A 144,179-nucleotide genomic window follows, 5' to 3' on the forward strand; every position below is an offset into this window, starting at 1 on the left:
GGAGCCACTTGCGCTAGACATTTTTTTGTTAAAACCTGTAGATTATGTAGCAGTTGATGGATTATGTGGTATATTCATAATTATGCAAAAAAAAACTGCGGTCGCCGAATCGTATAATTCCAGTGACCCCGTCTACGGATGCACGTGGAGATTCTGTAGAATAGATGCATCCTCATTCTCACTAGTGTTTAGCATTTCACTAAATACATGCTGCACATAGGGTCTAGATTTTTCCAAGACTGGTGCAGGTGCTTATGTTCTGCTGCGCAATTTTGCCCTACGCCAGCGGGCTTTTATAAAAGTAAGTAAATCCAGTAGCGTAACACAAAATGAGGGGGTCCCCCTGCAGAATGTGATGAGGACCCCAGCTTCTCCCAGATCATATAGATATTCATTGGTCTTGGGCTCAACGCAGGACCCTGAAGGGTTGGGACCCCCTATGCTGCAGGGGCCTGCTCGGAAAGGCAGAGTGGCTCTCCCGGGCTTTTAACTATTTCTTAATATTTGCCACTGCACACGTTCTGCAAGGCATGCAATGCCATGGCTTAGAGCGTGAGGGGCCCCCTCCAAAATACGAAACCCTGGGTGCCTCCTGCACCAGAGGGGATGCGGGGGGGCCTCAGTTACACCCGAGTAAATTAGAGCAATGCTTTCCACCTCTTTCCCCCTTATGGATGCCCAAGCAAACCTTAAAAAATACCCACCTTCATTCAGTCAAATAAAGGCAGCTCACCCCACTCAACTTCATTTCATCTGTACGACATCATTTCCAAATCCCCAGATCGATTGCTTCAAGAAATCCGCATGGTATTTGTGTTTGCCCCTGCTAGTTGTTATTATGCATGTCCGGTCAAACAAATGTTGAGTCCAGAATGGGAAATTCATTTTCATAGCTTTTTGGAAAGAGTTGTCCACTTTTCTGCTTTAAATTCCCTTGTAACATGGAATCCTTTTTTTGCTTATTTATTATGGGCAACGTGCGTCTGTGCAAGAATTGGTTTGTGCATATCTGGGGCCCTATTATGCATAGGGCGCACTTTCCCTGCTTGCGCCATGGCGCACCTCAAAACAGGTGCGCCTGGCACATACAGAGAAAGTGCGCCCTATTACATAGAATGCGCTTCCCCCAGGCAAGCTGCAAACTAGTGCTGTCCTGGGTTCAGCACATTCAAGTAAAATACGGGCAGCTTCGAAGCAGCCGGTAGGTGTTTCACAGTGTAGGCGGCAGCCTGTCTGCACTTTTCAAGGAGATTCTCTTGCAGGTGGATGCAGTCAGCCCTGCAAGGGGATGTCTGGGGGGGCGAGGGGTGTCCATAGGACCACCTTTCCCCCTCCACAGGGTCATGCTGAGGGGGCACCATGACAATGTGCCACCTTTTAGGTGGTGCACTGTCAGTGCGCCTCCTGATAGCATCTTTGCCTCTGCACCTGTGTCTGTAATACGGCGCAGGCCCAGAGGCAAAGGGATTCCCTCATTTACACGGGGCACGTCCCCGTGCAAATGAGGGAATTCCCTCTTCAAAAAGCGCTGGTACTGTATGTGTGCCAATGCTTTCAGTATTACAGAAAGGGTTGCATAAGGGTCTGGGGCTCAGTCTGTAATAACAAAGTGCCCCGGGGGAGTGCAAAGTGGGCACAAACACCTGTTGCGCCCACGAGGCACTAGTGTAATACGGCCCCTGGTTGCACACCTGCAGCTGAGTTCTGGCCATTTATAAGCCTGGTCAACATTTGGCGCAAACGCTCTTTGTTATGATTAGTGCAGATGCACATATGAATGCACATATTGCATTTTTCATTGGTTGCTGAATATTGTATGAGGCTGTTCTGAGAATGTGGGAGTGACAACTTCTGTCAAGCAGAGCTATAAAGAGCTCAGTTCTGAACAATGGCAGTGCAAACTGGGTCACAGAGGACCGTCACCGACCTCTTGGTGCTTCTGCATGAACTCATGCAAGTTTTTCACTGACCTGTGAGTAGGCACTACCCTTTGTGCAGACATCTTGGTATTCTTGCATGACCTTTTTACATGCTTCTGCCGGTATGTTCCTAATTTGTGGTGATTCTGGTATCTTTGGGGTGGCCGGGTCTGGTGGGTCCCGTAGGGGCCTGTGTTTGACCTCATGGTCACAGGTTCAAATCCCGGCGGGTCCAATCAACCATACATCCTTCTGGGGACAATAAAATAAGTACCATTGAGTTGGGTAACAATAAATATTTGTTATTCAGCACCAAGATACCCATGGGTGAACGTTTGCTTTACAAGTACTTGATATGTTTTCCATGATGTCCTACTTGCTTGCATCTATCTACATGGACAGCATTTATAGTCACACCGTACTTCATTCATCTCGCTATACACACCTCAGAATGACCACCAGGTCCACTCACCCCCCAGCTAACATTTAGGTGTCTTCATGGCATGTGCAGACTTCCAGCATGCCATGCAGGTCAAATGTAAGCATGGGCGTAGGTCAGCAGGTTTTCATAGCCTCCACCCGTGCAATACTGCACAGATCTGATCGGGGTCACCGCATGACATAGAGCTAAGAGTGGGCGTGGTTTATCTCTAATGCACCCATTTGTCTGCACTCACCTTATGCCAGATACCTTACCTCATTTGCACTTCTCACAGTATTGCTAACCACATTACTATGGCAAAGAATAGAGAATAGTATATCTTTTTTTATTTTAGGTGAAACATGGAACAGTGCATCAACACTTTTATATGAAATAAGCATTTCAATACTGAGTTGGTCTGGCAAATAAATTGCACAGACTCTCTGGAGGTGGCATTACCTCTGTGGAGCAATAGTGGCAATAAATCGATGGTACTTTTATATGCCTAACTTTTCTGGACCCTTCAGTGCACGTTTCATTTACATGAATTGGAACAAAACAGCAGTTTCAAGCACCAAGAGATGAAAAGTGGAAGGTTCGGAAGTGCGAGTTGCCATTCCTAAAGTTTATAGGACAATAGGGGAAATACAACTGTTTGTTTGCAAGACCAATAACATGACAACCTTGTTCGGAATGTGCTGTCTTAGTTAGTATTACATCTGTACAAGATATTGGCAGGCTAGCATGTCATTTTAAACCTTGCTGACAAGGTATATGACAGAGAAATGAAATGCCGTTAGTCAAGTCAAGTCAAAGGCATTTGTAACGCGCACATATCACATCCAAAGAGTCTCATGGCGCTACTTACATACTACTTATCGGGTCCAGTGACTGCCACCTTGATCAGTGACTTTATCCATCGTGGTTGTAAAACGTTAATTATTCCGTGTAATGTGACATATTAAAAACAACAAGACTTAAGGGAAGATTTTCTGGTGTTAATTATTTTCAGTTTACAGATGTGTTTTTTCAAACAAGTCCCCCAAAACATGATTTAGATATATTAAAAAGAGGGGCATTACATCAAGGAGATAGCATCTATTAATGAGAGACTGCCTTAGGAAAGTCAATAGCAAAAATGTTTTTGTTTTCTAATGAACTTGTTTCTCTTTGATGGTGTTTTTCTAAGTGTTGTACAGGTTAGTGAGTGGGAGGATGTAGAAGAGTCAAAGGGTAGATGAATGGACAAATGACTGGTAGCATGGATGAAAGACGGTGTGAGTGGGTAAATGACTAGATGCATACGTACATTGATGATTGAATGGAAGAGTAGATGAATGCAGGGATGAATTCATGCAGGAAGAAAACCTTTTCTGGATGGATGAACGAGAAAAGGACAGGGAGAAACGTGGTAAATATGTGCATAGATGTATGAATAGAAAGATAAGTGAGTGTGTCTTCTGACAGCTCAATCTGGTCTTCATTCAGGATGACGTGACATTGTGGAAGAGTTACATTGAAAAAACAATATCACTGATGACATCACTGATGACATCTCAAATGACATCACTGATGACATCATCCAGTGAATGTGTGTTTCTGCTGCTTACACACCAACTGAGAGACTAATACAGACTTTCACACAGTTTAGTCACTAACCCATGCATTCAGTAAGACACGTTCAATTACTCACTTATACAGTTAGTCACGCACCTACCAAATAATCAATTCAGGCACTTGTAAATCCACTCATTCTTCAATACACCTTGGCATAGATATATATAAAAAATATGTAAAGTTTACAGAAACACTCATTCACTGGATGATGCCATCAGTGATGTCATCAGTGATGTCATTTGAGATGTCATCAGTGATGTCACTGACCATGTCATGAGTGATGTAATATGTGACATCATCAGCAGTGCATTGCGGGCGCGCAATTTATAGTTAGCTCAACTAACTATAACTGGCAAATTTATCTGGTTTTAAATGAGTCAAATGTTCAACTAACTATAACGTCCCATAAACATATGTTTTTTTTCAGTGAATTTCTAAGGTTTTTTAAAATGCTAATTCCTAACTATAACGTCTGTAAAACTTTTGATTTTTTCAGTAAATTTCATAGGTTTTATAAATGTTATTTAATAATTTAATGTTTATAAAACCTATATTTTTTCTAATTCTTTTTAAAAATTTTGCAACTCTATTATCCTTTTTTAAAACTTGAGAAATTATGTAATCTCTTATATCTTCCCCCAAAAATATGTATATCATTTTTTTTTCTTTTTTTGAGAAAACTGCAGTCCCGTACCGGTAGCCTACCAAGCTCCATCAGCACGCGTCACCTACCCAGCCGGTCTTTGGGTAGACTTTCCTTCGTCTTTCTGCCGTTTCTCCTTCCCATCCTGTTTTATGTGTAACCTAGTATTACACCACCCTGGAATTAGAATAGTAATTTATACCCTTCCACTATCCCACACATACCCTAGTATTTCACACCCCTGTAGTAAGAATAGTAATTTATACCCCTTCACTATCCCACACATACCCTAGTATTACACCCCCTGGAGTTAGAATAGTAATTTATACCCCTCCACTATCCAACATATACCCTAGTATTACACCCCCCCCTAGAGTTAGAATAGTAATATATACCCCTCCACTATCCCACACATACCCTAGTATTACACCCCCCTGGACTTTGAATAGTAATTTATACCCCTCCACTATCCCACACATACCCTAGTTTTACATCCTCCTAGAGTAAGAATAGTAATATATACCCCTCCAATATCCCACACATACCCTAGTATTACACCCCCCTGGAGTTAGAATAGTAATTTATACCCCTCCACTATCCCACACATACCCTAGTATTACACCCCCCTAGAGTTAGAATAGTAATTTATACCCCTCCACTATCCCACACATACCCTAGTTTTACATTCCCCTAGAGTAAGAATAGTAATGTATACCCCTCCACTATCCCACACATACCCTAGAATTACACCCCCTGGAGTTAGAATAGTAATTTATACCCCTCCACTATCCCACACATACCCTAGTTTTACTTCCCCTAGAGTAAGAATAGTAATGTATACCCCTCCAGTATCCCAAACATACCATAGTATTACACCCCCCAGAGTTAGAATAGAAATGTATACCCCTCCACTACCCCACACATACCCTAGTATTACACCCCCTTGGAATTAGAATAATAATTTATACTCCTCCACTATCCCACACATACCCTAGTATTTCACACACCTGTAGTTAGAATAGTAATTTATACCCCTTCACTATCCCACACATACCCTAGTATTACACCCCCCTGGAATTAGAATAGTAATTTATACCCCTCCACTATCCCACACATACTCTAGAATTACACCCCCTGGAGTAAGAATAGTAATTTATACCCCTCCACTATCCAACACATACACTAGTATTACACCCCCCCTGGAGTTAGAATAGTAATTTATACCCTTCCACTATCCCACACATACCCTAGTATTACACCCCCCTGGAGTATGAATAGTAATTTAAAACTCCTAAAACTAACTCAAACTTACCTTAGTTTTACACCCACCCTGGAGTTAGTTTAGTAATTTTTTCATGAACAGTTTTCAACATTTACACTTCATAAATATTTTAATTAAAAAATTTGATATTATTAGATTACCTTAATATAAAATGTGATTTATTTTAAATTAAAATAGTGTGTGATAAAAAATGTTAAAGTTATTTTACAAAATGTTCCCACGCTTTTACATTGATTTCAATGTAAAGTTTTGCCCTTCATTTATTCTATAGCTCACTATGTGAATATCCCGGCAATGAAATAAGAAGCTTGTTGGAGAGAAAGGGCATTGGAATACAAACCAAAGGGAGTATGCTTAAGGTAAGAGTAATAATTTATAATGTTACACTTTATTTAAAATAAAATAAATCATTGTACATTCAAATTATATATTGTAAAAAATTGAATACGACACATTTTTTGTTTGTTTGATGTTAAAAACATGTATTTAATAAATCAATTATTTTTAATTATTTTTCAGACATTTCAAAACATTTATTAAATGCAGTTTAATATTTAAATAAAATATTTTTAATATACAATCATAATAAATAAAGTAAAATAAATAATTGTCCTTTTTTTTTGCAGCTTGTGATGACGTAAACGCGTAAACGTCAAATGCATAGGCATCCATATTGAGGAGCGTCGCTGGACAGAGCAGAAGCAAGGAGACCTGCGCTCAGGTAGGGAAGTTTTAAAACGTATTTTTTTACTTAAAACAATGTTTAGATAGATATTTATTGCAAGGACAGAATACAGAGTTTTATATTAGTTAAATTAACGGTTTGATATTATGCTCAGCATGACGCCGATTACATTGATAGTGTATGTCTACCTCGGGTCACGTGTTTGTTAAACATTATAGTAATGTTTGTCTTTTTAAAAATAAACAAAAGTTAAAGAATGCTTTTAGTATGTATAATTGTTACATTCTTTGCTATGGTATACATCGGACACAAAAGAAGATCAATTTACGGACATGGGTGTTTGAGACGAGGAAATGGTTCGTTGATTATGGTTTATTTTTGGAATTGTGAAACATATCATTGGATTGATTTTCAGAATTGTTTTTGGATGGATTTTCGTCTTTGGAATTGCTTTTTGATGGACTGCTGATTTCCAGAATAGCAAGTGGATGGATCGTATCTTCGATTTATTTCGAGTTCTGATTTCGAGTCTTGGAAGAAGTAGGATCCTTTTTTAAATTATTAGGAGATTAACTTTGTTTCGCATTGAAGAAGAAACCTTTATTTTTGGAGCAATTTATGTTGTAAATCGATCTTCAAAAAGGATTACCTTATTTTGGAAATACATTTTTTTGAGAATGGATTTTATCTTTTGGAATACACAACAAGAATGGTTTTGCTTTTGATTGAAGAAGAGAAAGAAAGAAAAAAGAAGAATGCTAAGGTAAGGTGACCCGACTTTAAATTTAGAAAAAAATTGTTTATAAAAATGCCAATTGGAATTAGAGCAAATGTAATTTAGGGCAAAACAGGAAAGAGATAATGTAGGGTGAATTAGTAGTGGAGTATGTGTGGAACATTATCTAGGTAGTCTGAAGCCACACAGAACGAAAACTGTTGTAAAATAGCCAATAGTCTTTCAGACACTTCCTTTGATCTTTTAGAGATGCGTGGGTTCAGACTACCAGTTAATGCTTGTGACATTCTCATTTCTTGAAAACTTTTCTCCTTCCTCAAAGTTTCCAAAAAATGATAAAGATTAGGATGAGGTTTTCCAATTGTGTGGCTGAAGGAGTTGTGCCATCCCTCTATGGCATTATTTGTCTTTGCCTCTCCTTCTAAGCAGGTCGTGTAGCAGTTCCATCACTCCACATGGAAACATGGCTTCCTCCTGCGACCCGACCTGCTTAGATGTCCGAATCCATGTGTCTTCGAAATAATTTAGCAGGGGTGCCAATTTTTCTTAATTTGTAGTAAAAAAGTCAGATTCAGTAATTGCAGTGTAGTACTCGTCTACACTATCAGGAGGTACAAAGCAAAGTGCTGTTAGTTTTTTTAGTTCGAATAGCAGTTTGCTGTCTGATATGTAATCCGCAACTAGGGATGTTTTTTGTATCTTACGCCAAAATGCCTGGGAAAAATGGAAAAAAACATCCCTGAATTTGGGTATCCGAGTACGTTTTGGTTATAACATTTATCATTGCGAATTCAAAATCAATAATTATTTTCCTAGGACTTTTGTTGGATGTTTTAGATTTAATCACTGTTAAAAGTTCAGTGTACGTTGTGGATTGTTTATCAGACAGCAAGCTGTATACTAGGGGCACTACTGTATGGTAAATGTTAGCATGTAAAGTGTATATTTGGGTGAAAGGATGGGGCGTACTTTTAAACGTCCCATCCATCATCCAAATATCACTATTTTCTAACTTGGCATGGTTACGGGGTGAGCTAAAGATAATTATTAGTTCAGAGGGCTTTGGTTGTCATGTAAGATAAAAGGTTCATTAGAAAGAGAGTTCAGGAGGAATTACAATGTCAGAGAACGTGTGTGGTGTGACTCTTTGTGGGTTACTTGCCTGTTTTTTACGTTGAATAATTTGTCTCAGATTAGGTATTATGGGCATACTGCTAGCAATGTGGTCAGGGACATGTTGAGCAACCTCCCTTAAAATGGAACCAGTGGAGTGATTGGAGGTGCTTGCAATATCTTTCATTTCGTTAATGGTTTCTCTTACTTCAATCTCCATTGCTGAGGCAGACTGGTTATCCTCAGATGTTTTGACAACTGTGCCACCTAGTGTATCCGCTCTGCCTAAGCAATGGGATGAGTGATATTGCACGCACCTCCAATGTCTCCTTGGTTCAGAAATTCTTTCCTTGCAATAAACATACCCTTCATAATGTAGGAGACGGTTTCCTTTGCTGCTCTTTATGTATTTGGCGGCTTTAGCACTTGACATTTTCTGAAATGATAAGAAGAAAAGGAAAAAGAGGTTGTAAAAATATGTAATTTGTATTTTTTTAGTTAGTGTGCATTTCTCTGCACCTTTAGAAGCGTGATATTTGTTTGGAAAACTTGGATAAAATATATTTACCTTTCTTGTTTTTTTAAGTTCACTTTTAGTTGTGGGTTGATTTTGGATTGTGTGTTGGTTGTTGTCTTCAAATGGTTGTTCGTCTGTATTTTTTTAAGAAATCTGTAGAAAAATATAAAAATAATATGTTGTTCATTTATACATTAAATTTACCCTTTTGTTAGGGAATACAAAAAAGGCCACACTATCCATCACTTTTCCTAGTGCTACACATTCCTGGAGTTAGATTAGTAAATGATACCCCTACACTATCCAACAATTTCTCTACTGCTACACCTTCCTGGAGTTAGAATACTGAATGATACCCCTTCACTATCCAACATTTTCCCTAATGCTACACCTTCCTGGTGTTAGAATAGTAAATGGTTCCCTAGTAAATGATACCCCTTCACTATCTAGCACTTTCCCTACTGCTACACCTTCTTGGAGTTAGAATAGTAAATGAAACCACTACACTATCCAGCACTTTCACTACTGCTACACCATCCTGGAGTTAGATTAGGAAATGATACCCCTACACCATCCAGCACTTTCCCTACTGCTACACCTTCCTGGTGTTAGAATAGTAAATGATACCCCTACACTATCTAGCACTTTCCCTACTGCTACACCTTCTTGGAGTTAGAATTGTAAATGATACCCCTACAATATCCAGCACTTTCCCTACTGCTACATCTTCCTGGAATTAGAATAGTAAATTATACCCCTACACTATCCAGCACTTTCCCTACTGCTAAACCTTCATGGAGTTAGAATAGTAAGTGACACCCCTACACTATCCATCACTTTCCCTACTACTGCACCTTCCTGGAGTTAGAATAGTAAGTGATACCCCTATAATATCCAGCTTTTTTTCTAATGTTGCACCTTCTTGGAGTAAGAATAGTAAATTATACCCCTACACTATCCATCAGTTTCACTACACCTGCACTTTGCAGTTGATTAGAATGGCTATTTAAACATTTACACTATCTATTAATTTTCCTTCTTGTTAACTTTTGTGAATTTTACCTTTTTAGTTTGGAGTAGTTGAGTCGTTGATGATGATGTGTTTTCAATTGCTCTTTGGTTCAAATGTTGAGTACTGAGCTTTGAATCTGGTAGAAAGAGAGATTTGAAGGATTTTTAAGTACAGATTCATTAATTATGGTACGTTTTCTTTTGGTGGTAAAAGAAGAGGTTTACAAAAATACATGTCACATGTGTTTTAATGGCCTTTTAATAGTAATATTTACCTTTTTTCTTTTTTTTTCCTTTCTATGTTGTTGTAGGTTTTCAAGTTGTTGAATGCTGTTATATCTATAAATGGTTTTAAAAATTAATACATGTTATTTCAATTATTTAAAACCCTATTTTTAGAAAGGAAAAAATTAATTTTTCATTTGAAAACATTTTTACACGTTTCTAAATTGTGTTTATCAATTTGATAAATGAATCTGAAAAGTATTTTTAAATTTACAAAAAGGCTGTACATATTTTGAATTTAACTGACTGCATCCCTGTAAAAAAGACAAAGTTATTTAAAATAATTTAAAACAATTACCTTATTTTTAAGGAGATGTATTGTCTTTTGTTCATAATTCAAAAACGAACTATAGATGTTGTTTTAGGGTGCTTCACCCATAATTATTTTGCTGATAAAATATGAAAATTATAAATATTTATTTTTTTACATATTTTTTATTGGTAAAGTTATAATACGATTATGCAGGAAAAAGTCACATATCTTTAAAAAAATTATTTTAGTAAAATGTACATGTGATATTTTGAAGTGAGAAATTTCAGAAAATATTTTTTTACTAATGGTTTCAAAAAACACTGTTTCATATGAGAGTTTTTCTCCATAGCTCAACATTTCAAAAAGTTTACATTAGCTAACAAACCAATATTATGGTAATACATTTACATTTTTAAAAAGTACTTACGTCTGTGAGCTATTAATTCAAAAGTAGAAACGTTTTTTATGATGTGATGGTAATGATTTTGAAAATCTGAAAAATAATAATGTATTACATGTATTACTTATAGTACGATTTTTCTTAAAAATTCTATGTTTACTTGTGTTTTAATGTAAACTTACTTGTATTTATGAATGGATTTCTCTTCGTTTGACTCGAGGTCGTCACTGTGACAAGAGGTCAGAGGTTCAGTGTTTTGCGACTGCTCTCTGTGGTAGTTGATTAACAACTGATTTCAAAATGGTGTCTTACTCGTATATGACTGTCTTCTTAATTTTTGAGAAAAGCATCGTTTAAATCTGTATTTTTTTTACATACAATTGCTGTGAGAGCGTGTAATTTAAAATGTGTATTTAAAAGCGTCTGTTTTAGTTTGATGTAGCGTTTTATCCTCCATTTTGTTTAGAGTCTCTTGGTTTTTATTTCATGAAAAGAGTTGTAGGACTCTGTTTTTGGCTTTGTTTCTAAAATGGCGGGTATGTGTTTGTTGTTCTGTTTATATTCTTCAAAGTTACGGTTTTTAATATGTTTTTTAATATTTTAAAAAAAATATGTATGGCAATACATTTGATATGCATTTACGTACAATGAAAAAATTATTTTTTTATAATCGCGAGTATTTTTATTACTCGGGTATTAATTTTAATACACAAGTATTCATTTTTATTAAAACGTGCTATTTTTAATAATTACAGTTCAGTTCTTTTACTACATTTTAATACACTTCCCCACCCAAAACCCCTATTTTTCCTGCATCCCGTGACAGGAGGTATTTTACAAAAAAAATATATATATATAAAATTCATAATATTTGCGTTGTAATGGTATGCGTTATATTTGTTTGCATTGTAATGGTACTTTTTCATTAGTATTATTATTTCGCGCTGTAATGGTATGTGTTGTAAAAACACGCGTTGTAATGGTACTTGCGTTGTAAAAATGTGTTGTAAAGGCATGCGTTGTAAAAGTATGCGTTGTAACGTCATACATCCTCGTCACCTACCCAGTCGGTCTTTAGACAGATTTCCTATCGTCTCTACGGTTGTCTCTTCACTTATCCTCACGTTCTCACCTCACCTACCCCCCACTTCTTTTCACTCTCCTTTCTCCCTCTCCTAATGTATTGCTGATTGTTTGATGTAATGTGTAATTGTTTATCTTTTTCTGTTATACTGTTAAACCACATTGTTGCACTTCCTTTCATCCCTCCTGTCATCTCCTCCAGCATCCTCCCTCTATTTATGTCTTCCCTCTCGCAATGTATTGAGACTGAACTTTTTTGTCTGATGCCCGATGGAGCTACCTGGTTTAGCTATAGGTGAGATGGGCCGTGGATTCCCTCCTTGGTCATCACCTACCCAGTCGGTCTTTAGACAGACTTCTTTTCGTTTCTCCGTATTGTCTCTTCCCTTATCCTCCCTTTCTCACCTCCCCTGCCCCCTCCACTACTTTTCTCTCTCCTTTCTCTCCTAATTGTATTGCCTATTTTTTGGGATTTATTGTGTAATTGTTGAACTTTTTCTGTTACATTGTTGATTCTCATGTAAAGCGCTCTGATACCACCGGGTCTAGCCAGCGCTATATAAAACTCTTTAAATAAATAAAATAACTAAATATTTGAGAGCAAGCGATAATTAAAAATATTTTAAACATTTACATATTTCTATTTGTAATAAACTTATATTATAGTAAATATATTTTCTCAAAATCACATCGGGTGCAGTCTCATTGCGCACTGAGTGTGTGATTGCCATGTGACCATAAAAAAAGCATTTAATTACTTCATAACATTTCCCATTGTAACAGTTTGAAAACGCCACCCATTTTAGTCAATATCTGTTCTGCATTTCAAGAGACACACCTCTTCTGCTTAGATAGGTTTTTCTAAACTTTTTGCAATATACACATATCTTAGACTACACACAACATGCAACCATCATCTTCATCAATATTCATGGTCTGTAAAGTAGCCTTCCACCTGTGATAGCCATACACCTAAAAGTAACATAACCGAAGTTTTCTCCAATACCAGAGGTAATATGGTTGCATACGCTGTCCACAGCACAACGTAATATAGTACGGCCCAGAGACAGTATCATGCATAGATAATGAACACACGGACACAGATAGATAGTGGAAGTGGGTACGGGCACGTGCACTCAACTTCTGTTTATTACCAGGGTCACATATCCACTGACGTCCGTGCTGGATGCGTGTGGGGTGAGTGTAAACGATCCCTCAGGGAATGGTTGCTGCTAGCATCAACTACAACAGTAATCATTGGATCACACACAGAGATTCAATATTAACAGAAGTAATAATTTGAGCTGCAGTAAGGTAGGGACAGTAGATGTGTAATAATACAGAAATAATTCTATCGTAAAAGAACCGCAACTTGTGGTATACTGAGACACAATCAATAGATCTGAAATAATACACAAAAAGATTATATCATAAACGCTCCATCAGTTCTAGTGCACTCACATAGCCACATCAAAAGCATTCAGTATGTGCACAGGCAGCGATGATGCGTGCTGCAGGTGGGCCGTACCAGGAGCAATATCTGTTGCCATCAATACTACATCATCTACAAGAGCGACTCAATCTGAATTGTGAACACTGCTGTCTGCAGTGTAGGCCACAGAGAGCAGTGAGCAAGCACCCACAGCTACATAAGGTGACTTGACCTGCCCAGTTTGTCATAAGCGAAGCAACAAAAAAGTGTGTGCAGATCCTGCAATACTACGTATGCATGGTGCAGACAGTACGCACTGGAGCAATATCTTTTCCTACAGGACTACCTCATCTAAAATAGCAACTCAATCTCAAATGTGAACACTGCTGTCTGCAGTGTAGGCCAGAGAGAGCGGTCAAGAAGGGCCCACAGCCATGTGGCATTGACTTGAGCTCTACAGTTTGCAATACACGAAGCAAAAAAACGCGTGTAGAGCCTGCAATGATGCGTATGAGTGGTGCAGACAGAGCACACTAGAGCAATTTCTTTTCCTACAGAACTGCGTCATCTGCAATACCGATTCAATGTCAAATGTGAACACTGAAGTCAGCAGTATAGGTCAGAGAGAGCGTTCAGCAAGGGCCCAGAGCCACGTGGCATTGACTTGAGCTGCTCAGTTTGTCATACGCAAAGCAAAAAAAAAGCGTGAGCGGATCCTGCAATAATGCATATGCATGGTGCGGACAGAGTGCACTGGAGCAATGTCTTTTCCTACAGGACTGAGTCATCTACAATACCAACTCAATCTCAAATGTGAACACTGCTGTCTGCAGTGTTGGCCAGAGAGACCATTCAGCAAGGGCCCACCACCACGTGGCATTGACTTGAGCTCCACAGTTTTCAATGCATGAAGCCACTAAGATCGTGTGCGGAGCCTGCAATAATGCATATGAGTGGTGCAGATAGAGCGCACTACAGCAATGTCTCTTCTTACAGGACTGCTTCATCTACAATAGCGAGTCGATCTGAATTGTGAACACTACTGTCTGCATTGTTAATTGAAGGTAGTACTCACACACACAACCATGAATACTTTTTCTCACTGCCTCTTCACAAAATACAACAACATAAATTACAGAAAACTCTACAATAAATAAATCAAAACAATTCGAATTGGGATTTCATCTGTCCCCAGTCTACACTATTCACTTTTCCTTTAGACTTGCAAGATGAATTTGGTCATTTTACTAAACCTATAACTCATCTAAAAAAAGTTCTTCAAGCAAGTATACTATAGCCTTATACCTCGCCGTAACAAGCTATACCTACTATTAAAAGCCCTCTCCAGCATTAAAGGCCCAAGCTGAAGGTGAGGGCCTTTAACAAGGGAGAGGGACATTAATAGCCAGTATAGCCCAGCTACAAAGAGCTATAAGGCTATTAGAACATTCTACCACTAGAGGGTAGAATGGTCTAACATATAAAACAAAGCCTTAAATCGGTGCGAGGGAATTGGAATCCCCTCAGGCTACCTGATGCCTTTGTTCACAGCCAGAGCAGTGAACAAAGAAACATTAGAATGTTGGAACTCCAGGCTTATACCAGCCATTATAAGCCCAGAGCTACTCCATTGTTTTCAATGGACCTCCCAACATTCCAATGTTCTAATAAAACAATATTGTGTATATGCCATTAGAAGCTGTAGTCACTTGACTACTGGAGTCTGTAATTAAACAAACACCACTCGATCTGAATTATGACCCCTGCTAACCACAGTGTAGGCTAGAGGCAGTGGTCATTAACACCTCACAGCCACTTACCGTTGGATTCAAAAGCACAGAGTTGGTTGCACCTGAACAAAGAGGGTACACAGAAATCATCACAGACTTTAACTTATGACATCCTCAATCAAAGAATCAAGACCCTGTTTCACTGTTCAGATCTGCTGTACCGCGATGTACTCCACCGACTAGTGTCAACTAAGCCCAATAATCATGTGCAGCAGTTAGCTATGGAAACACAGAGTGTGATGCACCTCAACAGATGAAGTTCTGAAGAAAACAAGAAGCAGGTAACATCGGACATTGTCCACTGTGGGATCAAGACGCTGTTCCACTGTTGGGACCCAGAGTTGGTTGCACCTGGTCAAAGGGAGTACCTTCATCTCCACTCTCAGACACAGTTCTAATATCATCCATTGTGGGATCAAGACACCGTTCCACTGTTGGGACCTAGAGTTGGTTGCACTTGGTCGAAGGGAGTACCTTCCGCTCCACTCTCAAATATTGTTCTAACATCGTCCATTGTGGGATTAAGACACCGTTCCACTGTTGGGACCTAGAGTTGCTTGCACCTCATCGTGGAGGTATACAGAAATCATCACAAACTTTAACTTCTGAAATCCTCAATCATGGAATCAAGACCCCGTTTCAATATTCGGACCTGCTGTACTGCGATGTATTCCAGCTATAGCAGTCAACGAGGCCCAATAATTATGTGCAGCAGTTAACTACGGGAGCACAGAGTCTGATGCACCTCAACAGAGGGAGTTTTGTGAAAAAACAGTAACAAGAAATATAGGACATCGTCCATTGTGGGATCAAGACCATTCCACTGTTGGGACCTAGAGTTTATTGCACCTAGTCGAAGGGAGTACCTTCATCTCCACTCTCAGATCCAGTTCTAACATCGTCCATTGAGGGATCAAGACACTGTTCCACTGTTGGCACCTAGAGTTGGTTGCGCCTCATCAAAGGGGGTACACAAAAATCATCACACACTTTAACTTCTGACGTCCTCAATCATAGAATTAAGACCTCGTTTCACTGTTCGGACCTGCTGTATAGCTGTGTAGTCCAGCGACTGCAGTAAACCATGCCTAATAATCATGTGCAGCAGTTAACTACGGAAGCACAGAGTCTAATGCACCTCAACTGAATGTGTTCTATGAAAACCAAGCAGAAGGTAATATCGGACATCTTCCATTGTTGAATCAAGACACCATTCCACTGTTGGAACCTAGAGTTGGCTCCACCTGGTCAAAGGGAGTACCTTCATCTCCACTCCCAGATGCAGTTCTAACATCATCCACTGTGGGATCAAGACACCGTTCCACTGTTGGGACCTAGAGTTGGTTGCACCTGATCGGAGGGGGTACACCAAAATCATCACAGACTTTAACTTTTGACATCCTCAATAATAGAATCAGGACACCATTTTATTGTTCGGACTTGCGGTACCGTCCTGTAGTCCAACGACTACAGTCAGCAAAGCCCAATAATTCTGTACAGCAGTTAGCTTCGGAAGCATGGAGTGTGATGCACCTCAACGGAGGGAATCCTATCAAAACTAAGCTGCATATAATATTGCACATCGTCCATTGTGGGATCAAGACACCATTCCACTGTTGGGACGTACAGTTGGTTGCACCGGGTCTAAGGGAGTACCTTTTTGTCTCCACTCTCAGATGCAGTTCTAACATCGTCCATTGTGGGATCAAGACACAGTTCCACTGTTGGGACCTACAGTTGGTTGCACCTGATCAGAGGTGGTACACAGAAATCATCGCAGACTTTAACTTCTGATATCCTCATTCATATAATTAAGACCCTGTTTCACTCACCTGCTGTACCGCATTGTAATCCAGCGACTGCAGTCAACCAAGCCAAATAATCATATGCAACAGTTAACTAAGGAATCACAGAGTCTGATGCACCTCAACGGAGAGAGCTCTGTGAAAAGCAACCTCCAGGTAATATCGGACATCGTCCATTGTGGGATCAAGACACCGTTCCACTGTTGGGACGTAGAGCTGGTTGCACCTGGTTGAAGGGAGTACCTTTATCTCCACTCTCAGTTACAGTTTCAACATCACCCACTATGGTATTAAAAATACAGTTCAACTGTCGGTACCTGTTGGACTACTGTGTTAGTAGTATACAGAGCACTCCATGGTGCTGGGCCTCAGGCTGGGCGCTGTGTGTCGAGTAGCCAGCGTTAATCTCAGGAGCCTTCCGAGCTCGCAGACCTTGGCCCATAAGCTTCTGCCGGCACGTGGTGCACCCTCTTTCACATACAGCGGTGTTGAAAGTTGAACTGTATGCATCACAGCTGCCATGACGGTTTCTAGATACCAGCATGCTGAAAGCATCATTCACGCAGCCACCTTCGCTCACGGCATCAGTCTCGTGGCGGTGTAAGCTGCGCAGACCTGTCAGACACGTTCGCCAATCCGGAAGAGAACCACACCCGGAGAAACGTGCCTCTTCTTCATACCCCTACGCTAGCCCTGCATATGCCAAGCCAGCCCTCTACACTAAAAATTTGGGGGGAGGCACATACGCGCTGCCATTCCATAATCTTCCCTACTGACTGTACTATCATGGATGCGTCCACTGTCCACTTCACTCAATAGACCATCATTGTATGTTGACATGTACATGCATACCGAACTGTGTCTGGCACATCCCCTCAGGACTTTGCATTATATACCTTTTTAATCGATAATTACTTTCACACATACTTTGCTCCCATCTCTCCCCGCATTCTGCTTTGTGAGGCAGAGGTGCCTTGCCATGTTTAGTTTGTGTACTTGGCTAGCCACGTTTTCCACAGTATGTAGTGTTGTTGTGTCTGCTAGGTGTACATGTTGTTTGTCATGTTGAATGTGATTATATAAGGTAGCGCGTTTATTCACGAGCAGTGGTTTCTCACATTTACATATTGCTGTCTTAAAGAGCATACAGACGTTTTGCTCACAGGTTAATAGTGCGACCACAATGGCAGTCATTCATTACTATCCAAGAATGTCCAAGTACAATGGCTTCTAAGCTTACAGCCCCCAATCTTGCGTCCTTTCTGAAAAGAACGCCAACTCCCACAATCAGACCAACATTCACACAGCTTTCTAACGGCAGTTATCTGCTTCTCAATAACATGCACTCCTATGGAATGTGAGCTGGCACACTGCATGTCCTTACTGTTTCAAACAGAGTAACTTCCTGTGGCAATGTCTATTCCCACCCACACAAAGTAACTTCCAAACTTCAACTTGGCCTTCAATTCCTAGTTTTAAAACAGGTTTAAAGAAACAAACCAAACTAAAAGCGCTTTTGTTCAGAACAGAAGTCTCCCTCACTTCTGCAAAAGAAATGTATCGACTGCTGATACCATGAACTTCAAGTAAAATACACTCCCTTTTAAATACGAACCGCCAACTAAACTTTGTGAATTGTTACACAATTTTCAACACATGTCACACTCAAGGTCTGGCACACTATTTTAGCACGGTCTCCTACAGCCTTCTAACACGCTTTCAAACTGTTCTTCTTTTTATACCAGACTCCATTCATTCGATCATATCTGGAATAACAGGAACAGTGCCCATAATTCTCGCTCTCTTTGCGGCCATCCTACTACTAATTCTACCTCTAAAAATGACTCTGCTCTCTGTGGTAACAACTATGTCTGACAGAATACGCCTCTATGCCAAGCTACATCAATACTGTAAAGAAACAGAAAAACTTTCCGGCTACCTGCCTCTATCTATTATCGGAGCTAGCTACAACATAACATTTATCTACACTTATGCAATATGTGTACAACCAACGTTTGATTGCAAAACTTGCCCATTTAACTGGCGAATGGATTTATGCCTTGCCAACATCCCAAAATGCACCCGATATCCAGCAGGTAATGCATTATCTTGAAAACCATGAACGTGATTGTTCTGGCAGTGGAGAAATGGTGAATGCAATGCATAAAGGAATTGTAGCGGAATGGGATTTCTGCACAGCCGTGAAATATCTCCTGCAACGTGCGACCTTTCACAACATCGCAGATTTCCTCCCTATTCAAATTGCCACTCTAACATTCGAGGAGCATTACTGTCCCTTCGAGGATGTGAATTGGATCGCTTTCGCTTTTCTCAGATGATGGCAACAACAGCCTCTTGGAACATTACGCATCTCAAGTCGCTGAAAAACTTCTGGACTTCAATCTTCAAGACTTGTAAGAAACTCAAGTTATTCTTGAATGGATTTTTTCCATCTTTTTTAACTTTTTCCTTGAATTTTTTTGTATTCACTTCGATCAAACTATTTTGATATAATAGCTTTCTAAGTATAATCAGACATTTGAACTCTGTCTTCATTATTGCCCCTTACGTCTCCACTCTAACCAGGGATCGGTGATGTATGGCCTATGCAAATACGCTTTTTACTGCCTAAATTAGCATAAACCCGGCACCCATTTAGAAACGACGTCTATTCTTTGTGCACACGCCTCTCTGCCTGCCTGTTATTCCCAAAGCCTTTTCACACACATTTACTCAAACTCAGCCTCTGCTCACAACCTGACGATAAAAATTAAAAAAGCTGACTTTGTTTAGGAACTGGTTGGCATAGTGTGGTAATTGTAAACTACCTTTATTTTCATTATACAATGTATTCATTCATGTCTAATAGCTATTGTGTATGTCACATAAAACTGTAACATATAACTTGTAATTCACTGATGCAGGAGCTTCAATTTGACTACAGCAGAAGCGGTTGGAGTTTGTCTCAGCTCGATGCTTTAGCTCTCTACACAAAAATGTTTTTTTGAAACAGCTGAAGACAATAATGTATGGTTTGATTACAAAGGTACCGAATGTGCTTCTCAGAAGCGCAATGTTTGTATTCATCCTCAAAGTTTCAATGTGGGTAGAACTAGTGCTAATTCTGACACGCACCACATTGAATCTACTGTACAACAGATTGCTGACTATTCTACTGTTGATAATTTTGTGTTACAAAAAAGCACTGCCAAGGTACCTAAAAAGTTTGATGATTACATTTTGCAATTTCTTTCTTTTCTTAAAGGATACAAGTGGTAATCGTATCCTACCATTATTTTCCTTATAGAATTTAGAGTCATTCAAGTGTAATAGCTATTGTTTATGTCACATGGAACTGTAACATGCAATATGCAATTCACTGATGCAGGTGCTTACGTTTGAATGCAGCAGAAGTGGATGCACTAGCTCTTGCACCAGTGGGTCTAATTATGGCACTAAAATAAAGACCATTTCTATATAATTATTAAACTCCATCCCTTTATTACACACAGACACTGTCTTAGACACACCTCATTTCACCATTTGTCTTCTGTGGCATTGCAACATTCTGCAATATATTCTTCATGATTATTCCTGCTTCCTAAAACACTTCATTTGTGTCTTTGAGGGGTGAGTAGTTCGCTTTCCACTCCCTGTATAGTATAAACGCACATTAACAATACTTACACAGGTATGCTACAGCGGCCAGTATCCTACAGCGCCCACAGCACATCACTTTACCGCAATAAACTCACGACTTACACTCACAGTTTCATCCCTGAGTCTTCAGACCGGTACCAGTGAGTAGTTTGCTTCCCACTCCCGCTATACTCTAAACGCATACTAACACCACCTGCACACATATGCTACAGCAGCCAGTGTGCTACACTGCCCAGAGCACATAAATTTACAGCACTCAGCTCACAGTTTAGGCGCACTGTTTCATCTCCGAGTTTACCGGTACCTCACCTCTGCACCATCTCACTCTAGACAAAACAGCACTTTCACATCGGTAAGGGTAAATACTTCGCTTCTGCCAGTATGCTACAGAGCACTCAGCTTACAGTTTTGGCACACGCTTTCATCTTCAAGTGTACTGGCACCTCACCTCACCACCATCTCACAGTGGGCAAAACAGCACTTTCACACTGGTAGGGGTAAATTCTTTGCTTCGGCCAGTAGGCTACAGCGCCCACAGCAAACATTGTTCTGTCCATGTAAGAAGAGCTACATAGGCAGCACAATTCACAAGGCGAAAATCAGAATTCTGGAGCACCTTCGTGCAATCAAAAACGGAGACAAAGCTTATCCAATCGCCAGACATTTTCAAAGCCATCACAATCAGGACACCACACTACTTAGTTTCGGTGTGTTAGACATGATCAAATTGGATGAGAGAGGGGGCAATAGAGTGCAATGTTTGCGAAGATTAGAATCAAGATTGATTATACAATACAAAACACTGGTTCCAATAGGTCTTAATTGTGACGAAGAACTGGAAGTTCACCTAGGTTAAAATCTGATCTATAGTTCAAAAGCATCAAAGTCTAAATGTTGGGTTGCTCAAGTACATGGAATTGAATGTTATATGAATTAATCTGTTTTAAAGTAACCACAGTATGTACATAAGAATTTTAGAACTTTGTATCTCTCCTTAATGGTAAATTGTCATTGTTTTGTGAATCATTAGTCACAGTTTTTTATTTTATATATTTTTTCTTTAGAACACATAAGAAAGAGCAGCGGTTTGTCAAGATGATAGGACCATCTTCTATCTGTTGAACAACTGAATAGTGATTATCATTGAAAATGTTCACATTTAACTAGAGTTTAAGCCCACTAGGGCAAGATAATCAACAGACAATTTCGAAATGATATTGTGGTAATATAAAATGTATGGAAACACATGCCGTTTTGTCCATAACGTCGAAATTGTAAAATATGAAACTCATATTTATACATTACCCATTGGGGCAGAATGCGATAAAATAGTGCTAGAAATTAGGATATGTGTTTAGTACATCAGCACAAAAAGAAACTCAATAATTACAGTAATGTGAAGAGACGGTTCTCGCTTAAAAGCAGTTATATTGAATTGTGAAAACAAACTGCGATTTCCTTACATGTGTTTTCTAAATATTGTTTAATCTTGTGAGTTGCACAAACAGCGAAAGCCTGTTTTCACTATCATTTGTTTTGGAAACTGTCACATGTTTATTTAAACCTATCACAAAGTTTGTCAGTCACTCGTGAACAAGGGGAAACTTTCCTGAAACGCGTAGAGTGAAGATTGCCTTTTAATCTGCTTAATAAAAGGCTTCCTGGAGTTGATGAGTGTTCGTGTTTTACTGCCGTCAAAAGCGAAGGTATTTGGACTGGATTTATAAGGTTCGCCACCTTACACGAACCACTTTCGGAAGAGTTTTAAGCATGGCGTTGCTCAGCGGCTGCTGAGCACAAGGAATTATATATATATATTTAAATGTATATATATATATATATACATGAATATATATATATATATATATATATATATATATATATATATATATATATATATATATACATTTATATATATATACCAGAACGCTGCTCAAAAGCCGCCTCCAAAAATGCTCACAGCAAGCAGACACGGACCCGAAATGAGTGCATAAACTTCCAAGTTTATTTCAGTCGGCCATTACGCGTTTCACCATCAAAAGTGGCTTGATATATATATATAATGGGAGTCGAAGTCCCTCCAGAGCTACATTGAGGTCAACCGAATTCCGAGGGGGCTAAGAATATTGACAGCACCCAGCTACGAAAATCCCAATAATCCAGAACTAATGAAGGAATGGGCAGAAAGCAACCTAGAAGCATCGCGAAGACTGGTACTCATCCTCATTAAATATGCGGATATCGATCAAGCGCAGCTCTTGAAAGAAATGACCAGACTGAAGAAAAAAACAGATTGGCCACTGGAATGTCGATAAGAATAAAGAAAGAGGAAGCCAAGATCACGGAACGAAAAACCTACAATGACAATGATTATGATCTTGGCCAGATCCTTACTTTTGCAAAAAGATACGATGCCCTTCATGGCACTGCCAAGAAAATTCCTCCACATCAAAGGAGGGCCCACCAAAGTAAGGACCCTACAGAAACATCAGCAACTGACCTAAGCTCCCTTGGGGGGAGTGACACGGAATCGGATATGAGAAATCGAGAAACATTGAACAAACTAACAAAACCCTCTCCAGGTGAAGAAATATGTTTTTTGTGCCATGAACGCATGCAGATGCTCCGGCCCAGGATTCAAAACAATGTAAATATAGGAACTACAAGAGGAGGCAGAGGCTCAGGACGAGGGCGAGGCATGCCATTTCAGAGCCAAAAGGGCAGAGACAAGTGGGTACCCAACAATCAGCAATGAATGCCAGTACCAATCAAACCATCATCAATCTAATAGATACTGCCCTAACCCAAGAAGAGGAAAATATTCTTAAACTGGGCCTCTCATATGCACCAGCAAACAATTCTGACTATGCCACCACTAGACTTGATATGTACAAAGCTATCTGTAAGCTGAAGCTTATGCTGAAGCTCCGCAAACATTTCATGCTAAACAACAAGAAAAAATCTCTAGAATCTGTACCAGGTCAGGCAGAGACATCGATGTTGGGTTCATCCGACACCAGTGAACTCTTTGAACTTTGGGAAACAGTTGGTGCCGGTTATGCAATGTTGCAGGTCAAGAACAGTACAACGACATTGTATCACGCCATTCAAGCCTGTGTCGACATTCAACCCTATCATGCCTCGTGATACAGTGGATGTATTTCATGAAAATGTCACGCACCAGCTAAAACAATTGGATAAAAAGATACAAAATCAAAAACGTAAATACAACAAACAATCTCAACAATACGAGGCCCTCATCACAAAACTCAGTCAAAAGAAAGATCTAGTGATCAGGGCGAGTGACAAGGGAGGAAACATTATGCTGCTCACTCAATCCAACTGTGATAAGGAGGCTTTCTTGCAGTTAAATGACAGACAATGCTATGAGCGGATTACGGCAACCAGTATGAAACAGGCCCATAAAGAATACCACTCCAAATTGTCCAAATGGCGTGCCAGAAAAATCATCACGGAAAGTGAATATAAGTATTTAAAGAAGGAGAATCCCATCACGCCTACAATTTATTTTATTCCCAAAGTTCACAAAAACAAAACTAAACCCCCTGGCAGACCTATAATATCAGCCAGAGGAGGCATGCTAGAAAAGACTTAAGTGTACATTGACTATTTCTTACAACCCTATGTCAAGGCACTTGACTCCTTTGTACAAGACACCGGAGACTTCCTTTGGAAGATACAACAAACATCTTGGGAAGATGGACTTTGGATGTTGACTCTTGACGTCTCAGCACTTTATACAAGTATCAAACATTCTGACGGTTTGAGGGCAGTCATTTATTACCTCTCACAAATACCCGACAAGGAACATAATGAGACACTTGTTCAAATGCTGGAACACTGTTTAACAAACAATTTATTCATGTACAACAACCTACTTTATCTCCAACTACAGGGAGTGGCGACGGGGGCCAGTTTTTCGCCAAGTTACGCGTGTCTTCACATGGGTAACTGGGAAGAACTGGGCCTCAAAGTCAAGTACAAAAAAGTATGGGATGAAAACATTGTTTGTGTTGTGGAGGGGGACAAGGGAACAAGCTGAGGCATTTATACGCGAGATTAACAACAATACGCTCAACTTGCAATTCACTGCCTACATTAGTCAGCAATCAGTCCCATTTCTAGACACAGATGTATTTATCAACAACGGTATCATAGAAACCAAACTGTATCGCAAAAGCACTGCGGGGAATACGATTCTCCACACATCTTGTGCACACCCAGCCAATTTAATACCCAGCATCCCCTATGGGGAGATGCTGAAGCTGAGGAGAATATGCAGCAACACTAGTGATCTCAAGCAAGCACAATGCAATCGTAAGTCTAGATTTTTATAGAAAGAGGATATTCTGAAAAAACAATAGACACTGCCATCACTAAGTCCATGACATTAGACAGACTAACTCTTCCTAACAGATACAGTCAGGAGGAACAACAAGACAGTGACATTGAGGAATGCACGGCCAATCTGATAAAGAAGCAACCAGACCCTTTCAGGTTCATTACCAGCTACAACAAACAACATGCAGATATCTATAGGATTATTAATAGTAACTGGTCTATAGTTTGGAATGACCTTGTCATTGGCCCTACTCTTCCTCGCACAGCATCCCTGACATACAGTAGAGCACCATCTATGAAAGATCATCTAATCAACACCAGTCCGGATGTCATAGAAAAAACTTCCTGGTTGCAGACCAACAGAGGGTTCTATAGGTGTAAGACATGTAAATCATGCACCCATGGCATCAACACCAAAACATACAAAGATGCATTTAGTCACAAAGACCATCAGATCAACAAATTGTTAACATGCAAGACCGAATTCGCTATATATATTCTTATCTGCCCATGCAGATTAGAATACGTGAGCAGCACCAAACTTGCTGTGCACAAGCGCATTTTGCAACATCTGCGGGCCATAGCTAACCATGACAACACCTACGCGGTAGCTAGGCATTTCAAAGAAAAACATAACAGCGACAATTCAGGTCTTAAATTGTTTGTGATAGATTCAGTGATTGCGAGCAGGAGGGGTGGGGGCAGGGAGTCGAAGCTGCACAAATTAGAAACTCGTTACATCCTTCAGCTCGACTCCAAAAGCCCTGGAGGCCTCAATATCACTGAGGATCTGCATACATGCCTATCTTAACCACAATATAGAATATTAGACCCATGTAGTACTCACTCCTATTACTGTAGCTTCAAATCCTTACAGCAATGCTTTCTTTCCCCCTTTTTTTATTTCACCTATTGCAATTGCCATCTTGCACATTTGAAAGGTACACTGTGGGGTTACCTCTTTGCATTTAGTCTGCATATATACAGGATGTAGTCACAATACCCTATATGAAACCACAAGTTTGTGATCTACCCATGAAATCAAGTTTTTGAAGATCCAACGGATGTTGGTTCAGTCGCAGTTTTTAAACCGTTTTGTTTATCACTTTGCACATTATTAGCACTTTTTTGCACAGCACATAGACCTACATGCAGTAAACCTAAGTCGTGACTAGTATCCAAGCTTCAGCCTATCTGCAACACATATTGGTCCTCTATAGGTAATCTAAGTATCTAAGGATGCTGACAATTAAAGCTAGGGATTCGTCCCATAATTGCACTTTATTTTTATATATATAAATAGGAGCTCTCAATGTGTGGATGAGATGCCATAGATTCCATTGTTGGACATTAACTAAGAGGTTACAAATACTCAGTACCAACTCTAAGGTCATAGGCAGTATACAGTAGACGAATCCGGCTGGAAACGCTACTTGTGAAGCACATTACACTTTTGATTATTCGGGGCAATGTCATGTATTAGTCACGTTGGTCTCCCTATTCACCATGTAGAAAGTACAATTTCACCGAAATTAAATTTCATATCCCCAACAAGATGTACCATGATGATACTGTCCCTTACGAAGCCCCGCTAATAGATTAGGGAGCATTAAACAGGGACAGGCGTCTAAACAGCAGGGGTTTTTCTTGTTTATGAAACATGCTCATTTTGCACTATTGCAATTTTTGCACAGAAATCCGTCTAAACCACATTTAAAACGTGTTTTTGATATCACATGTTTTATATGAATGATTATTCTGCTTTCATGACTAAAAGTTTTATATGAACATATTTATATGCATATATTTAAATATGTATTTATTTATTTATGTATAACCCTGCATCATGCTATTACAACGTCAGTGGAAAAATCTTTTGGGCTTATGTGCAATAGGAGATGTTTTAACCATGCACGGTGGATAGTAACATCTACACAATGTACAATGAACAACACAGTATTTTTTCTATGTCTGTGAGTAACTCTGTCACATGATGCACTTTTCAAATCCGGCACTTTAAAAACTGCTACGAACCTGTAACACATTGTCATGTGAACAAGCCTCTGAAGAGATGAAACGTTATGGCGGAAATAAAGAAACACTTTGCACGATTCCTTGGTCTGTGTCTACGTTGCTGCGGTGGAGAGAGGATTGCCTTCGCCGACATTGTGGAGTTCACGATATATATATATCTATATATAGATATATATATATTATTTTTTTTCAAAGAACTCCGAATCTTTTCTCTTCTGAAGTTTGCAGAAAAACAAACACGGACCCATGCAGGCATGCAGGTAATTTGTAGAATCTTTAATTTGTGCGCTACACAAACTCCGCTATGACGCGTTTCGGGCCCTGTGAGCCCTTGATCACATAACGTTGTTTGACAAGCCTCACCCTTTTAAAGTGCAAATACAGGTCATATGATCACAGGGCCTAAAGACATAAACAACAGACTTCCGCCAAGTTCCAGCATAACTTTTCAGAATGGTTTTTGTTGAATACAGTTTAAAATACTTTCAATAAGATCCCATCTTTAGAATCACCATTTCAATCTATTCATGAATTCAATTGCGTTAATTAAACTGTGCCACCTTATAGTATGTGCAACATTCCGCAGATAAATAAATAAATAGATAAATGAATCTGTATAAATATGCATCTATATACACACCATTCTAAATCCAAATATACAAATTTACAAATTTAAATTACTCATTGTTCTGTGCAAATCTGCTTATGAATGTGCAAAATAATGCTAAAGTGGTGCAAAATCTGCAAAAATTACAGGCATCTTCGATCTCAAGCAATTGGCTATCTGATCTAAATACTCCTGACCATTACCTGCACTTAGGCTGTCACCAATTTATTATTTCCTATTTTTGGCGCCCTCCAAGTGCAGTCATTTTAATATGTTTTCTTGATTGAACTATTGGTGACAAGATCCTGCCCCAGTGGGCTCCATTCTTATTCCTGGAATTACTGCATACCAACCGCCCTTCTAATGTGGTTTCTTGATACTGTGCACCCCTCTAAGTGAAAGAAAAAAAACAAAAAATCAATGTGTAGGTCACATGGACCAACCCTAGTGTATAAATAAAAATTACAAACTAATATTTAAATGTCGAAATCCTTCTTTTATGTGCTGTCTTACATTTTAATGATTCATTCCCTTAGTTTTGGGCACATCCCTATAGCAATCTCCTATTCTTGTCGTCACAGTGACGTATGGTGTGCCCGAACCCCTAGAGACACGTGTACATATCTTTGCTCGCATTTAACCCGTTAGGTGTTTTGGAGTCTAGCTCAAGTATATACCGTGTTTCTAACAACCTCAACGGCGCCTCCCGGTCACCCCATCAATGCAACTGAGAGATCATGTCTATACCAAAATAGCTAAGACAGCTCAAATCATTACCATGGCAAGAATTGATATGCCTAGCCACCGGGTATGCCTCATCTCTATTGTTGATAGCTTGCATGTGCTGGAGTATGTGTTTGTGGACCTGCAACTTGGTACTACCCACATATTGCAGGCCACATGCACACTCCGGCACATATACAATAAAATCAGATTTACAAGTTAATTTTTTAGAGATGGGCACTGGCACATCACTAAATGGGGTGGTGTAAGACGTTCTATTCTTCCCCAGTTTACAGGCCTTACACGTGGCACATTTGATAAAGCCTTTGGTGGTTTGTAGCCAGGAGTTATTACTAGACACTTCTGGACTGCTCCTTATGAGCATGTCACTCATTGAACGTGCTCGGCTGAATGTTATTGCCCTGCATCATGCTATTAGAACGTCAGTGGAAAAATCTTTTGGGCTTATGTGCAATAGGTGACCGCTCAGCCCTCCACAGGGCTTGGTCGCCCCACTCACTGCTGCCGCTCCTGCCTGCAGATTCCTTCGCTCGCTGCCCGCTGCTCCTGGGAATTTCCCGCTGCTCCTGGGAATTTCCCGCTGCTCCTGGGAATTTCCCGCTGCCCGCTGCTTCTTGGAATTTCCCGCCGCTGCCTCCCTGCGGCCCCGCCCCCCTGTGATTCCATTCGCTGCCCCGCTCCCGCCACCCAGCTGCTCCTCCCTCCCGGCTCCTTACTTATGATGCCCCCAGAGCGACCGCGCAGCGGATGCGCGCAGCGGGAGCACCGATTGAGCGCCAAAGGTGCGCCAAAGGTAAGCCCGTCTGCGCCCGTCCGTGCCTGGCCCGCGCCCAGCGCCAGGACCCCTGGCCCTCCCCACCGAGGCAAGACGACCCGACTGACCTACGACGCCGCCACTCTCAACGCACTCAATGCCGGCCGGACCCACGCCTGCTGCCAAGCCACCCCGAGACGCACCCACGGACCCTTCACCTGCTGCACCTGCAAGTTCACCTGCCTCCGTACCTGCCCCACACCTGCCAAGACAAACACCAGCAGCAACCACCTCAAGTGCATCCTGATCAACACCCGCTCCGTCCACAGACACGCCGTGGAACTCTGGAACCTCCTCGACGCTACATCACCAGACGTCGCCTTCCTCATGGAAACCTGGATGAACGCCTCCTCTGCACTCGACATCGCCATCGCCATCCCGGACGGGTACAAGATCATCAGGAGGGACCGCATCAACCAGACCGGAGGTGGCATCGCCATCGTCCACAGGAACACCATCCGCATCACGACCGACGCCAACGACTCCTTCACCGCAGCCGAACATCTCCACTTCCAGATTCACACCGACCCTAAGACGACCCTCAGAGGCACCCTCGTCTACAGACCCCCGGGACCACGCACACAATTCAGCGAAGACATCACAGACTTCATCGGCCCGCACGCCCTCCCCTCCACCGACTACATCCTCCTCGGGGACCTCAACTTCCACCTGGAGAACAACAAGGACCGCAACACCACCGCCCTGCTGGAAAACCTCGCCAACCTCGGACTCAAGCAACTGGTCAACACCCCCACCCACTACGCCGGCCACACGCTTGATCCCGTCTTCTCTTCCAGCAAGTACATCACCTTCAGCCACGCCACCGGACTCCACTGGACCGACCACAGCTGCGTCCACTTCAGCTTCAAAAGATCCACGACCCACCACCACCCGCAACAGGTACCTCACAGGAATTGGAGCAAGATCACCGCAGACCAGCTCCCCACCTCCCTCAGCCAGAGCCCACCCGCCAACACAACGGACCCCAACGAAGCAGCCCGCAACTTCACACAGTGGCTGACCGCCTGCGCCGACGACCTCGCGCCACTAAAGAACCCTCCCAGCAGACCCAGAAGCAAGAAGGCATCCTGGTTCACCGACGACCTCAAGGACTCCAAGAAGACCTGCCGCACCCTCGAGAAAGCCTGGCTCCTCAACCGGACCACCGACAACATGACCGCCCTCAAACACGCTACCCGCAAGCACCATCAGCTCATCCGCACCACCAAAAAGAAATCCCTGAAGGAACGACTGGACAACAACGCCCACGACAGCAAAGAGCTCTTCACTATCGTCAAGGAGTTCTCCAACCCCAGCACCGGCACCAACGATATCACTCCGTCACAAGACCTCTGCGACTCCCTCGCCTCGTTCTTCCACCGCAAGATCGCCGACATCCACAACTGCTTCGGCGCCCCACCCACCCACCCAACCGTCGAACCAACACCCCCCACCGCCACCCTTCGCACCTGGACCACGGTGACCACCAAAGACACAGCCCGCATGATGAACACCATCCACTCCGGATCACCGACCGACCCCTGCCCACACCACGTCTTCAACAAGGCCGACTCCAGCATCGCACCCCAACTCCGGAACATCATCAACGCCTCCTTCAACACCGCCACCTTCCCGGAGAGCTGGAAGCACGCCGAGATCAGCGCCCTCCTGAAGAAACCTACAGCGGACCCCACCGATCTCAAAAACTTCCGCCCCATCTCGCTCCTCCCTTTTCCTGCTAAAGTCATCGAGAAGATCGTCAACAGACAGCTGACCGCCTTCCTCGAGACGAACGGATCCCTCGACCCCTCGCAGTCCGGCTTCAGAGCCAACCACAGCACCGAGACCGCCCTCATCGCAGCCACCGATGACATCCGGACCCTGCTCGACAAGGGGGAAACAGTGGCCCTCATCCTCCTGGACCTCTCCGCTGCGTTTGCTCGACAAGGGGGAAACAGTGGCCCTCATCCTCCTGGACCTCTCCGCTGCGTTCGACACGGTCTGCCACCGCACCCTAGTCCAGCGCCTCAGCAACATCGGTATCCAAGAGAAGGCACTGGAGTGGATCATCTCGTTCCTCGCCGGAAGAACACAAAGAGTCCGCCTCCCCCCGTTTCGCTCCGAGGCCACCGAAGTCATCTGCGGCGTCCCGCAAGGATCTTCACTCAGCTCCACCCTCTTCAACATCTACATGAAACCTCTCGCAGCCATCGCACGCCAGCACAACCTCAACATCATCTCTTACGCCGAGGACACCCAGCTGATCCTCTCCCTCACCAGAGACCCCGACACCGCCAGAACCTGCCTACACGAAGGGATGAAAGACGTCGCCGAGTGGATGACAGCCGCCTGAAACTGAACTCGGACAAGACGGAAGTCCTCATCCTGGGATCTTCGCCCTCCGCCTGGGACGACTCCTGGTGGCCCCCAGCCCAGGGCACCGCACCCATGCCAACCGACCACGCACGCAACCTGGGCTTCATCCTGGACCCCTCCCTCTCGATGACCAGACAAGTCAACGCCGTCTCCTCATCGTGCTTCATCACCCTGCGTATGCTTCGCAAGATCTTCCGCTGGATCCCGACCGAGACCAGGAAGACTGTCACCCAGGCACTCGTCACCAGCCGACTGGACTACGGAACTGCCCTCTATGCCGGAACCACAGCCAAGCTACAGAAAAGACTCCAGCGCATCCAGAACGCCTCCGCCCGACTCATCCTGGATGTCCCCCGACGCAGCCACATCTCCAGCCACCTGAGGAACCTGCACTGGCTCCCCGTTGACAAGAGGATCATGTTCCGGCTCCTCACCCATGCACACAAGTCTCTCCACGACCTGGGCCCCAAGTACCTCAACGACCGCCTGACCTTCTACACGCCCACCCGCCAGCTACGGTCCACCAGCCTCGCCCTCGCAGCCGTACCACGCATCCGAAGAGCCACCCCCGGAGGAAGATCCTTCTCTTACCTGGCTGCCAAGACTTGGAACTCCCTCCCCATCCACCTTCGGCTGACCCAGGACCATCTCGCCTTCAGGAAACAACTCAAGACCTGGCTGTTCGAGCAGTAGCATACCCCTCCCCCCAAGCGCCTTGAGACCCTCCCGGGTGAGTATTGCGCTATACAAATGGCATGATTGATTGATTGATTGATTAGGAGATGTTTTAACCATGAACGGTGGATAGTAACATCTATACAATTTACAATGAACAACACAGTATTTTTTCTATGTCTGTGCGTAACTCTGTCACATGATGCACTTTTCAAATCCGGCACTGTCACTTTAAAAACAGCTACGAACCTGTAACACATTGTCATGTGAACAAGCCTCTGAGGAGGTGAAACGTTATGGCGGCAGTTTGCAAGAAATAAAGAAACACTTTGCACGAATCCTTGGTCTGTGCCTACATTGCTGCGGTGCAGAGAGGATTGCCTTCGCCGACATTGTGGAGTTCACGATATATATATATATATATATATATATTTTCTTAGCAAACGCCCTTTTTGAGGAGGAGCAGCTGTTCAGCTGGTGCCGGCGATGAGCCAAGGACTCCGCTCGTGAAATATTTGTAGCTACTCACAAAACCACGCCGCACTCTTCTCGGGTGGTTAAATAAGGTTTATTTCAGCTCTGTTACTCTTCCTTCACCTACGCGTTTCGAACTAAACAGTTCTTGATCACGGTAGTAACAAGTCCGTTTTTAGTTTCTCATTTTTATACTCAAACACCACTCTAGCTATTATGGTGCATTGTGGGTTGGGTAGTATTTACTTGGCTAGTTCAGCCTATCGATGTCCGTTTGCAACCAGTATTGCTGAATTCATAAATGGTTTGGTGTTTATTCATCAAGGCTTTGATGTTTGGTTAATCTAGCGTCGATATGACACAATATCGGACTCTTGTTTTATATACATTATGGCTGAGTGCCATATAATGTTTGTCCTGTAATGTATACATGGGACTAGACTTATTAGAGTCGTTTTAGATGTTTAATTATATATATATATTGTCGCTCCAAGGTTGCCCACCTTTGAGTAGCACACGAGCAGCAGCTTGATTTATGTGTAGGTGAGGACGGGGATCCGCTTGTAGATGCCCCTCCGTAATGGATCTGCCCGATGCGTTTCGAAGCTCCATATGCTTCTCTTCAGGGGCTTTAACGGAAGCAGTGTGCGCAACCGCTAACCCACTTCTCCATTTTCCATATGACACACCCACCATGGGAGGCTCAAATGAGACTGTGTATTATGAGAAGTGGGGTGCAGAAAGCACATAATCAAGTCCTGCATTGGCCCCGCAAGTGGGCCCGTCCTCGATCCCGTGTATGGCTGCTGTTTCACTTCTGTGACCCCCAAGGATGACGGGGTGTTGCATACTCCGCGGCAGATCCATTATGGAACGGCATCTACAAGCGGATCCTCATCCTCACCTACACATAAATCAAGCTGCTGCTCGTGTGCTACTCAAAGGTGGACAACCTTGGAGCGACAATATATATATCTATATATATATATATATATTACCTACTGGCGGTCCTAACTATAACTATATATATATATATATATATATATATATATATGTTAGCACTCAGTGACGGTAATCCGGAGCTCTAGCAATGCGGCGGTCCCTCCCAAAAAAACGGCGTTTTTTACCAAAATTATTTCAGCAAACTTCCTGCGCACCATCCAGTCACAGAAAAGGTCGGGACACTCCAGGATGCTTCAAATTCATTTAATGCAGCAACAGTTACAAAAGCCGACGCGTTTCGCCGTTAGGCTTGGTCACATGTTGCTGCATTAAATGAATTTGAAGCATCCTGGAGTGTCCCGACCTTTTCTGTGACTGGATGGTGCGCAGGAAGTTTGCTGAAATAAAAATAAAAAAATAATATATAAATATATATATATATATATATATATATATATATATATATATATATATATATATAAAGAGATATATATATATTGATGCCAATCCTAGTTTAACAATAAAAAACAGGCTCCGACTCCGTGGGTTTGCGGTGCTCTCAAGGATAAGTCTTTATTCCAAACATGATGGACGACGCGTTTCGGCAGACGTGTCCGCCTTGCTCACAACATCAGTTCTCACTGCAGTGAAGTGCATTATATCTTAAACAAAAATGGTGTAAACGAAAGTGAGTTGTCATAGCAACCAACTCCGTGACCAAGGCCATAGAAGAAATACATACAACATGAAAAGCGCTGGTCATGGTGAGTTTGTGCAGTGTTTCTTCTAAATAAGTGGATATCCTTTAGAAGAACCAAATCACATAGAAATTTACATTAATTTTTTAATAAAGCACAAACCTGTGTACAATGGTATTCAGTGGAAAATTATAATAACATACCAATGAACAACTTTGCTATATGTATAGGTGTGATGTTATGTTATACATTTACATATGTGCACGAGCCCACTGACATAATGTGTGTTAGGGTGTCGTTTACCTGGCTTATGCTATTTTCTAGCGCGCGTGAGAGGTTGCATTTGTATATCTCGTGCCATACACACTGTGACTGCCTAGGCCTGCTCAGGGGTCCCAGAAGAACCCTAAGGCCACATTTTTTTTTATTTAAAAAAGAAATGGCAGGATGAACGTAGGATCCGTGCATTTCGCCCCTGAAAAAAAAATTGAAGCACGGGCTCAGGCGCTTTAAAGGTTATTAGCCTCCAGGGGGCCAAATCCCGAAAGCATTAAAAAAAATAGTGTGGGGGTCCCCATCCCCCCACACTGCCCCAGGGACCGCCATCCCTGGGGCTGTAACTTAATATATGCGGGGGGCTCACGGGGCCCCCCACAGCCCTGGGGACTGCCACCACTAGGGGCTTGTTTAAAATGGGTGGAGGGGCTCTTAGGCCCCCCAGCCCAAGGGACCGCCATCCCCCAGGGCTTCAAAACATTAATTGAGGGGGGCTCTTAAGCCCCCCAGCCCCGTGGACCGCCACCCCTGGGGCTTTTTGAAAGTATGGGAGGGGGGCCGTGTGGCCTCCTCCTGGAGCCCAATATGGCCCTGGAGACCGCCACCCCCCAAGGCTGGCTCCTGCAGTGTCCCGGGTTCCCCACCCCAGGACACTGCTGTTTGCAATGGCAGGGCGGGGGCCTCGCGGCTCCAACCCTGTCATTGCAAACTGCTTTCCTATTTGGAAGAGAGAGCAGCTTAACCAAATAGGAAAGGAGATTGCTTTTCCTCAGGGGGAGCAGCATGTTAGCTTGTTTCCCTGAGGGAAGGCAATGCTGGCTCCCGAAGGCCGCAGGGAGCTGGCTGGGACCGTGGGGGCGTTGGGGCTCCCCCCACGGTACCCAACATTTTTTATAAGCCCCGGGGGATGGGGTCCCAGGGGATAATAAAAATTAGTGAAATGGGCTATTTTATTTTTACGGTAAAATGAAGAGTCGCACACCCAGTGCGGTGCTCAATGCAGCCCCTGGTGTGCACGCTTTGGTTGCACGGCTTCTAACCCGTAGGGTATGCGACTCCATCTCGTGTGGTGCACAACTTGCACGCATCCGCTGCACGACTTTGACACGTTGGGTGCGTTACTCCAAGCCAAAAAACAAATAATATTTTTCAGATATACATCAAGCTTATGTGTTTAGTTGTGAGGTGGCTCTAAAAAGAGCCCTTGTGTTTATTGAGAGATTTTAGTACCTACAAGTAAGTACCAATGCATAATCTAAAGTTCAAGAGGAAGACTCTGTTCCCTTCATATGTAAAATGTACATCATCTCTCCTATAGATGCCATGCATATTAAACACAGATTGTTGTGGTATATGGATACCATTCTATAGTCTCGGAGAAAAGCAGAAACATATTTATTCACATGTTTCCTAGGTTTCTCAAACTGTGGACAAAATTGATTGGACCAGTTCCATTTCTGCCTTTGACATATGTTAGAATAGACAAAGGCAGTTTGGGTGAAAAGTGACATAAATTCTCCAAAGGTGTCCTTCATAAGCATTTCCAGACCTACTCCAGTCAAAGCGCCTAGGTCATTGCCACCATAGTGCACAATTATGAGTTCAGGGTGTTGGAGATGCAAAAAGGATTTCACCAATGGCATCAATTGGTGCCACTTTAACCCTCTCTTCCAATCCATGTAATGTCTACATTTGGTAAACCTAGGTCTTTGTGAATTCCGTTGTGTTCGGCATACTTTTGGCTCCAGAAAATATAGCTGTGTCCCACAATCCACACTCAAAGCATCTTGAAGGGAAGTCTGGATGCACTCAGATGGTCTCTGTAAATGAAGTGGCAGTTTGAAAAGTAAGATTTTTTGTAAATGGTGGGTAAGATGCAGTGTTGAAAAAAGAAAGGAAATTATTGGTTGTTTGACAACATTTTACACTGAAAACTAGGGTGCATGTTTCTGTTTTTTAAAAGCATGATTCTTATTGTTTAACAAAAAGTGATTGAAAAGAACATTACATAGGATAAGCTGGTATATTGAAAAGTCAAGCACACTTGCTGTTTTGATTATCAACATTGTGTGATTAACTTTTGACCTGTGTGCTCAGTTAAGTGTTCCATAAAGTGTTTCTATAGTACCAGGCAGTAGGCAGAATGGGGGTAGGGTTGAAATATATGTCATTTGGAAAGGATTGAAATGCATAACCAATAGAAATGTGTGTTTGTTTTTTAATTAATGTGGGAAGTAATGTGATTTGATGTGAAGGTGTATATGTGTTCAAAATGAGAGGGAAACTGTGCCATTCCTTGGTTCTGGTGAGATGTGTTCAAAACAGAGATTCTGTATAAGAAAATCTGCTGTGTGACTTGTATACTTCTTATTCTACAAAACAATTGGAAAGGTGAGTTATTCATTTGTGAGAGAATGTATGTGGTGCATTTTGATTTTAATCAGACTAATGTGTTTGTCCTGCTAAAGTGCAGGGAATACTTTTTTTTTCTAGAATTTTATTGTGAGTGTGTGTGCGTTTAGAAAGCATTCTGAGATAAGCATTTGTGTATTTTATGTGTTTGCAGACAGATAACTATGCTGTTCTCATGTTTTGGTAGAATTAGAAACCAGTTAGTTTTTATTTATTTTCAAAAATGACTCAAGTTTCTGCATTAAAATGCAGTACTCATTCTAGAGTATGAAATGTGTTTTGGTAAAATCTAATGGATAGTGTTGTTTGTCTAGAATCTCACAGTGAGTCGTGTGTGCATTTAGGAATTATTCTGATAGAAGCACTCTATACTAATGGGTAGCAATGTGTAGAGTCACCTAAAGTCTTGTTGAATGGTAAATGTGTTTTGGTAAAATACAAGGGATAGAGTTGCTTGAGTAGAATCACACAGTGAGTCTGTGCATTTAGGAATCACTCTGAGAGAAGCATTTTGGTAGTTCATGTGTTTCCTGACATGTAATTGATTAAAAACTTATTGTGTTCTCACATTTTGGTAGAATTAGAAAATACTCATTGGTTATGTGTTTCCAAAGTGAGATTAGCATTAATAGTAGAATGCAGTTCTGAAATATATGGAATGCATGCTTGATGTTTTTGCAGACAAATAAGTATATGTAGTCTTGCAGTGATACTAACCCCAGTATGATTTCATACACTACCCAAACACCACTGTACTACTGTAAACCCTTAATCTACCTCCAGTACGACCACCTACATTACCCATTCACCACTTTACTACCCTAAACATTAAATCTATCCCAGCAGAACCTCGTACAATACCCAAACACCTCCACTACCCTACCATGACTCCTACACTACACACAAACCACTGTACTACCTTCAACCCTAAAACACTATTGTTAGAACCGGGGTCTCTAGTTGGCAGGGGTATGCACCCTAGTCCAAGTAGGGACCACCGCTTCCGACCTGGTAGCTTGGCGCAGAGCAGCAAAGGCGTAACTTCAGAGGCAATGTGTAAAGTATTTGTGCAACACACAACGACGATGACACAGTAAAAACACTCACAAAAGGAACACCACACCAGTTTTGTATAAGAATAAGAATTTCTTTATCTAAAAATTATGCGAGAACCAAAAGCAGGTAAATCCAGCTCCAGGCAAGATCAATAATAAAAAGGATTCCAGTTTCTAAGCAAGATCCATAATCAATAAGAATGAATCCAGTTCCCAGGCTTGATCAATAACAAAAAAAGGATTCCAGTTTCCAAGCAAGATCAATAATCAATAAGAATGAATCCAGTTCCCAGGCCTGATCAAATCACCAAAAGCTCATGTGTGCCAAGGGCTCTTGCTAGTAATGTCTTTCTCACAGTGTCCTTGGATGGTAAAAGTACACTTGAGGTAGGTTCTTATGGTCAAAATTCACTGGGGGAAGGTTCTTAGGCCAAAGTTCCCTTGTAGCGTAATAAGTGTGCCTCTCATAGAAATGATGCTCCCAGCGTAGGAAGTGCGGCTGCCCAGGCGCTGCTGGTAATGCTAAATAATGCCCCAGTGTCAATTACCAAGTAATTATGCCCCCGTAGGCCAGTCAATGAAGGACTGTTCCCAGCCAAGCACAAAGCTCACACTCCAGGTACCCGGCCAACCCGCACCCCGCCCCTTTGCAGCAGCCTGGTTGCACTGAGGCGTTACCTGGGGTGGTGGTTGCGGACGAAGGTGCGAGGCTCCTCTCCCCCTGGGGCCTTGGGCTCAGCAGGCGCTGCACGGGTGGGGGTCACAGCCACACAGCGCTCCTTTAGCACAGCGCTTAACAGTGCCTCCAAGTCCTGGGCAACGACGGAGCCTCCTGCCACACAGCGCTTCGCTTCTCAGCGCTACACAGCGCGCTCCGGTCCCAGTGGCGGTGACCTCAGGGCCAGTTTCAGTCGGCTTGCGCCAGAAGCAGAGGCAATCACAGAGCCCTGGGAGGATCACGGGGAAAGCAGTGCTGAGGGCAGGCACAGCGTTGCAGGGCAAATCTTGAGAGTGTTGTTGCTGTTCCAAAGGGCAGTCTTTAAAACACTGTGGTCCAAGGACAGGTAGTTTACTTTAGCTTAAAAAGGGTGCAGTCCCAAAAAGGCAATCTTTAAAAGGTTGAAGACTCTTTAAAATGCTGTTCAAAGAAAAGTAGTTCCTTTGGGATGTTGTGGAGACACTCTGGTGGTGATGTTGCAGTCTCCCATGCAGGGCAGGATCAGCAGACAGTAGGGCAGCTCAGCAGGTTGTGGGGCAGCAGTTCCTTGGAGCAGTCAGCCTCCTTCCCAGTGGCAATCCTCTTGCGCAGCAGTCTTCACTCCAGCAGGGATTCTTCCAGGTCCAGCAGTGTAACAAGAAGTGAGGCCAGGACCCTCCCTTATATATCTTTCAGTCTAAGGGCTAGAAAGTGGTAGAAGTCTTTGGAAGGGCCTGGGGGCAGGGGCTTCTGGAAGAGTCCAGAGAGTTCTGGTATGTTCCCTGCCTTCCCTGACCTAGCTGTCACAGTGACGAGAGACAGGCCGTTAAGGCTACAGTGGGCAGCCCATCACAGCTCATCCCAGGGAAGAAGGTGTGAATCACCACTCCCACCTCCCAGCCCAGGCAGGCTATCAGTATGCAGAGGGGAGGGGGGAGTCTGCAGAGCCTAATCTAAGTGTAGGCAGGAAAAGGCCCACTTTATAAAGGTGGGATCCCTAGCGTAGTAATGCCCAAACTCTATATATCATTGGAAAGGGTTCCCCGCCCCAAGTCCAACAAGACCAAACATGACAGACTTATTAGGTCCCTGTCAGAAGTTATCCCATAAGGAGAGGTTCCCAATATTAGCCTATGGAGGATTAGCCTTACTGTGGTAGCAGTGGATTGTGGCAGATATGCCAGCCTCACAAGGTTTTAGGGAAGAGCACCTGCACCTCAGCACTGATTAGCAGTGGTGAGGCGCCCAGTGTCCTAAGTCCAACAAAATGTAAGGTACAAATGGGAGGCAAAAAGGGCAAAAATGTAGGGGAGACCACCCTAAGGCTGACAGGTCTAACACGTGTCCCCCCCAGCTGAAAGTGGGGAGAACTACCCAACCTCCAGGGAGTTCTCATCACTAAGGCGGAAAAACCGAGAGAGACCGTCAGCATTGGCGTGGTCTACTCCGGGTCTGTGTTCCACCCTGAAGTCCATCCCCTGTAGGGAAATGGACCACCTCAACAATTTGGGATTCTCGCCCCTCATTTGCATGAGCCATCTGAGGGGCCGGTGGTCAGTCTGGATCAGGAAGTGGGAGCCAAACAAATATGGCCTCAGCTTCTTTACAGCCCAGACCACCGCGAAGGCTTCTCTCTCTATCGCACTCCATCGCTGTTCTCGGGGGAGCAGCCTCCTGGAGACGAAGGCTATTGGTTGGTCCCTTCCCTCCTCATTGAGTTGCGAAAGTACCGCCCCTATGCCATGCTCTGAGGCGTCCGTTTGGACAATGAACTCTTTGGAGAAGTCAGGGGCCCTGAGCACAGGAGCGGTGCACATGGCCTGCTTTAGAGAGTCAAAGGCTTTTTGGCAAGCCTCTGTCCAGATCACTTTTTTTGTAGGTTGTTTCTTAGAGGTTAGCTCAGTCAAGGGGGCCACAATTGTGCCATAACCCTTGACAAATCTGCGGTAGTATCCTGTGAGGCCCAGGAATGCCCTGACCTCAGTCTGTGTTTTGGGACGCTCCCAGGCCAGGATGGTTTCTATCTTGGCCTGTAGGGGCTGCACCTTGCCCCCGCCTACCAAGTGTCCTAGGTAGACTACCGACCCCTGCCCTATCTGGCATTTACTAGCTTTGATAGTCAGGCCTGCCTGCTGCAGAGCCTGAAGCACTTCCTGGAGGTGACCCAAATGGTCCTCCCAGCTGCTACTGAAGACAGCTATGTCGTCCAGGTAGGCAGTAGAGAAGGCCTCTAAACCAGAGAGGACTCGGTTCACCAGCCGCTGGAAGGTGGCAGGAGCATTTTTCAGTCCAAAGGGCATCACTCTAAACTGGTAGTGGCCCTCTGGGGTGGAAAAGGCGGACCTCTCTTTAGCTCCATCTGTTAGGGCGATCTGCCAGTACCCTGATGTGAGGTCAAAAGTACTCAGGTGTCGGGCAGCACCTAGTCGGTCAATGAGCTCATCCGCCCTAGGGATAGGATGAGCATCAGTCTTGGTCACAGAGTTCAGTCCCCTGTAATCCACACAGAACCTAAGTTCTGGTGGGGTGCCCGGTGGGGCAGCTTTTGGTACCAGAACCACCGGACTGGACCAAGGGCTGTTGGAGGGCTCTATCACCCCCAACTCCAGCATCTTAGTAATTTCACTCTGGATGCTGGCCTTCACCTTATCGGACAGCCTGTAAGACTTTGACTTGACAGGGGGGCTGTCTCCTGTGTTCACATCATGGGTACACAGGTGGGTAATCCCAGGGATAAGGGAGAACACTGAGGAGAACTGCCCCAGGACCTGGCGGCAGTCCCTCTGTTGCTCAGGAGTCAAGGATGGGGAGAGGACCACTCCCTCCACCGATCCATCCTTCTCTTTGGAAGCAAAGAGGTCCGGGAGAGATTCACTTTCCTCTTCCTCGGCCCCATCAGTTACCATCAGTAAGGTGAGCTCAGACCTCTCATGGTGGGGTTTGAGGCGGTTGGCGTGTAGCACCCTGTGGGGCTGCCTGGGAGTCTAAAGATCCACTAGGTAAGTGGCCTCACCCTTCTTTTCCAATATCTCATAAGGGCCAGTCCAGCGATCCTGGAGGGCACTAAGCTCCCCAGGCTCCATGACCCACACCTTCTGTCCAGGTTCTAGCTCCACAGGGTGAGAGTTCTGGTCGTACCATTCCTTCATTACCGCCTGGCTGGCCTCTAAGTTGTCAGAAGCTTGTTTCCACAACTTAGCCATTTGGCTACGGAAGGCCAGCATTTAGCTCACTACATCCTGGGGAAGCCTCCTTGGAGTCTTCTCCCACCCATCCTTCACTAAACTGAGAGGTCCCCTAACAGGGTGACCGTACAAAAGTTCAAAGGGGCCCACTCCCTTCTGCGGTACCTCCCTGTAGGAAAACAACAAACAGGGCAAGAGGATGTCCCACTTTTTCCTCAGACCCTTAGGCAGACTCCTGATCATGCCCTTTAGGGTCTTGTTAAACCTCTCCACGAGACCATTGGTCTGTGGGTGATAAGGGGTGGAGAACTTATAAGTAACCCCACACTCCTTCCACATGGCTTGCATGTAGGCAGACATAAAATTGGTACCCCTGTCGGACACCACCTCTTTGGGGAAACCCACTCTGTTAAAAATCCCCATCAGGGCCCGTGCCACTGCAGGTGCAGTGATGGTTCTCAGAGGAATAGCCTCTGGTTACCGGGTGGTGTGGTCCACCAGAACCAGGATAAACCGGTGGCCAGAAGAGGTCGGTGGATCCATAGGCCCCACAATGTCGATGCCCACCCTCTCAAAGGGGGTGCTAACGACAGGTAGTGGTTCCAGGGCAGCCTTCAGCTTAGCCCCTGTTTTCCCACTGGCTTGGCAGGTCAGACAGGTATTGCAGAAGGTATCTGAGGAGACCCTCATCTGCGGCCAATGAAAATGTGGGACAAGCCTAGCAAACGTCTTGTCTTGGCCCACGTGTCCTGCCAAAGGGATCTCATGGGCCAGTTCCAAAAGAAAGGCCCTGTAGCACTGGGGGACCACTAAGGCCCTTGATGACCCATGCACAGGAGCATTGGGCTCACTGTAAAGGAGCCCATCCTCCCAGTAAATATGATACTTCGCGGAGGCATTGCCTGCTGCCTGGGCTTCGGCCTGTCGCCTCATGCCCTCAAGGGTAGGACACTCCTTCTGTGCCCGGCAAAACTCCTTCCTGGTGGGCCCTCCTTCCACCTGCCACTCTGCAGGGGTAGGTAAGTCCCCCAAGGGAGCAACGTCCCCCTCCGTGGACTCCGGTGCAACCTCCTCAGGTGCCCCATCCATCTCACGGGGTGACTGCCCCGGGGCGGCCTTCCCACGCCCTCGGGCTCCTCCCTTCTTAGCAGCTGACTGGGCCATTTTTCCAGGCTCCAGCCCTGGTTGACTCCCTTTCCGGGCAGCCATAGACCGTGTGGTAGCACAAATCCACTCCGGTAACCCCAGCATCTCCACATGCGCTTTGAGCTCTACCTCCTTCCAGGTAGTATGCTCTAGGTCATTCCCTAACAGACAGTCCACTGGCATGGCAGGGCTCACAGCAACTCTTAAAAGGCCTGAAACCCCTCCCCACTCAAATGGAACGTGTGCTATGGGATAGTGACCCCCCTGTTGTCAGCCATCACAACTGGATGGACTGCATCTGGAATTATTTGCTCTGGGGACACCAGCTGACTCATTACCATAGTCATGCTGGCACCTGTGTCCCTCAGGGCCTCCACCCCCCGACCATTGAGGGTGACCCACTGCCTATACTTGGTAGTATTTGAGGGCACATGGACCTTGGGAACCATCTCACTGTCTCCCAGAGACACTAGGACAAGCCCTGCCCCCTCACTCCCATCATCTAGGGACAGCTCCTCCCCAAGCGCTACACTAGCCACCCCGGGGTTTTTACCTCCAGTGGGCTGTGGTGCTCTCTTGCGACACTTGGGATCCCCCTTGTAGTGTCCAAGTTCACCACACTCATAGCACCGGACAATTCTGGGCTGCTGACCTTTGTCAGGATAAGTGGGCTTCTGGTGGCCAGATTGGGGCTGGGACCCAGACCCTTTCCCTTGTGAATTATTTTGGGGGCCTTTGGGAAACTCTTTCTTTTTATCTCCTCCCTCTTTCTTCTGGTGGGAACCCTGACTACCCCTTTGGGAGTCCCCCTCAGAACCCTTGTTGGACACCCTGGTACTGACCCAGGTGTCCGCCTCCTCCGCAAACTTCCTAGGATTGGTCAACTTGCGGTCAACCAGGTGTTGGCGCAGCTCTGGAAAACATTTCTCTAGAAGGTGCTCTCTTAAAAACAAGTCATACAACCCTTCATAGTCATGCACATTGCTGCCCCGCACCCAACCATCTAAAGCTTTACTAGCGTAGTCCAGGAAGTCTACCCAGTTCTGTGTGGGAAGTTTGTGGCTATTCCTAAACCTCTATCTATACCTCTCAGGGGTAAGACCGAACCTCTTAAGCAATGCGGCTTTCATGACAGAATAGTTAGTCTGGTCTTCCTTCTCTAGGTAAAGGAGGTTGTCCCTAACATCTGGAGGTAGGTACTTATACAAACCACCCCCCCAATAACTCTCTGGGACCCCATGGGCTCTTAAAGATACCTCATAGGCGGCTAACCACTTATCAATATTATCCCCCACCTTAAAACTGGCCATCACATCTTTAGGCATAAAGACCCTGGACTCACGTGAAGCTTCCATAGGTACGCTGCCACCATTCTTGTTGCTGTTGGCCCCTACTTCTAGGGCCCGGATTTCCAGTTCCTTCAGACTGAGCTCATGGGCAAGTTCTTTTTCTCGCATAGCCAGTCGATTGTTCTCGCGATCCTGCTCCATGGCCCACCTTTCTCTTTCCCGCTCTTTCTCCAGCTTGGCAAGCTCCAACTTGAGCTGTCTCTCCTCCCTCCTGTCCTCCAGGTCCTCTACGGACAGGCTCTTCACTGACACACTACTGCCTGCCCCGGAAGGTACCCTTGTACCTGGTAACAAATTACCATTTCCCGCCAAGTGCAGTAGGTCAAGGTTTCCTGTGGCGTCATGCTCTGGTCCTTGATCGTCCCCATCTCCTTCTGAGTGGGCTGTTACCCATGCTCTCAAAGCTTTCTGAAGCTCTGCCTTCTTGGCGCTTCGCTTGAAGGGCATCCCTTTCTCCTCGCAGAACTCTTTGAGTTGCGCCACTGTGTAAACTTCCAGATTGGCCAGCTCGAATTCCATGTTGCTAGGTGGGGCCTCAGACGTTTGTAGAGAAAACCAAATGAGACTTAGGCAAAAAGACTTTTAAAAAGAGCAGCCAGTCAGGGAGAATTTAAAAAAATTCAAAAATGCCAATTGGAGAGGGTAGACAAAAATTCAGTAGAGTCAGGTGTAGGGTTGCGGTGTACACTGCGTCACTGCGTGGTGTTACACAAGCACAAGTCCTATCCCACCGCTCGATCACCAATGTTAGAACCGGGGTCTCTAGTTGGCAGGGGTATGCACCCTAGTCCAAGTAGGGACCACCGCTTCCGACCTGGTAGCTTGGCGCAGAGCAGCAAAGGCGTAACTTCAGAGGCAATGTGTAAAGTATTTGTGCAACACACAACGACGATGACACAGTAAAAACACTCACAAAAGGAACACCACACCAGTTTTGTATAAGAATAAGAATTTCTTTATCTAAAAATTATGTGAGAACCAAAAGCAGGTAAATCCAGCTCCAGGCAAGATCAATAATAAAAAGGATTCCAGTTTCCAAGCAAGATCAATAATCAATAAGATCGAATCCAGTTCCCAGGCTTGATCAATAACAAAAAAAGGATTCCAGTTTCCAAGCAAGATCAATAATCAATAAGAATGAATCCAGTTCCCAGGCCTGATCAAATCACCAAAAGCTCATGTGTGCCAAGGGCTCTTGCTGGTAATGTCTTTCTCACAGTGTCCTTGGATGGTAAAAGTACACTTGAGGTAGGTTCTTATGGTCAAAATTCACTGGGGGAAGGTTCTTAGGCCAAAGTTCCCTTGTAGCGTAATAAGTGTGCCTCTCATAGAAATGATGCTCCCAGCGTAGGAAGTGCGGCTGCCCAGGCGCTGCTGGTAATGCTAAATAATGCCCCAGTGTCAATTACCAAGTAATTATGCCCCCGTAGGCCAGTCAGTGAAGGACGGTTCCCAGCCAAGCACAAAGCTCACACTCCAGGTACCCGGCCAACCCGCACCCCGCCCCTTCGCAGCAGCCTGGTTGCACTGAGGCGTTACCTGGGGTGGTGGTTGCGGACGAAGGTGCGAGGCTCCTGTCCCCCTGGGGCCTTGGGCTCAGCAGGCGCTGCACGGGTGGGGGTCACAGCCACACAGCGCTCCTTTAGCACAGCGCTTAACAGTGCCTCCAAGTCCTGGGCAACGACGGAGCCTCCTGCCACACAGCGCTTCGCTTCTCAGCGCTACACAGCGCGCTCCGGTCCCAGTGGCGGTGACCTCAGGGCCAGTTTCAGTCGGCTTGCGCCAGAAGCAGAGGCAATCACAGAGCCCTGGGAGGATCACGGGGCAAGCAGTGCTGAGGGCAGGCACATCGTTGCAGGGCAAATCTTGAGAGTGTTGTTGCTGTTCCAAAGGGCAGTCTTTAAAACGCTGTGGTCCAAGGACAGGTAGTTTCCTTTAGCTTAAAAAGGGTGCAGTCCCAAAAAGGCAACCTTTAAAAGGTTGAAGACTCTTTAAAATGCTGTTCAAAGAAAAGTAGTTCCTTTGAGACAGTAGGGCAGCTCAGCAGGTTGTGGGGCAGCAGTACCTTGGAGCAGTCAGCCTCCTTCCCAGTGGCAATCCTCTTGCGCAGCAGTCCTCACTCCAGCAGGGATTCTTCCAGGTCCAGCAGTGTAACAAGAAGTGAGGCCAGGACCCTCCCTTATATATCTTTCAGTCTAAGGGCTAGAAAGTGGTAGAAGTCTCTGGAAGGGTCTGGGGGCAGGGGCTTCTGGAAGAGTCCAGGGAGTTCTGGTATGTTCCCTGCCTTCCCTGACCTAGCTGTCACAGTGACGAGAGACAGGCCGTTAAGGCTACAGTGGGCAGCCCATCACAGCTCATCCCAGGGAAGAAGGTGTGAATCACCACGCCCACCTCCGAGCCCAGGCAGGCTATCAGTATGCAGAGGGGAGGGGGGAGTCTGCAGAGCCTAATCTAAGTGTAGGCAGGAAAAGGCCCACTTTATAAAAGTGGGATCCCTAGCGTAGTAATGCCCAAACTCTATATATCATTGGAAAGGGTTCCCCGCCCCGAGTCCAACAAGACCAAACATGACAGACTTATTAGGTCCCTGTCAGAAGTTATCCCATAAGGAGAGGTTCCCAATATTAGCCTATGGAGGATTAGCCTTACTGTGATAGCAGTGGCTTGTGGCAGATATGCCAGCCTCACAACGTTTTAGGGAAGCGCACCTGCACCTCAGCACTGATTAGCAGTGGTGAGGCGCCCAGAGTCCTAAGTCCAACAAAATGTAAGGTAAAAATGGGAGGCAAAAAGGGCAAAAATGTAGGGGAGACCACCCTACGGCTGACAGGTCTAACAACTATCCATAGCATAACCCTGTACAGTACACACATACTACTGCACTTTGCTAGAACACTACCCCAGCATGATTCCCTATACTACCTACACACCATTTCACTACGCTAAAGCTTAAATCTATCACAGCAGGACCTCTTATACTACCCAAACACCAATATACTACCCTGCCAGTGAATTTATAAGAAATATTGTTATTTGTCTAGAATCACACTGTGAGTCAGTGTCCATTTGGGAAAATTGAGAGACAATGATTTGGTTGGTGTATGCCATTGCAGACATATAAATACTTGCTCTCTTGCAATGACACTATCCCTAGCATGATTCCCTACACTACACAAAGACCAATGCACTACCCTAAATCCTTGATCTACCTCCAGCACGATCACCTACACTACCCATTCACTACTAAGTACCCTAAACCCTAAAACACTACTCCAGCACAACTGCCTACACTACTCACACACCATTGCACTACCCTGAATCTTAAATGTACCCCAGTATAACCTCCTACACTACCCAAACACCACTGTATTTTCCTAGAACAGTACTCTACCACGACCCCCTACCCTAGACAAATGCCACTGCACTACCTTAAACCCTAAAACACAATCCCTAGCATGACCCCGTACAGTAGATACACACCATTGCACTATGCTAGAACACTACCCCAGCATGACTTCCTAGACTGCCTACACACCATTTCACTACCCTAAAGCTTAAATCTATCACAGCAGGACTCCTTACACTACTCAAACACCACTATACTACCCTACTACTGCATTTATAAGAAATATTGTTATTTGTGTAGAATCACACTGTGAGTCATTGTCCATTTGGGGAAATTGAGAGACAAAGATTTGCTTGGTTTATGTGTTTGCAGACATATAAATACATGTACTCTTGCAGTGGCATTATCCCTAGCACGATTCCCTACACTACACAAAGACCAGTGCACTACCATAAACCCTTAATCTACCTCTAGCACGATCACCTACACTACCAATTCACTACTGCAGTACCCTAAACCCTAAAACAGATCTTCAGCACGACCATCTACACTACTCAAACAGCATTACACTACCCTGTGAGCCTGAAGAAGGAACTGTCCTAGAAGAGCTTGAGCCTGATCATGTTGAGTTTCTTGGGTCAGGGGGACCTTCCAGGTCAGATCTTAGGCAGGCGCAGTTGGACTGCCTTTCTCTTGAACCCCTCAGACAGCAAGCTGCTGCTGAGGCTGCAGTGAATGCTAGTGGAACCCATAAGGTTTACTGGGATGAAGGCCTCCTGTATTTAGAGGCTAGAGACCCCAAACCTGGTGCTTCCAGGAGGTTGGTCAAAACTTTGGCATTCAGGGTCTTCCTTTTGACACTAGCCCATGATATTCCCCTTGTAGGACATCTTGGACAGAAAAAAACTTGGGACAGGATTGTTCCACATTTTCACTGGCCCCACATGTCAAAAGACACCAAGGAGTTATGTCGCTCCTGTGTCACTTGCCAAGCCAGTGGCAAACCAGGTGGCACTACAAAGGGCCCCCTTATACCACTACCTGTGGTGGGGTTCCCTTTAAAAGAGTAGGGATTGACATTGTTGGACCAATGGATCCCCAAACAGCCTCTGGGCACAGGTTTATTATGGTGGTAGTGGATCATGCCACCAGGTACCCAGAAGCTATTCCCCTTAGGACCACTACGGCACCTATTGTGGCAAGAGCCCTCCTGGGAGTTTTCTCAAGAGTGGGTTTCCCTAAGGAGGCTGTTTCAGATAGAGGTACAAACTTCATGTCTAGTTACTTGACTGCAATGTGGAAGGAGTGTGGAGTGAACTATAAGTTCACCACACCCTACCACCCACAGTGCAATGGTCTAGTTGAAAGATTTCAACAAGACCTTAAAAGGTAAGATCAAGGGTCTCGCAGAAAACGTGAGGCGGAGATGGGATATCCTGCTGCCCTGCCTTTTATTTGCCTACAGAGAGGTCCCACAGAAGGGGGTTGGCTCAAGCCCTTTTGAACTTCTGTTTGGGCATCCTGTAAGAGGACCCTTTTGTCTGGTGAAGGAAGAATGGGAGTTACATCTCAAACTTCCCAAACAAGACACTGTGGACTATGTACTTGGTCTCTGCTCCCGGATGGCAGAGTACATGAAAAAGGCATTCAAAAACCTTGAGGCAAGTCAGGAATTGCAAAAGGCCTGGCATGACCAAAAGGCTGTACTGACTGTTTACCAGCCAGGACAGAAAGTGTGGGTGTTGGAACCTGTGCCCCAGCAGCTCTCCAGGACAAGTAGAGTGGACCCCACACCATTGTTGAACAGAAGGGAGAAGTTTGGTTGATCTTGGAACTTCCAGGAGCCCCGGCAGGGTGCTTCATGTCAACAGACTAAAACCATATGTTGACAGGGCAGACACGGGCTTGCTCATGGCTACTGATAAAGGACAGGAGGAAGAGAGTGACCCTCTCCCAGACCTGCTCTCTCAGAAACCTGATGATGGTTCAGTTAAAGGTGTAGCCTTGGCAGGCAGCCTCACTGACCAACAGCAGAATGACTGCAGACAAGTTCTGCAAGACTACAGACATATGTTTTCATTGACTCCAAGTCAGACTACCTGTGCACTCATGAGGTGGACACTGGGGGCAGTCTGCCTGTTAAAAGTAAGATTTACAGGCAACCTGATCATGTCAGGGACTGTATCAGGACAGAAGTCCAGAAGATGTTGGAATTGGGAGTCATTGAACCCTCAGAGAGCACTTGGGCCAGTCCTGTAGTCCTTGTGCCTAAACCTCACACCCAGGGTGGTAAGAGAGAGATAAGGTTTTCTGTGGACTACAGAGGTCTCAATGCTGTCACTAGGACAGATGCCCATTCAATACCCAGGGCCGATGAGCTCATAGACAGGTTGGCATCTGCCAAGTTTCTGAGCATATTTAACCTACAGCTGGCTACTGGCAGATCAGACTAGCTGATGATGCAAAGCCAAAGACAGCATTTTTAACCCCTGGAGTAGACATGGGCGGATTTTGCGGATCCACGATTCACGAATTTGCGGATTCACGGATCGGCGGATTTGGGGGCGGGGCTTCCTCGAGTGTGTGGGCGGGGCCAAACGGACGGGGCTTCCATGCGAGCGCACATGCCTCTTGTGTATACAAAAGGTCAGAGACCGATCAGAGCAGCAGATTAAGAGACAGAAGCCCCTGGTCACAGGAACAGCACGGGGATTGCGCTCGTGAAAGTCAAAGATGCAAATGCCTCTGGCCAGCATCACAGCGGATTTTCGATGGTATATTTGGGAAGAAGGCACATCTGCCCAGCCTCCCAACGCTCACGATTTTTTTTGGGCTGATGAATGAGTCACTGCATTTGCGCTTCAACTAGTTCCAGCGACCAAGTGTGTGTTACTATGCAATCGCGCCGAAGTGCGCAGGGGTCCCTTGAGTGAAATGTCCATCATAGTGGGTAAATGGCGGGAAGACGGTGCACACCTCGAGTGTGTGGGCGGGGCCAAACGGACGGGGCTTCCATGCGAGCGCACATGCCTCTTGTGTGTATAAAAGGTCAGAGTCAGAGACCAGCATCACAGCGGATTTTCAATGGTATATTTGGGAACAAGGCACACCTGCCCAGCCTCCACAATGCTCACGATTATTTTTTGGCTGATGAATGAGTCACTGAATTTAAGCTGCAACTAGGGCACATGCGTTATTGATATCTGCAAGTGTTTCCTGTTGAGGTTTATTTTTTGTGCCAGGACCGTCGTGCCAGAATGAACCCTGCCCTTCAGACACCATGTAAATAATTTACGATGGCGCCGGCAAGCTGCCAGCGCCATCCTGCAAAAGTTACTTAATTAGCTTCAACAGGAAGCTCCAACTGATAAAATAAAGCAGGCGCTCGAGCCCCTGCTTTATCTTATCTGTTAGAGCTTCCTGTCGAAGCTAATTAAGTAACCATTTGAGGATGGCGCTGGCAGCTTGCCGGCGCCATCGTAAATTATGCAGGCTTGAACTTTTGACCGCAAAATCCGCTCCGATCGCGGATTGCGGATTCTCGGTAAATTCGCAAGAGTTCGCGGATCGCGGATTTACCGAAAATCCGCAAAATCCGCGATCGGAGCGGATTTTGCGCTCATGCTTACCCTGGAGGACATTATCAATTTGTGGTAATGCCCTTTGGTCTGAAAAATGCACCTGCCATATTTCAAAGGTTGGTGAACCAAGTCCTCTCAGGCCTGGATGACTACTGTGCAGCTTATCTTGATGATATTGCTGTCTTTAGCTCCACTTTGGAAGATCACCTGATCCACCTGAAAAGGTTTTGGAGGCCCTGCAAAAGGCAGGCCTAACTATCAAGACTACCAAGTGCCAGATAGGGCAGAGTCAGGTTGTATACCTGGGCCACCTTGTAGGTGGAGGCCAGGTTCAACCACTGCAGAGCAAAATCCAGACCACAATGGACTGGACTGCTCCAACCACCCAGACTCAGGTCAGAGCTTTTTTGGGCCCGAATGGGTACTACAGGAAATTTGTCAAGGGGTATGGTTTCATTGCGACACCCCTTAATGACTTAACTTCCAATAAAATGCCTCAGAAAGTATAGTGGATAGTTTGCTGTCAAAAGGCATTTGATGACCAGAAGCAGGCCATGTGCACTGCACCAATTCTGCAAAGTCCAGACTACTCCAAAGAATTCATTGTTCAAACAGATGCTTCTGAGTTGGGGGTAGGGGCTGTGCTATCACAATTGAATAAAGATGGTCAAGACCAGCCAGTAGCTTTTATTAACAGAAGGCTGACCCCTAGAGAGAAAAGTTGGTCAGCTATTGAGAGGGAGTCCTTTGCTGTGGTTTGGGCCCTGAAGAAGCAGAGGCCATACTTGTTTGGTACTCACTTCAAAGTTCAGACAGACCACTCCCTCTTGTCGCTAAAACAGATGAAGGGTGAAAATCCCAAACTGCTTAGGTGGTCCATTTCCCTTGAGGGGATGGACTTTACAGTGGAACATAGACCTGGGAGTAACCATGTCAATGCAGATGGATTCTCCAGATATTTCCACTTAGAACATGAAGACTCAACTGGTCAAGGTTAGTTTAATGTCCATGCATTTGGGGGGGGGGTTGTGTAGGAGAGTAGGGTCTGCTTCCTATGGTTCCCCCCACTTTTAGCTGTGATTCTCTGGTTTTTTGACTATAGTCTGGCTGTGGCCCTGCAAATCAGGCCCACAGCCTAGCGGTTCTCCCTCTAAATTGATACCATGTACTTTAGGTACATACCAGATTGGTTACTGTGTCACCCTTGTGAGCCCCTGTATAGTGTACCCTAGGTGCCCAGGGCATAGGTGCACCCTAGGCCTACCAGGGGCTGCAGCATGTATTGTGCCACCCCTGGTTTGCCTTCCAAACTGACACAACAGGTCTGTTCACACAGCCTGGGTAAGGTGGTGTAATCACACCTTACTTAGATATAGTATACCTATATCTATATATACATATAGACACATATACACCTATAAGTCACTCCTATGGCAGGCCATAACAATCCTGGTGGCAGAGTGCTTGGTTTTATGTGAGAGGGTGCCCTAGCGTGACCTGAGCCCCTCTGCAGCTTTCAAAATCATCTCCTTATAGCTGTTCTATGATATAGCCATACCATATACTCTTAAGTGCATTAAAAACCTCGCGGTTAATTCTAACTTTGGCTTGGCTTTATCAAAACATGTCGTGTAAGGTGTCAAACACTTTGGAATACTACCCCCTGCCAGTTCTGGCGGGGGGGTAGCATTCCACCCTTCTAGAGGGAGAAGACATGCAGTTACTGGTTTACCCGGTTAAAGTTAAACAGAGCCTCAGCATCACAAAATAGATGCTGCTGCCACAGACACAAGTCTGCCCTCCTGCTGCTGGACGAAACTCCGGCAGGGGAGGCCTGGACAGTAGGTTTCCTGTCCAGGGAGGTGCTGGCACCTCCCCAGACAGGCTTTAGTGTATTGGGGCAGGGAGGGCTGCATTCAGTGAATGCTTTCCAGACACTGCCTGGGGCACACAAGGTGCTCTATGCATTTCCCAGTTCAGACCGGTTGCTGGGGCACTCTGCCACAGCTCTGGCATGAAACTGGACAAAGGGAAAGGGGTGTAACCCCCTTCCCAGGTCCACCCATAGGAGGGACCTTAAAGGTAGTCCAGACCCTAAACTTAATATAAGTATAGGAACCCAGTCCATAGGACTTTAGATTACCCTGGACGAAACTCTGGAACATATATCCTGGACCTTCGACATTCCATTTCGACTGGAAGATGGACGATATCTCCCTTGTGGTCAAGGAGTGACCACCCTGTTCAAACAGGCACCAACAGCAAATTTGCCAGTCTATATTTTCAAGGCTCCCGCCAGATCCCGAAGAATCTGTGACATAGGACATGGACTTCCAGACATCTCTGACCCCAACCTTCTCTCACAGGAAAGCTGAGACCCGTGACAGACACGAGAGCCGTGGGACCGGAACTCCTGGACATCCTGCACTTTGCAAGCTGCACCTACTTCACGAGGTATCTTGAAGTTGTGCATTGGGGTGCTTGAAGCCCCACAACAGAGCACCGTTTGTACCAAAGCTCAGAGGCCCCCACTCTACGAGTGTCCAGTGCGCTCTGCTTTTGCATTTCAGCTTGGCGCTTCTTTGTGGTTCCTTGCCCATTGGTTAGTGAGCCCCCGAAGACTTTTCTTTGAATCTAACTTGCTTTCCTGGTTGCTCCAGGTTTGTTCCAACTTCCCTGAAAAGGAGAAGCTCCTCACACCTTGCTGGTCTGCACCAAAGCCCATCTCGTCTTCCTGCATGGGTTGCATTTACAAAGGCTTGTTGGTTTCAATCTGGATATTGACTCCGCCGTCAACTAGATCCTTTGTGGGACAACTCGCATCAAGCTCCTGGTCATTGTCAATGCCTCCTGGTCCTCGTGGCCGAAGAGACAAGCTTCACCTTCTTACCTGAAATCACGCGACACCTGGTGGCATCATCCTGTCGCCGCCCTGGTCACTGGCAAGTGACCCAGACTCTTTCCCTTCTGCTTTCAGGTTTTACAGATCGTCTATCCACCCTTGGATCCACCAGGACACTTTTCCTCTGGTTGCTTGCAGCACTTCTTTGCAGATCTCCATTGAAATCGATGACGAAACCTGACACCAAAAGAGACCTATGCAGCCGGCTTCCGTGGGTGAGGTAACACAAGTAGTCTGGTAGTCTCGAGGGTATTGGCCCTCCTAGTGTCTAAGTCCAAAAGGGTTCCGTCGTGGTTTATTTAGAAGTGTCCTTAAATTGTAAATTTGTAACTTGTTCGTTTCCCATAGACAGTCAATGGTAACCCGCGGCTGTGTTTAGTCACTGGGCCTCCTACATCCTAACCTTTGGTTGTTTGGAGCAGCCCCAGCAATTCCCCAGGCCCCAGGCCTGCTTTCTAATTCTCAAATGGATCTTATACCACTATTTTAGTATATGGTTTGTGTATGGTTTGTGAGGCCCCTATGGCAAAACGTATACTGTGCAACTTATTGTATGCCAATTAAGTAACTTGTATTGTACTTATACCTCTGACCTCATAAAGAGTGCAGAGGGGTTGTGTTTAGAATAGATACATATATATTTGATATATACCTTGTGTGGTGTGCTTTCATTTGGTACTCAAGGGATTATAATTAGTAAAACAACTTGCTTCGTAACAAGTGACCGCCCACCATAAGGGTGGGGGTCCCATATGTGCCATTAGGATGCGCCCGCCACAGTGGCGGGTGCATCCTGCATTCCTAACAATGTGGCGGGCGGTGCACTCAGCACCGCCCTCCACAATGCCAGGGATGCATGTTGTGGACTTCCATGCGCAACATGGCAGGCCCCGAGTGGTGCCTGCCATGTTGTGCATGGAACTGCAGGGGGTACCATAGGTACCCCCCATGTGCACCTCCCACCCCCAGGAGTCCCTGGGGGCCCGCAACGGGCCCCCTAAGCAGACTCCGCATGCATTTCCATTGCGGCATTGCCACCACGGAAAGGCATCTGTTAAGACACATTCTAATATGGCTGGTGGTGTCTTTCAGACACCGCCACCATATAGAACCCTTTTCCACTCTGGTCGACATGTCAAGCGGGCGAAAAGCGGCGGATGGTCTTTCCGTCCGCCGCGGACCACCCAGCCATAATAATATGGCGCTGGGTCTTTTGTACAGGGATGGTGGGCGGATTGCCCCCGTCGGGCCGGTGGTGACTACGGCCGGCCTGGTGGGGGCAATCCACCCCCATCCTAATGGGGCCCTAAGTGTCACAACCTCTATCTTCAATCTATCCCATTGGGCCCTCAAATTGCAGATACCTGCTGTTCCTCTGGAATGCCCATGGTTTATGGCTGTCAGTTTGGGAATGCAGAGATGGTGTGCACTGGAACCAGATACCACGGTTCTCTAGACACTTGGAGCATAGAATGCCCATATTCTAAATGACATTACTTAGCGAATTATGCCAAAACCCCCTTTACCAATGGTAAGCATTGGGCATTACAAATTCATTGACACGAAACATCATGAGGCTGCTCCATTTCAATCTACTATTTCCGTCTGAAGTAATGTCAACCACTTTCCAATGTTCACCTATGGGAAGAGCAGGCATCATAGATAGCGAAAACACACATAGGTATTCCTCACTACATGGGCTCACGTTCGCTATTGCTCACTCTGACTTCGGATGGCAGGTGAGACACGCAGTTCCCAGCACCAGTGGTGCAAGTGCGCCTGCCTGAGTCTGCACAGCAGACTGAACACAGGTTTAACTAATACCTATGTCTGTGCACACACACAAGCCTGCATTGGCAGGTGACACAAGCAATCACGGTCACCATAGGTGTGGGTGCACACTCACAGCAGCCTAGACTGGCAAGCTGCTCATGAATTTACTCACAACAGATACCAGAGCACACCAACCGGTCTGCAATGAAAGTTCAGCCTGTATTTCTGGACATGGAATCAGCGCACTTCCCAACACTGATAGGAATGCATGCGTGTTTTCAAACATATTTACAGTGGGAAAGTATGCAGAGGCCTCTCAAAGCCTACGCAGAAAAAGTGAAAAAGTTCAGTGAACGCTACCTGAAGAGTATCAGGTCCAACAATGTCCTATCAAATACTGCAATGTATAGGCAATGTTTTACCATCAATGGGCAAGGTGTTGAGGTTGTGAGGAACATAGGTGCCAATATGACTATGGTAAGGAGTCAGCTTGTGTCCCCAGAGCAGGTGATACCCAATGCATTCCACCAGATTCTGGTGGCTGCCGAGAGGGTCACTATCCAGTGGGAGGGGGGTCAGGTCTTCTGAAAGTTGCAGTGAGCCCAGCCATGCCTGTGACCATTTGAGCACACTACCTGGAAGGATATGGAGCTCAGGGAACACCTGGAAATGTTAAGGTTGCCTGAGTGGATATGTGCTACCACCATGGCTGCATAATGGGAGTCAAAAAGGGCTGTAGCCTGAAAGAATGGCCCAGCCAGCTGCTAACAAAGAGAAGGGTAGATGGCATGGGAAACCAGCCCCTGAATGTCTCCCAGTTGAGTTGGATGGGGCCTGTGTGGTACCTGCACTGGAGCACCCTGAGGGGGACATTTCTCCTCTTGGTGACTTGCCAGAGCTTGCTGGATAACAAGAGGACCCACCAAGGATGAGTTTTGTAGGGCACAGAAAGAGTATCCAACCCTGGAGGGCATGAGGCAAAGGCTAGACCCCAAGCAGCTGGTGATGCCTCTAGCAGTCATAATGGGAGGACAACCTGATTTACAGTGGCCCTAAGGCTCCTGTGCATGAGACAACAAGGTCCCTGGTGGTGCACAAATCTGCATGGCCTTCCTACTGGAGCTGATTCAAGACAACCCCTGGTAGGACACCTGGGCCAAGAAAAGACCCTTGAAAGACTTGTCCCCCACTTTTATTTGCTTAAGGTCAAGACTTCCTCAGATGCTTTCTATAGGACTTGTGTGACCTGTCAGGCCAGTAGAAAGACAGGGCAAATGCTGAAAGCTCCCCTTATACCCTTGCCTGTCATTGGCACACCCTTTGGGAGGGTGGTGATCAACATTGTTGGGCCTATATATTCCTAGTTTGCTTCAGCAAACAGATTTATCCTGGTTCCGGTTGATCGTGCCACAAGGTGCCCAGAGGCCATCCCTCCAATAACTGCAACTGCACCTGCAGTGGATAAGGCCCTTATTGGGGTTTTACCAGAGTGGGTTTCCCCAAGGAAATGATGTCTGACAAGGCCATCAACTTAATGTCTGCTTATATGGAGTCACTGTGAAAGAAGTGTGGAGTAACTTACAAGTTCTTCACCGCTGCCATCCACAAACCAATGGGCTTTTAGAAAAATTAAAAAAGACCCTGAAGGGCATGATCAAAGGCCTACCTTAGGCTGTGAGGCCTAAGTGGAAAATCCTCTTGACATGACTTCTCTTTGCGTGCAGGAATGGGCCACAGAAAGGAGTGGGCTTCAGCCCCTATGAGCTGCTGTATGGACACCTTGTAAGAGGACCTCTGAGCTTGATGAAAGAAGGGTGGGCGCAAACTCCCAGGAAGATAACCTAGGATGTATTTAGCTACATGCTGGCCTTCAGAAGTTAAATAGATAAGTTGTGGACTCAAGCTTCTGACAACTTAGGAGCCAGTCAGGAAGTGACAAAGCAGTGGTATGACCAAAAGTCTACCCCGTGGAATTGCAACCTGGGCAGAAAGTGTGGGTATTGGAACTTTTGGAGACCAGGGCCCTCTACGACCTTTGGACAGAGATCTACGAAATTATTGAAAGGAAGGGTGAGGTCACCTACCTGGTGGACCTCAAGACCCCCAGGTACCCCAGAGGGTGCTCCATATCAACTGTCTCAAACCACACTTTGAGAGGTCTGAGTTCAGCCTGCTTTTGGTGACAGATGGGGAGGAAGAAGAGGAATGTGAACTTCTCTCTGACCTCGTAGCATACAAGGAGAAAGATGGATCAGTGGGATGTGTGAAACTGTCCCCCTGTCTGACTCCTGAACAGCAGGGGGACTGCCACCACTTGCTGGGACAGTACTCCTCTATGTTGTCCCTCATCCCTATTAATGCCCAACTGTGTACCCATGATGTGGACACAGGAGATAGCCTCCCTGTCAAGAATAAATCTTACAGGATGTCTGACAAGGTGAGGGACAGCAGTAAAGATGAGGTTTCTAAAATGCTGGATTTGGGGTTGATTGAACCCTCCAGTAGCCCCTGGTTCAGTCCTGCGATATTGGTACTAAAAACTGCTGCACAGGGCACCACACCTGACCTCAGGATCTGTGTTGATTTCAGGGGCTCAATTCAGTCTCCAAGACTGATGCTCATCCCATCCCTTTGGTTGATGATCTGATAGACAGACCAGGGGCTGCCCAGTACTTTAGTACCTTCGATAATACATTAGGGTATTGGCAGATTGCCCTAACAGTAGGAACAAAGTAGAGGTCAGCCTTCTCCACTCCAGAGGGTCACTATCAGTTTTGGGTGATACCCTTTTGATTCAAGAATACCCCTGTCACCTTCCAGAGGTTCATAAACCAGATTCTGGCTCGAATGGAGGCCTTCAGTCCTGCCTACTTCGATGACATTGTTGACTGCAGTAGCTGCTGGATCTCCCTATTCACCTCCAGTAAGTGCTTCGGGTTCTGCAACAGGCAGGCCTGACTATAAAGGCCAGTATGTGCCAGATAGGGCAGGGGTCTGTAGTGTACTTGGGACACCTGGAGTACAGGGGTAAGGTGCTGCCCCTCCTGGCCAAGATAGAGACTATCATGGCCTGGGGGGGCAAAGTCCAGACTGAGGCCAGAGCATTCTAAGCCTCAATGGGTACTATAGGAGGTTTGTAAAGGGATATGGCACTGTTGTTGCCCCCCTAACAGAGCTGACTTCGAAGATGCAGCCCTGAAATGTGATTCGGGCTGAAGCATGCCAAAAATCATTTGAATCCCAAAGCAGGCCATGTGTACAGCCCCAGTTCTCAAGGCCCATGACTTTTCGAGGGCATTTATTGTACAAACAGATGCCTCAGAGCATGGTATAGTGGCAGTACATTCACAAATTAATGAATAGGGCTTAGACCAACCTGCAGCCTTCATCTCCAGAAGGGTACTTCCCAGGGAGCAAGGTTGGAGTCCTATTGAAAGTGAAGCCTTTGCTGTGGTCTTGGCACTGAAGAAGTTGAGACCATACCTGCTTGTGACTCCCCTCCTGATTCAGAAAAACAACAGGCCCCTCAGGTGGCTTATGCAACTGAGGGGTGAGAATCAAAAATTGTTGCATTGGTCAATTTCGGTGCAGACCAGGGTTACAACACGCCACCACTTACGGTCTATCAATGCTTTTCCATCTTAGTGATGAGAACTCCCTAGCAGTTGGGTAGCGCTCACCATTTTCAGCAAGGGGGGACACACGTTAGACCTGACAGCCATAGGGTGGTCTTCCCTCAAAATATTTGCCTGCTTTCCTCCTCTTTTTTGTTGATTCTCTTTGTTGGATTTAGGACTTTGAGCACTTTACCACTGCTGACCAGTGCTTCTACCCCGAACATGGCTCCAATCAATCAATCAATCAGGAGTTTGTTAAAGCGCGACTACTCACCCGTAAGGGTCTCAAGGCGCTAGTGGTGGGGGGGGGGGTACAGGTTCCATTCCATCAAGGAGGGGGTCTGTCGAAGAGCCAGGTTTTGAGGTTTTTTGCGAAGATGGGGAGCGATGTTGTCTGTCTGAGGTGGAGCGGAAGGGCGTTCCATGCTTTGGCCGCAAGGAAGGAGAAGGAGCGGCCTCCCGATCTGGTCTTTCTGGTGCGGGGGACCACGGCGTAGGAGAGCTGGGCTAATCGTAGGATCCTTTGGGGTGCGTGGAATTTGAGCCGGCTGCTCAGGTATGCTGGTCCGGTGCCGTGGAGGGCCTTGTGTGCGTGGGTGAGCATCTTAAAGGTGCTGGGAGATGTGGCAGTGTTTTGGCAGGTTGAGGACCAGTCTTGCGGCGGCGTTCTGGATGTTCTGTAGCTTGCGGATGAGGTTTTTGTTTATTCCGGCATAGAGTGCGTTGCCGTAGTCGAGTCTGCTGGTGACCAGGGCATGAGTGACTGTCTTTCGGTGTTCGAGGGGGATCCATTTGTAGGTCTTACGAAGGAGGCGGAGTGTGTGGAAGCAGGAAGATGAGACAGAGTTGATCTGGCGGTCCATTTTGAGCTTGGAGTCCAGGATGATTCCCAGGTTGCGTGCGTGGTCTGTGGGGGTTGGCGGGTTTCCGAGGGCGGTGGGCCACCAGGTGTCGCTCCAGGCGTCGGGGTTTGGGCCCATGATGAGTACTTCTGTTTTGTTGGTGTTTAGTTGTAGGCAGCTGTTTTTCATCCATTTGGCGACGGCTTCCATGCCTTCTCGAAAGTTGCGTCTGGCGGTGTAGGGCTCGTTGGATAGGGAGAGGATGAGCTGGGTGTCGTCTGCGTATGACACGATGTTGAGTCCATAGGTTCTGACGATGGGGGCAAGTGGAGCCATGTAGACGTTGAAGAGCGTCGGGCTGAGGGAGGAGCCCTGGGGGACTCCGCAGGTGGTAGGTGTGGGGTCTGAGAGGAAAGGGGGGAGTCTGAACCATTGCGTCCTGCCGGAGAGGAAGGAGCAGATCCAGTCGAGGGCCTTGTCCTGGATTCCTGCGTCGTAGAGTCTGCATATTAGGGTGCGGTGGGAGACTGTGTCGAACGCCGCTGATAGATCTAGGAGGATGAGGGCTACTGTTTCTCCTTTGTCCAGTAGGGTGCTGATGTCGTCTGTTGCGGCGAGGAGGGCGGTTTCCGTACTGTGTTTTTTTTCTGAAGCCGGATTGGGAGGAGTCGAGGATGTTGTGTTCTTCAATGAATGTGGCGAGTGGGCTGTTGATGGCTTTCTCGATGACTTTCACTGGGAAAGGGAGCAGGGAGATCGGTCTGTAGTTTTTGAGGTCGGTGGGGTCCGCTGAGGGTTTCTTTAGGAGGGGGTTGACCTCGGCGTGTTTCCAGTCATCGGGGAACGAGGCGGTCGCCAGGGAGCGGTTGATGGTGTGGCGGAGCATGGGTGCGATGGTGTCAGTGGCTCTGTTGAAGATGTGGTGGGGGCAGGGGTCCGTGGGGGCCCCTGAGTGGATTGACTTCATTGTCTTCAGTGTGTCTTCGGTGGTGAGGGCTGTCCAGTCATCAATCGCTGGTTTCCGGGTGTCGGGGGTGGTTGGTGAGGGTTCAGTGTGTTGGTTGTCTTCGTTGAAGTTGTCGTAGATGCTCTTGATTTTGTGGTGGAAAAAGGTGCTGAGTTTATCGCAGATGTCTTGTGAGGGAGGGATGCCGGTAGACTCGCTGGTGGGTTGGGCAAACTCCTTGATGATGCTGAAGAGGTCCTTGCTGTTGTGTGCATGGGTGGAGATTCTGTCTTCAATCGCTTTTTTCCTCGTTTCTCTGATGAGTTGATGGTGGGCGTTGGTGGCGGCTCTGAAGTTGTTGTGGGCTTCTGTGGATTTGGTGTTTCTCCAGGCCTTTTCGAGGTGGAGGCATGTGCGCCTGGACTCTCGAAGTTCGGTGGTAAACCATCTGGCTTTCTTGGCACGGGTACTGTTGTTTTTCTTGAGGGGGGCTATGGTGTTGGTGCTGTCCGAGATCGATCTATGCAGGGTACGTGCTGCGGTGTTGGGGTCGTCGTTTTCTGCGATGGTTGGGGTGGAGTTGTTGAGTGAGGAGGTGAGCTGGCCGTTGGTGATTTTGGTCCAGTTTTTTTGTGGAAGCAGGTGCTGGTGTCTGTGGATGGTGGGTGTTCTGAAGGTGAAGTGGACGCAACGATGGTCGGTCCATGGGAGTTCGGTGGTGTGGCTGAAGGTGATGGAGTTTCCTGTAGGGAAGAGGGGATCGAGGGTGTGTCCTGCTGAGTGCGTGGGCTCGGTCACGATCTGGCCAATGTTGTGGAGGTTGTCCAGGAGGCATGTGGTGTTGGGGTCCAGTTGATTGTCGAGGTGGAAGTTGAGGTCTCCCAGCAGGGTGTAGTTGGTGGATGCGATGGCCTGCAGGGAGATAATGTCCGTGATGGAGTTGGCGAAGGGTCCGCAGGGTCCAGGGGGTCGGTAGATGAGGGTTCCTCGGAGGGCGGCGGTGGGGCTGGCCAGTATCTTGAAGTGAAGGTGTTCCATCAGTCTTGTGGACTCGTCAGGGAGTGTGCTCAGGCGGAGGCTGGATTTGTGGACGATGGCGATTCCTCCTCCTGGGTGGGTGGGGCGGTCCTTCCTGGAGATCTTGTATCCTTGGGGGATGGCGATGGTGATGTCCGGTCCCAAGGTGGTGTTGGTCCAGGTTTCGGTGAAGAATGCTACGTCCGGGGTGGTGCTGTCGAGGAGGTCCCAGATTTCTGTGGCGTGTTTGTGGAGGGATCGGACGTTGAGGAGGATGCATTGCAGGGTCTTCGGTTCGTTGTGTTCTTGTGGGCGGGTTGTGCTGGACCCGTGTTCTTGGTGGTGCTGCAGGTGTGCCGGCAGCGGTGACAGCTGAAGGGTCCATGGGTGTCGGCTGGTGATGCTAGCTTGCAGTTGTTGTTGCAGCCTGGGTTGATTGCGTGGAGTGCTGCTGGGTCGTAGCGTTGGTGGGGCGGAGGTCCAGGATTCCTGGTGCTGGTCGCGGACGGGCGCAGACGTGCTTGCCTTTGACGTGCCTTCGGTGCACCAGCGTGTTACAAAAGGGGGGGGTTAAACCCATGCAGTCACGGGGACCTGGGCGCTATGTGGTACATATGTAAAAGGGTCCCCGTAAGGATAGTGTATCGTAAGTAACATACACTGAATTAAAATTAAAAGCAATCAAACAAAAAATTAGAAATCAATTCTGGATTGGTACATGTGATTTATTACCAAACGCTGCGTGATTGCCGATGGCAATATATGAATTAGATTTGTGGATAGCAAGCCCCAAGAAGGGGAAGGCGGAAGGGGAGGAGGGAAGAAGTGCTCAAGGGAGTGATAAGGACATGGAAAATTAACACAATAAAGAAGGGTAACAAATGTATTACAAATTTAGTGACAGTATAAAGATAGTTACAGTACAGATGCCAAAATGTAAGGCAAAATTCAAAACATTGTCAATGAATCACATTCAACGGGCACATCTGGATACTAGATGGATCGGGGGTGTGCCGGAATATCAACAAAGAAAAACAGTCGACGTTTCGACCCCTAACAGCAGGCTAATTAAAGTCCTTTCACGGGGTCTTCATCAGGACGTCACACAGGGAGGGGGAGGGGCAATTCTGTATGAAAAAATAATTAAACTTTAATACATAGTAAGGACGGCGAATACTCATCCTATCTAATGTATAGACCAAGGAGTGGATTGAAAACACAATTACCATGGGGTACGGCCCGGCTGGGCTCAGTACATCAAAGGGACGCCACGCTAGGAAGTCGTGGTCAATCACTTGTGGTGGAAGCCTCAACTACAGAGGAGACAAACAATCAGTAAAATTAAAATTAAAAAGGAGCCAAACGGCTATTCTAACCAAAGTAAGGGTACTACGACCCTGTGGTGGACGGTGAGGCATCAACCATGATGATTGGTGAACTTTGTTCCCCACATTAACAAGTTCCACTCAGGGATTAATCACAATAAACTGAAAAATTAGCCATATAAAAATGTACCTCTAAGTTCTAAAAAGTGAATCCGCCAAGGATCCACGAGTGTGGCACACTATTGGAAAATTAGCTGCTTTGGTCTCCTGTGATCAGCTGAAAAGAGAAGATAGTATACTAAATATACTGGACGAGCGAATCTCATAGTCTGAGAAATTCACTGCGGGGTGGCAGATACTCACAGGAAAATTGGAGCGGACAACGCCGTCTGCGTGAGATGTTCAGCCAAACTCCGTCACGTCAATAGCGCGGAGCGGGAGATTCAAAAGTCTAACTCGAAGCGGGATTAAACTTCCAGCGCTCGTGTGTCTGTTGGACCTGCGGTAGATGAATTAATGGTTTACCTACAGGCCTAGACTCTGCTTTTAAGACCAGTTAACTGAATTGAAGATTACTTACAGAGAGAAAAAGCGAGCAGCGCCGTCTACATCGGTCCTGCCATGAAATCCGCAGCTGCTGCAATGCGGAGTTTGGGGAGGAGCAACTGGTATGGTAATTCAAGGAAAGGGAAGAGTTACTCACAAAAGCCGAATTGGGCATCTGAGTAGGATGTGATGGCCAGAGTCCGAATTTCGATATGAAGTCGGGTATAAAGTCATAGGGCGAGTGTACAGACCATGAACATTAAAACAATTGTATTCAAAAAAAAATTTGGGGGAAAGAAAATACATAATTTCAATACGAGTTTGAAGGCACACGGTCACTGGTGCATCTCTCACACAGGAGGATGTAAACCAGTAAGCAAGATATTAAAGTAACCAATCCCAATGATATACTGTAACAGAACCACGCGACTCTCGTCACACGAGGTCATAGGTGGGAACCATTAGATGATCAAAAGCAGCATGCTCGTGCACTTCTCTAACATGAGAGTGTAAACGAGTATGATGGGTAATTAAAGAGCATTAAATAGTATAAGATATAATCTTTGCAATTTTAACCCAGTGCTGCCAATTGCGCTAAGCTACTATCCTGCTCATTCAACCCATTCTTGATGGAGTCCAGAAGTGACATCCATTTGGACTCACGTGTGTTCAGTATTGTTAAAAGGTTAAAACTGGTGCCCATGCAGCCAGCTATACGTAGGCCAAACTCAACAAAAAATCAAGTCTAGGATTTCTTCCCATTGCAGTAGGTTAAGATGCAAAGTGGCAGGGGCACCTCTGGTAGACCATTGGTTGACAGCAGGACACGTGGTCACAGACTTACGATGGTTTGTTATTGAAAAAGTTACCCTTGGTAGAAGAGGAGGTAATCTTTTAACAATACTGAACACACGTGAGTCCAAATGGATGTCACTTCTGGACTCCATCAAGAATGGGTTGAATGAGCAGGATAGTAGCTTAGCGCAATTGGCAGCACTGGGTTAAAATTGCAAAGATTATATCTTATACTATTAAATGCTCTTTAATTACCCATCATACTCGTTTACACTCTCATGTTAGAGAAGTGCACGAGCATGCTGCTTTTGATCATCTAATGGTTCCCACCTATGACCTCGTGTGACGAGAGTCGCGTGGTTCTGTTACAGTATATCATTGGGATTGGTTACTTTAATATCTTGCTTACTGGTTTACATCCTCCTGTGTGAGAGATGCACCAGTGACCGTGTGCCTTCAAACTCGTATTGAAATTATGTATTTTCTTTCCCCCCAAAAATTTTTTGAATACAATTGTTTTAATGTTCATGGTCTGTACACTCGCCCTATGACTTTATACCCGACTTCATATCGAAATTCGGACTCTGGCCATCACATCCTACTCAGATGCCCAATTCGGCTTTTGTGAGTAACTCTTCCCTTTCCTTGAATAACCATACCAGTTGCTCCTCCCCAAACTCCGCATTGCAGCAGCTGCGGATTTCATGGCAGGACCGATGTAGACGGCGCTGCTCGCTTTTTCTCTCTGTAAGTAATCTTCAATTCAGATAACTGGTCTTAAAAGCAGAGTCTAGGCCTGTAGGTAAACCATTAATTCATCTACCGCAGGTCCAACAGACACACGAGCGCTGGAAGTTTAATCCCGCTTCGAGTTAGACTTTTGAATCTCCCGCTCCGCGCTATTGACGTGACGGAGTTTGGCTGAACATCTCACGCAGACGGCGTTGTCCGCTCCAATTTTCCTGTGAGTATCTGCCACCCCGCAGTGAATTTCTCAGACTATGAGATTCGCTCGTCCGGTATATTTAGTATACTATCTTCTCTTTTCAGCTGATCACAGGAGACCAAAGCAGCTAAATTTCCAATAGTGTGCCACACTCGTGGATCCCTGGCGGATTCACTTTTTAGAACTTAGAGGTACATTTTTATATGGCTAATTTTTCAGTTTATTGTGATTAATCCCTGAGTGGAACTTGTTAATGTGGGGAACAAAGTTCGCCAATCATCATGGTTGATGCCTCACCGTCCACCACAGGGTCGTAGTACCCTTACTTTGGTTAGAATAGCCGTTTGCTCCTTTTTAATTTTAATTTTACTGATTGTTTGTCTCCTCTGTAGTTGAGGCTTCCACCACAAGTGATTGACCACGACTTCCTAGCGTGGCGTCCCTTTGATGTACAGAGCCCAGCCGGGCCGTACCCCATGGTAATTGTGTTTTCAATCCACTCCTTGGTCTTAGGATGAGTAATCGCCGTCCTTACTATGTATTAAAGTTTAATTATTTTTTCATACAGAATTGCCCCTCCCCCTCCCTGTGTGATGTCCTGATGAAGACCCCGTGAAAGGACTTTAATTAGCCTGCTGTTAGGGGTCGAAACGTCGACTGTTTTTCTTTGTTGATATTCCGGCACACCCCCGATCCATCTAGTATCCAGATGTGCCCGTTGAATGTGATTCATTGACAATGTTTTGAATTTTGCCTTACATTTTGGCATCTGTACTGTAACTATCTTTATACTGTCACAAAATTTGTAATACATTTGTTACCCTTCTTTATTGTGTTAATTTTCCATGTCCTTATCACTCCCTTGAGCACTTCTTCCCTCCTCCCCTTCCCCCTTCCCCTTCTTGGGGCTTGCTATTCACAAATCTAATTCATATATTGCCATCGGCAATCACGCAGCGTTTGGTAATAAATCACATGTACCAATCCAGAATTGATTTCTAATTTTTGTTTGATTGCTTTTAATTTTAATTCAGTGTATGTTACTTACGATACACTATCCTTACGGGGACCCTTTTACATATGTACCTTCGGTGCACCAGCGGCGCGCAGCAGTGGCCGCCATTAAGTAGGGATTGGGGAGGGCTGGACTGCTGGGAGGCGAGAGCGGGGAGGGGAGCTGGATTGGGCCGGTCGTGCTGGGGGGGAGGGGCTGCAGGGGCAGCAGCGGCAGCAAAAGGTAAAGGGAGGAAAGAAGGTATAAAGAAAAAAGGGAAAGTAAGCAGAAATAAGGCACAAAAGAGCAGAGATGCAGAAAAGAGCAGAAAGGTGAAAGATAGAAAGGGTAGAAAAACAAGTGAAAACGAGTGAAGGAGCAGAGGGAGAGAAAGGGAAAATGGGCAGAAATAAGGCACAAAAGAGAAGAGGTGCAGAAAGGTGAAAGATAGAAAGGGTAGAAAAACGAGTGAAAACGAGAGAAGGAGCAGAGGGAGAGAAAGGGAAAATGGGCAGAAATAAGGCACAAAAGAGCAGAGATGCAGAAAGGTGCAGAAAGGTGAAAGATAGAAAGGGTAGAAAAACGAGTGAAGGAGCAGAGTGAGAGAAAGGAGACAGAGGTCAACTGGACCACCAGGGATGAGGCGCAGGGAAACCTGCGGGTGGAGGAGGGCCTCGATCACCAACACTCAAGAGTGCAGGGGCAGGGACACCTCACTTAATGGTGGAGCTGCGAGGGTGGGAGAGCAATTTCACTGACAAAGAGTCAGTGGCTACATTGGTTTATTCACAATTGGGATATTTCATTTATCTATAAGGCCCTAGTGGAGTGGCAACGTGTGCCCAAGTCCTGTAAATGAAGTGCTACCTGCAGCACTGATTGTACCACCCGCGCAAATAGCTCTTTAATCATTGCTCATGCCTTCCACTGTAGAGCCTGTGTGTGCAGTTTTGCTGCCATGTCGACTTGGCATTTAGAATGTCTGCCAAGCCTTAATCTCCTCTTTTAGTACAAATAAGTCACCCCTAAGATAGGTCCTAGGTAGCCCATAGGTCAGGGTGATATGTAGGTATAAGGTAGGACATGTTCTTTTAAGTTTTCAATGTCCTAGTAGTGAAACTGGGAGGTAATCTCATGTCATAGATTAACATTGGGAATTCCTTATTACACTTTTGAGATTTATTTCCTAATTGAGATTGAGTAGCTTTTCATATGTTATATCTTTGGAATAATAAAGATAAATCCTCCATACTAGTAACGTTGGATTTAACATTATCATTTTAACCCCTTCGACGCTCATGACGAGCTCAGCTCGTCATGAGGTACACCTCTCGTACACTCATGACGAGCTGAGCTCGTCATGAACCGCGGGATTCCGCAATCTTCAGCGCACCGCAGTAAATCTGACCACGTTATGGGTGCTAAAAATGCCACTTTTAGAAAGTTGGCATTTCTCTGCTCTTAAAGCTCTGTGTTCCTGCAGCCTGTCTCCCATTCACTTCTGGGGTGAGCAAAAACATGACTTTGTGCAATCCGTCTAGACAGCCACACACAAAGGAAGACTAGGTGTGATTGAGTGCCCATCTGCATCCTCATGGTTCATCCTGGGCAGAGTGGAAGGTAGGAGTTGACAGATCTGAATGGATTGGTTACCCCCCGCAGTAAGTCTGGTGCCAGGGCTGGAATGAAAGGACCTCTGTGCACTTCAAAGACCACCCTTCAAAGGCACAACTGTGTATAAGTACTAGGCCTCTGACCCAACAAATCAGACACTTCTGGACCTGTAAAGAACCTCTGTCAATAGAACTGCTGTGCTGCTACAAGGACTGTCACTATGCTGTACTGCTGCTCTGGAAGAACTGATTTTCTGCTATGCTGCCCTGCTGCCTGCTGCTCTCTGACCCTGCTGAGAGAGAGCTGGACTCTGCCTCGAACTCAGAGTGATCTCAAAGGGCTTGTTGGCTTGCCTCCTGTTTCCTGAGACTCAGAGATGTCAAAGTCTCACCACCTGCTCCTGGCCTGTTCCACTGAAAGTGGACCCAGGTGTTTGCGCCAGTATAATCGATACATCTCCAGTCCGAGTGTAGCAGAACTGGTGCATCGACCCTTTTGAGGGAGCAGAATAGGTGCATCACAGTCAGAACCAGCGCATCACCTTTAAGAACCGATGCATCGTAAATGCCCCATTGCCGCTGCTAAAGTGTGAGCATCCTGTCAATCGTGTAGTGAAACCCGGTGCATCGTCTATGGAGCCAACACCTCTTGACTCGGTGCATCGTCTTCAGAACAGGCGCATCACCACCACTGCATGAAGAGAACCAACACATCACCTCAACTGTGTGATCGACACCGATGCATCGCTCAGGTGCACGCCCCATCTTGCAGTTGTGACCAAGAGAAAGGTGCTTTGTTCAGTGAATCTTACATGGCTCCTGCATCCAGCCCGCGCTCCATCATTGTTGGCCTGCCCTAGGGCAGCGTGACCACATGAGCCCCATAGGTGCTTATTGCTTCTAAGTGCTATTTTTGCATTTTATCTTTAAAAATTGATATCTCGACTTCTACTCATTAGATTTTTGTTGTTTTGGTCTTGTAGTATTTATAAAATCAGAACCTATTTTTCTAACCTGGCATGGGGTCTCTTTGATGTACTTTCATTGAATTACTGTGTGTTGTGTTGCACAAATACTTTACACATTGCCTCTTAATTGTGCATCAAGCAAGGTAGCAATGTTGTGGGATTCATTCAATAGTAAGTGACAGCTGCTGGGGCGATGTTAACATGATAGGTGGTTTTTGTGTGAGATTCTAGATAAGGCTACTCAAATATTTGGAGGTAGTGGGTTCGGATTGGCTTTATATGGACAGAGTATGAGTGTATAGTCTTTATTCTGTTCATGTCATATCAATATATACAAATGAAATTGAGAGTATCAATCAAGGGCAAGACATTTTTTATTAGCAAGAAAATTAATGTCTATTCCAAGATGGCTTCTGCTGTTGCCTTTTATGGGTACACACGTGTGCCCCGCACCACTCCTTAGAAGGTGGACATCACTGGTAAAACCTTCATTTCCTACACAAGTGTTTTCCAAACTATGTGACTTGGGTCGCGATCTGATTTTTGGTGGGTTGGGAAAATCCAAGTAATAAATACAATCACCTTTAAAATATGTGTTTTATTTGTTACATTTGCCCAGTTGTTTAAAGACAAAGGTCAAAAGTTAGGCTATTTTTTCTGACTCAATGCTGCTAAGTCTTTTACCATGGGATTGGTGTTTACTTTTCTCTCTGACTGCAAAGTGAGAGGAGATTTTAAAGTGAGGTATGTGTCAATCTTGCTGGAGTACTGGGAAAGTGAAAGCAAAGGCCATAAGACGTCCTTATTTTTTGCAGCACACAACAAAATGTAAGTACCTATACATTTACTGTATGCATTCAGCACAATGGAAAGCAAAAATGAAGCACATTTATTTTGTAATTGAACAGAATTCAAGATGCTTCATTTGGTGAAGCACACATGCTAAATATTCACAGAAACCCAATTTCCACACATATTCATTTGTGTGCTATATAGTTGCACCAGTAACTGTATGACTGTGAAAAGTTAGTGCCCGTTTCAATGGAAATCGTGCTGTCTGAAAATGACAATGCGCTACCACAAGATGCTATCGTTATTTTGGAAAAGCTTTCATTTTCATGTCCATTAATGGCAGGTGGGTTGAAAAGGTTTGTCATTCTAAAAAGTGGGTCGTTGTTCTAAAAAAACTGGGGGACCACCGTCTTACACCATGAGTAAAACACTGAGCAATGCGCAGACTGGCATGGCAGAAATCCTCTGACTGGTAAGCCATCAGGATCAGGATGGATATTTCCATGCCCGCAATGCCTCACATACAAATGAAAGGAGATGGATCTTCTTACCCTTCTCGCCGATATAGAAACAACCTCATTTTCGTACCAAGGTTATTCACCTGAACTTAATTGAAGCAGCATTTCACTGTAATTTCTCTTTCTCGCGGGAGACAGAGACAATCTTTGGGCAAGCTGTCACTCTTGCTTACTTAATCTTCCCCACAGCTGTGTGTGCTCTCGAAGGAAGTCACACTCTGTCAGACATTAATTAGGGAACTCGCGTCTCTCTGTTAACTCAGGGGATCATGGCCTGCGCCACATGACGCCATACGCAGGTCTGAGTTGAGATGAACTTCCACAAATTACTACACCGATTGGTTATTGTGCATAATGCTCGAATTTTAAACACTGAAGCGTGAAACGCTGTTTCACTGATGCATGATTTGGCATGAAACACAGAGAAGAGGCTGGGAGTGGCCCGCTCGGAATTTTAGATACATGGGAGGATAGAAAAGCATACAGCCCAGTTGACCATATCTGATTTTCCAAGCTTCGTAGCTGGCTAAAAATAAGCCCTAAATCGCTTACAACTGGATTGACTTAGCTGTCATATTATTAACATTTCACAACCCTACACATAGTAACACATGGTGAGTCAGCTTATCGTTATATGCCTGGGGCCTCAGAAAAGTGTGTCTCCATGGCTGTCCTTGGTTGCCATCTAAGCTCTGCCCTGCGGGCCTCATATGCTAGGTTTTCCCACTCACTGGTGGTGCAATATCTTAGCGATACAAAAGCAAATCAGTCTGACCCTGTGCCTCATGGGAACAGTCCAGCCCGAACTGCCAAGCCATGTCTTCAGCTAAAGGACTGGAAAAAATTCTCAACTTCCAACTTACGACCTTCTTTTCCTCAGCAGACTTGTTGGATTCTTCCCAATATGGGTTCCGACAAGGGCATGAGACAGAATCTGCCCTGATCATGGCAGCAGAGGAGATACGGGCAAATTAGACACCGGTGCCAAGGCCGCCTTGATACTATTGGATCTATCACCGGCATTTGACACCGTAAATCACAACTTTCTAATCAAAAGTCTCCAAGAGGTAGGTGTCAGGAACAATGCCCTTAAGCTAATCAAATCTTATCTGAACAATAATTATCAATATGTTCAGATCGGCAACTCCTGCTCAGAGCAGTTTACTCTGCTGTGTGGAGGGCCCCAGTGCTCTTCACTAAGCCCAACCCTATTCAACCTATATGTGACCCCTCTAGCCAATATCATCAGGCAGTTCGGCTTCACACTTTTCTCCTATGCAGACGACACCTAAATGGTGGTGTTCATATCTCGCAGCCCTGAGGAAACAGATGACTGCTTTAACCAATGCATGACCCACATAAATCAAGGGATGGGCACAAACTTTCTAAAACTCAATGGGACTAAAACAGAGGTTCCCCTATTAGGATCTGATACCTCCTTTTGGTCACGGAACTGGTGGCCTCCCAGTATGGCAGATCATCCCACCCCAGTCCATAAAGTGAGGAATTTTGGCATCATCTTTGATGACAAACTTACCTTCCAAAGCCAGATCAATAAGGTCATCTCTGAGGTCTTCCTAATACTAAAATCCATCCGAACAAATACGCACTTTCATCCCTCCGGAAGCAGTAAAAACATTAGTGACGGTGCTGGCCATGGCAAGACTGGATTATAGAAATGCCTTATACCTAGGCCTTCAAAAACAATATCTTCTTAAATTGCAACGGATGCAGAATGCAGCCTCTAGACTGCTGTTGAACATCCCCAAATTTCAGTCCATCTCAGTCGGTCTAAAAAACTCCAATGGCTCCCGTGAAGAAAAGGATTGTCTGGCATACAAAGCATTGTTTGTAAATGGACCAGAGTTCTTGAAAACACACCTTACATGGTATCTTCCATCCAGACATCTACGATCAGCACCTAACAAACTCCTCCAGAAACCAACATTTAAAAAAGCTCACTGGGGAGGAAGAAGCTTTGTCCTGGGTATAGTGAGGCTTTGGAACTCACTCCCGCTAAATATTAAAAGCTGCCCAACATTGATCAGATTTAGAAAGTTGATAAAGACATGGCTATTTTCAAACTAAGCTACATCTTCTCCATCTGAATCCCTGGTACAGCCCTCCGTACAGCGCCCAGATGCCTTCGGGCATTCAAGCACTATATAAATCCCATAATAAAATCCATCACTGCTGCCCATTCTCTTCGAGGCTACACGTATTATTAAGTAGGTATACTTTTGCTCATGTGGTACCCTCCTGCTGTTAGTTAGAGGTGCCTGCCATAGGTAGACTAGGATGCCTCTAGCAGTCTGAACCCCAATGTCCCTCATAAGTTATGTATTGACTGTCCCTTGAAGAGCCTTCTACACTGACCAAGAGGCAGGTAAATGTTGTCCATGCTATCAGTTTTGTGTGAGGGTTTGCACTAACACTTGCTTTCTGTGCTGTTTCTGATTTTAAAAGGAAGGCTTTTACAGCTGTTGCCTTGACCATCCGTGTTTTGTGAGGGAGGCTTGCACTGCCATTGTCTTGGCTAGTTTGTTTACAAAGTGGTGAATGCACTCCAGAGAAAGAAGCAGAAAGAGTGTGAGAGAAAGAGAGAAAGAAGGGGAGAATAGGTCATAGTTACATAAAGAGGGAGCACCAGTGTATGCAGAAGACACCCCAAGAAGAGGATGAGAGAGGAACCCTTGAAAAGGCACAAGAAAGAAAGAATGCTCAAAGGCCCAAAGTCAACCACATGAGAGAGGTGGGAAGAATGCATGAGAGAGAGAGGGGTGAGAAAGAGTATGAGAGAGAGAAAGAGGTATGAGTGGGAGGGGCCCACAGAGGGGGAGGCGAAGGGGGGGCAAGAGGTGGAACAGTGCACAGTGCTGGGAGGTACAGGAAGGTAGCATGTGTGAGGAGGCAGTATAGAGAGGAGACAGAGAGTATGAGGATGGAATGAGAGAGGGCAGTGATATTGAAAGTTGAAACGGGGTCGTGGGAGTGTGAGGGAGAGATGACAATGTTGATGTACGTGCGAGGGAGAGATGTGGTGGATTGGAATTGTTTGCTGTGGAATTGTGTGCCATTGAAATGTGTAGTGTGTACTTGTGACTGAACTATTTGGTATGGTGTGCTGTAGAATGTTGTGGATAGTATTTAAAATGGATTAAGTGTACTGGAATTATGTAGAGTGCGATTGTGTGTTATGGAGTTAATTATATGGAATGGTATTGTGAGAGTGGAGTGGCATGATGGGGAGTTGAATTATGTGATGAGCTGTTAAATTTTGTGGCAGGATGTGGAAATCTGTGATGTGGATTGGGGTTATGAAGTGTGTTGTGGAATTGTGCTGTGTAGTTGAAATGTGGGTTGGTGTGGAATTAAGTGATGTGTATTGGAAATATGTGGAGTTGAATTGTGTGGCACAGATTTTTGTGAACCTGAGCAAATTTTACATTATTAGAATTATGTGTCATGGTGTGGAGTGTATTTATGAGGATTGCTGGTTTGTGGAATAGAGTGAATATATGTAGGGTGTATTTATGTTGTACCGGGTAGAGTGTATGTGGCGCTGAGTGGGATTATGGAGAGAGAAATTATGTTTTGTGGTGCAGACTTTTGTGGCATTGAATTGTGTGGTGTTGTGTGGAATTATGTGGCATAGTGTGGAGTGGTATTATGTGGCCTGGTGTGGAGTAGTATTATATGGTGTGGTATTATGTGGCATGTTGTGAAGTTGAATTTATTTTGTGAAGTATAATTATGAGTTTTGAAATTTAGTAGATATTTGTGGAGTGTGAATATGCAGCGTAAAATCTAGGTTAGAGTGTAATTTTGTTTAGTGAAATTATCTGGAGTTGAAATGTGTTGTTTGGAGTGTAATTAAATGGTTTGGAGTGGAGTGAAATTATGTAGCAGAGCGTTATTATGTGAAGTGGAATTGTGTGGCATGGAGCAGAGATGAATTATGTGGAGTCTATTTTATTGGTTTGTAATTATGTGGTATGGAGTGGAATGTTATTAGGCAGAAGTGTGTATTTAAATTGTGTGGCATGTTATTATAAGATGTAAAAATGTGTTGTATGTATTCGATTTATGCGGCATGGATTTGTGTGCTGTTGTATTGTATGACACCTTCAGCCAGTTCTGATGCTTTTACCCCTGATGCTTTACCAACAGGAAAAATTAAACTACAGGCTGCGACAATGAAAATGCTACTGAACATCTATGTCACTTACCCATATCATCAATATTTTATTATTATTGTTTTATTCACTGCCTTGCATATTTCAGAGAATAAAGGAATAGCAAAAGTATGTGTTTAAAGATGCAAGTTTGCAACTTAAATTCCTAATAACATTTCTTGTGTTAGTACTGCATTGATATTTAAAGTGTTACTGATCTACGCCACAGGCGAAAAATTATTTTACTATGTCATACTCTAATATTTATTCGAATGCTTTCGAAAAACAGCACTTAAGGTGCAGCAGCACAACCTAAGAACTATTTGTTACAGCAATAATCTGAGAGTATGTCTGGGTCACTAACGCATTGGAAAGGTTCGGATGGTGTCTGCGGGGGTAATGGGGAGAGGTGCCATCCTTCACCTCAGTTCTAAACTACAAAAGACTTCAATAAAGACAAGCATTAGATTAACCAATAGGTCTTGCCTTTGGGACCTAGTAAGTGTTTAGCTAGTGCTATTGGCTCTGCAAATGTGTTAAGGTTATGTTGTAAAGCAGTGTCACTGCTATAAAGTGTTATAAGCATTTTTGTTCCCCTATTTGTAACCAAGAACACATTATGTACATGTCCTGGCTGTACGTATGTGTCAAGAGGGTGGGGAAGGTGGGACCAGGGAGTAAATAATCCTCAAAATCCCACCCACACGGTTTCACTGAAAGATATGTTTACACTTCAGGGAGGCCAGACTGTCCACAGCATGCAGCTAATCAAGCCGTTCTAAGGGATAACTTAACATAACTACAAAGTTTGATTTATTAAATATGTTTAGAGCAGCCATATGGATAGAATAATTGTGAACAAAATGCTTCTTATTCTGGACGCAATTATTTAAGTTAACACCTTGAGGGACATTAAAATGTTTGAAGATCACCAGACTAGGAAGTTCTTCAATGGTAGTTCGTGAAGATCTGAGTGCATTCATTGAAGAGGTTATTGGTTCCAGACATTTTCTCTTGGGAGGCGCACATGATATACAGAGTGACCCAGCAGATACATATTACATAAAAGGTAAAGCTCTTATCCCAACAACTCAAGTTCAGTGTGGCAGGTAAGTCAATTGCTTCTCTTTACCAGTGAATGAAAGTGCAATAGGACAAACTAATACTGAGACAAGACCAGAGCAACCAGTTTCAGGTCACAGTCAGACCCAGAGCAACACGATTGAACAGCCAGATAAAGCAGCGACAAAACCGAGACCCAAAATGGTACCAGGGTAGAGTCAGTACCAGGGAAAACCCAGACCCATAGCAGCAATATGGCACCCAAGCACTGGGCCACCACCATAGAAGAGTCAGACCCAAACCAACAGAGTGACACTGCTAGATTGCACATAGAAGCAGGACACTGCCTCGTGCCAAGGCACATGAGGACACCACTGAAAGCAGAACAGCATTACCAAATAATTGTAGCAAAGCACCATCACACACAGTATCACCCAGGCAACACTATAATACCACCAGACCCTGTGTACTAATGGGAACTGCCAAAACCAATGCCATAACAGTGTTCTACCAAAAGCAGAGTGGCACAAATACAGAATAGTACTAGGCTCTGCCAGACACACCCATACCAACTTATCATAGCACTTTAAGACCATGACACCACCAGACCCCCTGGAGTGCAAGACCCAGTGAAATAACTGGGAATGACATGAAACAATGAAGCAGAAACACGGTAGTGCCAATTCACATACAGACCGAGCAGCACAGTAATACTGAAGTAGCTGCAGGCCACAGACAGAGCAAAAGCACCAGCAAGGCATGGCCCAAGCAAGGTCAGATACAGAGCAGTACAATGACACTGACAGATTTGGCAGAAAGGCAATCCAAAAACAACACATAGGCCAAGCGTGACCCACAATTCCACAAGGGCATGGCCAGAGCTTCAACTGGCCATGACAGAGCTCCATTGGGCACAGCCAGGTGCAGGGTGCATCAGGCGTACCGTATGTAGGGCCAGAAAGGCACAAGCCAGTAGTGCCAAAGCAAGCCAGACCCAATACATGTGAAAACCTCTTGTGATAGCAGGGCAAAGCATGAACCAATGCAGAGCCAGGGTATGATCAGAGCAGCCAGATATATCATCAAACAGATTGAGGGAAGGGCAAATATCACAGGCGGAAGGGAAAGTGTAAAACACCAGTGGCAGGGGACCCCCTGGGTAACAGCAGATGGGTGCCATGACTATTGGCAGTCCGAGGTCGTGAGTGTGGCTGTGGAGGGCTGCCTGCCATTCATTCCCAATAGTGAGCTTATGTAGGGGTGGGGGTTATGTAGCAGTGCTCCCTCCAGCGCTCCAAAGCACGCCCAATGCCATGCATGGTACCAGCATCAATAAACCCTCCAGCGTCGCCCTATGTACAGCAACCGAAGTCTGTCCTCTGCATGCCCAGACTGACCCCTTTGCCCGTCATGCCTGGCTCAATATCTGCCACGCGATCGCGGTGGCCACCATAGTGTCTGGCTCGGAGCAGCACAAGAAGCAACTCTAAGGCCAGCAGCAGCCAGAAAGAGAAACTTTTCCAGTGTGGGCAAGACCAAGCCAGGAACGGGGAGGAGCTGTGCGGGGGGCGAGCTGCGTCCGGCAGAGAGCAGCCTCACTGGCCTCAGTGCACAGCTGATCTGCACACATTCAGCCCTGTTTTGAAGTAAGAGGAAGCATCCACATGCCTTTGTTTTATGCACGGCGCCTGCATCATCAAATAGGAAGTGCGGGGGCCTTGAAGGCGGAGTAATGCTAATTAAAGATAGTCTCCCAGCTGCCATGCTTAAACTGAAAGCGGAAACTGCCTGATTAAGATGCTCTCCTTTTTGATAGTCAGGACAAGGGAAACGCCACCTGATTTAGGGAAACGCTGCTTTGGAGTGACCCAGGGGCATGAGGGGGTAGGGACATGTGAGGAGGTGGGAAGGACAAATGTTTCATTAAGATGCAAGCAGCTATGGCACCAAAGCAGTGCCAACAGTGTAACAAGGGTTGGAAAGAAATAATAAAATGGTCCCCTAAAGAACAGAAAAAGAACAAAAGCGTAAACATGCAGTACTTAATCAATGTTCCATGCAAGGCACGAAAGACAAAAAAGGAGGGACAAAGAGGCAGGACTGACCACTAGCAAGCAAGGATTTTTAAAGGACACTGAAAGAAACAAATGAAAAGCAGGGGAATTACTTTAAGTCCAAGAGATGCATATGCTAAAGTGTATGTAAGAGATCTTGAATGCTCAACCTAAAAAGAACGCACTTTTGCAGACTGCCACATTTGTTACACTGTCAGCCTTGTATGCATATATGTTAATGTATTTATAGAGTGCAAACTTACCTGGAAAGCAGCAGAGCACTGAAGAGGGGGTGTATGTCCACAGCACAATAATTTTCAATGAGGCATGCCTTCCGCTTTTTTCCGCAGTGCTGTTTCCAGCCTCATGATGACCTGGTTTCTTATGTGGAGCTATGTGCCAGAGGTGGTTTACATCTCCAGTGCCCGGTTATCTCTGAAGTCGTGGGGTGTACTACATTTTCTGAATTTGAGTAAGCAAAACACACAGAACCTGTGAGACATGCTAAGACATACAAGACTGCAAACTACCCCTAGGTTGGAACAACACACACTTTGAAATCTACCCCCATCACAGGATACTTTCCCTGTGGCTCTTGTGGAGTTTGTAACCTCACGGAAATTTCCAGAGAAATAAAATTGAATCACTCACACACATGGACACAATGAGACCATACCAATTGCAGTATTAACAAGCATTGGCATAGCCAATAGGTCTCTCCTTTGGGAACTTATATGCGTTTAGCAACAAGAGCTATTGGCTTTGCCAATATGTTTAAGCTATGTTGTAGAGTAGTGTGGCTGCTGTACAGCATTTTGCGAAGTTATAAGCATTTTTGTTACCTTATATATAATTAAGATACTATGTATAATTGAACAACCGTATTTGAAAAATGTAACACAATTTCTTTCATATTTTTGTCCTTGGAAAATTATCTTAAAAAGAATTGTATGCAAGAAAGGATAAGATGGTCAGAAACCGATGACAAGAAGGAGAGAGGGATTGAGGAAGAGGACCAAGAAGGAAGACAAAGGAGACAGATTGTTAGGCAGACAAATAGGGAAGAGGAAACTTGGAAGAGAAAGAGGGATAGAAACTAGAGGGAGGGAGCAGTGTAAAAAACTGCTTGCAACAGATTAAATTTATAAAAGAAACAGCACAAAATGTTTCACTGGTCCAGCTCAGATCTTTAATAACCCTTGCAAAAAAGACATCACACTGTTCAGAATGATCTTCTAGCTAACTGAGGCGAGTGCACTGTTTCAAAGCTGCTTAGACTTTAATCAAGACCTTGTTTGACAATGCAAAACATAGTAGTATATAATAAATTAGTGACTTTTTTTCTTTGGTTATTGGGCCTCCCTCACTGAAAGATGATCTCCATCTCCTCAGTCCACACCCCTCACCTCACCTCATAAGTGTCCTCTTTTGGTACCCCGTCCATCACTTGTGACCTTTCAGGGACTCTCATCCTCCTGAGGGAACCTAGTCCACCAGAAATAACTCTCCCTCCCTACTGCATCCAGGTCTTGATCTCGTTCAGTAAACACACACCATAGCGAAGTTATTGAACTCTAGCCTAGCAAAAGGGAAAGTGACATGCAAAAGTTCCCAACCGTGAGCAGTTCCCTAATTTTCCTTGTATACCCATTGTCACACATCTACTTTCATGCCTCCCTAAATGTAGTCACCCACACGAATACCTTGTCTCCATCTCGTCGCAGTCTTCTATACCCCCACCTTGGCTGAGGCACAGTTCCAGCTCATAAGTATTTTTCTCTTGCCTGTCCACCTGTGTCTCCCTCCCAGACTTGTCATTGCTTTTCAGTCCCCTCCTGAGCCGCTAACTAGGCCTGTCCTCCTTCCTCGCTTCACAGGTAACTCGCCCTCTACTTCCGAAATCTTTGCCAGGGTCCCATTCATCGTGCTGGTTCAGGGAGGCCAGATGCAGTCAGAAGGAACGAGGACAGAAACCCCTGAGCAGCTGAAAAAAAAAGACTGAAACACGCAGGCACAAGCGTGAATCACTGGCAAAACTAAGCTAATTAGGCACCTTTTGCATGCGTGCTTCTGTCATGCGCAGCACAGTGGCAAATCAATCCCACCTCTCAAACAGCACCAATAGGAACATACTACATAAAATCCAGCATTCTGTCCATCAATTGTTTCTTTTGCATATGTCGCCCTAAGTGGGAAGGGGATGCCCAGACTTGGGTCCCGTGCTCACTGCACCACTGGATTTAAGCTAGCCTGGCTGATGAAGGGTGATGCCCTGAAACCGGTCCCAGGATGCTTGTTACTGGTCCGGGAAGGACCTGGCTTGGCAGTTTGGGCTGGACTGCTCCCATAAGGAACAGGGTCAAGACTGATTTGCATATGGCTGGGTCCAAACTGGGGTTGTGTGGTGAGCAAAAGAATGATGGATTAAACCCAGATCCTTGTGACTGGGGAATGTTTGCATTGTCAAGCATTCTGTCCATCAATTGTTTTTTTTGCATATGTCACCCTAAGTGGCAAGGGTATGCCCAGACGTGGGTCCTGTGCCCACTACACTACTGGATTCCAGCTAGCCTGGCTGATGAAGGGTGATGCCCTTAAACCGGCCCCAGGATGCTTATTTCTGGTCCAGGGAGGACCTGGCTTGGCAGTTCGGGCTGGACTGTTCCCATAAGGAACAGGGTCAAGACTGATTTGCATGTGGCTGGGTCCAAACTGGGGTGGTGTGGTGAGCAAAAAAATGATGGATTAAACCTAGATCCTTGTGACTGTGGTGAATGTTTGCATTGTCAAGCATTCCGTCCATCAATTATGATTAATTGTTTTTTATGATACACGTAGAGGGCATTATGAACTGTGTTCTTTTATAAATTTTTGTTTTTAACTGCAGATCATATAACACAAGAAATATTTTTTTAAATAAAGAAATACTTTTGTCATATTCTATTGGATTGTGTATGCTTTAAGGTAATAGTTGTATTGTATGCGCTACATCCAATACCATAGATAAAATCCTGTGATTGAAAGAAAATGTCTACCAAGGGACAACCCCACAGTTATTGTGACTGCATTCATCCCTTTCACAAAGAGCACATCCTCACTCAAGGTAGTTCCCATGAGTGACAGTGTTTTTGTTTTTGATTACTTTAGTGTGCTGTGGCGAGCCTGATGTGATAGCAGCACGCTTTTTATGTAATTCATATTCCAGCTTTATCAGTTCTTGTTTCCTACCAATGCTGTTGTAAATCCCATTGGTAGTAGCCTTTGTTCATTTACTTGACTGCTGCTATCATACAGCATACCAGATTGTGTTCATTTGAAACTGTTCTGCATTAAGTTAGTCTTTCTTGCTTTCTTTCTTTCTTTCTTTCTTTCTTTCTTTCATTCTTTCTTTCTTTCTTTCTTTCTTTCTTTCTTTCTCTTCTTTCTTTCTTCCCTTCTTTCCTACCTTCCTTCTTCATTTCTTGACTTCTTTCTTGCAATTTTTCTTGCTTTGTTGCCACTATTCGTTCCATCTTTCTTTCCTTCTCTTTGACTTTTTTGCTTTCTTGCTTTCCTACCTTCTTTCTTTCTATCTTTCTTTGTTTTGTTTTTTCTTTGTTTCTTGCTTTTTTTCCTTTGTTTCTTGCATTTCCTATTTAATGCCTTCTTTGTCAATTGGAATAGGTTTGTAGCCAGTGCCAGACCAATTGGACTTTTTATGTCTGTGTTGGCCAAGACCTTTTGTTTTTACTAAAATAACATAACATGGTTTCCTATAGAAATTTCCAGCCGGACTTCATCCATTGGTTTGGGGTTGTGCCATTCACATTTTATGTCCATTCACTCCAGTATGCATCACGGGGCAATACATCAGGCCTTTTCAGCCATTGACTACACTACTAGTTACTACACGCTGTTCTTTCACAGGGAGCACATCTATACACAATGTAGTTTTGCTCTCTGCCAGGGGGTTCTATGGTGATATATATGTTTTTTAGCCCAATGCACATTTTTACCTTCAACCTTTTTTTTTACAATGAGGAGTGCCGCAGTTTCCTAAGCAATAAAGTTTTGCAAGAATCATGACAAAACAAAAAAAGAATTGCCAAATATCTGGGGGCTAACCCTAGACCTATTGGCTTTGCCAGTGCATGTATATTCTTGGGGTTATGGCAGTAAGTGTGACACGTTAATCACCATTTATTTCTTTTATTGATTTCACTTGTATCTGAATGTCTCACAAAATAAAATCCCTTGGGGACCTTTCCTAAGGGTGTATTAATCTAAGTTGTTGTTAGACCTGGGGCACAAAAAGTTAGCCCCTCAACCCGTAAACTGTAAATTACATTTTGGTATGGTCTCCTAGGCATGTTGGTTAACCATCCCGATGATTTCTCAAGAGTGATTTGCAGGATTTGGGGCAAATGGACACAATGGGTGACAGGGTGACTGTATGTGAGGAGCCCCTTCACTAGGCCATGCAGGTGGGCCCCAACGCTTTTCTTAGCCCACTCTCCTTCCCTTGTTCAGGAGCTAAATATTGGAGCTCTCTTCCACAGTCACAGGAAGTCAAACCTGGTTTTTCTCTGTGTAAGATCTTAGCAGCCCCTGATAAGCTCTTAGCTCCAAGATATGCTCACGGGAAATCAGGTTCTTTATGAACACCATATATAAAATTAATACATTTTTATGACACACGTTTGTAGGACTCCTAGGCACTGGTATGTTGCTTCATATTATTGTTTTTCCGTGAACTACTGTACTGCGCATTGCTTGCTTTCGTTTCAAACTAAAAATATCGAAGAAGGGCTGAAGCCTTCTAATTAATCTTGGTGATTTACCTTAACCCACAACCCTACTGAATATGGAATGTACATACTAGATTACATTAGGAATTGTTGTTTTATTTATTTTTACTGTTTCCATGTCTTCATGTGTATCTCAAATACAATTGGTATTATTTACATGAATGTGAAGTGCTTGAAGGAAAGATACATAACTCAGCCTAGATTGGTTTTAGGTATAATAGCTGAATGTTTTGACAATTACAGAGAATGTAACTCCATTCACTGCACCTAATATCAATGGGATACATGATTCATTATACTCATATGAAATAAATTAACGATAAGTTTTAAATATATAGCTTGAATGGTAAATTTGAAAATAAAATCTGAATTCCACAGCAGACCCTGAAACGTGCAGACGGGTAGACTTACACACACACACACACACACACACACACACACACACACACACGCACGCACGCACGCACACACACACACACACACACACACACACACACACCACACACACGCGCGCACACACACACGCGCGCACACACACCCACCATTGTAGCAGAACAGAAGGCTGTTGATGATATTGAGTTCTAGGTCTAATGTAAAGGTTTATCCCACTTTCTCGCTGTTTCCGTGAAAACGTGTTTCAGATGACCACATAGCATTTTATACCCTAAGGAGAGAGCTTACTCTGTGAATGAAGCCAACTCAGCATTTTGGAGCACTGCAGCTGTCAACGACAAAAGGATTCTGATACAGATTCTGGGTAGATATAGTTAGGAACACGTTACCATAGCTAAAGCATATTTTTATTTGTGAATAACTTTGGCACCGTTTGACGCATCGTCACAAAACCTTGGTAAAGAATGTCTCATCCACCTCACCTCCTTCTAGGGATAGGGCTACCCTGCCACCCTATGCCTAGCCTGGTGTGGTGGCTAAATACAAACATTTTCTAATCAACGCTGCAGAAACACGGCTCTGATAATAATGAGTACAACATTTTCATTGTGACCCCCTGGAGTAAGCCAAGGCCTTGGTGTGAGCACATTTAGGAAAAATGGGATGGCTGGCTCCCTCTCAAGCCTTGTTCAGGCCACTGGGTCACCATCCCCCGGGTCTGCAATTTATTGAAAGAGAATCAGGGAGGAACTACACCCCTTAGGCCTGAATTTATTTGGGGGTAAGTGGCCGTCGAGCCCATGTCTAGGAGCCGATGATGACCCTGGTGCACCCATCAGCCAGGGACCAATAGAGATGCATTGTCCCGGAGACCCCATAGCTGGGACACTGTAGTTCCCTGCCCAGGAGAGGGCAATCATAATATTCAGGGAAATGGACTTTGTTACCACCGGGTGGGAGCAGTGAAAACAGCTGCTCCCGCCAAGACAGGAGTAAAGGAATGGTGTTGGCTCCTACCAGCACAGCACCATATTGGGTGCTAGCTGGGGAGCTGGCCAAGGCCATGGGGGGCTTCGGCTCCTCCTGTGGCCCTCAGTGTTTTGGAAAGATTTGGGTTCCCCGGGGGGCCACCAGGGCACTCACAGGGATGTAATTGCCAGCTCCCACTTGTACCCACAATAGGTACTGGCTGGGAGACAGAGTATAGCCTGCTGGGGCCTTGGGGCTCCCCCACTGCCCACAATGTTTTGGTGTACAGGGTTGGCAGAAGGACACCCACTTAAAAAATGCTTTTTCTTTTTTAATGGCTGGCTCCTACCACAGTGGCCATAGCCCTCGCAAAGTAGAGATCGACAGAGAGCTTCCAAGCCAGATGGGGACCGGGGCATCCCAAAAAATCAAAAAATATTAAATGAGCGGCAGGAGACACTTATTTATTATTCACAGCTCCGGCAAGAAGCGCCTCATAAATCAAGGGCTTTTGTAAAAAATATTTTTTGCTGCTGGTGGTACCCCTAGTAGAGACAGACGCACCACCAACCTTTTCTATTAAAGACGGGGATGGCTGCTGGGAATGTAGCAGCAAACCCATTAAAATAAAAAATAAAAAAAGTATCCTGTGTCATTGAATCCAAGAGCCCAGAAGAGCTTACTATATTTTTTAAAGCACTCCAGCCAGAGCTGTATGCTCTTCAGTGGGAGTGCAGTATCCCCTTGAGGTTGGAACCTTGGCTGCATATTGTGGCTTGATCCTAACTTATAAAAAGCCACACAGATCAGGCCCTTTGCCCACGCCCATGGTATACAGCCACAGGCCAGGCCCTGTCAAAAACACCATAAGCACTGGGGGACAAGGGCCCATGGAATGTTGAGCACTAGCCCCAGCCATGGGCCCAGGCACTGTGCCAATCCCCCATCATGTACACAGAGGGGGTAATCCAACAGTGGAGGGGGTTGGGTGCAGGTGTATGATTTTCAGTTGAAGTGCAGGGTTACCTTGTGGTAAATTCCCCTATCTAGATCCACATGCCATGTCACTCTACCCCACTCCACTGTACACCACTCCAGTCAATGACACTCCACTGTATGTTACTACACTGTATGGTACTCCACTCTCTGATATTCTATTCTTCACCACTCCACTGTACATGACTCAACTCTATGCTTGCTGTTCCACTGTATGCACTTCAATCTATGGACCTCATTAGGATGGTGGCGGGATCCCTTCATAAACGAGACCGCCAGTACATTTGTCGGTGGTCCCACCTTTGGAATCATGATGCGACTGCCTTCAAGACGGTTGCAATGAGTATCCTTTGTATTGCGGTGTGTGATGTGGGCTGCAGCAAATGCAGCAGTTCAAAAAATATATATTCTGCATATTACTGCACCATGTGGGAGGGATATGTAGGGGGGCACCATAGGTGCCACCCGGATACATAACAGAGGCCCAGGATGGAAGGGGGGACTGCTAGGGGCCCCAAAGTCACTTTACGCCAGCCTTCTCATGGCTGGTTAACCGCCATGAATTGGCCGGTGGAAATTGACACAGTAATGCCTACGACGGTGCCTGAGCAGGCACCACCACCATTGTAGGCATTACAGACTGTCCGACAGTCGGATGGGCTCCGTGAACCTGTCGGATTGTCTTTCTGCCCCGACCATCCATGGTCCTGTGGTGATGGGACCGCCACCGACAGGCTGAAGGTGGCGGTCCCACCCCCATTGTAATCAGCCCCAATGTCACTCCAGTTTACAATATCCCATTATATGCCAATTCAATGTACACTACTTCACTTGACATCACCCCTTTGTATATCACTCCACTGAACCCTATTCCACTCTACACCACTCCACTCTACACTACTCCACTCTATGACATACTACTCCACTTTAAGCCACTCCAGACTATGCCACTCCACTCTATGGCACTCCACTCTACCAGTAGCGTCTGGCAGGGAACGAGAGTGGAGGGCGGGGTAGGTGGCGGGGGAGTGCAAAATGTAAAGAAACACTTATCTCCTCACTGCATCTCTCCTCCGTTGTCTCTTCTCAGTAGTCCATTGTTGTCTCTCTGTGGCCAGAACCAGGAAGCACACAGGCTCCCTCCCCATAGCCAACAACAATTCTGCAATGCAGCGTTGGGATTGGTCTGAGCAACGTGATTCGGCACTCATGCAGGGAATGGGATCCTGGGCATATTCCTCACCAGGGAATGGTAGTAATGCAGCACAGTGCGCATGACTGTTTGGCCAGCCCAAGATAGCTGGCCAAACAGTCATGCACACTTGGAGTATGCAAATCACTCCTCTCCCTCTGCCACCAGCTCCTCCCTAACCCAGCCCAAACCACGGAAATATAAAATGATAATAACAACGTCATTATCATTTTATTTTTCTTGCTCTGAGAGCAGGGAGGCGACGCTCCTCTGCCTTAGTGGGGGAGTCGCCTTTGCCCTCTACTCTATGCCACGCCACTCCACTATATGCTATTCCACAGTACACCAATCAACTATATGCACTCCACTCTACGGTATTCCACTGAACACCACTCCATTTTAACCATTCCACTCTACTCCACTCCACACCACTTCACTCTATGGTAGTCCTGAGTGAAGTTCGCAGAGTTCTGCTACGTGAAACTCTGTGTAGTGACTAAAAAACACCACCACGTGCAGGGAGAGTTTTCCAGGCACCACGTTACCGTGTGCAACGCTGAGTGCATCCTTACATTGCAAATCGCGCATGAATGACACTACACTGTTCTCATATGTGTCCTTGTGTTGGAAATCACACGCAAACAGCACCAAGCGGTTTGCATGAACATGGCCATCTTGTTTTTCTACTCTCTGTTATGGTGCGGAGCCTACTTTTCAATCCCTCTTTAATCTCTTTAATCCTCCCCCTATCAAATTTATCTACCCCTCAGTTATATTTATTATATTAGTGTGTGTCTTTGTGTTTGTGTATCTTACATTTTTTTGAAATTTTTTTGGGGTTTTTGGTGAATTTTATTTGTTTATTTTTCCCCTTACTTCCTTATATCTTCTTTCCTTTCCTTCCTTTTCCTTCTTTTTTCATCTTTCTTTATCCCCCCTAGCGCTATATAGAAGGTCATCTTCCTTGCAAACGGCACCACAGCCCATGTGTGGAGCCCTGGGTGATCTTTAGCAAGAAGGAGGTGGCAGCCTAAGGTTTTTTTGTGCAGCACCACCTACCCCCATGCTGGCAGCAGGCGGCAGGCATGGCAACAGATACCCCCCTGCAGGAGCATCGGCTACCCTGGGGAGGGTGCGTGCGGCTCACCTACCAGGTTTGGTGCACTGTCCAGTAGCTGACACACCGCAGGACGGATATCTTACACTGGGAACAGGACCTGCTTGATTTGCTAGGCATCGAGATTCTGGGGCTCGTGAGTATTAATTATCACTAAGCGCTATGAAATCATACTCATCATTGGTACTCACTTAGGCTGATTAATTAAGAAGCCATTGCAGACTGTCATCCTGTCACTATAATGAATCAGTGATATGAGCGAGTAGCGCGTTGTTTACATAGCTCATACAGTTCCAGGCTATTTCATAGTGATGTGTAGTATGCATCAATCCATTGCAAAAAAGGGAGACTGATTTGGTCTATCAATTGGGGTTGAGAAACGAGAATAGAATTAAATATCATTCACAGCAATGCATTAGTTCTAAATGTAATTATTATTAATTGCCCTAATCTCCTGAGGCGGAAAGCCGGGAGCGACGCTTGCTGCTAAAAAAATTGTATTTGCTTTTAAAACTGTGTGAATTTGTGTATTTTAAACGCACGCTGCCCCCCTCCCCCTGCACTCACCTGTGTCACTGGGAACAGCGGATCTGAACGCTGTCTGGCACAGGACCCACTCGCACGCCGCCATCGCCGGCCGCGAGGAGACTAGGACACGCCCCCTCCGGGTGGCCACGCCCACTTTGACCGAAAAATCATTTAAAAGCGCGCTCTGATCACCAGAGCTGCACTTTGCCCTAATCTCCTGAGGCGGAAAGCCGGGAGCGACGCTTGCTGCTAAAAAAATTGTATTTGCTTTTAAAACTGTGTGAATTTGTGTATTTTAAACGCACTCTGCCCCCCTCCCCCTGCACTCACCTGTGTCACTGGGAACAGCGGATCTGAACGCTGTCTGGCACAGGACCCACTCGCACGCCACCATCGCCGGCCGCGAGGAGACTAGGACACGCCCCCTCCGGGTGGCCACGCCCACTTTGACCGAAAAATCATTTAAAAGCGCGCTCTGATCACTAGAGCTGCACTTTGCCCTAATCTCCTGAGGCGGAAAGCCGGGAGCGACGCTTGCTGCTAAAAAAATTGTATTTGCTTTTAAAACTGTGTGAATTTGTGTATTTTAAACGCACTCTGCCCCCCTCCCCCTGCACTCACCTGTGTCACTGGGAACAGCGGATCTGAACGCTGTCTGGCACAGGACCCACTCGCACGCCGCCATCGCCGGCCGCGAGGAGACTAGGACACGCCCCCTCTGGGTGGCCACGCCCACCTCGACCACCCTCCCTTTTGTGCGCATAAATAATGTGTCAGTTCAGGGAGCGCAGCGGACGGGCGCAGCGGGCGCGCCGTCAGCGCGCCCAAGGCGCGCCAAAGGCAAGCCCGTCTGGGCCCGTCCGGGCCCAGACGGACCCAGGCCTAGGGACTCTGCCAAACAGCCCTCATGACCGTGTGGTGTACTCTGGAGAGGCGCTCCGCGCACTCCAACCTCACAAAGATCTCGCTTGCTACTACAAACACATTGAGGGCACATCCTTTTCCAACTGTGCGCACTGCAATCCGACCCCCCGGAGCTCCACTATATCCGAACTGAAACTCGGACTCCTAAACTGCCGCTCCCTTCCCAAACATGCCCTTGAAACTAACCTGCTAATACAAGATATGGATCTTGACCTACTTTTTTTAACGGAGACATGGCTATCAGATAGCTCCGATTCAGACATCGTATCGGCCCTCCCCACTGGGTACCTCTGCCAAGCCTTACATAGACCAAAAGGGAGGGGAGGGGGGGTAGCCATAATCTTCAGGGACAAATATACCTGTAGAACTTCCAATGCCCACATTGAGGACTGCGAGAGTTGTCAGTTCTCCATCCAAACCTCCCCAGCTCACTCTCTGTCAGGGCTCTTAATCTATCGCCCCCCAGGTCCCCCCGGCAATTTCATCAACGCCGTCGTTGAGTCAGTGTCACAACTAGCATCTGCCACCTCCAACTTTCTCATGTTAGGTGACCTAAACCTCCACTTCATGGACCCTACGGACCGGATAGCCTCTGACCTTCGGCTAGACCTAATGTCACTCGATATCCGATTGGTCAACAACGAGCCTACCCATGAGAAGGGACACCTACTGGATCCCATTCTGACAAATGTAGCAACTATCACCACTAAACCACCCGTGTCCCTTCCATGGACGGACCATTTTCTGGTCCCTATCGCCTGGGAAATCTCCACCCTGAACCTCCCAACCACTAAAATTCAGGTAACCGACAGACGGTGGCATAAACTTACACCTGGGGAATGGGCCGCCGTCCTTGCAGAATCCACCCCCGAGCTCTCCACCGACCTTATTACGGCCGATAAGCAGTTTGAGGAGTGGATTACCTGTTCCTTAGATACACTTCTCCCTAAAACGGCGACCTTCAAACATCCCAAAAGAATAACATCGGCTCCATGGTACACTCCAGAACTTAAAGCTCTGCGCCAAGAGTGTAAGAGAACAGAACGCTCTTGGAGAAAAAACAAATCGAAGAGTGACAAAGATAGCTACTCGACCTCCCTTCTAACCTACAAAACCGCTATTCGAAAAACTAAAAGCGCGTTTTTCAAGGAAAGAATAGAGAAAGCGGGATGCTCTAGTAAGGAATCCTATGCCATCCTCAAAGAGCTTTTGAAAACCCCAGAACAGGGACCAAGACACCCCACAGATCCCAAAGCCGATCAGGAAAAATGCCAACAACTGGCTAACTTCTTCCATGATAAAATCAAAACAATTCTCGACTCAATCCCCCTTACGAATCTGTGTGATGAAAACGATCCCCCATACCCCTCAATACCTACTTGTCTCTCCTCTTGGGGACAAGTCACAACTGAGGAGGTAGGAAACACGTTGAATGCCATAAAGAGTGGATCTCCTAGGGACCCCGCCCCTTTCCGGATTCTCAAGGAAGTAGCCCCCACGATCACCCCCCCCTGACACATCTGATCAATGCCTCACTCCAACAGGGAGTTGTACCCCCGAGCTGGAAGAAGGCCGTCGTAAAAGCCTTACTCAAGAAACCTTCCCTCGACCCCGAAAATTTGGCCAACTACAGGCCTATTTCCCTACTCCCGGGAGTAAGCAAGATCGCTGAAAAGTTGGTTAACAGGAAACTCTCCCAGTTTCTGGAGAGTAACAACAAACTAAAGAGCTCACAGACGGGCTTTCGTCCAGGGCAGGGCACTGACATCGCCCTCCTGGCCGCGGTTGAGGAAGCCAGAACACTGCTTGACGAGGGAGGATCAGTGGCAGTGATCCTCCTCGACCTCAGCGCGGCATTCGATACCGTCAACCACCAACTTCTCATCAAAAGACTCAAGAGAGTAGGTGTGGAAGGCTCAGCCCTTTCCTGGATCTCATCCTTCCTAGATCAACGGACCTATCAGATCTGGGAAAAGAACGCCCGCTCCTCCGAAATTCCCCTCCAATGTGGGGTGCCTCAGGGCTCCTCCCTGAGCCCCACTCTTTTCAATATCTATATGTCCACATTGGAGGAGGTTATCACCCCATTCGGAGTTAGCGTCATCAGCTACGCCGACGACACACAACTAGTGGTGTCCCTATCTCACCCCAGACAACAATCAGCAGACCTATTTAACTGCCTTTCACAGGTCCATCTCTGGATGAACAACTCAGCCCTAAAATTAAATGGGACAAAAACCGAAGTTTTGCTCCTCGGTCCAAAAGGGCTTACACTCTCCCCGAACATCTGGCCAGCCTGTATGGGCCCCCCCCCTGACCCAAAAGTAGAGGTAAAAAGTCTAGGGGTATGGCTCGACTCGGACCTCTCATTCACTGTGCAGGCAAACAAAGTAGCCGGGACTTGTTTCGGGCTCCTGAAATCACTGAGGAAAGTCCTGCCCCTCTTGCCCTTCAACTCTCAAAAATTGCTTATCCAAGGCTTGATACTCTCAAGGCTTGACTATAGTAATGTGATCTACCTAGGCGCCCCTGAAGCGACCCTCACCAAGCTTCAAAGAATCCAGAATACTGCGGCCCGGATTATCACAAATACCCATGCCAGAACCTCCGCCAAACCTGCCCTCAAACTCCTCCACTGGCTTCCCATAAGGGAGCGGGTCAAATTCAAGGCCTTGTGCCTAGCCCACAAACTACTTCAAAAGCAAGGCCCCCCCGTTCTCAGTAAACTTATCACACTCTATAGACCCACGAGATCTCTCCGGTCGGACACAGAAAATCTCATCACCACCCCCAGATTTAAGAAAACCCGCTCAGGCGGAAGACGTTTCTCAGTCCAAACTGCACGACTTTGGAACTCGCTCCCCCGCGACTTGAGACTAGAAACACGGTACCTTCACTTCAGGAAGCGGCTCAAAACTCATCTTTTTCCCCAATGATTTACACCTACTCTAAACATTGATCCCCGGTCCCCCCCTTTCCTTCTTCAACCGTCCTTGAACCGGCCCAAACTAAAGAGATAGGGTGCCTAGCGCTGGGATACCTTAGGGTGACTATGCGCTCTACAAAATAAAATAATAATAATAATAATAATAATAATAATAATAATAATAATAATAATAATAATTTATATTAAGGAATTTTGAAATAGGGATTTCAGAATTAGTATGGACAATTCAACGATAGTCGATAGACTTTAAACTAGTACCATAGGTAATCTGTTTTAGAAAAGTACAATTATGTTACTGCATTTGCCTATCATAATAATTTTGGGAAAATAAACTAAATCATTAATCTGTTTTTTTAATCTTCAGTTCTAACATCAGAACCCATAGGCAAGAAGAGGGACATTGTAGAGGGTCGGGGAGAAGCTGGTCAGCCGGAAGACTACCAGCACTGCTGTTCAGGCTTCTGCTAACCCCAGTAAGTTCTATTATTTATTATTATGATTTCCCTAATGGAGGGTGTTATGATTGATGTGGTCTTAGGGTAGAATTTTGGGGTATTGGAATGTTGGTGTTTGGTTTCAGAATGGGAGTTGCTGCTGGAGACTGGTGCTGCTGGTGAGAAATAGAGTTTCTCTGACACCCGTACCTGCTGTCTTCCTTTCACGTGGCAACGAGGATGGGATAAAAAAACACGTATCCAATGCACATTGGATTCGAGTCCGTAGGAAGGGGAGAAGCAGCAGCAGCAGGGAGTCACATAATTGCTTGCTTATTGACAGTTACTATTATACTCACTAGCTAGTACCAGGGCATCGTCAACTTGTAACCATAAGCCTCCCACCTTTACCAGCTGCAGTAGTGGTTGAGTTATTATGGCCTCCTCTGTCTGCAACTCACCAAAAGCTCACATAATGAGTTTTTATAACTTGAGGGAAACGTGAAAGAATGGAAGGGTAAAAGAAAGGAAAACGGTATATGAGGTATATGAAAAGGTGGGTGGGTGAAAAAGTGAGTGGGTGAGTAAAGAGATGATTGGCGAAAGGATGGATGGAAGAAAGGGTGGATATTAATGGATGGATAATATTTTGGAAATTTTGGACAAAGACTGGATGAGAGAAAGTAAATCTTAATCATGGTGGCTAAGGGGGAATTAGGATGAAAAGATGAATGCATATTTGGATTGTTTGGATGAATAAGCAAATCACCTCTTTTCATGGAGAGGGGCATGCTGCTCACCCACTTTGTTTATTTTATTTATGTAGGGTTATCAAAGTTGTGGTTTAAAGTGGGGAATATTTTTTTTGTTCTACTCCCTTCACTCACTGCCTTTGTTGAGTAAGTAGGATGCATCCCACCCATCCTTCATCACCCCCTGCCCGTTGCATTTTGCACCTATGACCGAAGTGCTGTATGGTTCAATTTGAGACGTGACTGCAGTGTTGGCTGTGCATCTGTTACAGTTAATACAGCAGTTACAAAGTTTTGAATGCATTGCAAACCGAACACACAAGGTGTATTTCTCTTCGCCCACTTAGTCACTACAAAATTGGAAAAAAACATTCTTGTTGTGTGCCACATTTGATTTTATAACCATGTGAAGTGAAGTTATTCCAGAATATATTTCATGGTTTCCCATAACAGATTAATTTTACACCTTCAGATTTGATTTTTCCCTTTCGACTTCTGTCGACTAGTACAATGATTGAATAAGCCAAAGATGATGAATTGATGATCAGTGTAGTGACCCCTCTATTCTATATCAAAAGCTCTACCCTACCCGCCTAATCCCTCTACCCTACCCAGAAGTTGAGTATTTCAAGTTTCCTTTCTTTACTTACTGCTCAGAAAATGAATTTGTTGGAAATAATATGTGGTGGGTGAGGCCATTGAGTAAAGTGGGAGTAAGCGCATGATTTGATGTCAAGTTTGGGGTTTAGCATGCACTGTGCAATCTATGTAGTCCGTTCCTTTCCCTGTAGTGCAAACCATAATTTTCCCCAAAGTCTGCGGCGGCTAAGGCTGGAGCATATCCTGCAGGAATACCAGCAACAGGTGGTACTGGAAGAGGAGGAGGAAATAAATGCCTCTCAGCTGGGCCCCAGTGCCGCCAGGTCCCCCTAAGCCTCCAGCCTCCCAGCCATCCCATCGCTGACGTCAGCTGACCTCAACTGCATCCACCCACTCCCATACTGACAACAGTAGGCCATTACTGTGGCACATCCTGCAGTGGCTGGACACCATAAAGAGGTGACTCACCATGATGGAGCCGAGCCTGGACCAGATCCAGACCCAAATTCAGAATGCACTCTTTTAGCCCTTTTTTATTTTTTGTTTTCGTGGGAAGGAATTGTTGTGTCTAGGTGGAGAGTGTGGGAAGGGAGTTGAGACCGTGCTTCTTCGGACATTTCAGATTTTGGGACATTGGAGCTTGGGTCAGTTTGTTTGGGGAAAGAGGTGGGCATGTTGTGTGGGTGGAGAGGGTGGGTTCCTTTGTAAAAAGATAAAGGGGAAATTATTTCATTGAAATATATGTCTGAAGTAGTTTGCTTTATTTTTACTTTACACTGCTGCCTTCAGTGTTTATGCAGCCTGTTTATGTGCTTGTAATAGCGAGTGTACCAATTAGTTACAGAGTTATACCTCTCTCACGATCTTGACTATTAGGGGGAATGCTACCATGACCTATTTTGTCTACAACAACCAAGATTAACGATTACTTGTAGTAGCCATTGGTTAGTAACTTGATAACGGGAAACATCCTTTATAACGAAACCTTCACAACGTGGTACCATTACCACGCAGGTTTTACAACGCAAGTCGTTACAACGACTTGCGCTGGAGGGCGCTGTAGGATAGGGAATAGTTTAATTTACTATCCAACACCTTCCCTACTATCCACGGGGACTGGAGTTGGAATAGTAAATTAAACTATTCACTATCCAGCGCCCCCAACGCAAGTCGTTGTAACGACTTGCATTGTAAAACCTGCATGGTAACGGTATGCATTGTGAAAGCATGCTTTGTACCGTCATACATCCCTTGATAACTTAACTAATTCACTTCAATCCATAGTTGTTTTACCTGAATATTGATGAAGCGATAACAGGGAAGGCATTACAGCTTCATAAGTGAGGTCCCACTTCCACCAAGGTGAGCTCCAACTGTAGGATTAATGGGAAAGAGTATCCATAATAGGCAACTACATGGAAATAAAAACACTAAGTTAATAGGTCCTATCAAAGTTTTACAAAGAATTGACACCAAGCTTTTACATGATGACACAACAAGAATTTCTGATAGTGTTCAAATACAAACAATAGCTACTAGAAACTTACAAAATCCTCATGTCATAAAAAAGACTCAAGTCTGGAGTGAACAAGCTTAGGTTAAGCGTTTATAGTTATGCAATACAAGGTCTGAATGATGATGCTGACAATTAATGTTCTTCATTCTATATCTGAAATATGGATCACTTTTTATGTGTGAGTCGGTAATTGGAGCCAGTGTGGGCTGTTGCTTGGAAGATCCTGCAATAAGTTGGTGTTGCTTTGACCATATCCGTCACATCAAGTGTGTGATTCATTAAAGTGTAAATCAAGCCACACCTCAATAAATCACACAGTCCGGAGGAGAAGGGTTAGGGGTTTGATGAATTGATGGAAAGGGGATCTCGGGAAAGATTTGACAAAGACAAAAACTGCACAAGGACAACATTTGTGTGGGCTGTGAGCAGCTCATCATTTGTCATCAATCTGTTGTGGAAGGAAACAAAGGAATGAGTATGACAGAGTACAGTTAAATGCATTGCAAAGGATAGGATAGGATAGGATGTGAATTTATACAGCGCGAATTGCTGCCCGGAGGCGTCCAAGCGCTAAGAGTACCATGAACCCGCAAGAGAGCATATTGGGAGGCTAGGATAGAGTTAGTTGGGCAGAATAAATAGAAAAGTTTTCAACTGTTTGCGAAACGCAGACAGATTGGGGTTGGCTCTGAGGTGCAGTGGAAGGGCGTTCCAGGACCTGGCAGCATTATAGGAAAACGTCCTGCCTCCAGATCTAGACCTTTTTATTCTGGGGGCCATTGCAAGGAAGGTCTGACTGGAACGGAGGCTTCTGCTAGGAGTATAGTGGGTGATTAGGTCACAAGTAATCCTGGGGCCAGTGTTCCAGAAGGCCTGGTGTGCTATACACATTGCCTTGAACATAACTCTCTGGCGCACTGGTAGCCAGTGGAGGCTTACCAGCCCGGCCCTCACTGATTGTCTGCGGGGGAGCTCAAGCAGAATGCGTGCTGCGCAGTTCTGCACTATCTGGAGCCTTCTCAGAGTGTATTCTGGGGCGCCAAGATAGAGCACATTGTTGAAGTCAAGGCGTGACTGTATTAAGCCCTGTATGGCCACCTGTTTGGCTTCCATGGGGAGAAGAGGGAGGATTTTCTTTAACATCCTCATGATGCCAAAACAGGTGGCTGAGAGTTTTGTGGCTTGTACGTTAAAGGACAAAGATCTGTCCAACCAGACTCCGAGTCTCTTAATATTGTTTTTTGGAATTGGAGGGGAACCCAGACAAGGCGGCCACAGGGAGGCGGGCAGGCTAAGATCTAGGGGGCCTAGGAGCATCAACTCTGTTTTGTCCCCATTCAGTTTTAGGGACGATAGGGACATCCAGGTCTTCACCTCCTCTAGGCACTCTCTAAGCCCGCCTGGTACAGGCAGGTTGGCTTCCTGCACCAGTGAGACCACCAGCTGCGTGTTGTCCGCATAAGAGATGATCTTAACCCCAAATGGGCGGACGACATCAGCCAGTGGCCTCATGTACAAGTTAAAAAGAGCGGGGCTTAGAGAGGAGCCCTGGGGGACTCCGCATTTCAGAGGTCTGCTTGTGGACACAGACTCGCCCTCGAACACTCTGAATGATCTGTCCTCTAAGAAGGACTTAAACCATGACCAGGCTTTGTCCTTGATCCCGGCCCGGGACATACGGTACAGCAAGGTGTCGTGGCTGACCGTGTCAAAAGCCGCGCTGAGATCAAGGAGGATCACTGCCACTTATCCTCCTTGATCCAGGATTTTTCTGGCTTCCTTGGTGACCATGAGGAGGGCGGTCTCAGTCCCATGTTTCGGTCTGAAGCCCGTCTGGGTGGGGTCCAGTAAGTGGTGGTCTTCCAAGAAGTTTACCAGCTGTTGGTTTATATATTTTTCCAGGACCTTGCTTGCCCATGGGAGCAGGGAGATGGGTCGATAGTTGCGCAGGTCAGTGGGGTCTAAATTAGGCTTTTTCAATAATGATCTGACCATGGCCTGCTTCCATACGGTCGGAACTGTGCCAGAGGTGATTGAAGCATTTAAAATCTCCCTGATTATGGGCAGAGTGGTCTGGGAGGCTGCCATTATTATGTCTGGCGGGGCTGGGTCGTCAGGGGATCCAGTTTTTACTTTCCGTGCTAAGGATTCGAGGGTAGCGAGATCCAGAGGAGGGAAGTGAGTCAGAGTGGGTAGGTGATGACTGAAGGGGGAAAATGTGGGATCCAAAGGTGGGGCTAAGGGGGTCAGGTTTTTGGGGGGAAAGGCTGAGTAAATAGTATTTACTTTCTGATGAACGAATTCCGCAACATTATTGCAGTGGGTGATGGACTTATCCGCCTGCAGGCTGAGGGAAGGTTTCGTTAGTTTTTTAATAATTTGAAACATTTCCTTGGGTTTTGATTTTGCGAGCAGAATTCTCTCGGAAAAATATGTAGCCTGAGCCGCTTTTACTAGAATTTTATATTCACTGATGGGTTCTCGGTAGCAGGTTTTATTGTCTGCTGAGTAGTCAGAACGCCATCGTCTTTCCGATTTCCTGCATAGGCGTTTCTTGTCCCTGAGAGCCTCCGTGTACCACGGTGCAGTTTTCTGGGAGCGCTTAAGCGTAATTTTCTTTTTGGGGAGTGTGTCATCTAGAGATTGAGTGATCCAGTTAACATATGCCTGGTTGGCTATGCAAGGGTCATTGTTGATAAGAGGAGGATTACTAGCAAGTTTGCTAGACCAGTTGTCAACTGCTAGGCGGGACCAAGCTCGCATGAATCTCGTGATAGGTACGGGCGGTGAGGGTTTAAGCGCAGTCCAGCTTATGGGGACCAAAAAGTGGTCCGTCCAGGGCAGGGGAATAGGTAAACTTGTTAGAAGATCTAAGCAGTTGCTGAAGACAGGGTCCAGCAGATGGCCCTTCACGTGCGTGGGGGTAGTAACACGATGGGTAAGTTGCAGAGCTGCTAGATCATCTGCTAAGGTCGAGGCTGTGTGGTCTAAAGAGGAGTCAAAATGAAGGTTAAAATCGCCTAGCAGAGTGAAGTTGGGTGTAGTGCTGACCCGTTCAGCCACGCTTAAGGGTAGACTCACGTGAAACTGCTTCAGGGGGCCGGGGGGGGTGGTAGATGAGAATGCCTGAAAAGCAGCTATTAGGTGAGAGTACAATGTTAAAAGCGAGGCTCTCACAGTCCGGGATGGTTTCAGGGACAACTCGGCAGTGAAGCGGTTCTACATGAATGATTGCCAGGCCTCCCCCTCTCCCTTTAAGACGGTCTTGCCGAGAAATTTGGAAGCCTGGTGGAAGAGCTTCTATGACCGCTGGGTCGGCGTCAGAGGAGAGCCAGGTTTCTGTTAAAAACAGTATGTCTGGCGTGTGTTCCTCTATTAATCAGTCCTTCTGCCCCCTAGACCAAGTTATCAGATATCTAAATGTTCTGTCTTCTAAGTTGGGAGAGACCCCACCCACCCAGTTCTCCAAATATGATTATTAAAAGAAAAATGATACTGTATTGCAAAATTAGGTGGTGCATCTGCAATCGCCCCGGGAATGTCCATCACTCTTGGGTGCCTGTCTCGACTGGTCCTGTAGGTAAGCAGGAGTGTTGAGCTTACTTTTTGCCTTTTGTTTATGTAGAAGACTAGAAGGCCTGTGAATTGTAAAACAGAAACTATATTTTAGAGTCAAGGAGAAGGAAAGAAGGAATGTAAGCTTAATGAGGAGTGTATCAAGAGGAATCAGAGGCAGAACAAAAAAACAAGAGCAAGTCTCAGATTTTTATTTCTGCCACAAGTACAACACACACGCAGGCACACACACACATACATACAACAGCAATTCACAAATAGACGCACCTCTCTCCATTCCACATAGCTGAGTAATAGGCCTCAGACTCTTGGTTTACCTTTGAACTTTTATCGATAACTTCTTGTGTCTAGCTGTTGGTGAGGTGGTCCCAAAGCTCCTGCCCTGAATTTTTCCATACTCCTCCTGACCCCAAGTAACTCCATCCCAGACCAGTCATCGCGACCTGAGCAAGATAGACGTGTAGTGCACTGCGGTTGAATAACAAGTAGAGAAACAGAATTGCAGTATTTTGCATAGGTTTTTGTTTGTTAACTAAAGTGACCGTTCTGGTCTCTGAAGAACCAGAAAAAAAGGAGAGGACCCTTCAAGTAAGTCTGGCTAAATTTGAAAGGGCCAATCAACCTTAGGGAAACAATGATCATCTGTCAATCAAGCCCCACGCATTGAAAATAAATCATCTCAAGCAAGTTCCCACATTACAGTTCAACACCCTCCCTCTCTATCTGCCACAACATGAATCATCAATCATCACTCACAATCACTCAATAATCAGATCACTCATTGGTGCAATAGTTACCACTTCCAATCCAAGCAGGGTGGTGGGTACACTATTTCCCCTTTGATGCAAGCAACAGATTGGAATTTGGCAGTCTTGCAAATTAAACAATTGTCTAGGTTAGCCATCCTAAATGATGAAAGAAACAGACAGGTCATAGGAATGGACCGTACAGGTAAATTAATTTTTGCTAAGTAAGTTTGTAAAGGCCAATCACCTCCAGGGAAAAAAATGATCGGCCATCACTCAGGCTTTAAACATTGCAAATCAGTCATCTCAAGAAAGTTCCTAAATTACAGTTCAACGCCCTCCCTCATTGTCTTCAACCACCTGAATCATCGGTCATCATCACTCACACAATCACTCATCCACCATTGCAATAGTTGTAGTTACCTCTTCCAATCCAAGCATGGGTAGTTTAGATGTTCATCCTTGATGCGGACAACATATTGGAATTTGGTATTGGCACTTTTGTAAACAGAACAATTTACTGGGGCAGACCTGCTAGTGCTAAGTGAAAAAAGTGATAGTCAATAGACGTGCATGTGGGACAGGCATTGTCTTGAATGTCATGAAGGAATTGTCGAGGCTTCTTCAACGCACACAAGTCCAACTCCACTCCGGCAATATATGTGACTAAAAATTGGTGGGGCAGCATTAATCGTACTCAAAAATAATAATGTTTCATTAGTTGCTTTTTTTAATTGCAAAAATAGAAGTTCAATGAGAAATTCTATGAGGATACTAGCATACTTAGTCCGAGAAGTAGAGCTTTGTTTCAGGAGGATAGTGCGAACAGCATCATGTTGTAGCACTGGAACAGCAACCCTGGCAAAATAGGTCCGACTCAGAACCTTCCATTTCAGGTAGATGGCTGACACAAATTCTAAGAATCCCACTCCTTCCACAAAGGAAAAAGACAGGAGGTCCAGCGCTAACAGTTTTGCCACCTTTCCATTGTACAAATGTACCTTTGGGTGGTTCTGCTTGCAGGACCCTCCTGCCTAATCATGCCCATAATAGCAGCCTGGGTTTTCTTCTTTTCAGGGGTCACTGACACAGTCATCTTTTGAGAAGTAGATGGTGGTGGTAAACTCAATGCGCGTTGTGATGGGACAGTCACTGTATGACTTGGTGTCTTCATCTCACTCTGAGTCTTGTGCCATTGTGAAGTCACACAGGTGGGTGATTCTGCTGGTGCACTGCAGGGAACAGGGCTGCTTTGGGTGAAAATGCCACCCTCTTCTTTTTCATCATCACCTTCCACCGTGATTGGACTTATAGCTAATGTTCCCCTGCTCCTCTCAACAAGAGGACCACATTAATCAATTTGTTAAAGGTGCTCCTCTCACTTGATTTTGTTGTATTTTTTTATATAGTTTGTTTGGCCTCCACTACCATAATGCATACCAGTCTTACCTCGATGACCATTTGTGTGGCAAATGCTGCATACTGCAATTTGATCCCCCTCTTACCTAACCGTAAAAAAAGTCCCAGACTGGTGAGAAGTACTTTTTGACTTTGCCACTGCCAATGCCTGAAGAAGACTTGAGGTTTTAGCCTTGTCGTTGATTGCCTCTCTGATTCTTCTGAGGTAGGTGTTGGGGGCAGGTCTCAGATGGGTCTCTCCAAATATTGGAGCTGGCGGTGCTACCTGTGCCGCATCCCTTGGAGCAGGTTAAATAGTAATATCAGGCTTCGCTGTGTCACCTTCCCCAATAACTGCCTCATCATCGTCATCCTCCTCACCATTCCCTTCCATAACTCTATAACTTTCAGGAACCTTTATTTTACCTTGCCTCACCTGTTGTCTCCTGGACTCTGCTGTGGGCCGGTCCATGACCCTGTCATCATCGTTAGAAATGGTGCTTGGAGAAGATGGTGGAGTAGTACCCTTCCTTTTCCTTGCTCGAGATCTGGGAACCAATGATTCTAAAAGAGGAAGTTCTTGCTTGGAAGGAAGCTCGACCGCTTGTTCTGTTCCAACATCAGGAAAATGTTCTATTGCTGGCTGCGACTACTTTGCACAAGGAACAAATCTAATTCAGCATCACTACTTGTCAGTGTCAACATGATTGCAGTGGCTCCTTGCTGACAGACATAATCATAGGCTTAGGTTAGGGTGGTGCTGTTGATGCAAGAGGTCTGTTCTCAGATTGCTCCTGGGCAAGCACATGACTTGGTGGTCTAAAAAAGGTTTAGGGCAACATGCCACTGGTTGGAATCTGCATCTTCTAACTTACTACTGTCTTGAAAGCATCTTTCTTTGGGGCCATCATAAAGCTCTCAGGTTGGAGTTGCACCAAACTGCACAAGCAGACGTGATTGGAGGACTGACTTAAGACTGCTCAGGCCTTCTTCTTGGCCGTACTTTGGGTGATGTCTCTTATATTGTGTACCTAAAAGCAAACAAGCAAGAACAACATTTAGGGCCTTATTAGGATGTTGTGCAAACTCATTTCCGCCCGACACTGTTGCGGAATTGGGACCGCCGGTTGGCGGTACTGACTGCAGCATACCATGCATACTTCCATTTCCCAATGGGAGCTTGTGCTGCGGCCAAGCTCCCGTAGAGAAATGGGAGAATCTGATCATCACTGCACCATGTGTCAGGCACCTCATGGTGTCAGCCTCATGGTTCAGGGATTAACAGGAGAGCCCCATAGGTGCCCCATTGCCCCCAACCGTGGTGGAATGGGGGCCCTGCGAGGTGCCCCCAAAGTCGCTTTCCGGAAACCCCGACATGGAAATCCTTTTGGAAAACGCCATTGTTATCCCAACGGTGGAAATGCCGTCCATTGGGATTATGGAAAGGCTTTCAATTGGCCGATGAGCTCCTGGAGCCCCTTGGAATCCAGCCGGAATGACCGTCCGGTTTCACTTTCGACTGCCTGCATCGTAATGCGGAAGTAGAAAGTGAAACCCAGGGTGGGACTCAAAAAGCCTCCAACCAGAGTCGAAGGCTTTTCAAGTCTCATCATAATGAGGCCCTTAGTGTGAAACGTGCCTTTGTTTGCAGTTTGAATTAGTACAGACAAAGGCAATGTTAGTGTGGTTGTGTTGTTAACTTAGGTAACCACTTTAAAGCCACACCACACCATCATACCATAACACACACTATACAATGTACAGAATGAGAGAGCTCTTACCTTTATGTTTGTATATTCTGAAGGAGACACCTGTGGCACTCAGGGTACTAATTGGGTAAATAGAATAGTAATCTTTTATAAAATGGAGGTTAGCGTGCGCCTATGGAGGGCAACGTTGTCCAGTGGGATTGGAATAATAAACACCATCATTACACAAATTAATGATGCTAATGTCTACTCTAAAGTTCACTGCAACCAGGGTGTCCAGGAGGGAATTGAATCATATACCTAAAAGACTGAATGCTGCTGCGCGGCTGTGCATCTATGGTGGATGGATGTGACGGATTGACCGAAGCAAAATGGGAATGGCCACAACAAAGAAGACATGCAGGCCTATGGCAAAAGCACATTGGCCGCCATCACAAAATTGCCACCAAAGAACACATACAGCCTTGTGGACATTAACTTTCAAAAAAATGTCCCTCTGGGCGCATGGCATGTGTTACAAAGACAAATGGTGGCTTATGGGAAACACACTCATACACTGGCCAGGCAAAAGAGGCATGGTAGCACAGAGAGAACAGCAATAATTCAGCTATGCCAAAAACACAATTTATCTGGGCTAAAACATTATCTAGCAACACATCTACTTCAAAAGCATCAAATATAATTACCCCACCTACACAATGTTTGCAGGAAAAATAAACTTGAAATACCCTCAAAAATACCCCCCAAAATGTTTTAACCAATGCCTTCCAATGTACCTATGACTTCTACTGGACCTACTGGCTGGAAGGCCCATTGGCAGACTAGGCCACATAGTGAACTAAATGAATATGGCAAATGTGTTACAAAAACATATAGAAAATGTACTAAGCTGTGAAACATTTTTCCTTTATAAAGAAGAAAAATGCTATGGAAAAAAATAACTTGGCCCCCACTGAAACTGCAGGCCAGCCACGACAATACATTTTAAAATTCTAATAAAAGTACAAATAAATCCTGGCACATGCCCCCAATCAAACAAAAAACCCACTTATACACCAGTTTTTTAATGTACTTGCAAAATATCAAATTCAAAGACCTTACATCCTAGGGAATATATGCAGCAGACAAGGAGAGTGATCCTTCCAGCTCCAAATCCCAAGGAAAAGTGATCAGGAGCTGTAAAAAGCACTGAGAGGAGCCTGCTGAACAGGAACAGGAAGATAGAGTCTCAGGGGCACTTCCTTCCTGTTGGAAAACAACAAGTAAAAAAAGCCTTCTTGCTAAAAAAAACAAAAAAACAACTCCAACGGCCAGTTGGAGAAGAAAATCCACTTGAAAAGCCTCCTAAGCACAAAAGCTGCTCGAACGGTATGCCTGCGATCCACACTACATTGGAGCAATGGCGTCTGGAGGCCGTGTAACGAGCATGAAGTATCAAGTGAGCTCTCTAGGGCCCTGATATTATAGTGGCTCGAGCAAGCACCAAAACAAATCTCAAGCGTGAACAGAAAAAAACTCCTCTATGCACCCAGGAAGGCAGAATTCAGCAAAACTACGCTACTCCATGGTGCACGGACTGCCCGAATACCACAAACTCTGCCAGCAAAGCAGAGTTTTACACTCAGGCCTACTCTTCACCACCCCACTCTACCTGAATCCACTCCATGCCACTATACTATATGTGGAGAAGCGTGGCTCAGTGGTTAGAGGCGGCAGACCCGGAAGCTGAGATCAGCCGTGGACCAGGGTTCGATTCCCCGCCTCGGCGGGTCTCGGGCTAAAAAATTCCATGGACTCGACAATTCTCGCTCCGGTGCCTACTCAACTCACGGGGTCACACTCTGCGACTCTGGGCAATAGCTTGCTTAATCTCCACTACGGCCCCTCGCGGCGGGATGCCTGGCTTTCACCTTGTGAATACCCTGCCGGGGTATCTCACAGGGGAATACCAGGACGGGTTCCCTAAGCAAGCGCCTTGAGACCCCTGGGTGATTAGTGCGCTATATAAATCGAAACACATTTACATTTACTTTACATCACCCCACCCTATGCTACGCCAACATACACCACTGCACCTTGTAACATTCCATTCTACTGCACTCCATGACACTCTAGGACACCCTATGACTCTTCATTCTACCACACTATTCTCCACAGTATAGCACTCCATTGTACATCTGTGTACTCCAGTCTATGTCAGTGTATGACACTCTACTCCACTATATGCCACTCTACGACACTTTACAGCACCTTACAACACTCTAATTAACTCTCTCTATGCCAATCCACCCCAGCATAGTGCGCTCTACTCTAATCATATCAATCCACTCTACTCCACTCTATGCCACTACATTCAATGCTACTCTATGCCTCTTAATTCTATGACACTCTATGCCGCTCCACTCTAACACACTAAATCTCACTCTACTCTACTCTACACCACTTTACTATAAAACAGTCAAATTCACTCTATGGCACTGCACTGTACGACACTTTCTGACACTTTATGAAACTCCAGTCCACTGTACGACATGCCACTCCACTCTATGACACTTTACTCCACTCTATAATATGCCACTCCACTGTACTCAAATCCACACTTCTCTACTCTAGAACAATGCAATCCACTCTATCACTTTTCGTCACTTCACTCAACTCCACTCTACTCTACATCACTGTACAACACTTTACCTCCATCTATGCCACTGTACGACACTCCATTCTATGCCGCTCCACTCTATGGGACTATACTCAACTCTATGCAACTCCACTCTACAAGACTCTACCACACTCTATGCCACTCTATGCACTGTACTACACTCTGTGACCCTACACTCCACTGGACAATACTCTACTCCACTGTATGCCATTTTACGACACCATACTCCACTCTATGCCACTCCACAATACTCAACTCAACTCTACAACACTCTATGCAACGCTTTGTATGAAACTCTACCCCACTTTGCTCCACTGTACTCTATAAAAAGTAGTCAACTTTACTCCTCTGTACTTCACTATATGCCACTCTATGCCAATAGACTCACTGATACTTACTGCCACTCCACTCTACCGCACTCTATGACAGTCTACTATATTGTCAGACACTCAACTCTGCAGAACTCTACTCCACTACAGGACACTCCTCTCTACTCTTTTCTATGGCAGTTTCTGACACTCTACAAGACGCCATTCCACTCCAAAGTACCAAACGCCATTTCAATTTATGACACTTTAGTTAACTTTATGCCACTCCACTCTACGCCACTCCACGCCACTCTACTCTATGAAATGCAACTCCACTCTATGACACTTTACTCCACTCCACACTATGTTACTTCACTGTGCTCCACTCCATCTATACCACTGTACGATACTCTACGCCGCTCAACCGTACAGCAATCTATTTCCACTGTATGGAATTTCACTCTACAATACTCTACTAAACTCTGTGCCGCTCAACAACACTATACTCCAATCCATGCACATGGACTCTATGCCACTCTACTACACAGTATGACACTGAACAACACTCCAATCCTATCTACAATCCGCCACTTGACTATATAATAGGCCTGAGTTAAACTCACCAAAATTCCACGAAGTTCCAAGAGCTCTGTGAATGTTATCGCTGCTATTCCAGGTCAGTAGTGCGTTCCGCGCAGTAAAATCAGTGCAAATGGCACCATGCAGTCCCCATGGGTGTGGTCATTTTGTTTTGCCCACTTTTTGTTCTGTGCATGATGCTGGGCCTGTTTTGTTTAATCTACTTTTAATCTCTTACAATCCTCCCCCATCCTACTCACCCACCCCTCATTTACCCTTTTTTATCTATGTTTTTTCTGTGTCTGTATTTTACATTTTTGCCCTTTTTTTCTACTTTTTCCCTTACTTTTTGTACTTTTATTCTGTTTTCCTTTCTTCCATTTGTCCTACTTTCTTTCTACTTTGCTATTTTTCTGTTTTCTTTTTCTTAATTCTTTTCACCCCAGCGCCATGTCTGAATAACAGGAAGAAAGGAGCAGTGCCAGTGGGCTGCAAAAAGCTGCATACCTTGTGGTTGCTGGCACTGTCAAGGGGTGCAGCCCTGCTCCATTTTTCAGAGGCAGAGGTGGCTGCACTTGTTTTTGTGTGCAGCACCACCTCTGCTCCATGCTGGCAAAAGGTGGCAGGCCTAGGAGAGGGTATGCCCCACGGGAACATCAGCTACTGTGGGATGAGTACGACAATGTGTGCACAATAGGACTCGGTGAAGTGCATGACACAGCAGCTGACACACTGTTGGGCGAACCTGCTAGACCGCCAATAGGACCTGCTTGACCTGCTGGATGTCAAGGTTGGAGGGCTCGGTGAGTAAATATTTATTTTTTGCTTTCTAAAAATACTAAGATTTATTTTTCAGATATCATGCTGCTCACACTCTGAAGTAAGTTAAGTTTGTGTTACAAACAATATTTGATCCAGCTTGAGCTAGCCAGGTGTTTGGGGCTTCCTACTCATACTTGTCAGTGTTCACTTGGGCTGATTATTTAAGAAGTACTTCAACATATAGATTAGGAAATTAGCAATAGGTTAACTCAATACTAGTACTATAGGCGATCTGATTTAGAAAAGTACAATGCTTCTGTGTCTGTCTGTCATAACAATTTTGGGGAGATTAACTGTGCCACTAATCTATTTTTTTTATCGTCTTTATTCCTTACATCAGCACCCAATGCCCAAGGGCAAGTGGAATGGGAAACATGAGACATTGGTGAGGGGGAACAATAAGACTCAGACATTTAGAAGGAAGTGATAATTAATACTAATACACAGTTTACGTCACAATTTATGGTACCAATGCTAGTAAAGTTATACATTAATGATATATGCAGTAGTCATGGTAATGTGTGTCGACGATGTTTCGACCCTGTTAATTGATATAGGGATCATCATCTCGACTTAGATTATGCCTGAGATTGGGAAAAAAGTCAGGTGTGGAGAGGATCCTGATTTAGTCTGAAGGACTAACAAGAATAGCTGGTGATAAGGATGCTACTCCAATGAGGAGCTGGCGAGCCAAGGGACACGAGCTAGGAGTGTGTGCTCCGGGTTCAAAGTATGCAGACTATCCGTGGCATCAATGAGGCGTGGTAGAAAGGACCTTATCATTATACCCAGACCACTTCCAACGCTGCGTCCTACGCGAGCTGGCACGGATTCGCTGAGAGGTGGCATCTCTCCACGCCCAGTTGATGCCCTCTAATGCCCTTTTTATTCATTTATTTATTTCCTTTAGTGGGAGTGGCTTTTGTTGTGGGTGGTGAGGGTGGGAATTCGGAAGGGTAGTGAAACTTTGGACTTTAGTTTCTTCTTTATTTGGACATCGTTTGGGGTGATTGATTTATTTGGGGAGAGGGGTGGGACTGTTGTCGGAGGAGCGGGTGGGTTTTAATTGTTAAAACAATTAACGGGAAAATGCTTATGCCAGAAACCTGTCTTTTGTGTTTTACTTTGCATTGCTGCCTATTAGCGCATCCATTTTTTTTATCCACTTATAAAAGTGCACTAGTTAGTTATACCCTTGTCCTACTACCCTAGTTAACTATATTGACCTCCAGGGAGGAATGCCTATTCCTATATAACCTAGAGCAACTTATTCTAAAATTCTTCAGTAGAAGTTAGTTACTAACTAAAATGGTTCACTTCACTCCATAGTTCTCTTACCTGCAACCTCTCTCAATCTTTCAAAACCATATTGCTGGGTTTCATAAGGTATCTCTTAATGGTGGTGGTAGTAGTAGTTGTAGCAGGCTATCGCGCTAACAGGGAAGACATCACAAGTGAGGTCCCACTCCCGCTCCCACATAGGTGACCTCCATCTGTAAGATTAATTAGAAAGATTCTCCATCACAGGCAACTAGAAAGAAAACACAGAGTTGTTGGGTTATTTATTTAAATCAGAACGTATCAAAGACTGAGACCAGACTGAGACCAGACTACGACCATGAAACAAAGGACCGGATATTATAATAAAAAAACGATGTATGAAGCGGTAACTCCTGAGCAATGGGGAGCAAGTATTTAATTTATTTAAACAACTAAAATTAAACTTTAATGAAATCCTCAAGCCAGGCGTGAATGACAATGTTGACGAATTATGTTAAATATGTAAATTATAGATTCCTTTTATGCATGGGTGGGTAAGTGGGGATAGTGTGGGCTAATTCTCAGAAAGTAGAGGATCCCACAGTGAGTTTGTGTTACTTTCACCACATCTGCCCCACAAAGTGTGTGATCCATTTATGTTTGTATTAATATATATCACACAACCTGGGAACAGAGGATTAGGGTTTTGATGACGGGGAGTTGGGAGTTGGGGAAAAGTGTGACAAACTCTAGACATTAGCAATATTCATCACGTAGATGAACATCACATCATCATCTTCAAATCTGTTGTGGAAGGAAATGAAGGAATGGCAGTTCATTAAAATGAATTGCAAACTGTCCATCAGCCCCAGAGACCAAAGTTATTATGTCTCTAAATGTTCTATTATCTAGGTTTGAAAAATACAAATTTATGGAGATGTGAACTCGCACAGTTCTGAAAATGATGATTGTTAAAAGAGAAATGTTACTATATATAAATGCCAAATTGTACGGTGCATCTGCGTTCATCTCGGAATGGCAGTCTTCTTGGGTGTCTGGCTAAACCGTTTAGGTAAACAGAAGTGTTATGGAACTTTCGCCTTTCTTGCAGGAGAAGAGAAAGCCTGTTGATTGTAAAACAGAAATGAAACTGTAGAGCCTGTAGTGTAGCTCCTATATTCCCAATAGGCTCTGCGCATTGGAATAATATATCCTATAGTTTTGACGTAGGACTTATGTCGACTAGGTCTCTATCGAATATATTAAACTTAATTGTGAGTGCTAACTAGCTCAGAGGTCACTAGAAATGTTCTCAAATAAACAGAATTGATTAGTTTCTGACAACTACATAATCATGACCACTTTGTTTCCCCAAGAATAAACGTATATTCAGAGTAGTGGAAATAATTGATAGATATTTTACTCAGTCAATCGGGCATGCTTCGTTTCATCAGAGGTGCATAGAAATAGAGAGATGGGTGTTTTCAATAAAAGGATTTATTGAACAGTCTTCTTTCTAATGCAAGTAAAGTGAACTGCTACAATCGTAAGACAGGCTGTAAAGTATAATGCATAAAGCGAGAATAGTATTATAAAATAATACTGTAAAAGCATTGTATGATTTCTAGACCATAGATAAATACATAAATAAATAACAAAGGCTAAAAGCATTCAACTGGTGCTTCTAAAATACGCCTACCTCGATTTACCTAGCCTAAGTCTAGTACGAGGGAAGAAGTAAGTGTGGTATAGCATAGGTTTAGTTTTCTTTGCCAAGAATCTATCCAAGATTTCTCTTGCGCCTCTGGCCTGGTCGCCCCCCTGCTCCTCTCCGCGCCTGCCACTGCAGCCCCTGCTTACCTGCTGACAGAGTTCCTTCGCCGACGCCGCCAGCAGCGCCCCAGCCGCCGCTGGGCCGCCCGCTCTGCCAGTCCCGTTCCCGCGCCTCCTGCCTGCGGCCCCGCCCCCCCGCCACACGATTGGTTAACCCCTTCCCGCCTCCCAGCGGACCCACCCTCCCTGCTCCCCTCTTAAGGGGACCTCGCCTGCTTCTAGGGAGTGACCACTGCGCCTCTGGCCTGGTCGCCCCCCTGCTCCTCTCCGCGCCTGCCACTGCAGCCCCTGCTTACCTGCTGACAGAGTTCCTTCGCCGACGCCGCCAGCAGCGCCCCAGCCGCCGCTGGGCCGCCCGCTCTGCCGGTCCCGTTCCCGCGCCTCCTGCCTGCGGCCCTGCCCCCCCGCCACACGATTGGTTAACCCCTTCCCGCCTCCCAGCGGACCCGCCCTCCCTGCTCCCCTCTTATGACGCCCCCTCAGCGACCGCGCAGCGGACGCGCGCAGCGGGAGCACCGATTGAGCGCCGAAGGTGCGCCAAAGGTAAGCCCGTCTGCGCCCGTCTGCGCCCGTCCGTGCCTGGACCGCGCCCAGTGCCAGGACCCCTGGCCCCCGCAGACCCCAGCCCACCCGCCGGACGTACGACGCCGCCACCCTCAACGCACTCAACGCCGGCCGAACCCCTGGATGCTACCGAGCCACCCCGAGACGCACCCACGGACCCTTCATCTGCCAGGCCTGCAAGTTCTCCTGCACCCGGACCTGCACTGCACCAGCACCCACCAAGCCGAACTCCAGCAGCAGCCACCTGAAGTGCATCCTGCTCAACACCCGCTCCGTCCACAGACACGCCGTCGAGCTCTGGAACCTGCTCGACACCACAGCCCCAGACGTCGCCTTCCTCATGGAAACCTGGATGAACGCCTCCTCAGCACCCGACATCGCCATCGCCATCCCGGACGGCTACAAGATCATCCGGAGAGACCGCGTCAACCAGACAGGAGGAGGCATCGCCATCATTCACAGGAACACCATCCGCATCACGACCAACACCGACGACACCATCGCACCCGCCGAACACCTGCACTTCCAGATCCACGTCAACCCCAAGACCACCCTCAGAGGCACCCTCATCTACAGACCCCCGGGACCACGCACACAATTCAGCGAGGACATCGCCGACTTCATCAGCCCGCTCGCCCTCCCCTCAGCCGACTACATCCTCCTCGGGGACCTCAACTTCCACCTGGAGAACAACGACGACCGCAACACCACCACCGTGCTGGAAAACCTCGCAAACCTGGGACTCAAGCAACTGGTGACCACCCCCACCCACCTCGCCGGACACACACTCGACGCCGTCTTCTCATCCAGCAAAGACATCGCCTTCAGCCACGCCACAGGACTCCACTGGACGGACCACAGCTGCGTCCACTTCACCTTCAGAAGAACGACGACCCACCACCACCAGCAACAGGTTGCCCGAAGAAGCTGGAACAAGATCACAGCCGACCAGCTCGCCGCTTCCCTTAGTCAGCACCCTCCCGCCAGCTCAGCGAACCCCAGCCAGGCCGCCGACAACCACACGAAGTGGATCAGCAACTGCGCGGACGAACTCGCCCCTCTGAGGACCCCGCCCAGCAGACCCGGCAGCAAGAAAGCCCCATGGTTCACCGACGAACTCAAGAGCTCCAAGAAGAACTGCCGAGCCCTCGAGAAAGTCTGGAGAAGGGAACCAACACCGGACAACATGACCACCCTCAAGCTTGCCACCCGGAAGCACCACCAACTGATCCGCACCACCAAGAAAACTGCATTCAAGGACCGACTGGACAACAATGCACACAACTGCAAGGAACTCTTCAACATCGTGAAAGAGCTCTCCAACCCCAACGCCGGAAACAACGACATCACCCCATCGCAAGACCTCTGCAACTCCCTCGCCTCCTACTTCCACAACAAGATCGCGGACATACACAACAGCTTCAGCAGTCAACCATCGCACACAACGACCGCAGTAACGCCACCCACCACCACCCTCCGCGCCTGGACTCCGATCAGCACCGATGACACCGTCCGCATGATGAACTCCATCCACTCCGGATCTCCGACCGACCCCTGCCCTCACCACGTCTTCAACAAGGCCGACACTGTCATCGCACCCCACCGGCGGGACATCATCAACACCTCCTTCGACACCGCCACCTTCCCGGAGAGCTGGAAGCACGCCGAACTCAGCGCTCTACTAAAGAAACCAACAGCGGACCCCACCGAACTCAAGAACTACCGCCCCATCTCGCTCCTCCCGTTTCCAGCCAAAGTCATCGAGAAGACCGTCAACACACAGCTGGCCGCCTTCCTCGAGACGAATGGATCCCTTGACCCCTCACAGTCTGGCTTCCGAGCCAACCACAGCACCGAGACCGCCCTCATCGCTGCCACCGATGACATCCGAGCCCTGATGGACAACGGAGAAACAGCGGCCCTCATCCTCCTAGACCTCTCCGCGGCATTCGACACTGTCTGCCACCGCACCCTAGTGCAGCGCCTCAGCAACGTCGGAATTCAAGAGAAGGCACTGGAATGGATCGTCTCCTTCCTCGACGGAAGAACACAGAGAGTCCGTCTACCACCGTACAAGTCAGAGGCCACCGAAGTCATCTGCGGCGTCCCTCAAGGATCCTCGCTGAGCCCCACCCTCTTCAACGTCTACATGAGCCCCCTCGCGCCCATCGCACGCCAACACAACCTGAACATCATCTCCTACGCCGATGACACCCAGCTGATCCTCTCACTGACCGACGACCCCGCCGCTTCCAGAGCCAACCTTCACGAAGGGATGAAAGATGTAGCCGAATGGATGACGACCAGCCGCCTGAAACTGAACTCAGACAAGACGGAAGTCCTCATCCTGGGCTCCTCGCCCTCCGCCTGGGACGACTGCTGGTGGCCCCCCGCCCTAGGCACCGCACCCACACCGACAGACCACGCACGCAACCTGGGCTTCATCCTGGACTCCTCCCTCTCCATGACCAGACAAGTCAACGCCGTCTCCTCGTCATGCTTCAACATCCTGCGCATGCTATGAAAGATCTTCCGGTGGATCCCCACCGAGACCAGGAAGACGGTCACCCAGGCCCTCGTCACCAGCCGACTGGACTACGGCAACGCCCTCTACGCTGGAACCACCGCCAAGCTCCAGAAGAGACTCCAGCAGATCCAGAACGCCTCAGCCAGACTCATCCTCGACATCCCCCGACGCAGCCACATCTCCGGACATCTGAGAGACCTGCACTGGCTCCCCGTCAACAAGAGAATCACCTTCCGTCTCCTCACCCACGCACACAAAGCCCTACACGACCAAGGCCCGAGCTACCTCAACAACCGCATCAACTTCTACGCTCCCAAACGCCACCTCCGATCAGCCAGTCACGCCCTCGCCGCCGTCCCCCGCATCCGAAGATCGACAACAGGAGGAAGGTCCTTCTCCCACCTGGCCGCCAAGACCTGGAACTCCCGACCGACCGACCTGCGCCTGACCCAAGACCACCTTTCCTTCAGGAAGAAGCTCAAGACCTGGCTGTTCGAGCAGTAGCAGCACCCCCCCCAAGCGCCTTGAGACCCTCCGGGTAAGTAGTGCGCTATATAAATGTCCATGATTGATTGATTGATTGATCTTTAGGTCTAATCAGCTCCGTACCTTGGTGTTAGAATGAATGAGGTCTGGTATCTCTGTCTCGGGACTCGATTTCCAAACACCCCACAAGGGGATCTTGGAAACACTGGAGCTGGATTCTTAGCGAGAGAAAGGACAGCTTCTCGCTCAGTGCGTCAGCTGGAGGGTCGGCTTCCTTCAGCACTTGCTGTAGTGAGATGCGTCGGGCAAGTAGATAGTCAAACTGCTCCGAACCACCTTGTGTTTGCTAGGGAAAGTGTAGGCATATTTATACCTCGAAGGTGCCTAGTTTGACGTAAAGTCGGGCATGATACTCCATGAGTTCTTGGACAAATCAATATTCAATCAAGGGGATGTCCCTGACTGCTTCAGCCGATTTTTCCAATAAATCGTTGTGACTTTTTGGAACGGGTGGAAGTAGCCCTGCCTGTATTTGGACTGCATGGGCTATGTCTAAATATGGGTATGATTCCTATACCTATATTAGGGCAATGTGAATTGTACCTATATACGGGAATGGATCGGGAAATTTCGCTCGGATCCTAAAACGCCATACAACAAGCCAAGGAAAAGGACAGAAAGTAAGTTTCATGAAGAGTGTACCAAGAGGCAGAGAGAGAGCATAGGTTACTGCAATCATACTTATGACTCACCTGGCCCCAATGGAAAATTTACCACTGGTGCTGGCAGACAGCATTATAGTTGTTCGGGCAGTTCGTGCCCATTACCCTAAATTCTGTAAAAAAGGTCAGTACCCCAGTCTCCCCCTTTTCTTTATTCGTTGTCCCAATTACAATAATGTTTAAGGATATGAACTACTTGTTTAATTACAAGAAACAAAACCATTATATGACCCCAAAAAACTCCCCACTCCAAGATGGCACTTAAAGAGCTCCCCGCGACCAGATCTTCAACCACTTTTGATCCGGAAGTGCTCATCCAAGTGACTACAACAACAGACAAGTACCCCGGAGTGGTCGCTAGACGCCGATTGCAGAGACTTTCCGCCCCACGGCATTCATGCCGATTACATAGATGTAAGCGTAGCTGGATTAGTTGAGAGGCACTATACGTTCGGACAAGGCCGCCCCCGCCATGTATTAATTTTCTTTCCTCCTAATCACAGATCGTTCGAAAGGGATACGGACCGCTTGGACTATAGGTAGTCCTAAAAATAATTTACGGTAAGAGTGTTTTTAACCACACACCTCCACCAAGTCTCTGCCCCCCTAAGCCGTCAGTCACTTATTAGATATGCATAGCCTCACAGTAACCGTGATCTCACCGGGACAATATTTATTTATCTTTGTTTAGACACATTTACCTACATTGTTATGAAATCTTAACTTGTGTACCTTTTCACTTTCTATGTTGTTAAACACTTTTTTACTTTATTTAACAAGCCAGAAATGCTGTGTGGGTTACCGTGTGATCAAGACACTATCAGTGTCGAAACGCGTAACGGTTTTCTGTGAATAAACTTGAGCATCCATACTCCTGAGTGCGCGTGGTGCTTCCGAGCAAACTGTGGATTGATATATATATCTAAACATAACATTTAATAAAAAATATACAATATTTTTACCGTAGGATAGCGGGAGGGTTAAATTTACTATTACCACTCCACTGAGTGCAACAGTATAGAAAACATTGGATAGCGTAGCAGTAGAAATTACTATTTCCACTCCAGTGAGTGCAACAGTAGGGAAAGCGATGGATAGCGAGAGGGTAAAAATTACTATTCCCACTCCAGTGAGTGCAACAGTAGGGAAAGCGTTGGATAGCGTAGGTGTAAAAATTACTATTCCCAATCCAGAGAGTGCAAGAGTAAGGAAAGCGTTGAATAGTGTAGGCATACAATTTACTATTCCCACTCCAGTGAGGAAGTGGGATGGTGCAGTGAGCTAAAAAACGGTGTTGGATCTAGCCCTGATCTCTTGACTGGGTGAGAGTATTCTGCTTAATTCAGAAACTCTGTCCATCACCACCCCTTGTTGTTAAATATTTTGTCCACCCTAAGCGTGGAAGGGTATACTCAGATGTGAGTCCCTTGCTCATTGCACCATCAGGATTCAAGCAAGCCGGGCCGACGACGGCTGAAATGCCAGAAACCGGTCCCCGGAAGCTTGTTTCCTTCCCAGTGTAAGAATTGGCTTGGTAGTTTGGTTTGCCCTGTTCCCATCGTGCACTGGGACAGGAACAGACTAATTTGCATATAGCCAGGTTCTGAACTGGGATGGTGCAGTGAGCTAAAAAACGGTGTTGGATCTAGCCCTGATCTCTTGACTGGGTGAGAGTATTCTGCTTAATTCAGAAACTCTGTCCATTACCACACCTTGTTGTTAAATATTTTGTCCACCCTAAGCGTGGAAGGGTATACTCAGATGTGAGTCCCTTGCTCATTGCACCATCAGGATTCAAGCAAGCCGGGCCGACGACGGCTGAAATGCCAGAAACCAGTCCCCGGAAGCTTGTTTCCTTCCCAGTGTAAGAATTGGCTTGGTAGTTTGGTTTGCCCTGTTCCCATCGTGCACTGGGACAGGAACAGACTAATTTGCATATAGCCAGGTTCTGAACTGGGATGGTGCAGTGAGCTAAAAAACGGTGTTGGATCTAGCCCTGATCTCTTGACTGGGTGAGAGTATTCTGCTTAATTCAGAAACTCTGTCCATCACCACCCTTTGTTGTTAAATATTTTGCCCACTCCAGTGAGGGCAACAGTAGGGAAAGCATTGGATAGCGGGAGGGTAAAAATTACTATTCCCACTCTAGGGAGTGCAACCGTAGGGAAAGCATTGGATAGCGTAGAGGTAAAAATTACTATTTCCACTCCAGTGAGTGCAACAGTAGGGAAAGCGTTGGATAGCGTAGGGGTAAAAATTACTATTCCCACTCCAGAGAGGGCAACAGTAGGGAAAGCGTTGGATAGCATAGACATAAAATGTACTATTCCCACTCCAGTAAGTGCAACAGTAGGGAGAGCATTGGATAGGGAGAGGGTAAAAATTACTATTCCCACTCCAGAGAGTGCAACAGTAGGGAAAACGTTGGATAGCGTAGAGGTAAAAATTACTATTCACACTCCAGAGAGTGCAACAGAGGAGAAAGCGTTGGATAGTGTAGGCATAAAATGTACTATTCCCACTCCAGTGAGTGCAACAGTAGGGAAAGCATTGGATAGCGGGAGGGTAAAAATTACAATTCCCACTCCAGACAGTGCAACAGTAAGGAAAGCGTTGGATAGCGTAGAGGTAAAAAATACTATTCTCACTCCAGAGAGTGCAACAGTAGAAAAAGCGTTGGATAGTGTAGGCATAAAATTTACTATTCCCACTTCAGTGAGTGCAAAAGTAGGGAAAGCCTTGGATAGCGTAGGGGTAAAAATGACTATTCCCACTCCAGAGAGTGCAACAGTAGGGAAAGTAAATACTTCATATATGAATAAAAATAAATTAAAGATTAATACCAATTACAAATTAATTAAAAGTAATTAACAATTTTATATAATATAATAATTAATCAATTAAAAATACAAATAAACAGTAATTATTAAAAATTATTACCTATTAATACAAAGTATTTAATAATTAACAATTAATTAATTAACAATTTAAAAATAATTAAAAATTACAACAAAAAACCAATAAATAAATTACAATATTTAATTAATTACAATTAACTTACTTCCCACCCTATTCCCCTATAAATACACAACCCGCAACAGAAAATAAATAAATAAAATTAACATAATTATCAATTAAGCAATTAATTAAAATGAATTACTAATTATATTTTAATTAATTACCAATTAAACATTTAAATAACAATTAATTCAAAATAAATACCAATAAAAAAATAAAAAAATGTAGTTAATTATAATTAAATTACTTCCCACCCTATTCCCCTATAAACCCAGAACCCGCTACATAAAATAAATTAATAAAATTCACATAATTATCAATTAATCAATTCATTAAAATTTATTACCAATTATATTTTAATTAATTACCAATTAACACTTACTGAACAATTAATTCAAAATAAATATCAATAAATAAATTAACATATTTAATTAATTATAATTAAATTACTTCCCACCCTATTCCCCTATAAACCCACAACCCGCTACAGAATTATATTATGCAAAAATTAAATACCATAAAATTAAGTAATTAAAATAAATAACAAAATAAATATACACTTTTCAGACACATACTAACATAAAAAATCACTTTAAAAAATTGGATATTATAAAAAAAATTATATTAACTTACTTACCTCAAATTCGATATTTTTTTGGTCAATATTCTGTCCATTCTATATTTTTGTTGTCTATATTCTGTCCATTCTATATTTTTGTTGTCTATATTCTATCCATTCGATATTTTGTCCATTCTATATTTTGAATTCGATATTACTGCTATTCTTTTCGATATTTTTGTAGTCTATATTCTGTCCATTCAATATTGTGTCCATTCTATATTTTTATTTCGATATTAATGCAAATCCACATTAAAAACTCAATATTTTGAGTGTATACCGTCTAAAAATTATTAATAGCCTCACTAAATCAGCACAACATAGGCAAAACCACACCCAGTAAGAATATGGTGTACATGGTAGCAAACCAAGCACAGCCCACAGTAACATGGCAGCAAAATAAGCATGGCATGCGAACACATATAAGAAGCTTGCATGGCACACAACAGCACAATAAAGACAGGTAGTACACCATGGGACCTGAAAGGCAAGACGAGAAAACAATCACCAGCATGGCACTGTAACTTGAAATACTTATGAGCATACTATATACCAGCATCACTAATGACAACAATGCATAGAACAGCCCGAATGTCATAGTTCGTTACATCACTGATGAAGCACCGATGAGCGATATCTCACATGAACTGTTGCAGAAATAACACCAAAATGACTTCACTTTTAAACTCCTTCCATTCTCCATGTGGGACAATTTGTTGCTGATGGTTGATGAATGACTTTAACACCCACTCATAGTCCAGTAGTTCCAGACGGCCACAGCACTCCACTCCTCCAATTAGCGTAGTGTTCTGCTCAAATGGAGGGCAGTGCACACATGTTCCTCTTCCATTGCAGCATAGAGCTTGGTGATGCACGCTGTACAAAACGATCTAATTTTTCTCATGACCAAAAACAACGAGTATGCCACAACGCTGTTGACCAGAAATGCAGCAGAGCCAACACAGAACAATCCTCACCACAGTAATTTCCAGCACCTGCAGCAGCTCGAGCTAACAACACTCTGAAGAGCAACTTAGGGCAGTTTTGGAGGGTTAACCCCAAACGTTTTGCTTCTTCCTCAAGTGCATATGCTCTCTGTATAAATTGTTATTGTGTGGTTATCCATGATTGGCACATTTGTTTTACCAGTAGGTCCCTAATAAAGTGCACTGAGTGTGCCAGGGCTGGTGATTCAAATGCTACTAGTCGGCCTGCAGCACTGATTGTGCCACCCACATGAGATGCCCTAAAATGGTGTCTCAGGCCTGCCACCGCAGTGCCCGTGTGAAGTTGCTAACTGCCTTGCTGACCTGGTCAGTGTCGACACTGGCCAGCCCTAACCCTTCCTTTTCTGTACACATTGGATACCCCTATGAAAGGCCCAAGGTACCTCCCTGGCAGGGTGCAGTGTATGTGAAAGGTAGAGCATTCACTAGTGTGGGTGACATGCTCTGGTAGTGAATTACAGCCATTTTCGTTTTTCACTATTGAAAGGCTATCTTGCCCATAGGCTATAATGGGGAATGTTGTGTATAATGTTTACCTGCATATCTTCCCATTAGGAGCAAGATAGAAAATTGAAGTCTGGTATCCCTGAACTCAGAATGTAATAACACATCTTTTAGGAAGGATGGTTTTTAAATCCTGTGTTTGAAAGCAGCACTTTTAGAAAGTGGAAACTTTCTTGTCTGACCTTTCTGTGTGCCTTTGGCTGTTGGTGAATTGACTGTCTGGTTTGTGAGTGACAGGGCTGGGGGATTCCAAGAGACAGAATGAGTCCGCCCAGTGGTGAATAGAGACATCTGCATCTAGATAGGAGGGATTAGTTGCACATGGGACCTGAATAGGGCTGTGCTTTCCCTCCACAATGCTGGCTCCACCTCCTGTGGTGAGTCTGATGTTTCCGCCCTGCACTGTGAAAGGAAAGGAGTCATGTAAACAGAGTGCTCCAGAATTGGTTTGGACCGGGCTCAGAGCCCTCCTGCACAAAGGGAACAAAGACTTTTTGGCATATAAGTACAGGACCCCAGACCACTTTAGATCATCCTGGAATCAAGAAGGAACCTCTGCCAAGGAGAAAGCTGGAAGACTGAAGAGGAAGGACTGTCTTGCTGTGTACTTGTGGGCTGACCTGCAGTTGCTTTGCTGCCAAGGAGAGGGGAAGGACTTTGCTGTGTGCTGTGTTCCCTTGCTTGTAGAGATCCCCAAGGGCCTGAGGAGAGCTGGCCTCTTGGTAAGAAGTCCCAGGAACAAAAGGACTTCACCCCCAGCTTCCCCCCTTAACTCTGCTGAGTGAGTTCTGCCCTTCCTAGAGTCCTTGATCCAATTGTGGGGCCTCTGGAAGTTGTTGCCTGCTGTTTGGGAAGCTGGACAAGAAGAAAAGAAGACAATCTGCAATTTTCAAGCATCGCTCACTTGCGGAGCACATCGTTGATAGTGCAAGGAAATTTCCGTTGCTGCGAAGATCGAGATCGTCGCAGAACCGACGCATCGTTCGTTTGTGGAACTCATCTCCCCGGGGCGGGAAGATTCCTGTTGCGGCGAGTATCGTCGCAAAGCCTGTCGTCGCTGGGTGAGGTCACAGCACCGCTTGCTTGCGGACGCATCACTTCGCTGCGAACATCGTCGCAGAGCCATCGCATTGAGGGGCCGCAAGAGGAGTAGTTTGGCGACGTACCTGAGTTCCTCGCTGTCTCGAAGATCGTTGCATCGTGTCTGGTCTGTGCGAGATGCTTCCTACTGAACCTGCGCACCGGAATCCATACAAGGTATCGCATCCCTCCCCATACAGACCAGATTTGTCGCAACATGCCCGCTGCGTCCAGCGGGGCTGTCGCATCACCTCCCAGGGTCTCAGGAGTGACGCATCCCTTGTTTTTCGACGCTGCAGCTTCCACTTGGCACTTTTGTCGCATCTACAGGTACATTGGGCTAAACGTGAGGCAACTGTGGATTATTTTAACTCAAACCCTAGAACTCTTTAAAAATCATATTCTTCAACTGTGTATGTTGGATGTTTGTCATATTGGTCTTGTGTCGTTTAGATAAAGACACTTTATTTTTCTAAACTGGTGTGGAGTCCATTTGTGGTGTTTTTACTGTGTTACTGTGAGTGTTGGTACAAATACTTTACACATTGCCTTTGATAAGCCTGTCTGCTCGTCCCAAGCTACCAAGGGGGTGAGCAGGGGTTATCTAAAAAGTGTATCCCCCTAACCCTGACTAGAAGCAAAGGGTTCCTATTTGGACATTGGTACCTACCTCTGCCAACTCGAGACCCCCAGATCTAACAGCGGAGTTTGCGGAGTTTTCTGCACTTCGCACTCCGCGGAGTTTGCGAAGTGCAGAAAACTCCACTTTGCGATGTGCAACCGAGTTTTTTCCCCGCTCGCGAAACGGTAAGTTCGCGAGTGCGAGTTGCCACTCAAGTAGAATTTCTACCCGAGCGGCAGGAATACCAGCACAAACTGCAGTTCGCACTGCACTCCGCCACTCGGCGAACATTGCAGTTTTTTTGTAACATCACATAACTGTTTTTGTAACTTCGCAAAACTACGCAAACTACGCTCAGGCCTGCTTACAACCATTTGCATACCCATACAACCACTAACAAATCCACTCACACAGCTACTTAGACACCCACTCAAACACCCACACAACCATTCACATACTCATACAATCACTCACACGCCCACACCCATACAGCTCTCATACACCCATACAACCACTCAAACACCCACTCACACACCCATACAAATACTCAAACAACCAGAAAATAACGCACACATCCCTTCAAAGACCCATGCAGGCACTCACACACCCACTGACAGACCTATACAGCTACTCACATACCCACGAATTATCCATATAGCCACTCACACCTCCATAAAGCCACTCAGACCCCCAATCTTCTTGTGAGCATAAATGTTTTCAGCAATATCTACTGCCTCTACAAGACTTGGGTTTTTGCAGGCTACCAATCTTTATTGTATCTTTTGAGAATAACGCCTGGAAACAATGTTATCCCAAATTAATTGAGAAGTAAAATGTTCAAACTTACAATATGATGCCAGTACCTTCAATGAGGTAACAAATGTGTCAATTGACCCCGATGGAACATGTACTCTAGTAAAACATTTGTGTTTTAGTACTACCAGTTAACTTACCCTCAAAACGAGGCTCTAGTTGTTTAGCCACATTTTTAATCTCATCAATATCTGAATTTTCTGTGGTGTATATTTTGGCAAATGATTAAAAACATTTTGATCTTCAACCTCAAAAAAATAGTGAAGTACATTTCTCTTGTATCTGGTTTGAAATTGTTGTTTTTATTTGGCTCCTAAATAGACACAATCCACAAATGCCCCTTCAGCGGTGGTTCACCAGGGTCTTGAAGAAATGGAGCTGGAGGTGTTACAACTTGCATCATGTTGAAAATAAGTTGACACTGTACTAAACACTGACCAAGGAAAGAAAAAGAGAAACAAAGAAAAGTTAATCTTACCTAAAAAATAAACCATTGGATGTGATAATAAACAAACACTTTAGAATGTTACATAATGCAGAACAAATTGCACTAATAATGTCTACAAAGTGTGCAGATCGCTAAAAGTGAATAAGTCCTCTCTTACAAAGCACGCCAATCGCTGTTGATACCCAGGAAAGTGTTGCCAATAACTGAAGATGGATCATTGACGGTAGATTATCAATGATGATGATATATTAATGTGGAATCGCTGCTGGCATGATTTTAATGACACTCAATAGACAGTAGCACAACGGAAATGATGTAGTACAACGCGGAAGCTCAAAGTCAATGTTAATGAACCAGGAAGCTCAGAAGTGCATCCCTGTAATGCAGAAGGCATGCAGATACTTCAATTACATTTGCACCATCTCATCTATGAATACAAAAGTGAGTGAAGCCACTTGAATCAACACCAAGAATGCAAAGGAAGCGCTTAATGGTAAGTCGCGTGTGAAGTAGCTTGTGTTCTCGTCAATGTACAGTATTGCATGCACTATTGTATGCATGAGCGAGACGCACACGTTGCAACGCTTCACAGACCTCAAGCCACTGAAGCACAAAATAAAACTAAAGTGCTTTCGGTGACTCGTCGCTTTACTAAAAATAAATTGAAGCCAGTGGCAGTAAAACAAATATTTACAAGAACAAAGATTTCCATTAGAAAAGTTTTTCTGTGCCTTCATAAAATATGCTATGGCTATGTACAGAACTGTATCTTAAATCCAACCAACGAGCTCTTTAAAATATCCACCTATTCTGACGGTTCTTAAATGAAGTAAAAATACTTGTAGAGTGGATCCACATGGGAGTTATTGAAGATAAAACAAGAGACAGAAATACTGCTGGCATGGAATGGAATAAGCTATTGTAAAGCGCATGGCTACCCGGGGGCATGCCAGGGCTAATAAAAAGGTCCAGGAACGAGAACCAACTGACACTAGGTTTAATACTAAACATGTACAATTCCATAATAGAACCTACCGGAATCTACCTCACATCATAGTCTAAAGCAGTGCTTCTTGGACATTTGACTACTGTTGACCTCCAATGAATCATTATTGGTGTCGTGGGACCCCTCCAGTGACCAGTGACTCATTATTGGAAGCCATGGACCTTCGGACTAAATAACTTTTATGATTTGAACATCAAAACAATGCACAGAAATGCAAAAGCAAGTATACACTATTACAAGTGCGCAAATATTTATACATGTTGTTTAATTCACAATCAAATATGGAAAAGGTTTTCAAACAATATTATATTATTATTATTAGTCGTAGTAGTATTATCATTATTATTATTATTGCTGTTATTATTTTCAATTTTGCTTCTTGATTTGTATACACTTTATTTAGTTTAATGTATTCATTTTAATATAATTTAATCTGGAAAACCCTCCCGTTGAGCACAAGATGGCGGAGTGCTCTACGCCAGAGCTTACTGAAAACCGGAGCTCCAGTTTTCCCTCCCAGGGCACGGACCTCTGACAGAGCTCAACACGAGTCTCAACAGGGCATGTACCATTTTAAGACACTCTGCAATTTCAGTCTCTTCGAGCCCTGTTTGTTCAGAGGCTCGCTCCAGTCCTACACCCAGTCTGATCCTAAGATGAGGATAGCCCATAAACGCAATGGGTTTAAAAAGTCCGACAAAGAACAGTGCAAGCGACATTGACGTTGAAACAACGAGGGGCCTAAATTTCCATTCTGAAGGGCCCATATCCAAATGATCGTGACGCCCTGACTTCTCCTCCCTAAGGTACTGTTTTCCGCCACTAATATACAGTATGATCTCGGCAAGCTTGGCTTGCACGGCCTGACCCTAAGATGGCGTCCATTTCTAGTACTGCAGAGAGCGCTTCTCCTTCCCTCACTGTTCATCGCGTTGGAATACTAGGACCCTGGGCATGTATTTCAGCGGTGGTGCTTATTTGTTGGATACGATCTATATACAGGACTTACAGTACGATCTTTGGTACGGTGAGCACTGCCTAAATGGCCTGACCCTAAGATGGCGTCCTTTTGAGAATTTCAGGGAGCGTGTCTCCTTCCCTTGCTGGTGGGCACATTGGAATTCTTTGGCCCTGGGCAAGTGTTTCAGCTTTGACGCCTATTTGTAGGGAATGAAACATTCCACCAGCTGTGGAGACCTAGCTTTTTGATCATTGCCCATAGAGGAGATGGGCTGCGGACTTCCCCCTCGGCCGTCACCTACCCAGCTGGACATTGGGCAGACTTTCTTTCGTCTCTCCGCCATATCCCCTCCCTGTTATCACTTTTACTTTACCCCCTCACCCTTCTATGCACCACTAATCAACAGATGTAACTTGTAACATGTATTTTTTGTAACCATGCTCTTTGTAACCGATGTAACTTTCCTCATGTAAAGCGCTCTGATAGCTCTAGCCAGCGCAATATAAAACTCAAGTAAATAAAATAAATAAATAAATCTTGTAAACCAGTCACGGAATCCCTTAGTAGGTTTTGCGGATCCCTGTGGGTCCTCTGACCACAGGTTAAGAAGCAATGGACTAAAGAATGTCTACATAACCAATAAGAATAGGAATCCCACATGCACTCAAACATTCACATATTTAGTTCCCTTCAAACTGAGGTAAATCTAATATAGCCAAGAAGAAGAGGGTCAGTGTGTTCCTCCACATTGAACCAGGGCTAAAACTCTTGACCACGCCACGTGTTCCGATGGTACAAAGGAACAAGGTGTAGTATGAGGCCTGCTAAATAGAAAGCGTGTGGGAAGGCATCTCCTGGGTTTTAGTTTTACAATCATGTCCTTCTTACACAATGTTTCTGAGATCTGTTCAGCAGTCTGCCTGTTGGCAGTGGCTGGGTGCTTTGCAAGCATTTCACCTATGGCCTTTGTGTTTTCCATCATGGATCCATGCCAGGGCATCTTTCATTAGATACAGTGTAATAATGTAGTCCAAACAGGAACTGATCAAGCCGGCCTGTGGTGATACAGAACACGGCAGAATGCTTTTGGGCAGCAGAAAAAACATGAGGGATGACACATCGTAATCTGCAGCATTGGAGAGAGAAAGAAGGTAAACTACAATTCCAAATTGGCTACAGCCTGAACCTGCATGGGACAGTCACCCAGTTACTTTGGACAGACATCATGGGTCTATGGTCACTGCCCGCTCCCTACTAGCATCACTCCTGTTTCTGCTGAACTTAGTTGCAGCCAATTAGAATAGATCCAGGTCCACAACTCACTCAGACATTTACAGAAGCTATCAGCAATCTCAGCCTCACAACTCAACATGCGTAGAAGTATCTGCATGTCATATGTTGCTAGGAAATTATGTGGCAATTGCTCTATATAAACATTACATATTCTCCGCAACAGGGTTTAGCCGTGTCACACTGTGCACTCTGGGAGCTAGCATTCTTGAATTATTTCATGAAGAAATTATCTAAAGCAATGCAAGTGTAAGGCAACTATCAATGCCGTCCTTGCACTATGAGCTTAATTCATATCCTTGAGGAAACTACAAAGCTTCCAATGTGTGGAAGATGAAACTCTCAATACATTGTAGAATGCACCAGCTGAATTTCCTCCAACATAGGAATATTATTATTATACGCTGTATTTTGAGTTTCCTCTCGATAATGGAGGATATTTAGTCCCCTCCAAAGTATGAATGAAGCTGTATGTCATAAAGAATGTGCAAGGGTTCCTTCTAACTAACAGTCAAAACCTGTCAACACATCAAACAAGACTATGGCACTGGCAAAGCAGTGTATGAGAAGGTGACCCAACAGTGAAACTATAACCAATTTGGTTCCACAATGGGGCATAAACTCACTGGACACTTATGGCCAACACCATTTAATTAAATGTTTCAATTTCTATTTTTTTTTTGTAAGTTAACAAAGGACATGTCATATGCAGTTGCAGTTGTCATAAGCAATATGGGTTACATTACTGTTTCAATAGTATTGCAGTCAATAATGAATGCATATCTATAGTTGTGGCGTGCCCCAGGTTGGTTAGATGATAGCATTACGGCCATTGTTTAGGATCTCTGTGCGTACAATGATTGAGTACGATTGCATGTAAAAGCGATCTTAATATTCATGTACTGCATATATGGGGCGAATGGGATTGAGTGGGCGTGGGGGCGGGAGAAGAATGGGGCCAGTGGGAATCAAGGGGGAGGACTAACTGGGTGTTAAGTGTGTGAACTTGCCCAACAAAAGACCCTGGTGATTCAATCCCTGTCATATACCCATTGCCTCGATGCTGCTGGTAGGTATCCCACTCATGTGAAAAGAATAAAATGTTTTATGACAGTGGAGTTGAGATTTTGGGGTGCAAGTTTGTGTGTTGGTCACTGAATCTGATAAGTGGTTGCATTGTGCATCATCTATGCCTGCCTCGAGCCTCCTTTCAGACTGCGAACACGGGGACTTGGGCCCTCACCAGGCCTTCTGAAGGTCTAGAAGTATAGCATCCCATGTAGCCACCAATGGGATTTTGCATAGCCCTAGGGCATCTTCTCGCCTCAGCACCACACTTTCCGCTTGTGCCCAGTTTGTGCCCGCTTGTGCCCAGCAATGCCATGCTTCCCGCAGTGGAGGTTCAGGACATTTCTATCATCTTGTAATCAGACGTTTAGCAGTGATTAGGCCTAGATCAATGAACTGGGAAGTCACCTTATGCTTTTTACATCTGTGAAATAGGCCCAGGATGCATACGTGTTTTCCACTGTGCGTTCGGTGCAGTCCGTCAGGTGAGTGGTGATCACTAGCCAGTAAACGGTTAGGGTGGTGCAGCCCCATAACATGTGGATTAGGTCTGCGTTCACAAACTTGCAGTGGGGGTATTGAGCATCAGTGCATTGAAAGTATCTATTTATTTTTCTGGTGCGAGGTATGCCTTATGTATTATGTATAGGATGTCCAGAAATCGGCTAAACCCGATTCTGCCTGACATTACCCTACCGACTGCAAATCACCTGACCCGGTTTAAACCGACCGAGTATTGCTGATTTTTCACATTTGTGGCCCACTTGGCCACTTGAGGGAGCCAAAGCAGTACAAACCAGCATCCAAGCTAAGCATTAGTAATTCCAATTAACCATTTCACCCTCCTCCCGCTTTTCATGGGGGCATATTTTCAAGGACTTATTGCCGAGTTATTGTCACTTTAGCACAGCCAAAGTCATGATAAATCTATCGACCCATTCACAAGCTGGGGCTAACAGATGATATCACCAGTTTGCTTGCCATAGCAGCCTCAAAAAACATCGCCACAGATGACCCCGGCAACTATCGCTAATGAGATGCAGAGTAGGCGGTACCGTGCAAAAAGCTGCGACAACACCGCTCCGCAACATTCTCAACGGCCAGCCAGATAGGCGATAAGATCACAAAACACGCAATAAGGCACTTAGCAGCAGGAATTTTACATCTACTCTCACCTGATGTAAAGTCGGACTACAACCTGCACCAGAAAAGGGATCACAGCCCAGAGCCACACCTGAAGAACAACCAGGTCCACCCCCGGGCCCTACCCTGGGCACCCCCCACCTCCCCTGGACCTAGAGATTGCACATCGTCACAAAATTGTGAATCAAATCATTCACCTGATAATGCACAATTACAACAAATAACATTCATGTGAGTTCAGAAAAAGCAGAATCATCAACTCACCATTGAAAGTCCAAACAAAATATCACAATCAAGTTTGCCTCCAAACAAGTATTTGAAGAGTCATGGCTGGTCAACCCAGGACAATCTGGAAGTGACAACCTGCAAGACAATACCTAAGATAAGAAGGTGTGTAAGGCACTCATCAAATGACAGAGAGAGGAAGAAAGAGAGAGAGAGAGAGAGAGTGGGAGAGGGAGGGAGAGAGAGAGAGAGAGAGAGAAAGAAAGAAAGAAAGAAAGAAAGAAAGAAAGAAAGAAAGAAAGAAAGAAAGAAAGAAAGAGAGAAAGAAAGAAAGAGAGAGAGAACGAAAGAGAGAGAAAGAGAGAGACTCAACAAGAAGCGCAAGGCCAATATGGCACCTGGCTCATACATGCCAACTGTAGCGTGTGTTACGCAATTGGTGCACCCAAATCTAAGGCCTGGCATCAAGTTCAGTATGAAGGCCACATCACATCTCAGAAATGCAAGCAGTACCCAGACTAAAATTAGGTATGAAAGCTCCTTTGTCTCAATACACAAGGCGGAAGGACAGCCGTACCTCCGACCTTGGTTTCAATGTTACTGGCACCCCCTGAGTGAGATATCATGCCAGCCACTGACAACTCCCACACTGTGAACTGCGCTAATGAAATACCAACATGTCCACACCCCACACACACTTGTCCCTGCTCAAGGTACAACTGCATTGGATGACATTGACATATTGGCAAAGAAAAACCCATATGTCCAAACATTGCACACACATATGACTTATTGCTCTGAGCTGAGGCATTCCGTCCACAGAACTGCCGCCGGTCTGAGGGGTGCTGTGCCACGAGACCAACAAACACAATGGCAGGGCATACCGGGCTCATGCATAATTCCTGTCACGTGGAACTGTAGCGTGCACGAATGCTGCATCTGTTGGGATCAGTGCCACTGGCAGTGTTGCGAACCAGTTACCATCTGAGTTTCCGGCTTGCGTACATTACGTGCGTCCAGCCCTGGTTCTACTGTCGAACATGCACATTCGTTGGCCCGTGGAGGTCAACAAAACTGTAGCTGAACTGGAGTATGACTTGTCTAGGGGCCCTTGTTGGCCCACGAACAGGAGTGCAACCAGGATACCTGGGCATGGGATGCCTTGATATGTTGTGTCTGTGCCGGGAGCAATGGATGGGAGATTGCACAAGTAATCATGTGAAGTGACCACATCGAGGCATTCCCCTAATGGGCTGTGTTGCGGATTGGTGAAACTGAGTGGACTGAGCACATTGGTCCAGACCAGTTAATGGATTGGCTCTCCCTCGTGTTGTTTGAACTCGAGAATGACGTACTATTGGAACTGATTGCCCATGAATCAGCGCTCGCATTCATGGACGAGTTACTACGTTACTGCAGCCACAACTGATTGACACCCAGAGCACAGGTCCCAATACCCTGTTGCATCTTGGAGGAATGGTCACATATCCCACCACAACAGTGGACATGTCTACATTCGCAAGGACTCAGAAAGTATGTGTGTGCATCTAAGCATGTTGTAACAAACCTGTGCAAGGTGATGCAGATCCCATGGGCTGTGAGTCGTGTCCCCTGACACGGGACAATGAGCAGACGCCAAACATCACATGACTCATCCAGCAATGCAAGGTTGGCTGATTCTGTTGCCATCCGTAATTATTCGTGTCCATTTTTGCCTCCCCATTTCTTGCAGCTTGACATGTTTGCATGCTGCCTGTAAGTGACTCAAGCAGTTGTCTGCATGTTTTGGCCCTTGCCTTGCCCATACTGACAGGCACATGCTAATAAAGTATACGCAACTTCACCAGAGTACAACTGTGATGAGTATTGATTAGTATGACAAATCGTGTGCCTCAATGTGCATTGTCCATACACAGGGAGGGACAGACTGTCACATGTACATTGGGGTGAGTCCCTATTGTCAACTCCACCACTGTGAGCCAGACATTGTGGTTGGGATAGTTGCTGGTAGACCGGTGCTCTAATCTGTCTTCAGCAATGTGAGTATGGTGTCCAACTTCTTGCCACGTGGATCAATGTGATCCATCACAAAAGGCTCTGTCCACACAGATGTGTGTGAGTAGGTCATGCGAAGAGATGTTCTGTTGCCACTGGTCATTGGGGACACTACTTCAGGCCTGCTTACGAATTTGACATTTCTACACGTAGCCCTAATTAATACATGGACGTGGGGCTACGTTGGAGGGTTGCGAAATTGTTGATCATGTGCAATGAGGCCACAGCTAGCTCACACCTTCACAGTGATCTAATTGGCCATGTGGGTCAGGGTCAAACATGCGCTTTGATGTAATTTACTAGGGTGTACCTTGTTGTGCAATCAATGACCCTACATACATCCATACTGTCATACATGATTGAACATAGACAGAACACATATGTGTGATTTCTAATGTTTAATTCATATTCAGTGGGGTGTCGGAGCAGGAGCAGTAGATAGCCATGCCAGGCCCACACTACATGGTTGTCCAGTGGTGGGCCAACCAGAGTCCTTTGCTTGCTCGTCCTGTTCTCCTTCCAGTGTCCGTTGCTTTGCTGCCCGCCATCCGCTCCCCTCCTGTGCTGATTGATGACCTTAGAAAAATTAAAATCAATTCTTTCACCTAAATCAAATCGAGCCTGCCGGCTGGACAAAGATCGCTGCAGCGTGCAACTTGATCACAATTCAGCTCTGCTATCTGGTAGGTTAATTAGATTGCTTCTGGCTGTGCAATTGACTCTTCACCTCCCCTGCCCCCAGTTTCTTTTATGAGAGGCACGCTTGGCCCTCCTGGGGGTCCTTCTCTGCTGGGAGCACAGTCCTCAATGGTAACTATTGAGAATCAAGGGTACTTGATTGAATGAACCACCTGCTGATGGCTCTGTTACAAATTAAAAGAACTCTATTTTTTGTTGATGCAACAATTGTATTCACTACTCAATTTTTTTGTTTGTGCAACATTAAAGCTCATAGGTTAGATCTCAAATTATTGTTAATTTGGAATCATTGCTGATGGCTCTGTGTTGGTGTTAGGAAATGGACCATACACATCACAATGGTTTAGGTTCAGTTAATCACTTGGATTATTTAATGAAATCGGGACACCTGTTAGTCCAACAGAACGAGATTAGAGGAACACAACCTTATGTACAAGTTAAGGGGCCATCAGGTCTCTGTTTGTCTGAATATCCTGACTGACAGCATCCAGGAACATCACACTAACAAAATGTAAATGCTAGGAAGGGGAACCAAAGGTACGCAGCTTGTTATCTCTTCACAGGTACTTAAGAGAGGCAGTGTTTGCCTTTGTTCGGTCTGTTTATGTAAGAAATGCATGCACTGTAAGAATGTAAGATGTGTTGGTCTGCCCCAGTATTTACACAAATAACAATTTCAATAGCACTATTTTATTTCTTTCATACCGCTACACAACCCAATGCAGGGTGTCAGAGCACCTTACGTAACATACACATTATACATTGACAATAAATCATGTACATGTGTAAGGTTACATGGTGTAGGAGTCACATGTCCTTCATAGTTCACTGTGCTGTATTACAAGTATTGCAATGTATGAACTGCAGGAAACAAAAGGATCTCTGCATTAAAAGCAGTATCCCACTTTACTATCTACATAAAATAAAAATCTGTCATCTGCATGTTACGTGATGTGCTCTGCAGGAGACACATTAACCTTATACCACTTTGATTCAAATCTGGGACTTCACAAAACAAAGATCTCTCCAACAAATGTATTCACCTGAAGAGTTATCTCACCATTACTACTATTCCCTGAGTTAGTACTGGGCAGCTTTACAGCAGATGCCTTAACCCAAAACATATTTTAATAAGCATACTTTGTAACCAATTAAGCAGAACAGATCTACTGCCATGCTTCTCCTTGTTGCCAATGTATTTGTGATAGTGTTTAAAAAATGAATATATTAGTTGAGGCCCAGATTTTGCGTCTGGATTGCGCCACTTTTTTAGCACAACCCAGGCACCAAATCTCATTTGTTAAATCTCATAATGTGCTGAAATGCACTCATATTATACCGGATAAACATGTATGAGGTCTTAATATCTGATGTCACTTCTTGTGATGTCACATCCAGTGAGGTCCCTTCCTGTTATGTCATGTACAATGTCACACATCATGACATCATGTGCTGTGATGGCAAGCTTCATGATCTCACTTGGATACTGCCTAAACTGGTTAATCCCCCCACTTCTTTTTTTAGGACCTGTGCCCTGCGGTTGGGTTTCAAAATTATATCTCCTATGATATCCCTACGGGTGGTGCTGGGAGGCGGGAAGCACAAACCTTCCCTCTTCCTTTAACAGACTGTCTTTTAACAATTTTAAAATGAACAGCCTCACTGCTCAGCACCACGTAGGAAGAAATGCCACAGTGCCCGCTCCCACACATTTACATTTTCTTTAACTGCACTTAATAATTACCGAAGGCAAATATCTCCAGCCAGCTTAATTTAGGTAGTATTGAAGGAGGTGGAATCTGGCATTCCTGGTTATGAGTAAAGGCCGTGTCAGGATGCCATCCCATTCATTATCAGTACTAGGGCGATGGAGGTCAGCGTATCAGCGGTTACTGAGTATGGGCAGTAGGTATGCTGCATGCATGCACAGGGATTCAGCGAACCATTTGACAAGAGGCCTCCCTGTGCCCAATATTTGGATGTATTGGATAGTGTTGTGTGTTGCAGGTTCCTGCAACACGTCCCCCCACAATGCCCAAAATGCTGCGAGAAGAGAGGCATGCAGTAGTGAGTGACCCTGCAGAAGTTCGTCCTCTGTCACTAATGTGTCGAAGGGTGCTAGTTGTCTGTCATGGTAAAGGTCTCCTAATGTCTGCAATCCTGCTTCTTCCCATGTTGGAAGATCAGTCCTGGTGATGTGCTTCAGCTTCTCGACGTGCCCAGTATGGGTAAAGCAGGTGTATACATGGTGTGGTTCTTAGTAAGGGATAAGGTTCATTTGAAACATTTATAGGCCACCGTTAGCATCAATTGCTCAGGAGTCTTGGCCTGTTTCCCGGGGTGAAACAATTGCAGGATAGACAAGTACGTCCAGACCACGTGTGTGGCTGTGTCTCCCAGATGCTGCCGGCTTACCCACTTGGCCACGCATTGCAGTTATGCTGCTAGGTACTAGTGTTCCATGTGGAGCACCACAAGTCCTTCGTGATCCACTGCCAAACATAATTTGGATAGTGCAACTCTGCAACTTGTGCCGTTCCAGATCAAATCCTGCATTGTACACTCAAAGGAGCGGATTACGGGGGGCACGAATGTGAAGTGGTAGGTTTGTGAAAGAGTATAAGAGCAGGGTCAGCACCACACTTTTCAGCAGAGCTATGCGGCCCATAACTGTTAGTGGTAGGCTCCACCAGAAGGTCATCTGCGATCGTATGGCGGTCATCCCTCGCGTAACATTACCATCCATTAGGTTGTCAGGTTGATGGTAGATCCTGACCACGGAATAGCTGATGACAGTGTGTTGCCATTGTATGCTCTCACCATTGATGGTCAGTTCTGGATCTGAGGCAGTTAGATCGAATGGGTACAGACACGATTTTGCCCAGTTAACCCGCAGGCCGGTCAGGGTTTTGAAATCATTGAGTATTTTTTCGATATCATCACGGGCGCCCTGATGTCCCTAACATAGAGAAGGAGGTCATCCGCATAGAGCGAGGATCCTCCACTAGTATTTACTGTCCACCTGTTCACACACTCTTTTAGGACCAGCTACCCTATTGTGTTATTATGTAATTGGTAAGCATTAATAAAGGTGCTAAGAAGCAGGGCCAGAGAGGCACATAGAAGGATATACTCTCTTGAGCTCCACACTGGTCGCACAGTGGATTTTAAATCTTGTAAGGTAATTGAAAGACCTGCTTAAATCTGGCTCCAGCTTGGTGGGGGTATTTATCAATGAAACCTGTTCACATCATTTAAAGGTGTGATTCCTGTGTGTACTACAGGCTGGGGCACAGATTGAGCCTGACGTAACAGAAAGGTCTAAAACTACCACCATGATGCCTAGTAGGATCTACAGTAATATGTAGGGTGAAAATGCAGTAGGATGCAACGCCTGAAGTGACACTCTTATTGTAAGCCCCACCAAGGGAGAATGACAAACTGGAGGTGAGTAGATAACCAGTTATGAGCTCACCTAAAGTTCTTGGCCTGTACTTTGTAGGCTTATAATGCACCCTGGGAAGGAAGGAGGTGCCACCATGGGTGCCTGTCACCAGCCATCTAAGTCCCAAGGCTAGGAATGGCCGCCAATTAAGAAATCCACCCCAAGGAGAGTTACGGACTGGGAGGAAATCCCAGAAAACTTCTACAGGGTGGGGCATAGAACTTTTTGCATAGGATCCTTCAAGTAAAATGATATTATAGGAGCTCTATTAGTTTATGTGCAGTGAGAGTCTTGATATAAGTTCAAAATCAACTAGATGAGAGGGTCAAGAAAAATGTAATCATGGTAAGTAAATTGCAACCTAATATTAAAGAAATACAAAAGTAAGTATATGAACTAATGTTGAGGGTGTGCTTCCTCAAGCTCCTCAATTAAATTATAGAAGGTATGTGCAGGCAAAATGATAGAAAGGCAATAGGCCATCTTGAAAAGAGCAAAATCCCAGACATGGTGATCTTTTTGGATGATGGCTCCTCCAAACAGCGGTTCTACTGAACATTTGAATCTCTTTGTTGTAGAGAGAGCAACTGGGTATGGTGCAAAGAAGACCTCTAAACCCAATTCTAACTAATCTCCTAAACTAACAGGATCAAGACCCAGCATTACAGAAGGCATGCAATGCAAGGTATTTCACAGATCAGAACATTAACATCACGATTATCCCATATTACACAATAGAAACAGTAAAGTCATGATCTTCCAATATTGCACAACAGTAATACAACAGCGGGGAACATCCTTCATAATAGTGAAGTTAAGATATTTGGGCATGCATTTCATGCTGGTTTCTGTTAGAACTGGGATTTCTGGTTGTCTAAGGCTTACGCCAAAGCCAGGCAGAAACCACCATTCTAGTCAGGGCAAGGGGGTCACACGCCAAGAAAACCCCTGCTCACCCCCTTGGTAGCTTGGCAGGAGCAGACAGGCTTAACCCGGAGACAATGTGTAAAGCATTTGCGCACGCAAACAACAGCAACAACATGCTAGGCACACCACAAAAGGAACTCCACACAAGGTTATATAAAAATAACTTTTGTATTGTCAAAACACATCAGATAGTAATCACACATGTACATTGTGCCAACCGGCACGGGCAATAATCACAAGGGATTATGTACAAGACAGGGCCACCTGGACCATTGTCAGAATCAGCACTTAGAAGAAATACTGTTAGAAATAGCACTTTGTAGATCATAGAATAATAATCACTTTAGTACACCTGTACTAGAAAGAACAACCACCTAAATATCACCATACATTTAGGGGTATAGGCAAGAACACATTACACATGATGCATCACAACATTCAGAGGTGTAGGGAAGAAAAACACATGATGCATAAACATACATTCAGCGGTGTAGGTAAGACACATAATGCATAAAACACATTCAGAGGTGTCACAGGCATATTGGCATACCACATTACGCATAACTCACATTTGGGCCTAACCAGTAAAAATACAGTAGGCAATCTCCTCACTAGTCTAAACACAATAGACTCTGCCTCCTAAGAATAAATCATATTTAGGGGCGTAACTCACATAGTGAAAACATCTCACTAGCATAAACCTACATAGGTAAAATAACCTCATAATCACATTGCGCAAACATCACCATAGGCAATTACTATCATAAACATAGCAAAATCACATTGCGCAAAAATCACATTAGGGCCTTGCGCCCTACCCACATACCAGCCCCCCTGGCCAACTGGCCATCCAACCAGGGGATTCAAAAAGCCCTGTGTCCAGAATGTCAGGTCGCGCTGCCATGCAGCGCCAGTCAGGGGTGCGCCACCGGCGCAAACCTAAACGTTGCAGCTGCCCACTACTTGCTGGGCAGCTGGGGACAGTAACAGGGCCTAAACGTTGCAGCTGGCACTAAGTGCTGCGCAGCTGTAGAAGGCCTGGCACCTCTGTGCCGTTTCCGTCCCACACAGGGACTCTCTCTCCCTTGGTGCCTAAACGGTGCAGCTGCCCACTAATTGCTGGGCAGCTGGGAGACAACATACTGCAACAGGGGCTCATGCTGGCCCTTTGGGATAGAAAATGCTACAGTGTTAGGTAATGAAGGGCGACCTGAGAACGTCCCACAGGAATATGATGTATCAGGTACAGCACGCCTGCGCACAGCCAGATCTAGAGGACTGAACAACATTGCCCTTTACAGGCCAAGACCGCCATTGACCAATGGTCTGATGCCAAATGAGATAGTAGTACTTGGAGAAGGGTCATACTATTATGTTGATCCATTCTCAGACAACTTGGCAGGCTGGACAGAGGCTAATGCACCCCAAAAGAATGTCTGGCCCCGAGATGGATCTTTTGAGCCAGAGCAAATGGCCACTGCTGAAGAATGTATCTTGCAGGAGGCAGGAGATGACGATTGGAACTACACCTACATGCGCCAAGGCCTAAGGGTCTGGCAGAAATACGCTCGCAGGTACGGTCACACAAGACCCACAGGGGTAACACACCAGCTGCCCCTGCTGGCCGAAGAGGTCAATGACCAAAATATGAAAAATGAACTCCAACCCCTCACAGAGGGTGCCGGAAAGTGGATACAAGCCTTTGAAAATGACACTACAGGTGTGTCATTGGCTATTTGGGATATGAAAACAAAGACTCTTGATGCAGTTAGGCTAGCTACACCAGTGAGTCAAGTGACTACTGTCACTAATTTTTCACAAGGTGCCTTAAATGTACTAGGAGGTAACGCACAGGTAACAAAAGATCACATACAACCACAGCTACCTCAGCAACAAATGCCTGTGTACCAAATGGTGCCCCAGACTCAAGCTCTTGTATCACAGGGAGCTACAGTACTGCCCCCCACCAATTCGGTTTCACAGGGCACCATCCAGCAGTACCAAGCTGGAGGATATTCAAGTTAGGACAGCCCACAGATAACTCTAGTGTGTCCCGTGTTGTCATGTCTCACAAACATTACAGAGAACCCAGTTGTGAATATCATGATTAACAACAACACGTATAGTTTTTTGATTGACACAGGTGCTACATTCTCCTGTATCAAGGAGGGGGCACTGCCCATTTCCAACCAGAGCACAAACACACTAGATTTCTCTGGGGCTATAACAAGGGTCCCTTTCACAGAGCCAGTACCAATAGAAATAGGAGGTAAATGCATTCAACAGCGTCTACTTTACACACCACAGTCACCAGTAAACATATTGGGACGTGATCTCATGGCCAAATTAAACATGAGAATATATTTCAGTGAGAACGACACAATGACTTTCTCCATTCCTGATACACCACCGACCAGAATGATGGTTGTGAAACAAAAATTCCTCAAGTTATGCCGTATTGTTTGATCATAGGCCTACAGACTGCCCTCTTCAGTGTCCCATTGTAAAGTTGCAATATTTTCTGGAAACTCAAACTGATAATAGAGTGATAATGCATGCAGATTTGGTAACATTAATTGTTAACGTTCTGAAATAGGCAGTTTACATATCAAAGGATACATTAAAAATACTGAGTCCTCCAGTGTGTTCAACAGAGCTGTCAAAGATGATTTGTCAAACTTCCTATGTGGCAGCACTCTGCTATATTCTGATAATGACAAATAAACTCCTCTGTAGCACCACAGAGCAAGAGTGCCACCAGGATACAATTGCTCTGCCCTACAGACGGTACAGTCTACTTTGTTGATGGTTCTTCTACCATTGATCAAGAGACAGGAATAAAATACGCAGGAGCTGCAGTAGTCAGAGCACATCAGAGTAAATGCTCAGACTCTCTAGACATTGTACAGCACATAGCATTGCAATCACATTACTCAGCACAAGCAGCAGAGTTAGTGCCACTGACTGCAGCACTCAAACATGGAGCTGGTGAAAAAATTACTGTATATTCTGATTCTGCTGATGTCACCACAACAACACATTCGAGGATCCATCACTTCCATGCACAATTTGATGGTACACAGCAATATGATCTCATTGCACAACTGCACCTCGGAGAGGTACAGGGAAAGTGCCCCTCCTAAAGAAAAAGAGTTGTGGAAGAAGAGAGGAGTACACAGGATGCATCAGATTTTATTTATTTATTTTCAGACAGACAAGGACAGGAAGGCTTTTGCAAATAGCACTCACTCAGTTACACCTTCCTACACATGTCCCTCGTGATATCATGTCCACAACTTTGCAGACAGAGTGGTTCATCCCAAATGCGTATGAGCATATACAACTCTTTGGTCATCAGTGCCTCATTTGTCAACAGTATTCCCCTAATCCAGCTCTGAAAACAGTTGCATCAACAATACCAAGGCCCAAGGGTCCTTTTAGAGAGCTCCACATTGACTATGTAGACATGATTGACAGATGCCAGAATTACCGATACCTCATTGTGGTAGTGTGTCCCTTCTCACGGTGGATTGAGGCTGGACCATGTGTCCATTGTGCGCAAAGGCTGCAGCCACCTTCCTGCTTCGTGAGGTCATATGTCGCTGGGGATTACCGGATTCCATTCGCAGTGACAATGGCAGCCATTTTTCAAACGCCATTTTTTGACACAATAGCCACAATGTTAGGATTAAAACATAAGTTGACTTCAGCCTATCACCCCAAAAGCAATGGTATTTGTGAGCACCTCAACGGCCTGTTCAAAGCCAAGATCAGTAAGATAGTGCCCAATTGGAAAGAAATGGCTATATTACCTTTCCGTTGCTCTGGTTACACTTAGGAACACTCCCAGTTCTGATCATCACCTCACATCTCACCGGCTTGTCACTGACAGATCAATGAATGTGGTTGTTCTCTCCACCAGACTTAAAACAAGACACTGAGCCTTCTTCTAATATTGTGAGCAATGAATTGTTGTTCATTTATGTGCACTAATGCATGCTCCAGAGTTCCTTTCCATTCAGATATCAAAGACCAAGAACAAGGGTCCTATCTCTGATGTACTTCCGCCTATCTGCTTTGGGACACACATCTTTGTAAAAGTAGCAGTCCGGAAGAGGAGAGACCCCAAATTCAGCGAACACTTGCAAATTGACTTTTAACCCACAGCTGTCCGAATAGCCAGAAAGGAATGCATTCATCAAAGCCAAGAAAGGATCCACCCGGCACTATTCGAGATTTGAACATTGACCAAGAGAAGGGCATCATGTGCCAACTAACTATCCAAGATCAAGAATGTGGAGATCGTATGATGGCCTACGGACTGAGACGCAGCAACAGAACCACCCTCCATGTCAAGCTTTCAATGAAAAAGATATGTAAAATTGCAATTATTTTGTTTGTTATGTTTGTAGCTTCAGTAGCCATATTCCACTGGTTAGCAGTACGATTAGAGAAAGAAAAAAAAGAGCTACCAGCGACCCTAAAAGTGTCACTACAACAGGGCACCCCATGCACAAGACACTTCCTGGTAACAAGCAAACTCGGGTAAGCACCAGCAGTAGCTATGACACCCCCGAACCCGCCTTGACACCTTCCTCACCCCAAGCAGACCTCACAGATTGGGACATGGTACTTGATCTCACTCTGAATCCCCCTATGACAGGTACCCCTAAAAAACGTGCACGCCAATATAAACGAAGTATCAGAGATGAAATGGGTCACGAGGAAGTGCCAGTTAGAGTACCCAACGTAAGGAAGAACAGGTTTTGCAAATTCCAGACTGGGTCAGTAATATCCAAAAGACAGTTGTTTTCACCTTCAACCAGCACTCTATGCCTGATTTCCACTCCCAGCGCCCTAGTGAGAGAGCAGAGGATAATGAGATTCACAACGTTCTATTAGACAACATGTGGTACAGAGACATGAGGGAGGTTGGAAGAAAAGTCACAAATGAGTCCTGCTTTGTGTGTTCACACATTCCACACGCTGTAGGTGCAGATAAATTGCTCTTTCCAAATGAGATCCCACCGCCAAATGCCTCTTACACCTGTTTCTTTGCCGCATTCATGGTCAGATACAGCTCCAGTCAGCCGTGATAAATGAGGCATTTGTAAACATCACAGAGTGGGATGACAAGTATGTCACATTTACGGTTGTTTCTGATCCAGTGGAGTTTGAAAGGAGAATGGAGGTTTACCGTGATATGAAAGTGTCTGCCGACACAATGCAGGTTTGGGAGTATCACTTTAAAAAGCAGGGGTACTTCACCTTCCCAACGCCCCCATCAAAATGCCACTCACCCGAATATCAACAAGCCAACAATACACATGACACATGCCCTTGTCAGTGGAGACCAATTTTGCGCGTAAAGGCCACTATCTATTTTAACAGCAAGTGGAATGGCCCACATGACTTAGTATGTAAGGCAGCCTCCTTAGGTAGCCCAATTGTAGGTCAAGAAAACAAACATGACACCAATGAGGATGTGGGGGGGAGTGTGCTGAGATATGGGCACAAGATACTAGAAGATATACTTTCAATGAGGGTACGACATACAAACGAAAAAGGGCATACAAGCTAAAGTCTCCTCTCCTTTGCTTCCTAGGTAACGGAACAGTTCCTGTGGGTCGAAATACGAATTGCAGCAGCACACTTTTCAATTTGGACCTTCAGTACGGCACCTCCATTCTCATGGACATCTATTGGGCATGCGGGGAGCACATCTACCTGCAGCTACCCCCCCCCCCACTGGCAAGGACTCTGTTCCATCGTGACGATGCACGAACTGCATCTGGTCATCCCAGCAGCAAACATTTCCCACATCCATGCGCACCCAATGGCAGGAGATGTCACCCTGCTCCACCACCGGAAAAGGGAAGTCATGCAATACTTCTCAGATGGCCCATTTCACAAAATTCCGCCTTTTCAACGATGCCGAACTTTTCTTCGGGGGCATTATCCCCCTGTTCCAGACCAAAGCCAATGCACGCTGGCTGCCGGTGACCAGATATGAACTGATGCAGCTTGTTAACAACACCCGTGATGGGTTCAACGCCGTGAAAGAAGAACTACGGCCCCTACGACTTATGGTACTAGAGCACAGATACGTTCTAGACCAGCTGACAGCAATGAATGGTGATGTGAGCGCCAAAGTGGGAAAGAGGTCCTGCTGCACTTTCATCTTGGCCAATAATGCAGACAATGGAACACTTACGAAGGCCATCGAGGATTTGGACAATCTGGGACATGAGATGCATGATGAGGGAGGTGCTCAAGCAGATATCTTAACTGACTGGTTCCATTTGGACTGGATGCCTTCATGGCTGTCTGCAGTACTTAAATTCTTAATGCCGATTTTTTGTGTGCTGCTGCTGTTGTGTTTCGGGACACAGATTTTGATAGGCTGTGTCAAGAGATTCAGTTCTAAGGTAATAGGGATGAACTATGCAGACTCAGGTGCATACACAGGGATACACAGGGGACAAAGAGACGAGGGAGAGGTGGCAATGATGAGTGTAGTGGAGTTGACAATTCCTGACTCTCGCACATTACAAGTTCCTATGGATAGTCAGTACCAGGCCCAGGTGCATAGAACTCCACCGCTTCCCTCAGGAAGAGACTTGGTACATCCCTATGAGACAATGTGTGACAGATTAGGGAGTCCACATGAGAATATAGGAGCTACACAGAACAAAAGCACAGAAGAGCCCCTTCTTCATGACTCACCATGGCCCCTTCCTCCAGCACCAGCTAAATATGCGGTTCGAATGATGTTCAATGATATTCCATAATATGAACAAGACGGGGGAATGATGGAGGGGAAGATTTTACTGTATAAATATCCTGGGATATTCTTATCGCTTAGCCAGCATTAACCCCTGTGTAGGCCCTGCTGCTTGAAAGTTATAGGCCTCAGTTAAGTTGACCAGAGTATTGCCATTTTCTCTTAGTTTAATCAGAAAGCAGGTCTGACCCAAGCTTCACCCACCTCCACTTCTGCGAGGCTCTGCACTCCTGGTTCTAGCCCCCACCCTACTGTGTGCTAAGTTCACGAGCGTTAAAGTTCAACTTCCCCACTAGTCTTTCAACACACCCCGGACCACCACCTAAGGCTGTGCATGAGAAAAAGGGAAGTTCACACCGCAGCTACAACAAGATTGGGTGATGAATGTGGCAACAAGCATTACAGACTGGTACATACACACATTAATAGAATTCTTTTGCGCAATAATAACACTTTTCTGCCTATTCTGCCGCCCAAGCAGAATTTATGTGGGGAAAGCCCAGTCCTATTCAGGACCCAGGTGCACCCCTCCCCTCACATCAGCATGCTAATCTCAACACTCACCACTGGGCAGACCCATCCAGACTCCTGGAGCCAGGCTCCAGCCAATCACGTGCCAGCACACTCACTACACACGCACACCCATGTCTAGAAGTGGCACTTCCACACTAGACACATTTATGCCGCATACATCATTACGCAGCATTCAATCTCACGAGTCCGCACATATCAAACTCGACCCTGCACTCCCCACACATCAGGAAGTACCATGGTCACACATATTCCCCATGCATTCTTATGGGAGGACAGGTCACTCACCACACATACTCAGAGAGCGCACGCACTTTGCACTGGACCCTGAAAAAGTGCACAGAGACCTAAAATTACCAACACCAGCTTATAGAAACAGGCTAGGCAAAAGCAAAAAGTTTCGGGGTGAACCTGCCAAAAGGGCCAGGTCCAACACAACCCCCTTCCAGCCAAAACGCAGGGTAGACCAATCAATCCCTTGATGGGCTTCCCTGCTTTGGGCGACAAAACACGGACACGGACCCGCACGGCAGGGACACCCTCCGGTTTTGCGCCACTCTGAACCCACATGGAATTCTCTCAACAAGAGCTCTCTGGCACAACTAGCATACCCCACTGGTACTCTCTAGTCATCCACGACCTGGACCAGGCCCTAGGCCATCCAAATTTCACAGGTCCTGACCAATCCACAGAGTGGGGGGCAGTAACCCCAGGCACACAATAGCCATTCTCCACTCTCCCTCTCAGTGTAGCTACTACTACCACTGATCCTTCAACCTAGTGTCCGCACGCTCAGGCTGACCAGAGGTCACAGGCAAGCATGCTCTACACTACCTCTACTTCTGGGGTTCCGCACCCTCCCAGGGAAGCACCCACCAGAACACAACTCTTCCACCAGATCAGGACCTCAGTCCATCAACTGGTCTACCACCTGGGATCTACCTTCCGGCTACACCGGGGTCAGAGGCGAGGATTCCCTCCCTCTGCATCCCCTTCCAGTTCCATGATCACAGGGTGAGTCCCAGTATGTCTCAGGCTAGACAGAGCACACGCCAGCGGCGTATCAGCGACACACTCTCCTCCAGTACTCCCTATCACAGTGGGATTCTCAGTATGTCCCAGGCTAGACCCCATCAAACCGCCGTTTAGACCCATAGTCTCAGCCTGCGGATCGATCTCGGAACCAGTAGGTAAATTCGTAGACAAATTTTTGCAACCTTTGGTCCAAAGCAGTGAGACATACATCAAGGATACCACAACTTTTTTGAATATGCTGAATG

The sequence above is a fragment of the Lissotriton helveticus genome, chromosome 7 (genome assembly GCF_964261635.1).
Source record: "Lissotriton helveticus chromosome 7, aLisHel1.1, whole genome shotgun sequence".
NCBI classification, from domain to species: domain Eukaryota; kingdom Metazoa; phylum Chordata; class Amphibia; order Caudata; family Salamandridae; genus Lissotriton; species Lissotriton helveticus.